General features: G+C 38.1%; 5 protein-coding genes across 9 annotated transcripts in view; 2 read left to right on the plus strand and 3 right to left on the minus strand.

Moving 5' to 3' along the window:
* Positions 1-7,855, minus strand: part of ARL9 (ADP ribosylation factor like GTPase 9) — an 18,877-nt gene extending 11,022 nt beyond the window's left edge. Inside the window, exons 1-3 of the mRNA XM_029945561.1 lie at positions 7,444-7,855; positions 3,931-4,093; positions 1,092-1,267 (exon numbers count right to left, since the gene is read on the minus strand). Coding sequence (XP_029801421.1) covers positions 1,092-1,267; positions 3,931-4,093; positions 7,444-7,704 — 600 coding nt within the window. The 5' untranslated portion in view covers positions 7,705-7,855. The remainder of the gene's footprint in view (positions 1-1,091; positions 1,268-3,930; positions 4,094-7,443) is intronic.
* A 1,373-nt stretch (positions 7,856-9,228) lies between these two features.
* On the minus strand, positions 9,229-40,682 carry SRP72 (signal recognition particle 72). Its single transcript, XM_029945534.1, has 19 exons — positions 40,547-40,682; positions 37,461-37,581; positions 34,192-34,315; positions 32,742-32,885; positions 32,552-32,663; positions 30,314-30,345; positions 29,334-29,458; positions 29,184-29,241; positions 26,660-26,791; positions 25,708-25,836; positions 24,770-24,842; positions 22,902-22,966; positions 21,484-21,579; positions 20,089-20,192; positions 19,881-19,958; positions 18,881-19,018; positions 14,778-14,815; positions 11,820-11,979; positions 9,229-11,251 (listed from the first exon to the last, which is right to left on the minus strand). The coding sequence occupies exons 1-19, from the start codon at positions 40,653-40,655 to the stop codon at positions 11,074-11,076; spliced, it is 2,016 nt and encodes a 671-aa protein (XP_029801394.1). The 5' UTR covers positions 40,656-40,682; the 3' UTR covers positions 9,229-11,073.
* Positions 40,683-48,148: 7,466 nt separating this feature from the next.
* On the minus strand, positions 48,149-76,906 carry PAICS (phosphoribosylaminoimidazole carboxylase and phosphoribosylaminoimidazolesuccinocarboxamide synthase). 2 transcript variants are annotated; one of them, XM_029945550.1, is made up of 10 exons: positions 76,888-76,906; positions 72,697-72,763; positions 68,448-68,645; positions 60,567-60,745; positions 58,650-58,829; positions 58,437-58,550; positions 57,686-57,769; positions 55,442-55,622; positions 53,563-53,721; positions 48,149-48,740 (listed from the first exon to the last, which is right to left on the minus strand). In XM_029945550.1, exons 1-10 carry the CDS (start codon positions 76,903-76,905, stop codon positions 48,574-48,576), a joined length of 1,347 nt encoding a protein of 448 aa, XP_029801410.1. In that variant the 5' UTR covers position 76,906; the 3' UTR covers positions 48,149-48,573. The 2 variants fall into 2 exon arrangements, with proteins under 2 accessions (XP_029801410.1, XP_029801406.1); XM_029945546.1 differs by lacking the exon at positions 76,888-76,906 and adding an exon at positions 73,139-73,241.
* Positions 73,427-110,717, plus strand: PPAT (phosphoribosyl pyrophosphate amidotransferase). The gene is made up of 11 exons (XM_029945538.1): positions 73,427-73,712; positions 98,187-98,253; positions 99,035-99,241; positions 101,446-101,558; positions 101,667-101,812; positions 102,532-102,604; positions 103,266-103,417; positions 103,827-103,954; positions 105,278-105,499; positions 107,137-107,257; positions 108,300-110,717. Exons 1-11 carry the CDS (start codon positions 73,585-73,587, stop codon positions 108,494-108,496), a joined length of 1,554 nt encoding a protein of 517 aa, XP_029801398.1. The 5' UTR covers positions 73,427-73,584; the 3' UTR covers positions 108,497-110,717.
* A 9,386-nt stretch (positions 110,718-120,103) lies between these two features.
* AASDH (aminoadipate-semialdehyde dehydrogenase) overlaps positions 120,104-144,179 on the plus strand; it is a 46,817-nt gene continuing 22,741 nt past the window's right edge. For 2 of the 4 annotated variants that reach the window (XR_003911297.1, XM_029945612.1), the window contains exons 1-5: positions 120,104-120,216; positions 124,133-124,405; positions 125,450-125,570; positions 136,682-136,998; positions 140,072-140,264. Coding sequence is in view for 3 of the 4 variants with exons in the window: in XM_029945612.1 (XP_029801472.1) it covers positions 124,176-124,405; positions 125,450-125,570; positions 136,682-136,998; positions 140,072-140,264 (861 nt within the window). In the remaining variant the exon portion in view is untranslated. Of the gene's footprint in view, positions 120,339-124,132; positions 124,406-125,449; positions 125,571-136,681; positions 136,999-140,071; positions 140,265-144,179 lie in introns of those variants that run through there. The other 2 variants (XM_029945600.1, XM_029945614.1) reach the window with 2 other exon arrangements.

Below are 144,179 nucleotides of genomic sequence, written 5' to 3' on the forward strand. Positions count from 1 at the left end.
TTGTGGTAAGTTAAACATAACAAAATTTACCATATTAACCATTTTAAATGTACAGTTCTGTACATTCACATTTTTGTGCAACAATCCACCTCCAGAAGTCTTTTCATCTTGAAAAACTGAAACTGCACCCACAACACAGTAACTCCTCATTTCTCCCTCCTCCAACCCAAGGCAACTATCATCAATATAAACCTGTCCATTAACTAGTAACTCCACCTTCTCCTCTCCTCCCATTCCCTGGTGATCTCCAACCTACTTTCTGTGTCTATGAATTTGACTACTCTAGGTACCTCATAAAAGCGGAATCACAGTGTTTGTGGTTTTGTGACTGGCTTATTTCACTTAGCATAATGTCCTCAAGGGTCATCCATGTAATAGAATGTGTCAGAATTTCATTTTTTCATGCTGAATGATATCCCATTGTATGTATATATCGAATTTTGTTTATCCATTCATCCATGGATGGGCACTTGGTTTGCTTCTTCCTTTTGGCTCTTGTGAATAAGTCTGCTGTGAACATGGATGTACAAATATCTGTTTCAGGGCCCGCTTTCAATTCTTTTGAGTATATACTCAGAAGTGGAATTGCTGGATCATATGGGAGTTTTATTTTTAATTATTTAAGGAACTTCCATACTGTTTTCTATAGTGGCTGCACCATTTTACGTTCCCAATGACATTGTACAAGGGTTCCAATTTCTCCATGATAGTTTAAGACCTTTAAGTGTACATGTGAGAAGTAAAATCAGGTCAGGTTAATTCCTCCAAAACAAACTATTTCCTTATATATGGTAGACATTCAAATATTTGTTGAAATCAACTAACCCATCAATAAATGTTTATTGAAATTAAATTCAACACATATTTGTTGAATTTCTACTATGTACAGTATACGAGGTATTCTAAGGGACAGAAAGATGAATAATGGTCTTTATTATCAAGGAATTTATAATCCAGTAGATCTAATAAGCATAAACTAAACTGAATATACAGCATATTGCTACATATCTAGCAATTAAAAGTAGACATTTCTATTTCTCTCATTGATAATAAAGCTATTGAATACCACTTATATTTGCACAGATTTTTACCTGTTTGTTTGCAAACACCACCAGAGGAAGGATTGGGTTTGTTCCAATTAATTGATGAAGGTGTTTCTTGGCTTCAGGTAATCTGTTGTGATCTGCTGAATCTACTACAAAGATCAGCAGCAATCCTTTAGACAGGTACATTTCCCAATAGGAACGGAAAGGTTCACTGCCACCAACTACAGAGAATAGTAGAGAAAGAAGACACCAAAAACATTGCAGAAGTGTGCACTGAGGAGGCAGGAAAGATACTTTTAGATAATATCCAAACACTGGACCGGTGTTTTGATAAAATACCACTGTGTTAGAGCGTACCCAGTTTGAAGAATGACCGGAGAGCTGCGACTGAGGGAATGGTTCAATCATTTCCCTCCACAAAAGGCACAATCATTCTTGAATACAAAGAATCAACATAAAGACACTAGATACTGCAGTGGAGGCCTCCTGATGTGTACACACAGCCACCCCAGGGGCCACTGCCATTCTATCTGTAAACTCAGAGAATGGGAGTAGGCTACTAATGTAACTCAGGGTGGTGGGTTAAAACACATCTTTCTCTAAGATAAGTTTTAGATGGACTGAATTCACTGGCCAACCTCACTTGCACAATCTTTTCCCTTTGTCAAAATCCCAGAACTAATTTCTCCTCTTAATATTGCACTAAGAGTTAATATGATCCTGTGAACATTAAGAAATACTTGCCTTAGAAAAATAATGCCTTTAGATTATTTCATTCTGCTAACTCTTCCCAGAAGAAACTTACTAGTAATGATAATAATATACATACAATGAACTTAGTTTTTATTTTTCTCCTAGAATAGAGGTTGGCAAACTATGGCCTACAGTTTAAATCTGGCCCACCTCCTATTTTTGCATAGCCCATGAACAAAGAACGGATTTTACATTTTTAAATGTTAGGAAAAAAAAGAAAGAATAGCATTTCATAACATGAACATTATATCACATTTGGATTTCAGTGTCTACAAATAAAGCTTTATCAGAACAGAGACATGTGGATTTGTTCACATATCATCTATGGCTGCTTCCACACTACAAGAGGCTAGTAGCTGCACAGAGACCAGGTGGACCCCAAAGCTAAATCGTTAACTGCCTAGCCCTTTACAGAAAAAGTCTGAAGACCCCTGTTTTAGGAATTTAACAAAAACATTTAAAATACTACCGGGACAGCATCTTGATTTGCCTTTCTTTTGTTTTCCTATTAAAGAGTTGGCTAATTCCCTAAAGTGTTTCGTGTTAATTTTTTAAAAGAATGTTTTGTCATCTAAGTTATTCACATGGTTTTAACATATTTAGTTTAAGCATGAATGAACATTTGGGTTGTTCTTTGTGTGTGTGTGTGACACTATGACATGCCACCTATATAGGGGATTTTTATTTTTTTGTTATTAACTTATAATTTAATTGCAATGTAGTCAAAGAACATGGTTTATATGATGCCCCTTCTCAAAAAATTTGTTAAGATTTACTGTATGGTCCATTAAGTGGTCAGTTTTGGCAAATGTTCCATGAGTATTTCAGAAGAACATATATTTTATATTTGGGATGTAGCTAAAATTGTTTAATTGGACAATCTTATACATTGGATGAAACCTGTTATGTTCAAGTGTCGCATATCTTTCCTGATTTTTTCCCAGTTTTGATCCTATCAGTAATTGACAACATGTTGAAATCCCTCACTCCAATGGTAGGATATGTCCCTTTCTCCCCCTGGTTGGATTCTTCCACTTTCCCTCCCTTCCTTCCTTTTTACTTTTTATATTTTGAGACTATTTTCTTAGTTATATATTTGGTTAAAATTATTTCTCCTAGAGCTTCTTAAAAAAATGGAAAACTCTATTCCTAATAATGTTGGCAGCTAAAAGATTTGCCTACACATTTACCAATTTCTTGGTTCACATTTTCTCTTTTGTAACTGGATGAAAGCAAAAGTCAAAAAGGTGATGACACTAATCTGACTAAGAGACAGTATAGGTTCCAACTCAAATAGGTACAGTAGGAAAGGATATAATGGATGAATTCAAGATTTATTTTACAGGTAGAAAAATTCATAGTGTTTTATTTGAGGACTGGAAGTAGGGCTGCAGAAGGAAAAATCAAGGGTGACCCCTAGTTTTTTGGCTTGAGTAGCATGATACGTGAAGAGCCCCTTACTGACCAGTAGATTATAGGGAAAGGAACAGACATGGAGATGAATTAAGCACTTAGTTCTGACCATTTTAAGTTTGAGAGGCCAATTAGATATCCAGTGGAAATGTCAGGTGGTATCTGGATATATCTGGGCTGGATGGATAAACTGGCGAGTCATTAGCAGAGGGATGATATTTAAGGCCAACAGGATGGATGGAATCATCCAAGGAGAGGGTATAAAGAGAAGACAATCTACACAACTTTGGGGAACAGCAATATTTAGAGAAGTGGTGAGTCCAGAATTACTTTAGAGACTTCTGGGCTACCATCTAGTTACAAAAAGAGGTTTGAGGCTTTTTTTATAGTTTCATTTGCAGAGATGGCAGTACACTTTATTTACGTAGACTGCATGTTTATTAGAGGTAGTAAGAGAGGAGAGAGGCTGTTTAAGAGGGGCTGCTGTAGCGTTCCTTTCAGCTCCCTCTTATACCAGCACCGCAGAAAGGAGAAAATAAAAAGAAGCTGATTCCCTCTGTCCATCCACTGCACTATTAAACTATATATGCATTCTAAAAGTGTAGGAAAATCTGACCCAGTGTTACTTTTCATAAGGATGCAATGTTGCTAACAGTATGTCTGGCTTAAGGTATAACACAATGAGCCTCTCCTGTTACTAATGAAAAAGAGGGCTTACTCTCCAGGAATTCCATTTGGCTTTCTTCAGTGTTGATGCATACTTCGTTGAAACCTTGGGTGGGGGCCACACTGTGTTGCACTTTGTTTAAAGCTAGAGAGTGGAGAACACTGGTCTTTCCTGCTCCGTCCAGGCCCAACACAAGGATCTGCTTATTTTTCTCCTGTGAAAACAAAAGACAAAACAATAAACCCATGCCACCAGGGCCTTGTTTTCCTGGCTCCTGGCAGTGTGCCTGCCTGTGGTAGGACCCAATGATAATTGTGGAACTGTAAACCAGAGCAAAACTTCACAAAAAATTTAATATGTCTAGAGGCACCCAGCTGAACTCAGTTGGTAGAGCACAAGACTTTTAGTCTTGGGGTCATGAGTTCAAGCTCCACGGCTGGGTGTAGAGCTTACTTAAAAAGAATTAATATGTCTAGAACAAACCGTACCAGTTTGTATTTAGTTATGTGATATTAATCACACCACCCCCCTCACCCCCCAACTCCTGATCCATCTATCAAACATAGACTTTATATATATCAAGATTTATAGGAGGTACCATAGATCACAGGATCAATTTTCACACTTCATTTTGCTTCTTGAGTTCATGTCCACTGGGGACTGCACCAGAATTCAGTGTGTTTGAGATCTTGGGATCCCTATGGTTTATGTACTGACTGTGTCATTTGGCATGTAAGCATCTAAGGTCTCTTATTATTGATCTGCTTTGTTTTCGCAATTGAATCATTAGATTAAAAGACTTTAGAGCAAAGTTCCCTTCTTACACTTTTTAATATAAGTATTATGATTAAATGAAAAGGCTAAGGTTATAGAAATTGTTAAACCAGTTCCAATCACAAATGGACATTTATTTTAAAACCTGATGTTAAAACCTGTTGAACTTGACACAAACTTTAGAAAGAAGCATTCCACCAACATACCAGCCTTAGAAATTTTTATGACAAGTGATTAAGAGACAAGCATGGCAGACTGGTATGAAGACAAAGTTCAGAGTGCTCATAAAAGCGGCTTTTAGGGTGCAAAATTTAATGTGATCAGTAGTAAATGACCAACAACACAGCAAGATCGCTTACAGGAATTCAATTCTATTTCCCAAACAGGCTGCTGAAAAGTTTTTCATGCACAAAAACACAGTAATTGTCTTCAATGGCCCTGGTTTGGAAATAACAATAATCTTTTACATTTGTACTCAAATACTATAAGTTGACATTAGATTTAGACTGGGTTTCTGGAAAAAAGTGAATTTTTTTCACCGTTCTTATTTTTCTTTTTTTAAAAAATAAGATCTATGTGAGAGTAAGATATTTTAAGTTCTGGTCTAATGGGATCTTGTAAGAGAGCATGATTTATGAAAACTGTCTTCTGAATATCAGAATTAGAAAAAGTACACGTTGGGGCACCTGGGTGGCTCAGTCAATTGAGCGACCAACTTTGGCTTAGGTCATGATCTTACAGTTTGTGGGTTCAAGCCCACAATGGTCTCTGTGCTGTCAGCTCAGAGCCTGGAGCCTGCTTCAGATTCTGAGACTCCCTCCCTTTCTGCCTCTCTCTCTCTCTCTCTCTAAAAGATGAATAAATATTTTTAAAATATTTTTAGAAAAAGACAAAGTACATGTTTTTGGAGTTAATTCTTTTTTTATAAAATTTTTTTAATGTTTTATTTATTTTTAATACAGAGAGAGACAGAGCATGAGAGGGGGAGGGGCAGAGAGAGAAGGAGACACAGAACTGGAAGCAGGCTCCAGGCTCTGAGCTAGCTGTTAGCACAGAGCCTGACGCGGGGCTCGAACCCACGAATGTGAGATCTGACCTGTGCCAAAGCCGGAGGCTTAACCGACTGAGCCACCCAGGCGCCCCTGGAGTTAATTCTTGATGACTCTTAAAGCAAATGGTATTTCCATAGTTATTTCCTACCTCCATCCATGTTCCCTCCCCTCTGCATCTAAATGTTACAGTGTCATTCTGGGAGTGTCATGGGAAGGAAGAGGGAATGACAGACAGGAGATACTTTATAGGATGATTTAAAATTCCATGCTTTAAAGTAAAGGTGGGCCCAAGAAATGGCTGTATGGTGTGGATTGCGTCTCCCATATTGCTTCCACATATGGCCCCACACTCAAGGCTACCCCAACGTATTTCATCAATTCCAAGATACACTTTTCCCTCCCACATTTTAACATCTCTGAAATGAGGATTTTACAATTCATGGTATGTCATGTTTTGATTGGCAGCATTTTTTTTTCTTTCTCAGTGGTACTAAAATAATGGTATCTGAGATCCTATGAAGTGTTGTGAATTAAAACAGTTTCCTACTCTTTCCAACCATATCACTGTCCCTAAGACCATCCTTTCTAGAACTTCTGCAGTTACTGATACTTTACATTTTACCTTATTTTTAGCAAAATGCATACTAAAATACACGCTTTCTCATGTTTATCTAACCTCTTAACGAAAGCTGGGATTATTGTTAACCAAGAGTTCAGAAACAATTTGTGATTCTGAACACCTATGTTCCCTATGAAAAGTCATTCCTTTAACGATATATGGATCTATCATAGTCTGTGTTTTACCAGAAATCAAATCTCAGTTAATAATTCAAATTATTATGACCTCAGGAACTCCAGGAGCAGGAAGCCCATTAAGAGGATTCAAACAATGCTTGCTCTTTCTATCCTAGCCCACGACCCTCAATTTTTTAATTGGGGTAAAATTCACATAAAAGTTACCATCTTAGCCATCATTAAGCATATAATTCAGTGGAATTAGCTACATTCATAATGCTCTTCATCTTGTAAAACTGAAACTCTGTAGTCACGGCTAGCTCTCCACTCTCCCATCCCTCAGCCCCAGGCAATCATCAGTTCTACTCTGTATGATTTTGACTACTCTGGGTACCTCATATAAGTAGAATCATAGGTATTTGGTTTTTTGTGATTGCAGCGCCTGGTTTCTGAGACCTCTCAGTTAAAACTTTGTGACCATCCCTCCTGGGCGCTGGTGGTCTGAAAACAATTTTTATTGTAACCACGGAGAAGGTCTAGCCCTAAAACACACCCTGCACGAATTCAGCAACCCTACCCTTTCTTACAAAGAAAGGACTAGGTTGGAGAGCCCGTGCGCCTCGAGGGTTCGGGGCCGGTTTCCGTGCTGTAGGCGGCGTGTGCGCCAAAGCTGGCGCTGGACAGAAATGGGGCCCCCAGAAGGGCTGTTCCGGCCCAGTGAAGACCAACCCGGACCTCTTCTTCCTCAACGCAAGACCACACGAGGGTTGGGACGCAGGGGCAGGTGTAGTTAGGGGTGAGGGTGAGGCAGGTGACAGAGAGAAGGTGTAGCGATGGGTCCGGCGAGGTTGGCATACCTGCTCCCATCCACAGATTAAAATGCCCTCTAAGGAGACCGGATTCCCTCCCGCGGGTCGGGGCCTTGGACCTAACAAAGCCGGTGGTGTTCGGCCTGACAGCGGACAATGGCTTTGAGCAGCGAGTCCGAAGCACCACCCCTTACCCGAGGCTCCAGCGGGGGCTTAGTCAAGGCGTTATCTTCCTTCGCTTTGTCTTCTTTTCCCTTAAGTCCTTCCTTCTCTTTCTCGGTCTCTCGATCTTTCTTTTCCTCCTCTCTACACTTACTTTTCTCCTTCCCTTTCTCCTTTTCTTTTCCCTTAATTTTCTCCTTCTCCACTTCCTTTTTCTCTTTCTCCTTTCCTTTTTCCCGAATTTTCTCCGTCTCCGGCTCCTTCCCCTTCTTCTTCACCTTCCCCCTCTCCATCCCCACCGCCCTAATTTTTTTCCCTCCTTCCGCGCGCCCGCGCGCTGTAGCTTGGGCTCTGGATCTTGGCAGGTGTGGGCCCCGAGCGCACGCAGGGTGGAGACGTAGGTCCACGCGGCGTAGACAACACCCGCGGTCACTGTGCGGTCGAGGAAGTCTCAGGGCGCGCTGGCTGCCGCCGGGCATCTCGCGCCCACTAGCGGGGTACGCCACGCAGCAGATTCGCCGAACCCGGGGCGAGGGGAGGGGGATAGAGGAGAGGGGAGGAGCTGGCTGGGAAGCTAGAGGAAGCCTTAAACCCAGAGGGGTGGGGAGGACCAGGCTCGGGAGTTGGGAGACCCACAGTGCCGATCATCCGCGTAGGAAAAGCCTCTCCTCCCTTGCCCCATTTCAACCGTGACACCACCTCCTCGGCAGGTCGCACTACGGCAGGAATCCCTTGGTCTGGGGAGCAGTATCTCAGAAAAGCCTTTCAGGCCGGCACGGATCCCAGCGTCTCACCTCTTTCGCATCACCCCAGAGCAGCCTGGCCCAAGTGTCTTCCGTTGGGAGATGGCTTATGGGGACCAGTGTCCCAGGGGATTCCGCGCCTCTCCAAGTTAGTAATCATAAGCCTGAAAAGTCACGTTTTTATTTTTCCCGGCCCCGTGTTAACTATACTAGCAATGTCCAGAGGCTGCTATCCAGGATGCCTACAAGAAACGTGAACGGTTCCCTCGTTTTAAATTCCCGCTACATGTCGCCTAAAAAAGAATTCTGGAGATTAAATTAGTGGTCGGCCAGGATCGTGGATACCAGTAGCGCTGGGTATTAAAACTACATCTAAACAAAAATAGTCGCCCACAATTATCTAATATATAGCAAAATAGGTACCCTTTTCAAAGGTGGTGTAATGTTTTTTAAACCGGCTTAAAAGCATATGGATGGTTCTTTTTATTATTTTGCTTTAATGTTTGAGAGCACAAGTGGGGGAGGGGTAGAGAGGAAGAGAAAGAATCCTATGCTCAGCCCATGCTCTGCTTGCAAAGCCTGATGCTGGGCTAGATTTCATAATATGGAGATCTCAACCTGAGCCTGACCTAAACGGAAATCAAGAGTCAGATGCTTAACTAACTGAGCCACCCAGGCAACCCTTATTTTGTTAAACTGCACTCAAAAGTATACTTTACAATCCAACGAAATTATCAATGCAATAAACTGACTTTCCTTCATCAGATCTACTGTTCAAATAGGCTTGTAAGGAACAGTGAATCAAAGGCAGGTTCCAGGTTTGAGTGATGCCACAATTTTAAGCTTAGCAATTTCCACGCAGCCTTGAAAATGCTGTGCTTAATAACTTAAAAAATGTTTACTACTCAATTTGTTTATATACTAGGAGTTAAAACTGGGTTCTCCCAGTCCCATCAGATTAGTTCTGTAGCTTTCTGGCAGGGACTAGAAACAATTTTAGATATTCAGCCTAAAAAATTCTTTGTATACCAACCAGGAAGTTCCTATAAAATGCCAAGACCCAAAACACCTTAATCCATACTCACTGCTAGAATATTTTATTTTAAAATGTACCACAGTGAATAGATGTATCCATATTGGCTTTTATAAATGCACACACACATACACACACATATACACAAAGTATGTTATTAAAGACCTGTTCAAAAGAAGAAACAATTACTAGAAATTTAATGTAAGTGTTTACACTTCATTTGACAATTATAATTTATTTAAACTGAGGTTTCAGTTGCTTAGTAATGGCTGGTAACAACAATGACTAGCAATTGCAGTGACTAAATACAGAAATGTAAATCTCACTTTTGGGGCACTGGGCCAAAATTTTCAATGATGGATAGTTTTCACCAAAACTCTGTAGCTCAGTTAACCTAAAAATGATTATCCTTCACCACAGAAATTTACTGGAATCCTAAATAACAAATTTACTAACAATTATTCCTGTAATGGAGTATATATATTCAGAAGGAATAAGTACATCACTCTTACCAAGAGTATTCTGAGCTCAAAAAGTATTATGCCATAAATAAATCATTCATATATGAGGGTCTCCAGATGTTACTGCAAATTCAAAGGCAGCACCACATTTCTTACTTTTGTAAAGGAGGAAAGCCTTTTAAAAATCTCTTTGAAGAAGTTTCAATAGATATGTTCAGAGTCAAACAGCAGCACTTTATTAATAAGGATAAAGTAATAAGATCATAAGGAAATAATCAAAGTCTAGATTCAATGCGCTCATGGGCAGCACAAAATGAATACTCACAAGGGTGGGCATCCCAGCGTGTCTGTCTCACAGCTGTTCAATGGGAAAGTGGCTTATAAGCGAATAAAGACCAAAGCAACACTGACACCAGACTGACTGTATAAAACTTCATTACTTTGAGAAGGGTAATGAATGTGTGTACTCTGAATGATGAAGGGGAGTCATTTTAATATTTATGAACTGGGCCAAACAGTTCTCTTAAGTTCTAATACTGCCTGCTACTGAACTCTGGTGGATTTCCTCTCTACCTCAGAAGTCAATGTTCAAGCTCTTGACAGGGCCATTAAATCTTTATGATTGAAACAGTCCAAACCCATCTGATCTCAAAAACTGAGTCTAGGAGTCAACTTCTTGCAAAACTGATATATTTCTTGAGTTCTTTAGTGGTGCTAAATCGGCATAATGTTCATAATCTGAATTCATAATTGGGTACAAAGAAGTCCTAATTTTTATATATGTGTACATGTGTATATATATGTACATATACACACCCACACACTTTTCATTACTACATATGTATTTATGGTTAAAATAATCATGACATTTACTTTAGTTTTCCTGTGGCCACTTATGTAATGAAGTGAAGAACACCAGTGTATTAATAAGGTCCCTTTTTATCACATGATATTTCTAAGCAGACATTTATTTGGAATGCTCAGAAGATTCCACTTTGTCTCCTAAGGCCTCCTAAGACACAATTTAAAGTGGGTTTTGGTAGCAACAAGTATCTCAGACTCTAGTTGAAACATAAGTAGTTTCTGTTTAAATCCTAGGAAACTTTGGATAACATGCCTTGTTTGTGAAACTGAAAAAACACCAGATCAGCACAAAAAGAGAAAGGATGCAACAGAGATCAAGGTGGGAAAGTGCCCAATTATTTTGAGTCCTTATCATCTGTGCAAAGATAGGTAGAACAAGTAGGCCAAGTCTGACTAGGCAGAGTCTGAGGAAGATGTTTTCCTGTTTGATGCACGAGAAAATAATTTTATGATAATATGGGGATGGGAGAGGGAGGAATTCTGTGCTTCTTGCTATGTTACCTTTATTATGTTCCTAGTGTCAGTGAGACTAAAAATAGCCTGGAAACAAGAATGTTCTAATCACCAGCCACCTTTTCCACCTTTCTTCTTTTTCTGTTGCTGTTTCTTTTTTGTTGCTGGAGCCCCTGCAGGTTTCTGGTGTCTTGGGGGTATGATATTACTTGTAGACGCAGCTGCTGTTGCTGCACTGCCAGGTCTTGGAGAGGTGGGGGGGCTGCTCACAGTTTTACTGGCATCCCTAAAATCATCAGATAAGGATAGTGCTGGTCATGCATATATTCAACAACGGAAAAGGCATTATTCCTAACTGTCTTCCACATATATTCTATTTCTTTTAAAGGGGGATTCCCAACTCTCTATCCATTTTTCTTTTGAATACAATTTTACCTGCTTTATAATTAAAGAAAAAAAAGAAAAAAAATTTAAATGACCTATAATCTTACACTGTAGAAATAACTTATTTAGTAACATTTAAATAACGTCTTTCTAGTCATCTTATTTATAGTATCTGTTTATCTACAGATTCCGTTGAATAACTCAAGTGTATTTAGAGCTTCCTTTTGAAGATACTGGAATCCTAACATTTATAATACAACTCTGTAATACTAGTATTTACAATATAATCAAACCAAAAACACATTTTCTTTCCTTTACATAAGCATATTTTAAAACATGTATTAAACATATCTGACTGTACTTCTTATGCTTAAAATATATTTTAAAAATTCTTACTAATGACCCTGAGTCAATCTGAGAAAGAACCAACCTATGCTCTGAGTGACTTCAATTGAGGAGCAATGACTTACAGTTCGGATGAAGCTCCTGCAGTTGCTCCCTGGGTCCCTTTTCCAATCTGATCCTTCTTTTTACCCTTCTTTCTTCCCCGGTAGTAAGAACGTTCTCGCATTGGTAGCCATCTTTCTGGATCTGGGGTCACCTTTGGGTCATAATTCTTAGGCAGTTTTCCTGTATAACAATTGATAAAGGAATAAGAAATCTGTCCATAATGCTTTCCAGATAGTTTGCTTAAGGAACGCGTCCTAGCCTGGGACTAACATTAAATTGAAGTAAGTTTATCTGAGAAAGTTTTATTTGTATAATCTAGTAGTAGGGAAAAGGGCCTTATTTCTAAGCATGACACAAAATTCAGAAGCCATAAAGGAAAAGACTTCACAGATGTATCTATATAGAAATTTCTTAAAAGTTTGTTTATTTTTTTTGAGAGAGAGAGAACCAGCAGGGGAGGGGCAGAGAGAGAGAGAGAGGGACAGAGGATCTGAAGTAGGCTCTGTATTGACAGCAGAGAGCCCAGTGTGGGGCTCCAACTCACAAGCCATGAGATCATGACCTGAGCTGAAGTCAGATGCTTAATCGACTGAGCCACCCAAGCACCTCTACATAAAAAATTCTTTATTTCATTTCGTAAGATATATATATATTTTTGCATACTATATAACAGACTGATTCTTAATATAGAAAGAGGTTTTAATAATAAAAAAGTAAGTCATGCAAAGAAAAATAGGCACTGCTATCATTAGGGTAAGACAGGAGAAATAGAAGTCCATAATCATGTGAAAAAATGCTCTACCTTACGAATTAGAAATGAAAAACGTAACAAAATTCTATCAAACTAACAAATATTAAATGCAGTAATACCCATTGTTGGTGAAATAGTGAGAAACACTCAAACACTATGGCAAAAGTATGCATGGTATATAGCCTTTGTAGAGAGTGATTTGGCAGTACCACTCAAAATTTATACTTCTAGAAATTTATCCTGCAGGTATCTATAAGACATAAAGTTATGTGTAAGAATATTCTCAAGAGGTGCCTGTGTGGATCAGTCAGTTAAGTTAAACTCTTGATCTTGAGTCATGACCTCATTGTTAGTTCAAACCGTGAGTCAGGCTCTGTGCTAATAGCAAGGAACCTGTTTGGGAATCTCTCTCCCGCTTTCTCTGCCCCTCCCCAACTCTGACTCTGACTCTCTGACACACACTCTCTCTCACAATAAATAATAAAAACTTAGAAAAAAAAAAAGAATATTCTCGAGATGCCTGGCTGGCTCAGTCAGTATAGTGCAACTCTTGATCTTCTAATTGTGGATCTGAGTCCCATGTTGGGTGTAGAGATTACTTAAAAAATAAAATCTTGGGATGCCTGAGTGGCTCAATCAGTTGAGCATCTGACTCTTGATTTTGGCTCAGGTCATGATCTCATGGTTCGAGAGACTCTGTGCTGACAGTGCGGAGCCTGCTTGGGATTCTCACTCTCTCTCTCTTTACCCCTCCCCAGATTGCATGCTCTCTCAAAATAAATAAATAAACTTAAAAAAAATGAGCATATATCACTTGTAAGTTTAAAAAAAAACTTATCTGGACACCACAAAAAATAGGAAAGTAAACAAAACTGCAGGTTATTTCTACCTACGGTTATCGGCTGCTCCCTTGCAATATTAGTAATACATAAAACAACATAAAACAAATATTTATAGTTGACTGGATGCAAACATTATTTTCTACACCATCCCAAAACTCTACTAAGATGGAAACAAACACATTAGAAAGAAAAATAGGAGAAAAGATATTACTAATAAAATTTTGGAAGCAGGAAAACACATGGAGGAGTGGTAATGAACTTATTAGTAGACTTGAGAAACCTGAATCCTAATATGGCAGGGAACAAATCAAGAACAATCTGATTTACACCACAAATTTCCCAGACTCAGGGACAGGCAGGTGGCTCCAAGGATAACCTCTGATTAGTTGAAGCCAAACATGGTAATTCTACCCATTCCTGCTATGGATTAAACTCAACTATAGCCTAAGCCAATTAATGCATGGCATTTTCCTGGTTAATGGTTCAAAGCTGGACACTGATCTATGTTGGCCCCATTAGATTAATGGGAAAGACATGCCAACCGCCAAAAGGCCTTCTTTGAAAGGCTGGATATAAATGACAAGCCATTCTCCCCCGCCTCCTTTTTTTTTTTTTTTTTTTTTTTGAGAGAGATGTATGGAAGGGGGTGGCAAGAGGAAGGGAGGGAGGAAGGACAAAGAGTGAAAGAGTGAGAGTGAGAGAGAAAAAAATGAATCTTTTTTTAAAAATTTCTTTTATGTTTTTTATTTGTTTTTGAGAGACAGAGAGAGACAACACGAGCAGCGGAAGGTCAGAGAGAGAGGGAAACACAGAATCTGAAGACAGGCTCTAGGCTCTGAGCTAGCTGTCAGCACAGAGCCTGACACAGGACTCAAACCCACAAACCATGAGATCATGACCTGAGCCAAAGCCAGACGCTTAACCGACTGAGCCACCCAGGTGCTCCAAGAAAATGAATCTTAAGTAGGTTCCATGCCCAGCACAAAGCCTGATGTGGGACTCGATCCCACCACCCCAGGATCATGACCTGAGCTGAAATCAAGAGTTGGATGCTTAATGACTGAGCCACCCAGGAGCCCCCATATTCCATTTCATAGATGAGAAACTCAGGCAGGTATGTTAAGTAACCTATTCGATCACAGCAAAAGAGCAACATAACTAGAGCAACGATGTAAATTCTGGCAATCAAACTCTTTAGAGCTGTACTCTTTAAAAAGATAAAATGTTAGCTGTAGTCAAAACAAAAGTCAGTGTTCAGAGATAGAAAAAGAGAGGACAGTAGATTTATGCCTGAAGATTTTTATATAGAGTTAAATTCAAGCTTTTAATTGAAGATTCTACAAGATAGAATCCAAAGATACAAAAAAAAGAAAAAAAATGCTTACCTTTCTTTTTTTTCTTCTTCTTTTTCAAATCTCCCTGTCTATAAAGAGAAGAAAAATCATTACCATTGTCATGATAAAATATTTATAACACATTAAACATGTGCAAAAGAATGAACTGGGCATTTTATCATAAAGGTTCATAAAGATTTTATATGGTCTCACCAAACTTAATAAACTAGCTGAGATATTAGTACTGGTTTATCTTTTTTTTTTTTTTTTTTTTACTTTTTCCACTTTTGCATTCAAGCATATTATACTCAAAAACAAAAACACACTGAACAAACTCTGCCAGCAGAAACTGTCCTTGGGTGGAGAGGATTCATGCAAACTGACGGAACAAGGTATCACCCAATGGAGCATTTGTCCCTCCTAAAAGAAGTCTTTACCAATAGTCTGAGTGAGGTCATTGTTTTCAGGTTGACTGGCTTCAACCAAGTGTCTGTGATGAAGAGCCAATGCTGAGGCACTAATTCTGGTCCTCTTCAAGTGGCTATAGCAGCAAGTGTTAGATTTGCACTTTGCAGAGAAAATAAGTCATAATCTCAATTCCTGAGTTTTTTCCCTCCTCAAATTTTTATTTAAATTCTAGTTAGTTAACATACAATGCATTATTGTTTTCAGTATACTGGTTAAGTTTAATCAAGCTTCATACACCGCAGCATTTAGAGATAGCAATGCAGATACCATTTACATTGCCATATATTAAGTCTGTGTCAAAAGGGAAGAAACGTGAACAAGCATAAAAGTCTACAATACTATGTTGAGTTACATGCTTGGCAAAACTAGAGAACAGATAACTAAACTCTTAGGCAAAAGAACATGTATACTACCATACATGCAAAGAGTATCTCTGGGGTAGAATGTAAGACAAGTAACATTGGTTGTGACCTTGGAAAGAGGAGAGCACACACAGGTGGGAGGCAGTTTTTACTCTGTACTTTTTTATCTTTCAATCCCAAAATTGGTAAGTTTATTGAATTGTTTAAATAAAATCTTTAAGTACACTGACCAAAAAAAGGGGATGATGGTGCTGAAAGGAGCATGAAAAATCACGAGGACACTTCAACAAGCATTCTGACAGCAGTAAAAGACATAAAAAATATCTCTGTACATAATCATATGTGATATACCTCCATGTGAACTATGAAACAGTGAACTAAAAAAATGAGACTGCAATAATTTCTGCGAAAAATTCATTTTACCAAGTCATTCAATTTTGAAAGTTTTCTCGGGGTACCCTGAAGAATAGGAAATGAAACACACAGTGCAGTGCCTTTATTTATTTATTTTCTTTTTAAAATTTCTTAATGTTTATTTTTGAGAGAGTGCGTGTGTCCAAGTCAGGGAGCGCCAGAGAAAGGGAGACAGAATCTGAAGCAGGCTCGTCTCTGAGCTGTCAACACAGAGCCTGACATGAGCCTTGAACTCATCAACCGTGAGATCATGACCTAGGGTCGAAGTTGGACGTTTAACTAACTGAGCCACCCAGGTGCCCCTTAATGTTTATTTTTTATTTATTTTGAGAGGGAGAGCACAAGCAGGAGAATAGAAGAGAAAGAGGGAGAGAATTCCAAGCAGGCTCTATGCTCAGTGCAGAACCAGCATGGGGCTCAAATCCATGAACTCAAACCCATCAAATGTGAGATCATGACCTGAGCCAAAATCAAGAGTTCGTTGCTTAACCAAATGAACCACTTGGGTGCCCTGAGTGTTCTTAGAGTTTCATCTCTCACCCAGACCATGCAATAGTCTTCTAAATTGCCTCTCTACTAATCACACTTTACAGTCAGACCTGCGATTTCCCAAAGCTTCTCTGCAATTTCTTTTGCTCACACTCTGCCTAATTCATCTTCTTTAAGAGTCAACACAATCACTTCCTCCATGAAGTAATTTCCTAACCCTACTGTCCCCAGGAAGGACTATTCTCTCTGGTGTACTCTTCTATGCTCTGCACAATCACAGAGCATGCAGCCTTTATTGCAATTAAATGGATATTAGTTATTGTTTCCTTCTGCTAGACTTAGGACTAGAAAAAGGGGCATCCAGCTGGCTCAGCTGGAAAAGCAATGACTCTTGATCTTGGGTTGTAAATTTAAGGCCCCTGCTGGGTATAGAAATTAGTTAAAAATTAAACAAACAAACAAAGGATTGGAAAAGAACTATATTCTTACTGATTATTCAACTCTTTTGAAGAGGAAAAAAATTACTAAAAATATTTAAAATAGGTGTTATTTAGAAGATGTGGTATATATACACAATGGAGTACTACATGGCAATGAGAAAGAATGAAATATGGCCCTTTGTAGGAAAGTGGATGGACCTGGAGGGTGTCATGCTAAGCGAAATAAGTCAGGCGGAGAAGGACAGATACCATACGTTTGCACTCATAGGTCTAACAGGAAAACAGGAGAAACCTAATGGAGAACCAGGGGGAGGGGAAGAGGAAAAGAGAGTTGGGGAGAGAGAGGGATGCAAAACTTGAGAGACTATTGAATACTGAAAATGAACTGAGGGTTGAAGGGGAAGGGGGAGAGGGGAAAAGAGGTGGTGGTGATGGAGGAGGGCACTTGTGGGGAAGAGCACTGGGTGTTATATGGAAACCAATCTGACAATAAACTATTTAAAAACTAATAATAAAAAAACTTAAAAATAAAATAGGTGTTATTTGAAAACCCCCTTAAGATCTGGCTTGGATTTTTCATTTTGGGGTTCCTAAGGAGACTTGACGTGGGTGGGACTCATATGATAAAATGGAATTTGGAACAGTGTAGTATTTCTGGGACTCATAATTCCTTGTATTAGATTTAAAAACCTATTATAAGGATGACAGGGTTTTTTTTTTTTTTAACCAAATAGAGTTCATAATGAAGTTAATCATATACAGTTGTATATACATTTTTTAAAGTTAGGAAAAAATTTACATTTCAAAAGACATTCTTTCAAAAAAGGAGAAAACTAAAAAATTATGAAAGCCACAAATCTGGGGGAAGGGTTAAGTGCCCTCTCTCTATTCACAGAATCTTAAGCATTACACTGTAGGCCTCCACAGTGTTTCTGAGATGGCAATGTGGGAGAATAAGAACTGCTAACTTCTATGGCGTCTGGGTGCTCAAGTAGGTTAAGCGTCCAACTCTTGATTTTGGCTTGGGTCATGATCTCAGTTTGTGGGTTCAAGTCCGGTGGCATTGAGCCTGCTTGGGACTCTCTCTCTCCTTCTGTCCCTTCCTGACTCTTGCACACATGTGTGAGTTTTCTTTCTCTCTCAAAATAAATAGGTAAACTTTAAAAAAGAAAAAAAAGTAAAGAAAAAGGAATGATTGACTTCTAAGTTAATGAAACTGGCTACTCCTTCCTCCAAATCAACAAAATAAACTTCACATCTGAATTCTGGTGTAGAATTACTAAATGATGTACTAAATGTACATCAAGGGGCGCCCAGGTGGCTTGGTCAGTTGACTGTCAACTTTGGCTCAGGTCATGATCTCACAGTTTTCAGGTTCGAGCCCCGCACCGGGCTCTCTGATGTCAGCTCAGAGCCTGGAACCTGCTTCGGATTCTGTCTTCTTCACTCTCTGCCCCTCCCCTACTTGGACTCAGTCTCTCTCTGTCTCTCAAAAGTAAATAAATGTTTTAAAAAATTAAATAAATAAATGTACATCAAAAACCTATGAATAAAAAAAGTAGGGGATATCCAGCCAATAGAATACTATGCATAAAAAGAATGAAGTATGTCTATAGTAGGAATATGGAAAAATCTCCATGACTCAGTAAAAGAAAGCAAGGCGGAAAACAGTAAGAACAATGTATTATTCCCTTCTGTAAAAAAAAAAAAAAAAAATTCCCAAGAAAATATTTTAGAATCATCTTCGTGTTTCTACACAAAGAAGACCCTGAAGGATATACACTCGGTACCAGAGGTTAACTGGGGAGTACAGAGGGATGGAGTGGGTGGGACAAGGACAAGGACTAAGAACTGGGTAGAAAAAGAGAAGAGGAACAAAGGGGACTTATGCTTCATTCACATGGAATTTTCAGACAGTGAAATTTTACTCCTTATATAATTTAAAGTCAGCATTAGTGAATGTTTCAATGAAAAACATTACCCTTGCTCCTTTGGTTGACTATCTCCAGCAACTTTTCCACCCTTTTTCCGAATGTAAGTAGCACCAGGAGAATTTTCAAGAGCCTCGCCATCTACTTTTAGAGACATACTATCTGACGAGGGCAGGTGTTTACTAAGGCTGGGATTGAACAGGAGTTCAGGAACACAACATATAAACAGATACATGTCTGCCAAAAGAAAAACAGTTTTTGATGTCCTTTGCCAAAAGTAAGAAAATGTCCTTAAATCTTCTACAGAATAACAAATCAGGTCATAGGTCAGTTACACACCATATATCCTGGAAAAGGAGCAAGAATCAAAGCATCCATTTCTTAACCTAGTGCCACACTTCAAGATGGTGGCTTAATAAAATCTTCATTCCAAAACAACCATCAAGCTTATAAAACATAGATTTGCTCACTATAAAGGATGTGACTGGAGGCTGCTTGGCATCCACCGCTCCACCTTGGGTTCACGAGTACACCCTGATAGACCAGAGTAGCACATGATCCAAACTCAGTCAATGAAAGCTCTGAATCTTTCACAACAACTCAAATAAAATATGCTTTTCCTTATCTTTTTTTTTTGCTGCTGGACTCAAACCTAAAGAGATACAAGCTGCATCTTGTTGACTTCATTTTTGCTTCTGGATCAAACTGTATCCTAAGATGGCTCTATTATGCTATTTTTCAGTCATGTTGATCAATAAATTCTCATTTTTGCTCTTAGTAGGTAGTGGAGGGTGTTGTTTGTTGAAACTTACAACAGAAAAAACCCTTACTGGGGAGGGAGCACCTGGCTGGCTCAGCCATGGAGCCTCTGACTCTTCACATTGGGGTGTGATTTCCAGCCCCATGCTGGGTGTAGAGATTACTTAAAAATAAGGTGGTCTTAAAAAATACAAAAAACAAGAACAACAGAAAAAGCCCTGGACAAATCAGATAGTGGAAAGGTTCTAGCATGCATTTGGGAACTGTCTGGAACAACAATCAAAAGGATACGCTTTTGCCTTTTCAGGATCTACAAGTGAGTAAGCAGAAATAAGCTGAGCCAGGGTGTGAATATCTTTTGGATTTTGTCTAAAAAAAAAAGAAAAAGGAAAAGACAAGAAAAAAAGGAAAGTTAGTAAAAAAAAAAAATAATAACTTCCTTGTATGAAATAACAGCAATAAAATTTGCATTTTTACATCTCCACCTTTCAGAACTTACTTCCATAGCTGTTCTAGGTCACTAATTGCCTCCTTTTTCCGCCCATATTTGAGTTTGAAGTTTGCAGCTTCTCTTATCAAGGACAAATGAGCAGAAGATTTGGGCTACAGGTTCAACAAAAAGAGGAAAAAAGGTTTAAGCTAAATATCTAGCAAGTTCATGAAGTTATTATATTCACTAGACCTTTAAGATGGACCTGTCCATTACATTTCTCATATGAAGTTCTACTTGAATGCATAAAACAACAACAAAAAATAACACACATACAGGGAGAGAGGTAGACAAATTATATAAGTGATGACCAATTTAAGAATTTGGAGCAGGGGCGCCTGGGTGGCTCAGCCGGTTAAGCCTCCGGCTTCAGCTCAGGTCAAATCTCACGTTAGTGGGTTCGAGCCCCACGTCAGGCTCTGTGCTGACGGCTAGCTCAGAGCCTGGAGCCTGCTTCTGGTTCTGTGTCTCCTTCTCTCTCTGCCCCTCCCCCTCTCATGCTCTGTCTCGCTCTGTATCAAAAATAAATAAAACATTTAAAAAAAATTAAAAAAAAAAAAGAATTTGGAGCATAACCTATCTCTAGACTGTCTACAGCTAGAAGTATTTCCCCATGATCAAATAGTAAAGATAGGTCACCATAGTTCTCAAATATTAACACAATATTTCCCAGAACCCGGATATACCTCCATTGCTAATAATGCTAACAGTACAAATACTGCCTGTGTGAATGTATTTATAAGTTGGAAACTGCCTATATAGAGACCCGTAGTGGAAAAAAATGAAAGTGTTCCTATTCGATGGAAACATGAGATACAATTATTGTGTTTATTGTTTCAGCAATTACTACCACCCATGAGCTCCCTTTCAATAATAAAGATGAGCACTCCTAATGCATTCATGTATTACTGGTTTTTGAGATTATACACAAACACTCACACATAAAGGACTTTAAAACCATAACAGAGTTTCTTTTTTTCCATTTTATAGCCATTCCTATTTCTAATAACTTTACTTGGATCTGGTACACTTAAAAATTAATTTGACAGTCTAAAAATATTCCATTCTTTGAAGAGTGACTTGGAATATTTCAGTTCTCCTAGTTGGAGTTCATTACTTAGAGGTTTTTATTTTTTTTAATGTTTTATTTATTTTTGAGAGAAACAGAGAGTGTGAGCAGGGAAGGGGCATAGAGAGAGGGAGACACAGAATCCAAAGCAAGCTCCAGGCTCTGAGCTGTCATCAGCACAGAGCTCAATGTAGGGCTCAAACCCATGAACCATGGATCATGCATGACATGAGCTAAAATCGGACACTTAACCAATGGAGCCACCCAGGTATCCCTGCAGCTTTTTATTTTTATGTAAAAACATGCCCTCATGACAATTTATTCTATTTATTTACCTGATGATTTTGATACCACTGGATAGCTTGCGTGAAGACCTCAATGGCACTATCAATGTCTTCCTCATGACTGTACATAGTCACTAACGCAGACACCTACCCAGCCAAAAGTACAAATTAATGAATAAAATTCCCCTTTCTCTCCCAGAATAAGCTTTCTGAAAATGAAAAAAAATTGAAGAAATAGCAAATAAATGTTGCCAGGCTTTCTGCCAATACCAAATTCATCATAAAAATTATTATCCTTTTAGAGCATAACTTGAAATACCGTATACAACAGTAGTTTCCAAATACAAAGGTATTTATCTATAAAATGTAACTTTCCTCTTAAAGTAGTACCAGTTCACAGTTTGTTACTAGTGCATGGCAAGGTAAGTACAACAGTTGAGAACAAGTGTTTAGAGTATTAGTTTATAAGACATTGCTAGGACTGCGGTGTGTGATTGGTGAGGTACACTCCAACATGACTGAGATAAGTTGTATCTGGCCCAAGCTAAATAAAGTCAGTGAAAAGCTTGCTTGATGTGTTGGAGGGATAGTATGGAGGCCCATGTGGCTGGAGTGTAGTGAGAATGGAAGGAGCACAATGAGATGAGGTCAGAAAGGAAAGAGAAACAAAAAGCTGGATCTTTGAGAAAAATCAGTAGAACTCTAGCTAAACTGGCCAGAAAATAGAAAAGAAGACCAGAATAACCAATGCCAGGAATGAGAGAGGTTTTACACATACTAAAGAGATAAATAAGAAATATCTAAACAACTTTTATGCCAGTAAATTCAACAATCTAGATGAAGTGGATAAATTTCTTGAAAGTTAATAGAAAGCCAGATACAAAATAGTAGAAACATTTATATTTGATTCTAATATAAAGTAATTATCACCCAGTCTTTTTCTAAAATATGAATCTTCAAAAAAGAAAGCAGTAACAAGCTGTGTTAGAGGATACAGACATGAATAAAAGTCCCTAAACAATAAATGCACATACCACCACCTACAGCATTAGTCTCTACTTTGAAATACATGCTTTCATAGCAATACAGTAGATCTAAACCTGTGATGCTTGAATTATTAGAGAACTAAAAACTAAATTTGTTGGCCACTATTACTAAATTGTTTTAGCTCAAAATACCACGCTGAAGACATGAAAAAATAATTTAGGCTGAGATTCCTTATACAGGTCCTAGGTTATTTAAGGCTGGCTTTCAGTGATAATGTAAGGCCTAAATAGTGCCTGACATATTTGCCTAAATAATAAACCAATGCAAAGCAGAACATAAAATGACATTAAATGTACAGCAGATAACTATTATTTTTACTATTGCATTATAAATATAAATACAAAGAAACATACATTAAACATACCAAAGGACAATAATTCCATTACTTTTTCAGTCTTCTAATATTTTAGTTATAAACTCACCATGCCTGGTTTATGTTTTAACTCTTCTATGCTTCTCAATATTAGACATGCTTTGGATATATTACCTTGAGAGATTAAAAACATCATCATCATTGAAGAAAGCATATTATGAAAAAAAATACAAGAAACTTAAGTCATTTTGTAATCTAAATACTCAAGCTTTGGGATTTGGGAGATAATGTACTCCATTTTTTTACCCATACATAAAGAAATGGAGTCCTTAAGAAACAATATACCTTGCTTACACCCACAAAGAGAGTTAATGGCAGAGATGGTACAAGAAAAGAAGTATCCCAACTCCCACCCAGGCTGTTAAGTTCTATTTCTCCTTTTGTAGACTGTAACTTAAAGAAGCCCTACTCCAAAGACCTTGAAATATATTACTGTAGACAGGAGTGCAATGGAAAACTTCCCATGGTGTCAAAATACTGGTGTTTTACTCATTGCATACCTCACTAACATAACCTTCCAAAGACTTGTCACAGAAACTATGATAAGCTCTTAGTAACTTTAGTCTGATAAATAATCCTTTCAAAAATAAACTGAAAACTGGAGAAGGAAAGAAAATAAGGGGAAAAACAAGAAAAAGGAGAGGTGGGAAAAGGAAAATTAAGGGAGGAAGGTAAGGAAATGTGAGTATGGGTAACAGGAAGATCAATAATGTTTGTTTCTTTTTTCAATGTTTGTTTATATTTGAAAGAGAGTGTGCATGCAAGCCCACGTGTGCACATGAATGGGGGAAGGGCAGAGAGAGAGACAGACAGACAGACAATTTCTGTGCTGTCAGGACAGTGCAGAGCCTGATGCAGGGCTTGAACTCACAAACCGTTGAGTTCATGACCTGAGCTGAAGTCAAGAGTCTCAATAGTTGGATGCTTAACCAACTGAGCCACCCAGGCGCCATTTGTTTGTATTTTTTCTTTTAAGAGTAATCTTTATGCCCAATGTGGGGCTCTGGGGCTCACAATCCTGAGATTAAGAGTCTCATGCTCTTACCAACTGAGCCAGCCAGGCACCCCAAGACCAATCTTGTTTTTATTACTTCTCACTAAGGAGCCTTTTAAGACTCCCCCCCCCATTATCAATTTTCATCTTTACCCATGAGATTTTCATTTCAGCCGTCATAATATCTGTAATTTTTCTGATCACCCACCAAACAAATGATTCCCACCACCCAATGTTGAGAATGCATGGTCTACACCAGAGACACAACTTTCTATGAGGGAAATTTCCTAATCCTGTTTAACTAGCCACATGTTATACAGCTTCTGAAATGTGTCTAGCACAAATGAGGAACTGACTTAAAATTTCATTTAATTTTAAACTTAAAAATAGTTACACTTGGATAGTGGTTACCAAATGCAGACAATATATGGCTATAGAGCTATAGACAATCACTCAAGGTTTGTTTAGAATCGGGGGCAAAAACGATAGCAGTTTTCTGCAGGATTCAAAAACATCAGTTTTCATTAAATTTCATGCCTCTTCTCCCCCAAAGATATGGGTCAAAATATAAACAAAGGATAAAGGACTAAGTTAAAAAATTCTGAGAACTAGAATGCAAAAGTAATCCTTATTTCACGTAGATATTATCAAGTGATAGAAGCCATTTCTACATATGACATACCCAGGAAATTTGAGTATGATCCTTTGAAACACAGGAATCCTTTGCTTTTACTGACTTTCAAGGCAATATTGAGAATCATTCTAAAAATTTAATAACCCAAGGCTGTTTGAAACTGCAATAATTATGCTCCACCATTATGCAAAATTTTAAAAAATCACATAGCCCACAACTACTTCAGAATCATTTCAATCATATTTCCATTAAAATGGTATTTTAACCACGATGAGATCACTATTAATACCTTGGGAAATTTTCAGTTGTGCCATCGTCAGCTTAATTTCAGCTGCATTTTCTGGATGCTGATCTGAAAATTCCTAAAATGTTTTAGTTGGAGGGGGGAAAAAATCATTTAATTTACACAACTAGCTGCACATGTTTCAATTACCACATCTACACAGAATTTTAAATCCAGTTTTAAGATAGTAAAGTTCTGGTTTCAGATGAAAATTTTAATTCTTGAAATATTTTATTTGATACCTATTTTGTTTTAAAATTATACTCTGAACAAAAAAAAATCACATTATGTTCACAAAGTGTAATAATATCAAGTTCTAGGAAGTCATTACTAGAGAAATAATAATTCATGTTGCCACATAGTTCTGTTTGTTTAAATAAGATACTCAAAGAGATGCTACATCCTTTCTGAGGATCCCTCCCTAGGCAACTCTGCCCTTCAGGATGGTCCTAGTTTTATTCTATTGTACTTTCCAATGTAGTGTACCCTCAGGAATTTTAAACATGTAATCTAGCAGTAGGTTTAGGATGATAAAAACCAAATCAGTTATCTCTGTATTTGTTTGAGGTTTTAAACTGGGATTCATTGGAAAATGCATTACTGAAAAAGAGATTAAGCATGTTCTGGTATTATAAAACTAAAACAAATCTTTAACTCATGCTAAATTGATCTCCAAGTGAAAAGCATTCCTCAGGGTTTGGGCAAACATTTATTATGCAAACTTATAAAAAACAAAGTATATATAAAACACAAGTATATATAAAGTATATATAAAGTATATATAAAACACAAGAATTAACTAAAGTGACACTATGGAATTTGTCTAGTGGTATATTACCTATTAGTTTTTCCATTTTATTTACAAGTTTGCAGACTATTATAATGAAAATGAAACAAGGTTGCAAGTCTCCGACACCTCATTAAAAATTCAGGAATTCCTTTACCTGGAGCAGCTCTATTGCTTTTATGTGCTGTTTTTCCCGGCAGAGCTGGGCAGCTTGGATTAATACAGGCAGGAGATGCTCGGGACTTTGGGACTGTAAACTGGCAGATATCTTGCGGCACTGTTCTGCCTGAAAGACAGTGTCCCCCCCACCCCCGAATAAGTTGGTTAATGAAATTAAACATTAAGTGAATGTCCAAAAAGAAAAGGATGGGGGTGGAAAAGGAAGGAACTCAGCTGAAAGATAAATAGTAAGTGAACAACTATCTAGGGTAAAAGAAGTGGTATAGAATATCTATTCTTAATTTTTTCCTAAAAGAAAAAATTTCCATTTACTGAATATAAGCCACGAGTTACAAAAGCATTTAGGAAAGGACTAGTTCTGAATGTTGATTTGTATGGTTAAGTTCCAGAATGATGTTAAAAAAAATTACACGTATCAGCCTTTGCTTCAAAACAACAAAATGTATAGGTATTTCTTGTAAAGTATTTAGACTCAGTTATAAATAATAAAAATGTTACTGTCTCTCACTTCACTCCCATTGAAAACCTCCGTTATAGAAGAATAAAAAGTCATTATTTAGAATTAATTCATGTTAGAGTTAGAACTGATATCCTTAGCATTTATAACTTGAGTAAATATGTACAAACAAACCTACAATCACGGTCAACATCTTTAATGACTTCCACTTTAAATCAGATATTAGAAATAAGATAATAAGAACATTATTTCATTTACAAGTGTGAATAATATTCTCTTCCTCTTAAAAGGCAGCTGCAGACCCTTACAAAGAACTGAGCAAATTACTTGTTTAACAAATAAAATCTATGATATATGACATTCTGAAGAACACATGGATATAAGATAAAAAATATAAATAAATTGTACTAATGCACCCTTTATGCCATACTCCAAAAGGGTTAGCCAGAGGAACTGGAGGTTTGTTACCTACCTGGTTTGTGTACATAGCAAGTAAAGCTTTGTTAAATTCTATAGCTTGCAGCTGTTTCTTGGAAAGCTTAAACTCTACTCCTTCTGCATTGGTTAATTTCACCTTCTTCTTGGAGTCAAAGACATTTTGGTCCTGATAAAGAAAAGTTCATCTGCCATTAACAGAAATCTCAGACTTTAACTCTTTTAACACTTCAAGACTTTATTACTCTCCCATTTAATACACAAGAGAGCTTGAAGATAATATATTTACCTGGTTAAGTTGCCTAAATCCCTAAGATCCAGATAAACGGGTCTAAGGTTCTTGATTTTCTTTTGACTTATGCTTTAACTGCTTGTTTTGAGCTTTTTGAAGAAAAGTACATATGGACAAAACAAATCTTACAGTGGAAATTAGGACTAACTACAAAAATACAAAGAAACCTGCAATCTAAAACTATGCCCTTTAGAATTAGGTAACAAATGAGGAAAGCAATTCATTCCTCTTTGAAATAGTTATTATGTAAGCAAACATTAAAATTCAGAAATAAATTCACACCTCTTTTGAACCCATTTTTAGCCAAAAAGGCAATGTAGTGTAGCTACTGTCTTTTCCCCACCCCTTCTCACCTAGGCAGAAGCTCAAGTAAGTTCAATTTCTCAAACTTCTATGTGAGGCAAGCACAGTGTTATCGGCCTTAAAAAAGTCCTGTTAAGAGTTCTAGAATCACATACCTTTCTAGGATAAGGAAAACAATTAAATTACATTGCATCCTGAGAAGGTCAAACGAACATCCGAATGTCTACTGTGTGCACAATATTCTAGCTTTGTTAAATAATATATTTATTTGCAAAGAAATGATATCCCTATGCTTTTTAAACCAGGTCTTCTATTAGTTTAAAGAGTAAAAGGCAAAGAAGAAATCTAAAATAAATTCTATTTTTTCTTTCTTTTTTTTAAAAATAGTTTATTGTCAAATTGGTTTCCATACTAATTCTACTTTTTCTGAGTGTGAAACTCCTAACCAATACATATCCTTTTAACTTTTCTCAGTTTCCTCTCACAAGTCATAAATATTTCTCCATATGTTCACTTGCTTATGGGGTAATCCTCCTTTTCAAGGGTCTACCAATTTGCCAACATGAAGATCTTTTACCAATACTGTGGTTAAAAGTTCAAAAGTTTGAGTGATATAATCACTAGACTGAGTTTCTTATTTCTTTGTATTACCTATAGCATCCAGCACTAGTCTGAAAAAAAATGTGTTTGTTGACTAAAGAAAGCTTGGCAAATAATTACAATAAGATTAAGATACTTAGTGTTTCATACACTCTTCTTTCCATAATCATATACCAGGTAAAAAGAATTTATCCTCACTGGAATAATTCATAAACACAGGCAGGTATATAATGCTAAGATTCAAACGCCATAATCTATTTTTGGAGACTTAAACTATGCCGATAGCTCACAACCTCCTGTAACTACTATTGGCCCTAATGCTATTATCTCATCTTCTGGGGACCCTCTGAACGTCTGCTATAGGAGGGGAGAGATACTATGAAGGACTCTGCAATCAGAGACTGGAATCTGAGTTCAAGTTCTACCTTTAACAGACTGTGCGGCCTTATACAAACTGCTTAACTCCTTTCAGCCTAAGATTATATTCTTATAAATTAGATGTAAGTACTGCCACCTAGAAGCATAATTGTGAAGATGAAGTAAATAGCACTTGAAAATTCACACAGCTTATCAAAAGGAATCAAATGTTACTTTTCTTATTTTCTACTGACTTAAATTTCAAATCTGAACTTGAAATGTTCTTCCATTAAAACAGTGTTCTAAATGTTAACTTTACTAACACACTTGTAACCATTTATATACACACTTGTAATATTTTACATGTAGTATTGGGAATGGTTAGAGAAATGGAGAGAACCTGTCCATGTTTCCCCTCCCCCCAAATAAAAACCACTGGAAAAAAAAAATTATATATAGAAAACTTGTATTCAGACTCACTAGATGAAAATATCACATAAAACATGCATGTTAAGCTTAGTTTAAGTCTAAACAAGGGGGCATCTGCGTGGCTCAGTTGGTTGAACGTTCGACCAGCTCAGGTCATGAATTCGTGGGTTTGAGCCCCACATCGGGCTCTCTGCTATCAGCATCCTTCATGTTCTTCAGATCCTCATGTCCCCCTTTCTCTGCCCCCACCACTGTCTTGCACGTTCTCTCTTTCTCTCAAAAAGAAATAGAAACAAAAAATGTCCAAACAATTTAGTTTTCAATACATAGATTCTTTGCATTATTATAAACTGGTAAAGGGCCAAGATTTTACAGTCCAGAGTCTGTAACTTCAAAAAAGTTTACTACCTGAATATAGCTTGCAGAATCATCATCATTATCAAAGTTAAGTAACACTCTCCATTGTGATTTTGCTACAACTGGACTGTTCCATGGAAAAAGAATAGTTATCTTAGGACAAAGTTGAGATACTGTTTTCAACGTAAAATAGAAGTGTCAGAAAGCCATGGATAGCCCATACCTTGTTAATAGTAATGATGTTATTTGCAATCACAGCCAGCAATCCCACATCTGTTGGCCTGTGAACAATAAGCAACAGTCAAAAAGGAACAAACATTTAAAAAGAACTTCATCCTCTATAAAAGGCATTTCATTTCAGTAATTTACTTACTTTAGTTTTATTATCTGATTGTAAAGTTGCAACGCCTCCTCCGTACGACCCTGAAGCTGCAGAATGTAGGCCATCTGCCCATGAATGATGGCCAGTTCTGCCTGTGGGTCTTCCTCAGTTCCATCCTAAGTAGAAAAAGAAACTTTTTTCCCCTGTAAATTCTCCAAATTGATCTTCCTATTCACCAAGTGTTTCAAACATTCAAAAGATACACAATCTCAAAGACAACATGTAATTTTCAGAAAATTTCCCTTACTGTCAGTTTGTTAAAATTTAGGAATTTGATAAAGGGGATTCCTAAATTATGGTGTCAACAGGTGTGAGCCAGGAAACAATAAAAGAATGGTGAAAAAGCTAACAACTTTAAGGATTCTGTAATGAAACAACTTCACAGCTGTCTTTAAGGTACTGCATGTTAACAAAATTGGAAATTGTTGACTGTTGGACTATTTGTGGTTCATTTAATAAATATGCATGAAATTTCTATACAAGGACCCACAAAGACCTGAGCCTTTTATCTAAAATAAGAAAATGAATTTATATAATATGAATTTAAAATAAAATGTATAAGGCATATTAAAATTCTGCTATTGTAATTTCTCAGCCTGAGACTCCATCAAATAACTGATCAAGGGACGCCTGGGTGGCTCAGTCAGTTGGGCATTGGAGTTCGGCTCAAGTCATGATCTGAGTTCGTGAGTTCGAGCCCCGCGTTGGGCTCTGTGCTTTCGATTCTGTGTCTCCCTCTCTCTCTGACCCTCCCTGGCTCACATTCTGTCTCTCCCTCAAAAATAAACATTAAAAAATTAAAACAAAAACAAAAAACCCCCCAAAACTGACCAAGAGGATTTCTATTCTTTTTTATATGCAATAAATCACCACCTATTCCAACAAGCCAATAAACACTATAAAGAAGCCCCCTATAAATTCATATTAGTCAGAAGTATAATATCTGGGTTTAACAACAGTGGAGTACTTACAGAATCTTCTGATAATGAACGGCGGCAAAGATCTAAAGGAAAAAATAGTTTTAAAATTAACATTGCAGGGTAACTCCCATTCCTTTCACCATTCCAAAGAGCAAGAATTAAATTCTTGGGCAGAAGATTTCAAGATAATTTTAATAACAAGCAAATTTTAACTGTATTATTAGCATAGTTACATAAATATTTTAAGTCCTGGTTATTCTAGCTGTCCGGCATTTTTCCTTCATTTCTAATCTCTAGGTTAAAAAAAAAATTTAGCCTGGGTAGCTCAGTCAGTTAAGTGTCAAACTCTCGATTTCAGCTCAAGTCATGATCTCACAATTGTGAGACAAGGCCCTGTGCTGACAGCATGAAGCCTCCTTGAAATTCTTTCTCTTCCTCTCTCTACCCCTCCCCTGCACACACATGTGCTTTCTCCCTCTCAAAATAAACATTCAAAAACCAATAAAGAAAATTTTAAGAGCATTAAGAAATATAAATGTAACAAATGTTGAATACAAAACACCAATGACAAAAAAGTATTAAAATAAAGATAATAATTTCACCAAGAGAACATTATTCTCATTTCAATTACTATTTTCTAAATGCAAAAGCACACCTACTTTTGAAATGAAAAAAGTATATTCTATATACTATTTTGAAACCTCCCTTCCTCATTTAATATACTGTAGATATCTTTAATGATAATAAATATAGATCTACATTATTATTATTTTAAGTGATTGCATGGTAATCTATTTTGTGGTTATGGTAAACTTAATCAATCCTCTTATAGGACAGAAAACTCATCATTTTTTTCCTTATGACTACCCCCTCAATTAGCATTCATAAAAATACATATATGAATTTATTTATTTTCTTAAAATAAATGTCTTTGTTTATCTAATTATTTGCTTTTAATTAATCCAATTGTTTCCTTAAAATGAAATCCTTGGATCAAAGGGTAAGCAAATTTTAAAATCTGCTACATATCACCAAATTGCCCACTGCAAAGTTGGTACTACTTCATATTCAAATCTTCCATGTACAAGAATATCCTTTACCCATACTACCGTCAATACTGGGTATAATCAAGAAATTATAATTCTCAAACATATACCTTGTTTGCCCATTTTTTCCTCTCCACCATTCACTGCAGTCCCAAATAACTTTTACAGCTTCCAGAGAATTATGTATTCAAAAGAAAAGTTTACATATTCCAAGAGTTGAAACCAGACATAAGTTCTCTAACAAACTTTTTTCTTTTTTCCTTAATTAAAAGCTTGTTCAGAGCATGTAAATGCTATATATGGAAACGTGCTAAACAGAGTTAAGATGTGTTTTAATAGTGTCACCAATACACATGTAGTATATTGCGCATGCATGCATGTACACACATAGGTACACCAAATTATCACTACACCTGAGTACGAGTTTAATAATAATGATAACCAGTATTTACTGGATGCTTATGTTATATGCTATGTACTGCTGTTAATACTTGACATTAACTCAATTTATATTTAATACTCATAGTAACTTAATCAAAACCTCAAAATTAAGGTCTGATGTGGATGAAAATGGACAAGTTCTCTGACTTAGGATTAGACAGAAATAGGGGAGAGATATGTTAAAATGCCAAGAGAAAAGCTAGATAAACTTTTTTTTAAATACTTTTTTAATGTTTATTTACTTTTGAGAGAGAGAGAGAGAGAGAGAGAGAAAGAGAGAGAAAGAGAGAGAGGGAGGGAGGGAGGGAGAAGGAGGACAGAGAGAGGGAGAGAGATGCAGAATCTGAGGCAGGCTCCAGGCTCTGATCTGTCAGCACAGAGCCTGATGTGGGGCTCAAACGACCTGAGCTGAAGTCAGACCTTTAACTGACTGAGCCACCCAGGCCCCATGAACTTTTATGTTTATTTATTGTTGAGAGAAAGAGAGAGTGCACGAGCAGGGGAGGGGAAGAGAGAGCTAGAGACACAGAATTCAAAGCAGGCTCCAGGCTCTGAGCTGTCAGCAAAGAGCCTGACCTGGGGCTAGAACTCACAGACTGCAAAATCATGACCTGCACTGAAGTTGGACGCTTAACTAACTGAGCCACCCATGTGCCCCATAAAGTTAGATGGACTTTGAAAAACTCCCACTACATCAATATTTCCATTTATAAACTTCAGAAAAGTCCAATACAATTTTTGGAAATATTCTTTTAAGTAATATGCACATTACAACTACACATAATTTTAATAAATTTCTAACCTTCAGCTTTTTGTAGGATTTTCATTGCCTGGCTCAGTTGGCCTTGTCCTATCAGTGCACATGCAGCATTGTAGCATAGTTCATGTGTGCCTTCCTGGAGGCCCAAGTTCTCCTGTTGTGGAACAAATAACAGTTAAACACTAGACAGGAATATTGTTTCATAGTTGCGTGGGTACATGGGGATACTCACTGGAACCACTTTTTCCCAATTGCTTTGAGCTGCAACAACTGCTGAAAGGTTTGTTTTTCTCTCCTCATCATAATCATCTTGGGAATTTCGGACGAGATCTCTATACACCACTAAGCATTCATCGTACCGTTCTAACCGGTATAACTAGGGGGACAGATAGCAAGTAAAAAATCAGACAAGACAAGTACAGTATTATGTCTCAAACATCATACAAATCCTTTTTGGAATCACTAAGTAGCAAACCTAATTTAGCATGTTATGGGCAATTAACAGTTTTCCTTTATAACTTTTCAATTAGTTCTGTATGCTACAAAACTTGCAAAAGTTACTTACAATCAATCTCTACAATACTGCAGATTTGTAGGCATGGTCCAAAAAGAAAAGTCATTGTATTTACCTCCTTTCTGAGGCTGGGAAAGTGCCTAGTGGGCTGTGAAAGAAAACCTTCCCAAAGAAATCACCGTGCTATCTAGATCTGACTTACAATGAAAAAAAATTTTCTGGTCACAAAATGAGTATTAAGTTCCAGTAAACAAGAACAAAATTAGATGCTAACAAAAGGACTTAATATTTCCTAGGAGTTCACTTTATTTGATCTTCATTTTCTCTTTCCCAAAAAGGATCCAGTAAAAGGGCAGTATCAAGTACACAGAACATAATTCCTGCTTATTTCTTTCAAGCTGTTCTCAAAAGGCAAGGGCAAGAAGAACTGCCACTCTGGGTAAATTGTGTCAACCATGTATGACAGAGATTGGTACCCTTCATCAATCTCAAAATGCTGTAATTTATCTTAAATTTGCCTAGCTTACCTTAAAAGTTCTTTCTAAACCTACAATCCATGAATTTGCCCAAATCTTTCTCCAGCCGTTATGTACTGTTAAACTCATACTATCTCTTGGGGACAATACATTTAATACAACAATATTTGCCCTTACAGGCATTTTAGAAATCTTTAAGAGGATTTTGCTAAATCTAATAAATGTTTCTGTCCTCTCATCCTTAATAGCCCTATTTTTACATTAGGCTTAAACAGGTCTCAAAACCCTTTCAGAATAAGATATTTTAGGGAATTCATCCAAATTCTTACCCATCATGATTTACTTTATTTTAACCTTAGAACAACATGTGTTAAAAACTAGATGGAAATACAACTTCAAAACTGTGTAATATCCTCCTGGCCTTCATCTTTCCAACTAAAAAGTTAAAATTTCATAGGACAGTTTTAAATTTTCTTTAATTTCCTAATTACCATGAAGAAGTCATTTATTCATAGAATATTGTATATGCAAAGGTTTGGTGAAGATTAAGAGGGACTATGTTCAAACCTCAAGAACTGGTTTGATGGTGAGTTCTCAGGATGGGCTGGGGTTCGTCACCCCTGCTCCTCACTAGAGGTACAATCATGCTCACTCAGGATGAATGTCAACAGGTATTTTAAAGCAGTAATTACCACTTGTCCATAAAGCTCCTTTAGTTTGTCTGTCTGCTGATTGGCACTTTCTATGGTCTTCAAGGCATTCTCAATTCTGTTCAGCCTGTACTCACAATATGCTTTCTCAAAGGAAAGAGAATTACTGAAAAAGAAAAAAACCCAATATCTGGTCATTAGCTAACACTGCAGAGCACCCACCATATGCCAGACACTGCTCTAAGCACCTGACCTATATTAAGTCATTTAGTACCCATTAACAACAGATGAGAAAACTGACATTTAGTGACACGTCTGAAAAACAGTTCACAAATGGCAGAAAATACTAATCCATTTCCTTTGCCTCTCTTCCTTTCACGGATATTCTTATTAGAATTATTGGTCTTTTGAAACAAATAGTTAAGAATGAAATAACGCTCACAGTTCGTGAGTTTGAGCCCCACATCGGGCTCACTGCTGTCAGCCTGTCAGCACAGACAGAGCCTGCTTCAGATCTTCTGTCCCCCTTTCGGTCCCTTCCCAACTTGTGCTCGCCCCAAAAACAAATATTAAAAAAGAAAAAAGAATGAAATCATGAATCAGCTAAATAACTAATTATCTTAGACAAAAAGACAACCTGAACACTAATTTAAGTGTTATTATAGAAGCTTCTTACATCTATTAAATGTCATAAGCCCTATAAAGCTGCTTTAAATTTGATCAAGAATCAAATGAATAGCAAAGAAAAGGTAACTAAAATCTTAAACGAACACAGTGTTTATAACCAAACAAATGGTAAACACACAACAACAAAAACACTACTTATCTACATTGACTTAACTCAGCTATACTAATATGACAACCTGAAACTCATTTTGGAGTTTTAACCATAACCCATGAGGAAGAATATTTATGAAGCAAATGACATTATCCTTTATTTACTTGCCTAGAAAATTATTTGAAAATTTTCCTATCTCACAAATTGATCAAAACTCAGGAAAATATTGAATTTTAGTATAAACATGTTTACTAGAAAGCAGTTCCCCTTTACTTCCCCTTTATTTTTAATACAGTTTTTTTAATAAAGTTTTTAAATTAGTTTTTCATCTATCTACATGTAAATATATAGTTAAAAAAAAACCCAAAATCCAAAAAGGTATACACTAAGAGGTTTTACTCCCACTGCTATTCATATCTACCCTATTCCCCTTTACCTCCTTCAAGCGAATACTTTAATTCACTATTCTCCATCTAGTGTCCTTGTAAATTCAGGAAAATACACATTATATACAAACAAGACACTAACTATACAGTTGACCTCTGAACACAGGTTGAACTGCATGAGTCTACTTATATGTGTATTTTTAAAAATAAATATAGTATAATACCTTAAGTGTGTTTTCTCTTCCTTACGACTTTCTTAATACCATTTCCTTTCCTCTGACTTCCTTTACTGTACAAATATAGTACATAATACATATAACCTAAAACTATGTGTTGACTGTTTATGTCCTTCCAGTCAATAATAGGCTATCAGTAACATTTTTTTTTGAGATTTAATAGTTTATTGCCAAGTTGGTTTCCATATAACACCCAGTGCTCCTCCCCACAAGTGCCCCCCTCCATAACCATCACCCCCCTTTCCCTCTCCCTCTTCAGCCCTCAGTTTGTTTTCAGTATTCAAGAGTCTCTCATGATTTGCCCCCTCCCTCTCCCTAACTTTCCCCCCCTTCCCCTTCCCATGGTCCCCTATTAGGTTTCTACTGTTAGACCTATGAATGAAAACATATGGTATCTGTCCTCCCTTGCCTGATTTATTTCGCTTAGTATGACTCCCTTGAGGTCCATCCACTTTGCTACAAATGGCCAGATTTCATTCTTTCTCATCGCCATGTAGTACTCCATTGTATATATAAACCACATGGTCTTTATCCATTCATCTGTTGATGGACATTTAGGCTCTTTCCATGATTTGGCTCTTTCTGAAAGTGTTGCAGTGAACATTGGGGTACATGTGCCCCTATGCATCAGCACTCCTGTATCCCTTGGGTAGATCCCCAGCAGTGCTATTGCTGGGTCATAGGGGAGTTCTATTGAGAGTTTTCTGAGGAACCTCCATATCAGCAACATTTTTGAGGAGTCTAAAGCAATACGCAAATACTGCGTGGAGGGTAGGGGCCCATAACACCTGCATTGTTCAAGGGTACCTTGTACACCATTTTAAAATTTATAAAACAGTATTTCATTAAAGAGTAAATATGCTGGGGACACCTGCATGGTTCAGTTGGTTGAACATCCAACTTTGGCTTAGGGCATGATCTCACGGTTCACAGCCCCGCATAGGGCTTGCTGCAGTCAGCACAGTCCGCTTCAGATCTTCGGTCCTCCTGTCTCTCTCTGGCCCTCCCCTGCTCATACTCTCTCTCAAATGAATAAACATTAAAATAAAAAAAGGTAAATATGCTGCAAACTTTAGTCAATACACATTTTTGGGGGGCTTAGGCCTAACTATAAAGAAAATCAAATTACACCAACAATTTAGAATACAGGTTCACATTTCATGAAATGATAAGTGAAAAAGATTAACAGCAATAACAATTGCTATACATTTTAAAAGATTGCTAAAGAACTCTAAAACTGAATGATCTTGGCCTAAAATCATACCTAAACCATTCTCAAAGGAGGTAGGCACAGAGGCCAGGCTAAGATTGCCATACGGTCCTAAAGATCTCTACTTATACATCCTTACCCTACATGTTCTCATTCTACCCATTCTGCCTCTTTTTTTTTTTAATTAAACTTTTAAGTTGTTCTCCTTATGTCCTCCCAGAAATCATTACATTTATGCCCCATAACCCTTAGCAGCTTACTTGCTTCCTAGTGGTTCAAAGGGAAGACAGAGGTAAAGAAAAAAACTCCCTAGGGCTCGTGGGCAGCTCAGTCAGTTAAGCATCCCACTTTGGCTCAGGTCACGACCTCAGGGTTCATGAGTTCAAGCCCTGCGTGGGGCTCTGTGCTGTCAGTTGAGAGCCTGCTTGGGATTCTCTTTCTCTCTGCCCATCCCACTCGTGCGCTCTCTCTTAAAATAAATAAATAGAATTAACAGAAAATACTCCCTAAGGCAGAAAAGAACAAAGATACTACTGTTCATTCAGAACAATAGTTTCAGAAATACTGCTGGCCAACAAAAAAGGAAGGAAAGAAAGAAAATGTTAAAAATCACTGAATAGAGAAGAAAAACCATGGAAATGGTTAGAGCTATGGTAAACGTATTTCTAATAACTGCACAAACAAGGAACTCAATCACTTACTTGGCTAACACTTTAGTGTGAGTGTTGATGACATTCAAGGCTTCCTTGAAACTTCCATTTTGAATAAGGCATACCACTTTACAGTGTAGGGCAGTTACATCATCCTTGCTGATCTGCAGTACTAAGAACAATTTTAGGAAAACAGTTTTAAAATCCATTCCCTTTCCACATTTTTACTAAATTTTCCCACCCCTTGCCTCAAGAAGCTACATTTCAAATTTGACTGCAGCAACAATTAGTTGACACATTTTTAAAAAATGACTGATCTTCATTTTTAACTTAAGAAGTGGCAATAAGGGGAGCACCTGGGTGGCTCAGTTAAGCGTCCGACTCTTGACTTTGGCTCAGGTCTAAATCTTATAGTTTGTGAGTTGGAGCCTGCCACTGGGCTCTGTGCTGACAGTGCAGAGCCTGCTTGGGACTCTGTCTCCCTATCTCTTTGCCCCTTTCCTGCTTGATCTCTATCTCTCTCAAAAATAAGTAAAAAATTAAGAAGTATTTTTAAAAAGTGGCAACAAGGACAGTTATAATTTAGTAAGATTTTTCAATGAGATAGACTCCCCAGATGCACGTAGCAAAAAAAAAAAAAAGAAAAGAAAAGAAAAAAAGAAAAGAAAAGGAAAAGAAAAAGAAAAAAAAGAAATAAAGATTAAGAAGCTATTTTCTCTGACTTTTCCATCTTAGGACACATGCTACATCCTACATATTTCATTAGTTCACAGAGAAAGTAAAAAAGTTGATACAGAATTTGGCAGCAAATGACTTTTAGGTTTGAGTACAAGCTTGTCATCAATGTCTCGAGGATTGGGGCAAATCATTTCACTGACAAAGGTCAGTTTTCCGATCCACAAAAGGAGTATGAAAGTGTGACCCATTTACAAAATTATTAAGAAGATTAAATGAGAATATTTTTGAAAAATGTATAAGCTGTGAAGTGCACAAATGCAACTTATCTTGCTGGCAATGTTTCCAAAAACCATTCAAAATTTCCCTATTCACCTAAGATGACCAACCAAAATGGGACAAGGAAGGACTTAGGGGCAAAGTTCCAAAGCTAAACAGCTGTTCAGTGTCAAAAATGACCACGATCACTCCCTTTTCCCCTTAGCAACAGCAGGAACCTAATTCTTGTATAAAAATCAAAGAAATTTTTACCAATTATGAAAAAATATATTGATAAATACACTAATAAACTTGATGATTAAATAATTCCTACAAAATACTTACTATATTGCTATTGAATAGTACGGGTTGCAGGCCCAGCCCAAGGTGAAAGTTAATTCAAAACAAGTTTAGGAATCAAATGAACTCTAATCAGTAACTATTTTCCTTAATGTCTGAAATCATCAGAAGTGCATTGTGGGCACAGTCACTTCTTTTCACATTAACAATAGGATATTAAAAATTATTGGGGGCCTGGGTGGCTCAGTTGGTTGATCGTCTGACTTCAGCTCAGGTCATGATCTCATGGTTCATGAGTTCAAGCCCTGCATCAGGCTCTGTGTTGATAGCTCAGGGCCTGGAGCCTGCTTCAGATTCTGTGTCTCCCTCTCTCTGTCCCTCCTTCTCTGATGCTCTGTCTCTCTCAAAAATAAACATTAAAAAAACCTTAAAAATATTATTTACACAATTCTGCATGCTACGGACACATTTTGTAATGTTATTACCGCTTTAAACAGCCAAACCACAGGTACCCCCAGCCCGAGATTCGGTAAAGCATCGCGCAAGAGAAGCCCTGTTCCCGATGCCACCAGGCCTGGGGCTGCTTCTGGCGCTCGGCCTGTTGCTGCTGCCCGCTGACTGGGGGCAAACACTGGACACCACTGTACATGACAACAGCACCGCTACACCCTCTGATCCGGGCTCTGGCTCCGGGGGCCATCACCGCCATCACTGTGGTCTTCTCCCTCCCGGCTGCTGTGCTCCTGGCATTGGGGCTGTGGCTGCTGGTTCAAAAACTTCGGGAGAAGTGGCAGACAGAGGGCAGCTACCGGCCCAGCAGCGAGGAGCTGTTCTCCCACGCAGGCTTCAAGGAGACAATGCGGGGCTACCTGCCCATGTAGGTCCTTTTTTTCCCTCTTTTGCTGTTTGACCTTGGGGGAAGGCAGAGCCCTCTCTGGGCCATCAAACCTACCCAGTTCTTAAAAATAGAGGGGAAGATGGTGCTTCAAAGACTCTGCCCATGAGGGGAAGGGACGGTGGTGCTGCTCACATTTTATACACACACATACACACACACACACACACACACACACACACATATACACCTAAATTTGGTAGTGAGAAAAAAAATCACTTTCCAAATCTCCCAAATATAGGCTGCAACTTCAGTAAAGAATTTAGCATGACAGAGAGCATTACAAAGCCTGGCCATATTCTAATTACATAGTAAAGGATAAACGAATATAATACGTAAACCTCACATAAAAGGCAGTTGACTTGAAACCATCCATTACATGGCAAAAAATGAGGCCAAACTTTTCTTCCGACGTTATTTCAAATGTTAGTGTTTTTAAACACATATTTTCTGATCTGGTGACACTGGAGAGACAGTCTCTCGGCGGGAGTGACGGGCCTAACAGCCGTATTAGTATCAGTCCTTTCCCCTCTCCCCAGAGTCTGTACAGCGTCTACCTTGTCAGCACCAGTTTCTAAACTACGTGTCCCTAATAGGTTCCTCCCTCCGCTGCGGGCCGAAAGAATAAGCTCCCTCAGCAATAGTCTTGATCACTCCACTAAAAGGAAAAAGAAAAGGTGGCGATGTGGGCTATTTGCGAATTAAGGAGTAAAAACGTTAAGAGTCAAATAAGAAAACGATTTGGAAGCGCATGGAGCTGCGGTCCCTTTAAATTCCACCCTCACTACCCGCGACGGTGAAGAGGGAAGTACACGTGGCTCTCAGCAACCCCGGACCAAGGGCTGGTCACTGAGGGGCTGCGACCCACGCCTGCTCCGTGTTCCGGCCCTTGCCACTGGCAGCCGGGTCTCCCCTTCCCGCGTCTACTCCGAGGTGGTCGCGCGCGCCGGAAGGAGGCCGAGTCCTCCCTCGGGCCTGGGCCCGCCCCGGCGCCCGCCCCGACACTTACTCTTGTTGACGGTCTTAAGAGCGCGCGTGAAGTCACCGTTCTGCCCATAACGGTTCACTTCACTCCAGAGGGCAGGCACCGAAACCCCCCCGCCGCCGCTGCTCGCCATCTTGAAGGAGACAGGGAGAGGGGCGGGACCACCTCTGACCCGGAAGAGGATTTCTGAGGTGGCCAAGGGGAGGAGGAAGGTGGTGGTTGCTGAGCGTTTGGTAGTCGGTAAGCGCCCTCATACCTGAGTCAGCAGCGGAGGCCGAGATCTTATAGGAGTTTGCCTGGATAGAGTCGATACACCATACCTGAAACCGGTATGAAGGAACAAGTGTCGTACCCCGCAGGGGGGTTCAGAAGGGCTTCACCATACAGTTTTGGTTCAAAGCATCCCGCGGTTCCGGGGCTACTGCTGCTGGCGAAGCAGCACCCTGGTCCCACCAGGCGGAGCTGAGTAACGGCCTACGGAAGATAAATGAAAGGTCTGTAGGGTGGTAAAATACTAGCTAGAAACCTAGGGAGGAGAGGGGGAGAGAGACGGTTCTCTCTGCTGCTGGAGAGTACTACATAAAGGAATTGTATTTGAAAAGGATCTTGAAAGATTAGGAAAATCTGGGGTTGGGTCTGGGTAGAGGTCTGACAGAGAAGCGAATATGAGGAAAGGCACAGAAGAAATAAAGAACTTCCAAGTACAGAGCACGTTTGATAGAAGTCCCTTGACTGCGCTTTGGGCTCCAGTTCAGGAACAGTGGGCAATAAGGCCAAAGGATAATGTGTTTGGGACTGAGAATGCCTTGATTCAGTTCCTGGTTCTGCGATTCACTATAGATGCCTGACTATGAGCAAGTTATTCATGAGTCCCAGTTTTCCTGACTGTAAAATAGGGAAAACATAATTCTAGGGATAAAAGATACTTCATGCACCTCAAGTAATACATAGACATAGGAGGTTTATAGTTTTTGTAAGAACTTAAATACCAGGATATGTTTGAATGCCAGAACAGAGTACCTATTGAGTATTCTTGAGAATGATATTATATCAAACACCTACTCTGCAGACTCAAATATTGTTAAAATCCCAGCTCTTGCCACTTTCCCTCTCTTTCTCAGCATCCTGTTTTCATCCTTCAATATTTGTGTATCCTATTCCAGGTTTAAAAAAGTTAACTTCTTTGGGGCACCTGGGGGGCTCAATCGGTAAAGCGTGGGACTTTGGCTCCGGGCATGATCTCACAGTTTTGTTTTCTTTTTTTAATGTTTTATTTATTTTTGAGAGGGAGAGAGAGAGACAGAGACAGAGACAGAGGATGGGTGGGGAGGGGCAGAGAGAAGGAGACACAGAACCGGAAGCAGGCTCCAGGCTGTCAGCACAGAGCCTGATGCGGGACTCAAACCCACTAACATGAGATCTGACCTGAGCTGAAGTCGGAGGCTTAACCGACTGAGCCACTCAGGCGCCCCAGATCTCACAGTTTTAAGTGAGAGCCCTGTAGTGGGCTCTGTGGACTCTGCTGACAGCCCGGAGCCTGGAGCCTGCTTGGAATTCTGTCCTCTCTGCCCTTCCCTCCGCTCGCTCTCTCTCTCTCTCTCTCTCTCTCTCAAAATTAAACATTGAAAAAAATAGGAGCACCTGGGTGGCTCAGTTTGTTGGGCAGCCCGCTTTTGCTCATGATCTCACAGTTCATGAGTTCCAGCGCCTCATCAGGCTCTGTGCCAACACCTCGGAGCCTGGAGCATGCTTCAGATTCTGTATGTCTCCTGCTGTGTCTGCCCCTCCCCTGCTCGTGCTCTATCTCTTAAAAATAAAATAAGTATTTAAAAATATATTTAAAAAGTTAAGGGGCGCCTGGGTGGCTCATTCGGTTAAGTGTCTGACTTGGCTCAGGTCATAATCTCGCATTTGTGGGCTCGACGCATTGGACTCTGTGCTGACAGCTCAGAGCCTGGAGCCTGCTTTGGATTCTGTCTCCCTCTCTCTCTCTCCCCTGCTCAGGTTCTCTCTTGTCTCTCAAAAAATAAAATAAAAAGTGTTTAAAAATTTAAAAATTTTTTCTTAAAGTTACTTTGTTGACCTTGCAGACTAGGTAACATTCCCCATTACTCTCTAATATAGTTCTTTGCTTCTGAGCACTCATAATTTAAGGCCTGTCTCTTTATATGGACTGTCATTTCCATGAGGCCAGAGGCCATATTTACCCTCATTCACCGCCCTATCCTTAAGCTCTAGCACACTGCCTGCCACATAGTTGGTATGAGTTTTTGCTTATGTTTCCCCTAATCTGAGTTCCTTCGGGGCAAAAGGTATTGTCCAGCTCATGGTTGTGTCCATTGGTATCTGGTATATTTCATGTCTGGTCAATATAGCACAATGTAAAAACAGCACTATTGGTCTAGTGAACTCTAGCTCAGGAGGATATAATCTCTGTAAATTTGTAAAAATCATGGGAAGAGTTGTGGACTTTCAGTGATTGTGGAACTATCACAGATTTTAAGCTAATTATGCCTAGATTTCAGGGGGTTAAGGGAGTTCCAGATGACATCTGATATGCCCGAAATTTTGTATGAACTTTTCTGAGAAAAGGTTTCATAGCTCTCATCAGATTCTCCAAAGTTGTTTTATACAACAGCCCCACCCACCAAAGGTTAAGAACCGCTGCCTTAGTGGTGATTCTCTAACTTCTTAGAACATTGACTTTACAAGAGTCACAATTTTGGTTTCTTCATTAGTCTGATACCATATACTATGCAGCTTATAGAAATTCCTCAGAATTCTATGGATCCTATGTTTCTGTTTCTTTTGTAATTTTAATGGAGTTTTGTGGCAAATAGGATATAAATATGTAAATTTTGTCTGCCATTTTTGAGACAATTCTTCCAAACCAGAGTCATCTTTTAAAGCATTTATGTGATGCCATTCTTCTATCCTCAGGATGAAATCCAGAAGCCTATCATGTAAGGCCCTTCACAATGTGGCCTCTGCTTGCTACCTTCCCAACCTATATAGTCTTTTGTTACTCCCTAGTCTCCTTGTATGTTACACTTCTCTAACATTTAGTTCCCCCTTTGTTGCCATACCTATGGGAATTTGCACATTTATCCTTTTCAAATATTACTGAATGCTTCATATGTGCTGGTTTCTAGCATTCTACTAGTTGGGTAGGTATACAATTAGCAACAAGAGAGACAAACCAGTGTACTCATGGAATGTATTTTCTAATTGGGAGAGATATATACAATATCCAGTGATAATAAATTCAATGAAGAAAATTAAGGTAAAGAGGGTTTGAGAATAGAGTTTGGGGAGTTAAGAATCCTTCCCGAGTCCTTCCTTTTTACTCACAGCATATATTTGTTCTTTAAATCCTCTCCTCCTTTGTGTGCTCATAATTTCTGCTCCTTTACTCCAGGTTAGGACAATGTAGTGTTTTGAAAATTGTCCTCGGAAGACTCCAATATTGAGGGCAGAAAATGGATCTTGTTCATTGTTGCAACCCAAGGATCTTGCACATAATCGGTCCTCAAAACCTTATTTTTGCACTAATGAATTTAGTCATTTGTGATTTCTGAGCAACTTACATATATAGTATGGGTCATTTTAGCCACTCTGAGGCAGGCAGAAAAAATATTTAGCCCTGCTTTACAAATGAGAAGTGAGGCTCAGAGTGATGGTCCCAAGAAAATCCTTTTATTCCCATTCTACTATTTTCACTGTACCACAATGCTAGATGAACAACTCCATGCCAAGTAATTTGAGGTTGTGGAGTGTTTAATGCAAAAAAAAAAAAAAAAAGCATCATTAAAACATTTTCACTGGCTTCCCAAGAACTGCTGGGCTGAAGATGGATAAGCCCAATTAATATGCTAATTCCCTACCTTTCCCCCTATTTTTTAGAAATGAAATCAGCTGAACAGAATATGAAGTTCAAGGTAATTTTAAAAATTCAAGGTAATTTTCATGGTGAATTTGTTCCACTCATTTCATCTTCTACAATTTGCCAAAGGAATGTTACGTAATATATTTGTCAGGATATACTTTGCATATGCTGATTTAATTCTCTTAACAGTAGGAGGGAGGTAGTATTGGTCTCACTTTACATTGAAGCATTGAGGCATGACAGTTTATTGAAGGTCACATCATTCCCTCACCTGAACTATAATAGCCTCTTAACAAATCTCCAGACTTATCCACACAATAGCCAGAGAAATTTAAAAACATGTTAAATATCATGCCATGCACCTGTTCAAACTTCCCAGTGTTTTTTTCCTTTCACATTTCAGCGTGGCCTGTAGGCCCCAAGTGATCTAGCCTTTGCTTACATCATCTTCCATTCTTACCTTTGCTCACCAGAGCTCCAGCAATAGTGGCATATGTTTGCATAGGCAAAGCTGTTTTACTTCGTTCTTAGTCTAGTAAGCTCTTTCCCCATATTTTTGCATAGCTTGCTCTTTTACATCATTGCTGTGCTCTACTCAGAAAGCTTCCTCTTATTCCCAGCTCTGTCCAATCACGCTGGTTTGTCTTCATATGCATTTATACTTCCCTAACTCTACCTGATCTTTCATGGTTTGTTCTCCCCAGTAACATTTTGTGACAGTGGGGGCCTTGTTTCTATTTACTGCCTAGAATTAAACCAGACAATACATGTATTTCATGAATAGATGAATTAATACAGCTTCACACAAGAACTTATCTTTGTCTTTTATTCGGCTAGTTTCAGAAGGCATTAAAGCAACAGCAATTGTAACATGGCTTAAGTATTACATTATTTGGAGAAATTTTTCTTCTTCTTTTTTATGTTTACCTACAAGCCCACGAAGTACAAACACCCAAAGATGGCAAACCAGGTAGATTGTATAAGTAAGTTTATTTAACAGTTGAAATACTTTCAAACAAATACTCTAGTACTAATAAAAAACACTACCAAGGATACATATATTCTATAAAACTAATAGTGAAATGGATAATGACCATTAAAAAGGGTAAGTCTTGGTGCGCCTGGTGACTCAGTCTGTTAAGTGTCTGACTCTTGACTTCAGCTTGGGTCATGATCTTGTGGTTCAGGAGTTCAAGCTCCACATTGGGCTCTGTGCTAGCAGTGAGGAACCTGCCTGGGCTTCTGTCTCCCTCTCTGTGTCCCTCCACTGCTTGCTCTCTCTTTATCAAAACAAAACAAAACAAAAACTTAAAAAAAAAAAGGTCAGTCCTATTCACTAGTCTACATCAATGTTTGAAATTTTTTCATGTACTACACAAAAACAGGTGGAAGTTTTGCTATGTAGGGATAGAAGAGTTGAAATTGCAGCCAATGACTACTCAGAAGTCATGAAGCCGAAGTTTAAAGATGTTAAAATCACATCTTTTTAATTGTTCTTATGAACTAATGGAAGAGAATGAAGCAGAACATGATTTTTTATAATTCTCCCATCTCTAGCAGACAGGCATAGCACATGGCAATGTGAGGAAGGAAAGAAAGTGTAAGATTGTATTTTCTGCTCTCTTGGAATTTCCAACCCAACAAAGAACTACTTGTAGCCACTGTAGCTAGAGGGATTTGGAAAGGTTTCAGAGACAGTGAAGATGAAACTCTAGTAACTAACAAATAGATTTTAGTAATAGAATAGATTTTAATAGTTCATTCTAAGAACTTAAGGGACAGATTAAGTGCTAGTCGAAAAATTATGTAAAGCAAGTTCTCTTAATGAGTTTCATCAGTGATTCTGAAACTACAAACTACAGACCATGGGTAGGCTTCAGGGGAACACCAAAAACCAATGAAATCTGTTGGTAAATTTTGTGTGTAATTTCTAGGGACAGAGAGTCAATGGCATTCATTTTCAAAGGAGTCTATATTGCAAAAGCGACTGTAAGTTTATGTTGTAAAGTCCTGCACAACTTCAAAACAGAATGAAGACCTAGATCAGCCTAATAATGTAGAATTTGACCTCCACTTGAGGCTTTTGTACAGATGATGGGTAAACAAGATAAATTAAAAACTTGGTAATAAGTGAGCTGTGAAATTTAAGAGAAAAACATCAAGAATGAAATAACACTTTTGATTTGGGGCAGTGAGTGTAGCCAGAGTTAATAGGCTAGCCGGAAGACAAATTAAGTTTAAAGCATTCCAGGGGCGCCTGGGTGGCTCAGTCGGTTAAGCCTCCGACTTCGGCCCAGGTCAGATCTCACGTTCGTGGGTTCGAGCCCCGCATCAGGCTCTGTGCTAACAGCTAGCTCAGAGCCTGGAGCCTGCTTCCGGTTCTGTGTCTCCTTCTCTCTCTGCCCCTCCCCCTCTCATGCTCTATCAAAAATAAATAAAACATTAAAAAAAATTTTTAAGTTTAAAGCATTCCGACAGAAATACAGGACTACAAACACAGAGCTGGCAATCAGTAATACTAGTTTTAGCTGAAGGAGTTACTCCACTGATTACTGGCAAATAATTGAGAGACTGCGTAGGAAACATCAACACTCAAGGGGAAAGAATAATGTAAGAAAAACATCAGGATTGAGGTTTGAGTATCTTGGTGTCTAGTCCAAGAAAGAACTGGTTAGGTCAATCATACCCCACTCCACAGAGACCAGGTAAAAGAAATGATGAGAGAGAGCAGCTGAGAGGGAGGTGAAAAGGTATAGACAGTGTAAGCCAGTTGCAAAGGTCTTCTCCATATTTGATATGTAGCAGAGATCAACATTTTTAAAGAACGTTTATTTTGAAGGTGTGGGGGAGGAGGAAGTGGGAGAATGAGCGGGGGAGGGGCAGAGGGAGAGCAAATCTTAAGCAGGCAGGCCCCACTCCCAGAGCTGAGCCTGGCGCATGGCTCCATCTCATGACTGTGAGTTCATAACCGGAGCAAAATCATGAGTCGGGAGGTTTAACCAACTAAGCCACCCAGGCACCCCAGAGATTCTTAACATTTTTGAGGATACAGATCCTTTGGGTAAAAACTATGATTGTTCCATTTTTATAAATGTTAACATATATGTAAAATTTTACCTGGAAGTTTAAGGGGTTCATGAACATTCAGATTAAAGTTACGTGATCTATAAAAAAGTCTTCAGGACTACACAGCCTAATAGTGATTTCCAAATGTGGTTTATAAATTGATGAACTTTAACTCCTTTCAGTAACAACTCTTCCTTTAGAGGTGAATCTTACTGGGTACCCTGTTCAGACTTCTTTTGTAAGAAAGAAAATACTTAATGGTTATCAACTAGGAGATTCCAGTTTTGGAAAATTATGTTATGCTGAGGGTTGTTAGTTTGGCTAAAACATGTATTATCAGAATTAAAAGAATTTTAGGACCACAGAGGCACCCATTATAGCTAAGTATGATCTACTAATCTTTCATTTGGAATGGCAAAGTTGACCTACACTCTACTTTTCTTGTCCTCCCCTGGGGAACTGCCCCGACACCCATCAGAGAAGTTCTCAGAAAAAGTCCCCTTTCCATAGCATCCACAGTATCCCTTTATCTTACTTCATTTGTCTTCCCTATCCCCAACACCCATCTCAACTTTTCTTAAGAAAACAAGCAAAACCAAAGCAGCATCTGTCTATAGCTAAATACACATCTATTCTGAGATACTGACTGCAAATAAAACACCATGCCCTTAGGATTTTCTAAAGATCATAATGTAAAAGAGGACTATATTTTTCTATCGCTCTAAGATACACCCATTTTAACTTTCTAAAACTTACAGACTGAGATACAGGTCAAGTAGTAATTTTAGAGCTTGACAACAGGATATTACTAGCATGTAAGAAATACATTTGATTATGTTATCTACCTAACAACGACCATAAATAGCTAAAGAGATTTTAAAAGTATTCTTACAGTAATTTCACTTCCTTTAAAGAAATATTAATAATTATGTCCATATAGCATACTAACCCATGAATACAGGAAAGCATTTATTCACTAGTAAATTCTGTTTTCTGATTGATTTAAAAACTTTTCATCTTGCTTGATTTTTTTTCCCTGAAGAAATCTAGTTTTTCTCCAAAATACAACAATAAAAAACCCCTAAAAAACATGATGTTCTCATAAGTTGCCCTCTCGGATTTTCTTGTCAGCCTGCTTCAAGGAAATCCATGTATTCAATATACTTGCTCGCAGTTTGGCCCATACCAAATGGTTGTTTAATCCAAATATCTGAGCAGCAAACTGAGCTGATCCTTCTGGTGAAAGTATGGTTGAAGAGCCAAGACCTAGTGGTTCAAAAAGAAAACACAGAAAACTGAGCTGTCAATAATGAAAACACCATTAGCAAATTATTTTTTTTAAAGTAACCTCTACTCCCAATGCAGGACTCAAACTCATAACCCGAGATCATGAGTCACAACTCTACCAACTGAGCCAGCCAGGTCCCCCTTAGTAAACTATTTTATACTCAGAGAAGTCCTGTTAACCAAAGATCATAGAAAGCTACTGTATCATCATTGTCCAAAGTAGAATCCGCAGGAGGAATTTCCATATCAACTACCAGAGTGGTAAAGTGGATTGTAAAAGGATAATATTTCTGTACCATGAAAAGCTATTTTATATGCATTGTCTATCATTCTTTTCATTGAATCCACTGTAAAGAAATTCAACTGTTTGAAAGTTCTTTTCACATACAATAAACCTTTTAATCCCTGGTGAACAGCAATAGAAATAAAACAAAAATCAAGTAGACAGAAGCACGTGTTCTTAAACAAATTTGATGTTAATTTTTTTGATAATTTTCTAGCTGCTACTTCTGTCTTTGCAATTAAACCATTCTAAATACTTAAGCAATAACAAAGTTAAATCCAAAGAAAAAATTTTACCAAATATAAGGCAGTATGTAAATTCAATATTAATAAGATCTAAAAAAGACAGTATAGTAGGAAAGTAACTTCCTTGCGGGGCACATGTTTGCTCAGGCAGTTTCTTGGGGTGGTATTACTGCCTCTGTGTCGTCCTGAGTCAAGTGCTAATAGGCTACAGATCTAAAAGCTTCATTTCTAGTATTCTTGGAATTCATCTGGCTCTGACTCCCACTAACCCCAATAAGAATAAAGTATAAATCATAGGGTCAATTTATTACTTTGTACTAATAAATCAATTCATGTAGCTCCACCACACAGTATGTGACAGTTGTCAAGTTAATATTAATTTTAGTGTCCTTATCTATTAAGATGGAAATGATAACTAGTGGTTATCTCATGTGAGGATTCAATAAATGAATACAGATAAAGTGCTTGAAGCACTGCCTGGCACATAGTAAGTGCTCAGTGAATGTCAACTGTTAGTAGTAGTTGTATTCTGGGTACACAGTTCTACTCTAGTCTGAAATACCTGGGCTTACTGCTCAGGACTACCTTCTGATATCAGGAAAGCTTAATTACCAAAAAGTTAGGTTGTCTAGTGAGCATGCCATAATAGAAAGAGAAATACAGTTTTCAGGATTTTACAAAGGCCACTGTAAAACTTTTCCCCCAAAAGATTATCCCTAATTCCAGTGATCAGAATGCACAAATCTTTGGATTCCCTTTCTCCTTGGATAGTACTAGATAAAAACTGCCAAAGTTTTGCTCATCACATTCCCCCTTTTCTAAACTCTCTTGGTAATACCTATACTATTCCTCTAGCTTAAATTTAGTTATACTTTCATTTGTAGCTATAGTAAATTTTTCACTAGAGTAGTTGATACAATCAGGTATTTGGCTAAAGATCTAAAGATGGGTTAATCACAAGGTGTATCCCCAAGACTGTATAAAAACAGCAGTAAATAGCTGAGTATTATACTAAAAAGTTTGTTTAATAGGTTTCCTGACTAGACCAAATATGTCCAGCTATAAAAATATTTTTATTAATGGCATCCTATTTATACCTGAATTAACTAAGAATGATCTGCCAAAGCTTTAAAATTTTTTTTAAATAATAAAAACAGCAGTAAAGGAAATAAAGAAAATAGAGATAAACATGTAAGAACAAGGAGATATAGCAATAAAATTTTGCCAGCTAAAATGGAAATGGAGTGTTAACTTAGTAAAACAGGAAAATTTTATCCTAACCTGGATGCAGAGAAAAAGTAAAAGCAATGTGACCAACATTTAAAAACTCATGCAAAGGGTGTAGAATTAGTGGCACCAGATACCTCTAAAGGGAGAAATGGAGGTGAAAAATGCCGCAAAACAAAACAAAAAAAAAAACAACTAAAAAGAGGCCTGGCTCAAAGTCGAGAAGCAGTTAGGCCATCAGATCCCCTGCCCCATTCAATGTACATGAGCAATTGCCCCTTCTGCACCATAGCAGAATCAGAGGTAAAACAGACGTTGGTCCAGACTTCTGTGGCCTAGAGAGTACCAGATACAGTGGAGGCAAGAGACGCAATAGTGAAAACAGGGGATTTAGTTTCTATACATGTTAAAATCACCAAATTCCAGAAAGCTGGCAGCCAGGTTTATTCCTCCAGGTAGAGGAGACTGAGACTAAAAAGATTCTTTGGGTAATTCTGGTCTCACATGAGAAAAGATGAAGTGACAGTGATGTGAGGTGAAGGGTCATTCAAAGAACAACCCTTCCAGATCACCCCATAGTGGAGCCCACTTCTGACAAGTTTCATCCACTGGACACCCTTCCCACTGGTCTTTTATAATGCTGCACTCTAAAGTAAGAACAGCGAGGGGTTACCAGACACCAGATAGGTGAGAAAAAGAACCAATGAGAAACTATAATTTCAGAGAGATAAAAAATGTTATTGCAAAGATTAAACAAGAAAAGGATGGGGGGAACGGGGAAGACCAGAGAACAAAAAAAACAGCTCTTGGAAATTAAAAATTCTATATCTAGAATGAAAAACTCAATAGAAGGGCCAGAATATGAAGTTAAGAAATACTTCAGAAAGTAAAGCAATATGAGATAGAAAACACAGAAATCAGAATGGTTCAAATTTGAATAATAAATCCAAAAATGAGAAAAGAGAGAAAATGGAGGGGGAAGGAAATTATTAGTTACGTGAAGACCAACTTAGAATGGTGGAAAGGTACTGGAGTTCTCAAGAACTCTAGATTATAGGTGCGCCTAAGTGGCTCAGTTGGTTGAGCGTCCGGCTTCGGCTCAGGTCATGATCTCGTGGTTTGTGGGTTCAAGCCCCATGTTGGACTCTGTGCTGACAGCTAGCTCAGGGCCTGGAGCCAGTTTTTGGATTCTGTGTCTCCCCCCCCCGCCCCTCTGACCCTCCCTAGCTCATGCTGTCTCTCTCTCTCTCTCAAAATAAAACATTTAAAAAAAATAAGAACTCTAGATTATAGAAGACAATGGAGTAATGCTTTCAAAATTCTAAAGGAAAATAATTTTCAACCCTGAATCCCATTTCTAAACTGTGGAGTGTGAGGCTATGATAAAAATGTTATAAATATATAAGGTGTCAAAAAAGTTTACCATCTGTACCCCTTCCTCAGGGAGTTAATTAAGAATGCTCTCCAACAAAATTAAGGAGTAAACAGAGAAAGGGGAAGACACAGGACTTAGGAAACAGAATATCCAAGACTAGAGAAGGGCAAAATGCATGTCCAGGTAAACAGAGATCCTAAGACAATAGCATGACAGTAGGCCTATAGAGAAGCAAGTCCATACTGGAACAGGATAGAGGGCTCAAGCACTTAACATATTTGACATATTCTGAGGTGCCTGGGTGGCTCTATGGGTTAAGCATCTGACTTCAGCTCAGATCATGATCTGTTCATGTCTTCTGCCCATTTCATCACCGGATTATTTGTTTTTCGGGTGTGGAGTTTGGTGAGTTCCTTGTAGATTTTGGAGACTAGCCTTTTATCTGGTATGTCATTTCCAACTATCTTTTCCAATTCCATTGGTTGCCTATTAGTTTTGTTGACTGTTTCCTTTGCAGTGAAGAAGCTTTTTATCTTGATGAGGTCCCAATAGCTCATTCTTCCTTTTGATTTCCTTGCCTTTGGAGATGTATTAAGAAGTTGCTGCAGTTGAGGTCAAGGAGGTTGTTTCCTGCTTTCTCCTCTAGGGTTTGATGGTTTCCTGTCTCATATTCAGGTCCTTCATCCATTTTGTGTATGGTGTAAGAAAGTGGTCAAGTTTCATTCTTCTGCATGTTGCTGTCCAGTTCTCCCAGCACTATCTGTTTAAAGAGGTTGTCTTTTTTCCATTGGATACTCTGGCCTGCTTTGTCAAAGATTAATCGTCATACATTTGTGGGTCCAATTCTGGGTTCTTTATTTTATTCCACTGGTCTATGTGCCTGTTTTTGTGCCAATACCATACTGTCTTGATGATGACAGCTTTGTAGTAGAGGCTAAAGTTTGGGATTGTGATGCCTCCCGTTTTGGTTTTCTTCTTCAATATTACTTTGGCTATTTGGAGTCTTTTGTGGTTCCATACGGATTTTAGGATTGTTTGTTCTAGTTTTGAGAAGAATGCTGGTGCAATTTTGATTGGGATTGCATTGGATGTGTAGATTGCTTTGGGTAGTATTGACATTTTAACAATATTTATTCTTCCGATCCATGAGCATGGAATGTTTTCCATTTCTTTGTGTCTTCTTCAATTTCCTTCATAAGTTTTCTATAGTTTTCAGCATACAGATCTTTTACATCTTTGGTTAGATTTATTCCTAGGTATTTTTTGGTTTTTTGTACAATTGTGAATGGGATCAGTTTCTTGTTTTCCTGTTGCTTCATTATTGGTGTATAAAAATGCAACTGATTTCTGTACATTGATTTTGTACCCTGCGATTTTGCTGAATTTACGGTTCAGTTCTAGTAGGCTTCTGGTAGGGTCTGTCAGGTTTTCCATGTAGAGTACATGGTTATGTTTTAAAACAAAAGTTCTTATTGCTTAGAGAAGCATACTTAAGTATGAAATGCTGTATCTAAGATCTGCTTGAAAATAATCCAGCAGGGAAGGCATACAGATGTAACAAGATGTTAAAGGCTGAAACTGAGTAATTGGTACATGAGATTTCATTGTTATTCTCTACTATTTTGTGTGTTCAAAATTTCTTAGCAGTTTTAAAGATTCAATGTATCTTACCACTGGGTAGTCGAAGAGAAGACCACACATCCTGAGCTCCCCAGTCTGGAGTTAGTGGAGGACAGCTGATCACTGGGTATACAGTGTTACCAGACATCACTGGTCCTAAACCATTGCTTCTGCCTGCCACTGCCACAAATACAGTAGGAATGCCATCCCCTAGAGAAATTACAAACATGTAATTGAAAGGAGATTTTAAGATAGGTTAAAACAAAATGTCTATGTGCCTTAACTCCTTCAGTTCCTTTATTAGCAGTGTCCACAAAAAGCAAAAGACACTATTATTACATATACATCCAAAATACGTATTTCACCGGCTGCCTATTAGATCTCAAGTAACAATGTAGAGAGAAGAGATGTGGCCATCTTTGAGATATATAGTACATAGGGAGTATCAGAGTGTGTAAGGGAATTGCTCAAAGGCCCCTTCAATTATGGCTGCTTAGGCTCACTGGAACAAAGAATGACACCATGCTAACTAGGGTCTGTCCTGGTGTCCTTTAAACAACAGGGTACAGGAAGACCTCATTAACGGGGACGAGAGGTTCAGGGTCACATTATGAACAAAAGCAGACAGATTCAATAATATAGTACCCAAATATTTAAGACTCCTCAATATACTTTATAACATAACCCTTCAACATTTCATTCTTTGATAAATTTGTAAGTTATTCCTTTGTTTCTTTTTTTAAAATTAAAAAAATTTTTAATGTTTTTAATTTATTTTTGAGAGACAGTGCGAGCAGGGGAGGGTTAGAGAGAGGAAGATACAGAATCTGAAGCAGGCTCCAGGTTCTGAGCTAGCTGTCAGCACAGAGCCTGACTTGGGGCTCGAAACCACAAACTGTGAGATCGTGACCTGAGTCGAAGCCAGACACCCCGCCATTGTTTCTTAATACAGATTCCCAACCCGAAATACAAAATTTTATGTATTTACATTTTTCTGGAGAAAGAGTTCAGGCTTTCAGGCTAGAAACTATCTCAGTACCTCTGCCCACAAAACTTAATAACTATGCTCCTTACTTAACAACTACCTGTAGAAAGAATACTGAAATAAACTTTTTTTTCCTGGTTGAAAAACATTTGGTTAGGTGTCTAGGACTCCGTTATTTTAGATCAATACTATCCCATCAAGACATTTCTTTTACATACTAAATTCTAAAATTATTCCTTGGGGTACCTGGGTGGCTCAGTTGGTTAAGTGTGTAACTCTTGGTTTCAGCTCAGGTCATGATCTCATGATTTGTAAAATTAAGCCCTATGTTGGGCTCCATGCTGACAGTGCCGAATCTGCATGGGATTCTCTATCTCCCTCCCTTTCTGCCCCTCTCCTGCACACACTCTCAAAAAGAAATAAATGAACTTAAAAAAATAAAAATAACAAAATTACAAAAATTAAAAAATTAAAATTGTTCCTTAATTTCATGTTTAACTGCTTCTAGGAAAGGCTGTCTATTAAACATATTTGAGAGGTTCTGCTATTTCAACCTCAGTCCTCCCAGAATTGATGTGGGGCCTATTTTCTGTTGGTGCTATCAGAAACAATACTTGAGGGACTTATTAGGTAAAGACCTAGCTTGTATTTTCCTTCCATATTGCATTTTCTTTATTTGAGGAGGGGGCTCTAATCTTTTACTTATTTTTAACATTAAAGAAAAATCTGAATGTTGTAGGCAGACAATGTTGTATTAGTTCTGGTGTGGCAATGTTGCATTTTCATCTTTCTCCCTAAGCCATTCTTTTCTAAGTGAAAAGCCTAGGCTACCATATTTCCCCCCCTGGAAATGTGGCATAGCTCTTTTTTGGCATTATTTTTCTAAGCATAAAATATTTGGCAAAATCAGAACTTCCTGAAATGCTCTAGTTATATGACATTTACCTTCATACTCTGCTTTAATTCTCAGTGTTTCATCTGGTCCTTTATGGGCAGATGTTACCCGAAGTTCACATGGAATGCCAAAATTTCCACAAGCCTTCTTAATTTTTTCACAGTGACTCAGATCAGAAGTTGAGCCCATTAATACTACAACTCTGCACTGACTTTCTGATTTCAGAAGCAACTGGAAAAGAAAAAACATGGACACGCAAAACAAGATGGCAAAAATGGACAAATACAGAAATAAATACCGTAAGAATAGTCAGTTTACAGAGCTATAGTAAAATTACAACTGGACAGAATATTTTCTTTCTCAGTAGACCAAATTTAATGCAATAGGACAATATGATAGAGGATTTCTTTTCCAAAATAACCTCTATATATAAAGAAAAGTGGTCTTCATAATTAAGGCTAAAGAGTAACACTAAAAAAGTTTTTTAATGTCTATTTATTTTTGAGAGAGAAAATGACAGAGTGTGAGCAGGAGAGGGTCAGAGAGAGAGAGGGAGACAGAGAATCTGTGTGCTGTGAGCACAGAGCCCAACCCAGGGCTCAAACTCACAAACTGCAAGATCATGACCTGAGACGAAGTAGGATGCTCACCAAATGAGCCACCCAAGGGTCCATAAAGATTAACATTTAAAAGAATTTTTTATGTTTATTATTTATATTGAGACAGGGAGGGAGAGACTGAGCACAAGCAGGAGAGGGTTAGAGAGAGAGGGAGATGCAGAATCTAAAGCAGGCTCCAGGCTCTGAGCTGTCAGCACAGAGCCTGACACGGGGCTCAAACTCACAAACCATGATATGACCTGAGCCAAAGTTGGATACTTAACCAACTGAGCCACCTAGGCACCCCAAGAATAACATTTTTTAATGAGATAAATCACATCTACTATTATAATGCAAAGCGAGGATAAATACTCAACTCTTCTAGTTAATACTCATGAAGCTGTAACATAAAATATTTTATCCTGGAACACCGGGGTAGCTCAAATGGTTAAGCATGCAATTTTGGCTCAGGTCATCATCTCTCGGTTCATCAGTTCAAGCGCTGTCAGGCTCTGTGCTGACAGCTCAGTGCCTGCTGTGGATTCTCTGTCTCTGTCTCTCCCTCTCTCTACCCCTCCCTTGCTTGCTCTCTTTCTCTCTCTAAGATAGATAAATAAAAAAACATTAGAAGTATAATAAAATACTTCATCCTAAGATTTTTCATACATTCTGTTTAAATGGAAACATTTTTTTTTTAATTTTTGAGAGACAGAATGAGTAGGGGAGGGTCAGAGAGAGAGGGAGACACAGAATCCGAAGCAGGCTCCAGGCTCTGATCTAGCTGTCAGCACAGAGCCCGATGAGGGGCTCAAACCCACGAACCATGAGATCATGACCTGAGCTGAAGCCGGAGGCTTAACCGACTGAACCACCCAGGCTCCCCTAAATGGAAGTTTTGAGGCCTAATCAGCCAATTGAGTTTCTAGACCTCTTTGTTAAGCTAATAATTTATAATCTATAAAAAAGATTTATATCTTTTATACGTTAGTTGCTTGGAATTAAAAATTTCCATGGACATGATGTACTCAAAAGTAACTATGACCACTGGATAACCACAAACCACATTTAATTTCCATGTAATTACAATAATGAAAATACCATAAATCTTAAAGTGACATTTTAAATTTTTTTTTAATGCTTTTTATTTATTTTTGAGAGACAGAGAGAGACAGTGCGAGCAGGGGAGGGTCAGAGAGAGGAAGACACAGAATCTGAAGCAGGCTCCAGGCTCTGAGCTAGCTGTCAGCACAGAGCCCGACGCGGGGCTTGAACCCACGAACCGTGAGATCTGACCTGAGCCGAAGCCGGACGCTTAACCGACTGAGCCACCCAGGCGCCCCTTAAAGTGACATTTTAATATCAGATAGACTTGTAATTCTGAACTCTGCTCACAGAACCCATGCTAATGAAACACAGGAGCAGTGGAGAGGTGGATGGGAAATGTAAGGGCACAGTGGAAACAAGGATTCTAATTTTCCAACAGAATTTGGGAGTGTACTGGCCAGTTTTACAGCAAGGGTAATTTTAGTATGTCACGGAGGATAATTCAGTGTCTATTAATTAAAGGTGCTCCTTTTTCTAAAACCACTGGGAAAAAGAAAGTAACTGCACCTTCTCACTTTTATTTTCCTTTCTGAAGCAAGATTTTCTTGGAGAAAAACACAGTACAGTATGAGTTTACTACAAAAGTTTTACCTCTACTCTTTCTGCAACCCACTCAAAATTTTTCTTTACCATCTGGAGCCCTTCGGGAGTTACTTCTTTGAGGTCGCGATATGACTAGAAAATAGGATAGAAAGTTTAGAATACAAAATTCTATTAGTAATGCTGAAATTATTTGATTTCTGAGTTTTGAGTAGATTATGAAGAGCTTGCACAAGGAATGTATCTGAAAATGTGTAAGTCTATAAATCCATTTCTTGAATTAAACGAGAAAAAGTTCAGACTGTGAAGTATACTTGTATTTTCACTTCATTTCATTAAGTGATTCTTACACTAGCAACTACAGTTAACTGCCCTGATAATTCTTATGGATGAAATATGGAGAGCATTTGCCCTAATTTTGTTTTTCGTAAGACAGAGCAGAAATGCATCCTAATAAGATCCAGAACACTTGGGATAGAGTTCCAGATCTGCCACTTATAATTATGAAGATATCTATCATCCTCTCAGTGCCTTAGTTTTCAATTTGCCAAACAAGGATAATACTTGCCCATGTGACGGTCATAATAAGTGAGAAATCTGCTTTGTAAATGTAATCTACTATTATTATTTTTTTTCAGGGTACAGGAAATTTAAGACATATTTATCCTAAAAAGTAAGTAGCTGTCAACTCAACCTCTTAACATAGGGAACGATAATGGCCCTTTCTTTTCCTCCCATTTCCCCATTCACCTCTATCCCAGCCAGATATTGCAAAGAATAAAAAAAACCCTTGAAGCATCACCTGTTTGTCTTTCTGTTGGCTCCGATCTCCCGATGGCCAGAGTCTCCAGGAATCATTATCAATAACATCAGCAAGAACAATTTCTTTGGTGGTTACATCAACACCAAATTCAATCTAGAAACAGCATATCACCAAAGAAAAGTTTTCAAAACTTTACAACTAAAGACATTTCTCAGTTGTAATCTTTACTCTCAAACCTCCATTTTATCGTACCTTCATATCAACCAGTGTACAGTTCTGGGGCAACCAAGATTTCTCCAGTATTTCAAAAATAGCCTGTGTAGCATGACTCATGATATCCACTTCAGTTTGGCCTATAACAAGTCCAGCAAAGCAAAATTTAGCAGCAATTAGCTGTTCTTCAGACCACTGTGGATCGTTATTGGCATCATCCTGAAAATAAAGTATAGGAATACAATTAATTTAAATATAAAAATTTTAAACTTTTGAGATAAACTGAAGTCCTTTTTTCCTTGAGCATGAATTCCTCAAAAATATTTTTCTCTAAATACTTAACTTTTGATTAAAATAACCCTTTAATTCATAATAATCATTTTTTAAAGTTTATTTATTTTGAGAGAGAGAGCAAGTTGGGGAGAGACAGAGAGAGAGGGAGAGCAAGAGAATCCCATTCAGGCCCCATGCTGTCCGTCCAGAGCCCAACACAGTCCTGATCTCTCACACCACAGGCCTGATTACGATCTGAGCGGAAATCAAAAGTCCAATGCCTAACCAACTGAGCCACCCAGGTGCCCCAACAATTATTTTTAATTTGTATACTTTTATTTTCTTCTTTTTTATTGTAAAAAAAAAAAAAAAACAGTTTATTTGTCGGAGTGCCTGAGTGGCTCAGTCCGTTAGGTGTCTGACTTCAGCTCAGGTCATAATCTCACGGTTCATGAGTTTGGGCCATGCATTGGGCTCTTTGCTGACATCTCAGCGCCTGCTTTGCTGACATCTCAGCACCTGGAGCCTGCTTCAGACTCTGTGTCTCCCTCTCTCTCTGCCCCTTCCCTGCTTACACTCCCTTACTCACGCACCCCAATTTGTCTATTTTTAATAGCTACTTTGAAGTTCAAGATACTCAGTAACTTACTCTAGGTCATAAAATATTTGGAAAAAAATTGCTCTTTTAATTTAAACAAAAGATTGTAGTTTTTATTTCCTTTTTCTGAGTCAACATAGACAGTAAGGTCAAAAGACATTTTAGTCCACTAAATCTTTCTAGGATGCAGTTTTCATAATCTCCTGATCTCTCTCTCTCTTTTTAAATAGTTTAAGTAATCTCTATGCCCACCGTGGGGCTTGAATTCATAACCCTGAGACCAAGGGCTGCATGCTCTACCAAACTAACCAGCCAGGTACTGCTCCTAACCTCATTTTTGATAAGAATTTATACAAGACTACAAGTCTTTAGGGTTATTATTTGATAACCCGAGACTTAAAAAATTTTCATTTTATTCTATGTAGTGTCCCAATTTCACATCAAAGTTTTCTTTTATGAATTCTTGCTTTTTATGACAACCATAATATAAACATTTCACTGCAGTAAACTGGTATGCAGTTCACTGATTACACTTGATTTGGGCCAAAAGGCTGAGCAGCAATTTTAAGTTAACTGTTTATAAATGTTACACTGATATTTCTTCTGATGTTGGAACTTTGCTCAACAGCATAAACAAAGATGGAAAGAGAAAAGCAGTTTCAATAAAGAAAACAAATACAAATTTATACCCACTGATTCCTACATCTTTATTATATTTTCACTTATAAGAGATTGGTAATAGTTTTCTCTGTATTTGAATATAAAAAGATCCCTTGATTAGCCTGTACTTCAAATTCTTCAACAAAAAATTTTAAGTTTCTGAATTGTTACTTTTCTTCCTAGTAACTTCATTCATTTTGGTAATGATCTGAACCAAAGTAAGATGGAGTTTCATAAATATTTTCTTTTAAAAATCTGAATTATCATTGCTAAAAGAAGTGTACGTTATTGACATATTTCTGTAGTGATAACTGTAATACAAAAAGCTTTGATAATGGTTAAATCTTTTGATTTTGAGATTATAAGTTTGTTGCTATGTTACAGTAAAACAATAACATAATACCTTGAAATAATAAAATAATTACCTTGAAAAACATTTCCACTTTAGGTGGGTAAAACTTATATCCTTCCTTGACACCAGGATTTCTTTTGAGGAAAGAACCAGTTGCTATTCTTCTGCAAACCCATTCAATTGGAATCATTTCACACTTAGGTGCAATGAAAGCTGTCTCCCCACATTTTCTGGTGAAAGCAGTTTTGATACCTATACATTGATAAAAATTTTTTTAAAACATCAAATTGGTGTTTAAAAAGGTAGATCTGAGGCATAATAAAACTCTACTGTTTACACAAAACAAAATGAAACAAAAACTGTTATCTAGCCAAATGCATTATCCTTAAATGTAATTTAAAAAAATCTTTTTAATGTTTATTTTTGAGAGAGAAAGAAACACAGAGTGTGATCAGGGGAAGGGCACAGAGGAGGGAGACACAGAATCTGAAGCAGGCTCCAGACTCTGAGCTGTCGGCACAGAGCCCAACATGGGGTTCAAACCCATGAACCATGAGATCATGACCTGAGTAGAAATCTGATGCCCAACTGACTGAGCCACCTAGGCTCCCCTTTAGATGTAATCTTTTTTTAAAGTCAAAGTAGGAAAACAAAATTATTAATATGGCTTTCTTAATACTTATCAAACTTTTAGCAGTATTTCACTTTAATGTTGCATGGCAAAGTATAGAGTGGATCATAAGATCTGGGTCTCAGAATCTTTACCATTTATTAATTCATACATTCAAAAAATACTTATTGAGCGGCTCCTCTGCTATTGCTTACTTAACTGTATTAGGCATATAACTCATCTAAGTAGTATTAATTGCCTTTAAATCAGATTTGTTTATAAGATTCTCATATTTGATAGTCCAGTATTATCCAGTCCATGGGCCTTATAAAATATCAATCTACAGGATGCCTGGGTGGCTCAGTCCATTAAGTATCTGACTTTGGCTCAGGTCTTGATCTCGTGGTTCATGAGTTTGAGCCCAGCCATCGGGCTCTGTGCTAAAAGCTCAGAGCCTTGAGCCTGCTTTGGATTCTGTGTCTCTCTCCCTCTCTCTCTCTGTCCCTCTCCTGCTTGCACTGTCTCTCTCAAAAATAAACATTAAAAAATTTTTAAAAAATCAACCTACTTATCACAATCAGATATAGCCCTACATTTGGGATAGCCCTTTTCTCTTAATATCTGAAGAAAATAATCCCTGAAAGAAAGTATCCAATAGGTAGCAAAAGGAACTGTGGCCAATGTGGCCAGGAGCAAAGAAAACATTTGTTCTTCCTTTCCCTTCTCTTTTACTCAACCGTTAGTGGAAAACGAAGATAAAGAGCTACCTTGTGATGGGACCTATTTTATTTGGAGGCCTTGGAAAATAACCTCTCTAATACTAGTTATATATTATGAACCATATGATCGATCAACTCCACCTTTAGGTATTTCAGGTACTAACACTGAAGCCTAAAGATGAGCATTATTATGTTAACCTATACAGGTTTCCAGGAGATATTTTAATCACGTTAATGCTATAGTACACTTTGTGCTACCATGTAATAACACTTCGACAAATGGCAGTATTGAAAAGAAATGAAAGCAGGGACTCGAAATGCAGATTCATAATCAGAAAGTAGGATAGAGATTGCCAGGAGCTGGGAAGGGAGAATGGAGACTTTTGTTTAATGGGACATAGTTTCTGTCTAAGAATAAAACAGTTCTGAAAACAGGAAACTAAACATACCTAATGTCACAAAATTTATACTTTAAAATAATTAAAATTAGGGGTGCCTGGCTGGCTCAGTCAGTAGAGCATGTAACTCTTGATCTCATGGTTATGAGTTCAAGCCCCATGTTGGCAGTAGAGATTACTTAAAAATAAAATCTTAAAAATGGTTAAAATGATAAATTTTATTATATATCTTTAGCCACAATTTAATTTTTTAAAAATATTTTTAAATGTTTATTTTTTATTTTTTTTTAATGTTTTTATTTTTGAGAGAGAGACAGCATGAGCAGAGGAGGGTCAGAGAGGGGGACACAGATTCTGAAAACAGGCTCCAAGCTCTGAGCTATCTGTCAGCACAGAGCCCAATGCGAGGCTCGAACCCACAAACCACAAGATCATGACCTGAGCTGAAGTCGGCTGCTTAACTGACTGAGCCATCCAGGAACCCCTAAATGTTTATTTTTGAGAGAGACAGAGACAGAGTACAAGCAGGGGCGGGGCAGGAAAAAAGGGAGACATAGAATCTGAAGCAGGCTCTAACCTGTCAGCACAGAGCTTATGCAGGGTTCAAACTCACAAACCGTGAGATCATGACCTGAGCCAAATTGGACGCTCAACCGACATCCAAGCATCCCTTACATTTTTAAGTAAGCTATATGCCCAACTTAGGCCTGAACGCAGAACCCTGAGATCAAGAGTACATGCTCCACTAATTGAGCAAGCCAGATACTCCACCACAATTTAATTTTAAAAAGTCACAAGACCTACTTTAGGTTAGGCATTATAAATTTGTTTCATTTGTTTAATCTTCATAATATTTGAGAAGATAGGTAATAGGAACAAACATTCAACAATATAGATAAGGACAGAGGCACAGTAATTATGTCAGCTAGTACTAGATAAAGTAGGGTTTCCAATCAACACTATTTCAACTCTGGGCTACCCACTTAACCACTACGCTATACTGCCTCTCCTAGAAGTGTTGTTACATCACAGTACAAGGGAATAGTACAGCATTTGTAATACCCAAGATTTCTTTATTGTCCCCAAAAACCAGAAACCGCCAGGGAGACCGAGTCACGCATGCAAAAGCAAAGGGCTTTATTACGGGTTTAGGCTCTCCGGGGCCTAAACTCGGGCTCACAGACTTTACCGGCGTCCATGCTGAGAGCCCCAAACAAAGGCAGGGTAGGGCTTTTATGAGTTTGGGAAGGGGGAGTTACAGGAAATTGTGACACAGGTAGTGATCTAATCATTATTATACAATATTTTGACAACAGGTTTATCCAATTACTATATTTAGAGTGTTAACCAATCAGAGTAGACCTAGGCCTGCCCTTAGGAATGTTAAGGGTATTACAAGGGTGGTCCCTCTTGCCTTGGGCAATGTGTGCCCTTCTTGTCTCAAACCTGCGTCCTTACACATTAACATGAGTCCTTACACATTAACATGAATGGAACAGCTTCTGGAAACCCGTGGGTTTAACATAATAATGCTCATCTTCAGGCTGTAATGTTAGTACCTCCAATCCCAATCTAATCCTCGAAGATAAGTTTTTTCTAATCAGAAAAAAAAAAATCTTTCATTGTATATATATCTGTATTATCTTTATATACACACATACATATACCCATACATGAAAGGAATCAATATTTATGGAAATCTTGCAATGTGCTAAGTGGTTTATGTGTTACCTTATTTAACCATACATAAAATTTCTCAAGTAGGTGCCATTTACAAAATTTTTCAGGTAGGTATTATTGCATTTTATGGTGAAAGAAATAGAGGTACAAAGAAGTTAAGTAATTTGACAAGCTAGGTCATGCTGCCAATCAGCAATGGTGCCTGAAACAGTTTCAAAACCTGTACTGTTCAAAACTGTATTCCCTTTGTGCTTGACCAGTACAATTCTAATGAAATAGGGAATTGTAATATGCTACATGAATAGGAACTCAAGGGAAAAAAATAACAGTCTAATAATCATTTTAACCTTTAAAGAATGATTGAGCTCATGCTCATGAATCGGCACATAATTTAAGTCAGTCTTTAACTTGCGGCAGTACTAACTACATGCCTAGCTTCAAGAGTTTTCCCTTTTTGATCTGTTAATCATTAGTCATATTTATGTCTACCAAGCTTGAAAGACTAGTGTCCAAATCTATCCTTTAAACATAAACAACTGTAACTTTTACTCAGAGGAAAACCCTTCCTCACATCTAAGAGAACTGAAGGCACAGAATCAATTTATGATAATGAGTAATCTTATACAGAAATTTAAAAAAAATTTCAATTTAGATGACTGCTTCTAGTACACATCATCTTGCAAATTTCCTGACTGCATACAATAAGAAAAAGAACTCCTACCAAGTAGCAAATGTCACTTAATACTGTGAAGTAAAATGTCTGTGTCTGACAACTAATCAGCTCACATATCTCTGGGACCATCCATGTATTAAGGCTGTGAAGCTCCTCATCTGTGGTTCAGCAACTGCAAGACTTATACCTATCTATGTCTACTAACACAGTTAGATGTAATTACAGTAGGTTTCGATGGAAGAACCAAGACTTAAAAGGTTAAGTTTTGATTCTTAAGTATTGAGACCAAACACACATTTTATAACTCAGGTGTTGTATATAGAATATTATTTCCACGGAGAAATAATATTACTTATATCTATTATTTTTGCAGTATTTTACAGTTTGCTTATGACTGACAATGAGAAAACTAGAATCCTGATTTACTAATTCTCATCTGGTGTCCTTCCCACTCTAATTTCTACCTTAATTAGAAACATAACCTTGCTTATAAGGAAAGTAATTAAAAAATTGTTTTTAAATGTTTATTTTTTTGAGAGAGAGATAGAGAGTGAGCAAAGGAGGGACAGAGAGAGAGGGAGACACAGTATCTGAAGCAGGCTCCAGGCTCTGAGCTGTCAGCACAAGGCCTGATGCGGGTCACAGACCACAAGATCATGACCTGAGCTGAAGTCAGACACTTAACTGACTGAGCCACCCAGTTGCTCCTGAAAGCAATTTTAAGTAGAACGCTGGGGGTCAACTACACATACCATTTATTTAATTGTGGGTAATAACTAGATAAGGCAACACAACTCCTAATCTGTCCTCTAAAACAAATCTAAGAATTTTTTAAAACTTAAGTTTTCCTTAATTTCACAGTATATGAAACCTGAAAAATATCTTTCAACGTTTCCTGTGAACCAAGTAAGTTTTAGTTATGTTAAGTGTGCCAAAAACAGTAATTTAAATGTAATTGTTGGAGTATTTAAGTTAGGGTGACAAACTTTTCTTTTTCAAATGCAAGACTTTCAAAGTCAAAACTGGGAAAGTTGTGGACAGAGACAACTTGAATCACCTTATTTTTTGTTAAGCCCCAGAAAGCACACTGAATAGTTCCTTACTGAATAAGGAAATTAAAACTTGGGCCTGTACTTACCTTGTTATTTGAGAATATATATTTACACACACACACACACACACACACACACACACACACACACGTGTATGTATATATATATACACACACACAAAAATATAACTCTGTAGCTATTATAATTACTATGGGTATAAAGGTGCTTTTTAAAAAATATTTATTTTGAGAGAGAGAGAGCAAGCAAGCACGAGAGAACGAATCCCAAGCAGGCTGTGCACTGACAGCAGCAAGCCTGATGTGGGGCCCTAATTCACCTTGAGCCACCAAGGTGCCCCCTGATTTTAGAAATTTTATTTTAAGGCTTCCTTGACTGGTGGTTTCTCAGTGACTGAGCAGATTTCTATAGAAAGCATCAAACTAATTTTAGGTTCCTTTTGCAGTACAGATAAGTGATCCATTTTTAACCTCCCAAGTTATCTCATTCTTCTATACATATTGAAGTTCTAAGAAGTTGCTTAATACTATGAATTGTTAACAATAAAAAAATTAGCTCCTGGGGCACCTAGGTGGTTTAGTTGGTTAAGCGTCCTCCTGATTTTAGATCTGCTTTCAATCCTCTGTCCCTCCTCTGCCTTCGCTATCTCTCGTAAAAAAAAAAAAAAGGGGGGGGGGGCCCTAAAATCGTATTACTTAGGAAATCTGAGTGGTCCTTTAAATTTACAGCAACATACTTTCAATGTATAGGATTTATGGTGTGGATGACAAATTATGCTGACAATTTAGTTCTGCACTAACTTAAAAATGTTCAGCCAAAACCTATGAGATAGGCAAAACTATTCAAGAACCCATTCTGTACTTACAGAATTGATTTAACTTGCATTGCCTTGTTATTTTGTGTAAGGCAGGTATATCTATCTTGACTGAAAACAAAGTTATTAAATTCCCCTTTGGATTTGGACATACTAGGGTATGAGAAGAGCATTAAGTAGGCAGAGAGGGAAAGATTATGGCCTGAGGTCCCTGGATGGGGAAAAACACCTGTTCTGGAACAATGCTGGGGAGTGTCTGACCACGGCAAAGTCACCTTAGGCATACGGTTCCTCTTAAGAATGTAACATACCCCATCTACTCTCCCTTAGGTTTCCCCTCCAGAATCTGACAAAACACCTAAGTATGGCCATAGACCACCCCTCATACAATGGAAATGAGCCAATCAGAAATGGACAACCTAGCACCTAGAACTAGCAAGCCAATAAGGGTAGCATCTGAGAAGGGGAAGAGATGGGAGAGGGCTGGCCAGATCCTTACAAAACAAGGTCCCTCGCCTAGAGTCCTCAGGCATTCACTTTTGAATGTTCCCTCTCTACAAAGAGAGCTTTCCTATTATTACTTTCTAATCTTATACTCTAATAAACTTTTGCCTGCCGCTCATTTTCTGTCCACCTCTTCATTCTTCGAAGTGGCGAGACCACAAATCCCAGTTGTTGTGGTTAAAAAGAAAAAAAGCCTGCAACAATACCTTAAAGATGTCGTGGATTCGGTTCCAGACCACAATAAAGCAAAGCAAATGAATTTTTTGGTTTCCCAGTGCATATACAAGTTATATTTATACTATACTGTGGCCTATTAAGTGTACAACACTGTGATTTCTAAAACAATGTATATACCTTAGTTTAAAAAAACTTCATGGTTGGGGTGCCTGGGTGGGTTATTCGGTTGAGTATCCGACTATAGATTTCAACTTAGGTCATGATCTCACAGTTTGTGAGTTCGGGTCCCACATCTGCACTGTTAGTGCAGAGCCTGCTTGGGATTCTCTCTCTTAAAATAAATAAAATGCTTACTGGAAGCTCTAAGAAATGAAAGGGCAACTGGGAAATAAAAGGCTGAGTGATCCCAGGCAATGAGGCCTCTTACACTGGAGGGAAAGAGCTCAAATCTTTTTTGAAGTTTATTTATTTAAGTAATCTCTATACCTAGTGGGAGGCTTGAACTCCTGTCCCTGAGATCAAGACCCATATACTCTTCTGTCTGAGCCAGCCAGGTGCCCCATAACAGCTCAACTCTTTTATTAGCTGAGGTTTCAAACACTACAGACAAATCAGCTGTTAACTGAATCCCTGCAGAAAAGCCCATTATCTTAATTCCCTTTTCTTTACTCCAAGTGCCCTCCAAAGAAAGTTCTGATCTTAATTTCATCCTTTTTCCGAATAGATGCCTCTATAGAAAACAATATTCTTTCAGTTTTAGAGTATGAGGTATCCTTGGAGATCTTTGATCTAGTTCAAATTCCTCACTCAGGACAGATGAGAAGGTGTGGTAGCAATATTCAAATACTTTTCAGGGCTTTCAAGTGGAAAAGGGACTTGAAATTCTGTCTAATCTCCAAGGGGTAAAGAGTAACTGCATAGAACTGCAGGTACCGAATTTCAACTCTTTAATTACAATTGCCTAATACCAGAACAGGCCTCCTTCATAGAGAAGTCTCTCCTAGGATAGAAAAGTTACAGAAAACCTATGTGTGCCAGAGAGAGACCACAGCAAACTGAGACATTCCCCAAAACATGTTGTTAATCCAAAGAATGTCAACTCCCCATGAAAGAGATCAGAGTGTGCCCTGTGCATGTGTGTGCACACTCAAAACACAGAAGACTGTGCAGGGAGCCATGTCTCTGCTTTCCTACAACAACTGAAAAATATTAACGTAGTCAAAAAGCTGTTAATCCAAATAATGTCATTTCCCCACAAAAAGGACCAGTACGTGTGTTTGAAAGAGAACATAAAAGTGGAGGCACTTACCTGCTTCCTGTAACAACTGAAAAATACAACTGGTAGTTTTATTTGAGATTGCAGCTTTTCCTTCCAGGTGATTTTTTCTGGCGGCATTTCCTGCTGTTATCTGGTCCTTGGACTGCAGGAGGACTTTTCCTGGACTGTCTAGCAATTCATAGACTTCTTTTGTTTTACCCTCATAGAGTTTTTTACCAATATTCAGCACTGTGGAAATAAAGTGGGAAACATTAGACTTAAGGGAAAAATTTCCTAATTGAAGACCAAATTATTTAGAATGATGAATCAGGGAACAAAGAAAGTGGTTAATAATTTTAATAATAATTAATTCACCTGTACTCTACAAAGTATTTTCACAGGCATCATATTTGATCCACATAATTTTGGGAAAAATTATAACTATGTAATTACAATTCATCTTTGAATGATGTGGGGTTTAAGGTTGAAAATCTGCATATAACTTTTACTCCCTCAAATCTTAACTAATAGTTTACTGTTGAGCAAAAGCCTTTCTGATAACACTAAATGCTTGAGTAACATGTATTTTGTAGATTATATCTTATGCCATATTCTTACAATCAAGTAAACTAGAGAAAATCTTTTTAAAGGTTTTTATGTTTGTTTATTTTGAGAGAGACAGCACAAGCAGGGGAGGGGCAGAGAGGGAGAGAGAATCTCAAGCAGGCTCCAGCCTCAGAGCTTTCTGTAGTAGGCGAAATGAGAAAGTTCAGCCAGAAGGGTTTCTTGATCTTCAGTTAATGTGCAAGGGGAGGCATCCCCACCCACTGAAGTTAACCCATTTCCAAGCACCTCTATATCTTTTTTAAGTTCATAAGCATGTGCATGAATATGGGAGAGGCAGAGAGAGAGAGAGAAGAGAATATCCCAAGCAAGCTCTGCACTGACAGCACATAGCCTGATGCAGGGCTTGATTTCACAAACTGTGAGATCATGACCTAAGCTGAAATCAAGAGTTGCACACTTAACTGACTGAACCACCCAGGTGCCCCTGGCACTTGTATTTCTTAATCTTTCTTCCCTCCTTATCTCCCACTGTTAATCTTTTTTTTTAATTTTTTTAATGTTTTATTTATTTTTAATACAGAGAGAGACAGAGCATTTGAAGGGGAGGGACAGAGAGAGAAGGAGACACAGAAACAGGCTCCAGGCTCTGAGCTAGCTGTCAGCACAGAGCCCGACGCAGGACTCGAACCCAAACCCACGAACGTGAGATCTGACCTGAGCCGAAGTCGGAGGCCCAACCGACCGAGCCACCCAGGTGCCCCTCCCACTGTTAATCTTTTGACCACACTAACAGATGTAGGAAATTGTGAGGAAGTGAGGACAAGAGAATCTAATTTTGATGCAGGTCACAGACCTAAAAAAAAGAAGACACTGGTCATTAGAAAGAATGATTTAGATGAAGATCTGGTAACAGAAGTTTAAGGACTTAAAATTTCTCCTCATGCTCCCAGAACATGGACTCATTCTCAGTATTGGCATTTTTTAGTGTCCGTGTGCCAGGTACACTAGGGATATACCAGTAAACAAGACAGAGTTCCTGTTCTCAGGAGACCTGAGTCTGAAGGAAGCTGAAATTAAACAAGACACCATAACAAGGATGATGTGAGAAATAGACTACAGGATCACAGGTTCACAGCAGGCCCACCTAACTTAGTCTAGACATAGAGAAGAAAGTCTGGAACAAAGTGAGGATTAGGTTGTGATCTGAGGAAGGATAAACACTTTAACCAGAAGAGGGAAAGGGGCAGGTAGCTGTGGAGACCATGGGGAAAAGAGTACATGGCAGAACTTCAGTATGGCTGGAACACTGTGTGCATACACTGCTGTAGGGTATTGGAAGGAGGGCAGCAGCTTAGAGTAGAAAAGAATGGCAGGAAATAAGACAAGAATTGGGCAGGGGTGAGATCACCAGGTAGGGGAGGTAACCATTAAATCACTTACAATTCAGTTTAATAGTTGACGCTGAAGGGTACCTAATCTAGAGAATGAATCCCCATTCTATTATAATGTCCTGACTCTCTGACAAGGTTTAAAAGGCTCCTCAAGATAGAGCTCTCAGCCTAGTACTCCAACTTCAAACTCTTGATTCCCTTCCCAGAACTCTAACTTCCATAAATGAGTTTCTATAACCCACTCTCAGGCTTTTGACGTGCTCTCTCTTGGCCCAAACACTGCTTCCTTCCCTTGCATTTCACTATTCATTCAGGCCTCATACATCATGTTGATAACGTGTAGATTTTATCCTAAGAACAACCATGTGGCTTTTAGACACTTCAGTAAAATGACAGATTTCTATATTAGAAAGATCATTATGGCTGCTGTGTGGAACATGAAATGAGGAAAGGGGTGGATGGAAGAAAACTAAAGACTGAAAGACCAATTAGGATGCTTGTCGCAGCAACGCAGCCCAATAAATGTCTAAGGAAAAAGCAGTGGTGAAAGGCTCAAGATATTTAAAACGTAAAAGTTTTAAGAACCACTCGTTCAAGATGGGGATAAAAGTGGGGAAAAAGCCAAGGATGTTCCTTGGGTTAGCTACAAGGCAAAAAAGTTTTTAACTACTATGCCTCCTCAATTTAGTTGAATCCATATTTATTACCTAATTGCTAAACAGGATAGGAATTTCAATTAATGGACAGAAAAAAACATAATCTAGAAGACATATATAACAAGTGCCAAAATGTCTGCCAAGAACTAGTAGATGAATTCAGAAGAGACTGATGAGGACTGAAAATAATTCGTGGAATTGAAATTGAGTCTTGAAACCTATAGAACTTCCATAGAGAGGAGATAAAAGATCTAGGGCTCTGCTCTCCAGTAAGGGAACCACTAGCCACATTTGGTCATGAAATAATGAAACATGGCTACTCCAAACTGAGATGTGAGTTAAGTGGAAAAAACACAATGGATTTCAAGATTTAAAGAAAAAAGGATGTAAAGTATCACATTTATAAATATTGATTACATGCAGAAACAATATTGCTGTGGATATACTGGGCTACATACAATATATTACAATTCTATTTACAATTCTATTCTACAACCTATTTGATTTTACTTCTTAAAATGTGACTACAAGAAAACAAAGTCACAGAGTTTCACATTATATTTCTATTGGCAGTTTTAGTAGACACAGCATAAATGAACACAGATGAACTTGGTGAATTAACCTAATCGGAATGTAGGCTTAGGATTCACAAGAGAAAAATCAAACAGGGTTGAAGAGAAAGGAAGAAGGCAATATGCAGAAGTGAAAGGGTCTTCGGACTGAATTCTAAATAGGTCTTGGGTTGCCACTGAACATTCTTGAGCAAGGAAGTGCCATTTAGAAATTAAAGTGATATTTGAGAAAGATTTACCTGCCAGTGAGATTCTACCAGTTTGGATGTATGGACGGAAAAAACCTGTTGTAATGCCCTGATTTTATGGAGTTGTTACTCGTCATCATTTGGATCTTTTTGTTTAGTCCACAATTTTTTTTACCAAAAGTCAACTTTCCTGTGTGGAAGACAAGGTACTGACTAATCAATACAAACACGCTGGTTCACCATAAATTTAAAAATTGGGCGTATAGGGAAAAATACAACATTTTATCAGCATAAGTATCACAAGCGATCTTTCCCGAGGATCTAATCACTCACATACAAAATGATTATGTAAATATGATAAATGCAAAGTGAATGCCTGGAGCTTTTGGAGCATTTCAAAAGCCATCATGGTATCAAAAGACTATAAAACACACCCGTAGACACAGGAAAAAAAGCACATTTTAGGTAGATTCAATTATTAACTTTCAGGAAATAGCTGGGTATTATTAACCTAATAGGAAGAGGAGGACTTTGAAAAATCCACACATACGTTTCCGTGATTATTTTGCAATTATCTATTGATTACCAACATGATTTCCAGGCACCTCTCGAACCCCTGACCATTTCTCTTTGCAATCACTCTTTCTCTACTTTGTTATCACTTCTTCTCTACTTTGTTCCCTTTCCCCAATCCAGAGCCAGTTCCGAGTATTTCAGAAAGTTCGGTAGGCCTCGCTCGGCGGTGCCTGGGCCACGTGTCCGCCAACCCGGGGGCCTAGAAAGGCGGATGGAGGGAGACCAGGCGCCGCCGGGGGTTGAGGAGGCAGCCGAGAGTGACGCGGGACGCGCCTGTGTATGCACCGCAAACTCCAGGCCGGAGGGGGCAGGGAGACCCCGGCATATTCCCGGGGATGCCTGTTACTCACCCTCAGCTGTCGCCATTATCCTAAGAGCGCTGGAGTCAGCGGCCGGGCTGGGAGCAGAGGCAGGACTCTGGAAAAGAGGCGTGGTCAGAGAGGCTCACCCGGCAGGGAAAAGAGGGCGGCCCACAGACACACCCCTGGGCAGGCCTGGTATTCCGGAGCGTCGACACACTCTCTCAGCTAGCCACAGCCCCGAGGGAACACCGGTCGCCTCAGCGGCCCCGGAGGAACTTCGACTCCGGGAGCTAGCTCTACCCCCCGAGGCTTCCCGCCGCGCAGGCGCAGAGACACAGGCTGCCCCCCACCCCCACGTCACCACCCCGCGCGGGCGAGGTTCCAGAAGAGGCAAAAAGTGGCGCGCACTGGCGGCCCCTCCCGATTCTTCAGAGGCTAGCTGACCGGCCCCCTTCTCCGCAGCTAGAGCGGTTCATAGGTTGGAGCGTACCAAGTAATGATGGCCGGGGGAAAGCATGTGAGGAGGAGCATACAAAATTTACATCCTCTGGGAGAGAAATGGCGTTAAACCTACTACTTTCATCACCCTAATCTTGGATGTTGGAAAATAACGGAGATTTCCACGTGCAGCAAAAGTAGTTTCCCGTAGGGCTCCAGCAGAGGACTAGCTCCACCCTGGGCGTCTATGACTCCTCCTTTCAGCCGCGGAGTCTCTAGCCCCCTCCACGCTGATTGGTGGATACTGAGGGGGCTGGGCAGGGTGTCGGGGGGCTAGCTAATCACGCTGACTTTGGGAAGCGCGCGCCGACGCAGTAGCAAGGGTCGTGCGGCTGGGAAGGAAGCGAGCTTCTTAGGCGTAAGGGCCGAGCCAGCAGTTGGTTGGTGCTCAGGCCCCTGCCGTGGCGGCAGGTCCCTCCACGTGCTTTCGGCAGCGACATGGAGCTGGAGGAGTTGGGAATCCGAGAGGAATGTGGCGTCTTCGGATGCATCGCCTCAGGAGAGTGGCCCACGCAGCTAGATGTACCGCATGTGATCACTCTGGGACTTGTGGGGCTGCAGCACCGGTGAGCAACCGGCTGGGGGGTGGGGGTGGCGGCGCGTGTGCTGCTTCTTCAGCACAAGCGGTTTCCCGCGGCCCGTGTTGGCGATCTCGTGCGCGCCTGAGGGCCAGGAGGCCAGACCTCTGCTACCTGGATTGGTATCTGCCTGTGGCATCGACTCGGTGGCCAAGGCGTGCGCGGGCACCACCTTGCATCCCTGGACTTGCTTCTCCTCGCTCAAGCCCTAAGGGTCTTTAGGGGCTCCCCTTCTTCTCCCTGCGTGCACCCTTCACGAGTCTGGCCAATTTATAAGGCTCTGGTTCTCTGGGGGTTAGCTGGGTCGAGCTTCTCTCCGACTGCTTGCCCGTTTTAATCTTACAGAGCCTGGAGCTGCTTTTGAGAAAGGTTTGTGTGGGGTAAGTGCTGGTCCAGGACCTACGACACCTTGAGGTGTTCGCGCGGAGCCTTCAACCCACCACACGCTTTTGTTTGCAAGGGTAGAGCTATTGAGCAGATTGTAGATTTGAATGAAATCAGAGCTATGAGAATTTAGGAGTTCTAGAGTTCATACCCCTGGAAATAGCTAGTCGGTATACAAAAGAAACTCCCCGTTCTAGATCTCATGCAAATTAATTGAAAATGAACCAGTCACAGGAAATAGTGCATCTATCTGCAGAAGATTACCTTCAGATAATGAAGGAAAAGGTTGTAGTAAAATGCTAAAAAGTAACTCCCTTCTTTATTTAAAAGGGAGCAGTTCCTTTTTGACAAGATATATACTGATGTTGAAAAATTGATAGATTCCTTTGAGTTAAAAAAAATAACGGCTTCTGTGAGGTTTCCTTTTTTTACTACCTGGAATTTGATATAAATATAGATTTAACGTTATCACTGAAAGTATTACAGAGTTTTCATAAGGCAATAAGTGCAGCAACAACTTTTAGAACAGTTAAGGCACTTGGCAGTAACACTTATCAGCAATCTGGGAGCAACAAGTATAAATGCATTACAAATGATTTGCATTCCCTCACCAAACTTGAATTGTAAGTAGTCTTTTTGATCTTTTCAGGATCACAATACTTGAGTTTTAGTTTCACATCTTGTGTATTCCTCCTTAAATGCTGAGAATAACTTAGAGTCTGGCATGAATCAAAAAGAATATTTTTAACTTGAATGACTCTAACTGGGATACTTGTGGGTTGACCCTAATAGAAGTCTTGTTTTAAAATACTGTATGGTTTGTTTGGGGGATTTTTGGAGAAGATTAGATCTAAGATCCAAGGAAAAACTAAAATCTACTTATATGGTAGTGCACAGCAACATTAGTTTGTAACATTCTTAGGACAAGTTATTGTGCAGATTCTGGAGGTAAGAGGTGTACAAAAACTAGGGATCTTTTCAGAGTTGCCTGGCAGTCTGTGGGAGACAAATGAACTGACCTTGATTTTTAAAAAATTATTTACTTTTTAACTAAAATAACTCGGAATGTTCATCTTCAGTCTCTCCTTTAAATATGTGCTGGAAGAAAAAGGGCCTTTTTAAACAAGTGAATACAACTCGATTCCTAGGTACGTGCACTTTTCTGCAGTTGCTTTTATGTGAAAACATGATGCAATTAGACAATACAAGATAAGAGCAATAAAAATGTAATTATATGATAATAGAGCAATAATAAATGGAGTCTATGAGGCTGCTCATTGACCAAATAAGTCTTTGTTACACTGGTTTTGAAGGTTGACCTTGTGATGTTTTCAATAACCGTGGCAAGAAACCTAGTAGCTTGGGGAACAAATGTATTAATGGAAAACTATTTGTTTAAGAGTTTCCTTGTGTAGGCATAGAATCATTAAGGTGCACTGAGGCGGCTGTTTGTCTTCCATAATTTTATCCAATTCAAAATTTTGACTTAGCAGAAGTTCTTACCCTCTAGAGGAACTGGCTCTGGAAGAATGCCTCCCTCATGTCTTGAAGGTAAAATCTTCTGCTACTTTGAACTAGTAAGTAGGGCTCAGGGATTAAGAACTGATGTTTATCTGTGGCATTGAATCAAGGAATATTAGAACTGGATGCCTTAGGTTATCGTAGCTTAATATGTAGTAGTTAGTCATGTACACTGTACACTGGCAAGTGGTGGTCTGTTGCAGAGGTCTGTACCTCCTCACCTCCTTCCACTCAATAGTTCGTTGTTTTAAAACCACAGTAACATGATTCTATTGTTGGGGGGGGGGTTTGATGAAGGAATTTATTTCTTATGCATTATCTTCTTAAATCATGGAATCCAGAAGGTGAGATTGCTATCACTTTTGCATTGCATTTGTTTCTGGTTTTTTTTTTTTTTTTTTTTTTTTTTGTCTTAGACATAATCTAATCTAAAAAATTTAGTCTTGGGGATAATAGAGTACCTGAAAGTTACAATATTATGTATTTCATGTAAAAACAAATAGAACATCAATCACTAGATTGTCTTGCACTGGATACCTAATCTAGATGGGTTCATCCAGAAGCACTTCTTTCCAGTACTTCTGGCTATTTGCAGATTTATTCCATAGTTCTACTTTCTGTCAAGGGGAATTTTAGTTTAACATTTTCAGTGGCCTTGTTAGCTGTAAACTGTGTAACTGTATATTCATGCCACATACATTTAATCACCACGTGCTTTTTCAGTTCTAAAAACTATGGTTCAGTGGTTTGCAGAGTTCTGAACAGACCACACACATCTTTTTTAGATCAGACAGTTTCGTGTTTAGGGGCACCTGGGTGGCTCAGTTGGTTAAGCATCTGACTCTTGATTTCACCTCAGGCCATGATCTCAAGGTTTATGAGCTCAAACCCTGTGTCAGGCTCCATGTGCTGACAGCTCAGAGCCTACTTGGGTTTCTCTTCTGCTCCTCCCCCACTCATGCTGTACTCACTGTCTCTTTTTTTCAAAATAAATAAATAAACTTAAAAAAAAACTTCATGTTTAAACCACAGGCATGTTTTTTGGAGGCTAGAATGACATGGACACATTTTGAAGATCCCATAAAAGGAATTACTAAAATTTCATAGATTTATCCCATGAATCAAGTAGTTAGCCTTTTCTTGGTTAATTAGGAGATGAAAACGCCTGCCCTTTCAGTGAATTATAATTTCCCTGGGTTAGGAATTGAACCCTACAACTAATAAACATTTTCATACTTCTAAAAATTTTGAGATTTACCTGATGAAGTTGGATCATGTAGGTCTCCTGTCTGTAGAAACATTCTGTAGAATCTTTTTGTTCTGTTATGCTTTGAGGAAACTGATTTGCAATGATCTCAGGAGCAGTTTTCTTAAGAGATACAGACACTGGTTCTGTAAACAGAGTATATAACATTATCACTGGAAAGGCTACTTGTGAGAAAGACAGATGCACTCAGACAACCTTTATGAAATTAGTTTCCATTTATCTTCATTTAGTTTGGAGTACACAGGAATAGGTTGTCAGAGAACTTGCTCTGAGTTGCCAAACTTTATTTTGATATTCATCTCTTAGTAATAATGACCAAATATGTTATATTTCTATAGTTTTCCATACCTTTGGTTGGGGAAATGACTTGTGTTAAAAGTGTCCGTGCTAATTTTTCCAGTCTTTGGTTTTGAAAGACTTTAACTCAATTACTTTTATAATTTAATGATTCTCAGTTTTCAGTCATAAGTATTTTCAGCTTTTCCAGTTATAACTATTATTTACAACTTTTGCTTTTTGCATTAATTTGAAGCAGAATTTGTCCCTAAAAGAGTTTTGAAGTACCACTGCTTTGTCATTCTGGTCAATATTGGAAATAACATTGAGACTTGAAATCTAGTCCTAGGTTTCCTAGCAATATCAGCTTAAGCTTGGGCAAGTACCTAACTTCTAAGTCTGTGTTCTCTCATTCGTTGGGCTAGACTTATGTACTTAAAGGTTCAGTGGGCAAAATCCAGTGGGTTGGGAATGATATTTTTCTGTGGTTAGCCCTTAGCAGTTTTCCTTTTTAGTAGCATATACCCTATAGGGCATCAAGAGACGGAAAAGGTCTGGCAGCTCATTTTATTCTCCATTTTGAACTTTAGGTCCAAAAATGGAGAATCATATTTTCACTTCACTTGAGAAAAGAAGGGTCATAGAGAGTAGGGAGGTTCCAGTTATTATCAAATACTTTATTTGAAAAAGACTTAAGCTTCTATTATGTGTGTGTGTTTGTGTGTGTGTGTGTGTGTATATATATATATATATGTGTGTGTGTGTGTGTGTATATATATGGCACTGTGGTCACTACTAGGAATACTGTACTGCACAGGGTAGATGTGGTCCCAGGGCCTTATAGAGGGGCAGTGTTAGCCAGATGGTTAAAGAGCACAGACTTTTCTATGCCTCAATTTCCTCCTCTATAAATTGGGTATAATGATAGCACCTATATCATAGAGTTGTGGTAGGAAGTAAACACATTAATATATGTCAAGTATTAGAACTGTACCTGTATATATGCATACCCCATGACCCTCTGTCTGACTTCTGGGTATATACTCTATAGAAATGCATACATATGTTTATTGGAAGATAGGCACAAGAATTTTTATAGCATTATTTGTAATAGTCCCTATCTGGAAACAACGGAAATGTCCAAGAGTGGAATGGATAAAGAAGGTAGTGGTAAGTATATTCATATATGGAATATTTAACAAGTAGTGAAAAAGCAGACTCCTACTACAAGTAAAATTGTGGATGAATCTCACAGTGTTGAGTGAGAGTAGCTTGACATTAACACATACCAAAAAAGCAAGAACATCTTGTATGATTCCAAATTTAATCTATGGTAACAGAAGTCAGAAGAATGATAACCTTTATAGGGCTAGCAAGATGATTAATGACTTGGTGTAATGTTTTATATCTTGATTTGAGTGGTAGTTGTATGGGTGTGTTCACTTTGTAAATATTATGCTCTTCAACTTTGTATATACTCAAAATAATTTTATGGATTACAAATCTATAAAATGCTGAAGTTGGATTGTTCTAAGGATTGAGAGGTGTGCAGTGGTTTGCTCTATGTTGAGTTATTAGGGTCAAAGAGAAACTAGAACTCAGGTTTTCTGAGTCTCACTCCACTGCTTTTTCCTTTATTCTGCATTTTTTTCTTCTTTCATGTGTTATACTACCTTGTATTACCTTTTCTGATAGCTATAATGAGTCAGTTTGGAATTATAGCTCACATAATTAATTTGACTCATTTGTAAAGTTACTAAAATGTTACATCTTTAGAGAAAACTAAAATTCATGACTTACTACTTTGTGAGTTGTTTTCCTTTTCTATCCCAGTCTTCTGATAGCAGTCTTTCAGATTGTCATTTAAAGGCTCATGATGAATGGACAGTTGTATAGAACTTTCTGACTCTGGGAAATTTTCCATTTACTCTGTTACTTTCACTCTTAATGAGCTATGAAAGAAATCATTGCTCAGTCTTTTTTGGTCTCACACAGCTTATAAACAATATATTTTAGTCTAAATTGTCAAGGACAGGAATAAATATCTTTTATCAGGAAAAAGCAATGGAAGTTTTTTTCAGTGTGGAAGAACTTGGCATTTTCTTAGACTCTTACCATCTTCATGTGCTTTTCTCTTGATGCTCAGAGTTCTTGGGTTTTTGGTATGACCTTCAAATAATTCTTAAAACAAAAGAACATAGGAAAAGAATCATCATATGACATTATTTTAAAAAAATACTTCAAGATTTGAGTTCACTAAAATAAGAACATTTTAGCAGTTGGACAGATGAGAATGAATTTAAGAATTAGGAATATTTGGGTATAAGTTTTGGAAAGAAATTGAAATTCTTTACTTAAATTTTTTGGGTCATTTGAACATATAATTGTGGAGGGTTTTATTTTTGAGGAATTTTTTATTATGTTACCATGCAAAGAAAAAGTTAATAGAATTTTTATTTTAAGAAGTCAGTTTCAAGGTTACCATGTTTCCATTTGGCAGTTCTGAGAGCTGGTCCTCTTAAGATGCAGTCAACTTCTTCATAAAATCTCATTTTTCTTTGAGGGTTGCCATTTTTCTTTTGTAAAACTCTGTATTCATACTTTAAATTTTTGTATTTGGTACGACATTGTTTCCAGTCTCTGTCTATTCCAAACTGCATTAGTCTTCTGGCAATTTCCTCAAATATTTCTTTGTTTCTTGTGGCCCTTTCAAGCATTTGCTTAATTTTTTCATCAGACCATATGTGTATAAGCGCTCTGACCTCATTGTCACACCAGTGTTTTCCAGCCTCTGTGTCGCTCACTGTTATAATCTGTAAATGATTTTTAGCATCTTCTAAAGGAATATGATTACCTATAAATCAATGTGATTTACAATTATACAGACTTATAGATAAATCTTGTATTTGAATGTCATTCATCTAAAACAACCTGGATTGACATCAAGCACTGAGAAATACAATCATTTCAATGTGAGGGTCAAAACTCTTTCATATGTTCATATTCAAATAATGTATTTTAAAAATTCTAAGGCAGATTAATCTCCAATATTGGTGAGAATAATTTAGCTGCTTTTCATCAATAGGTAATCTTCACTGGATTTTTACAAATAGGAGAGTCTTGGTGTAACTTCTTAAACTGGTATATATTAGCTTTAAATACACACAAAAAATTTTTAATGCAATTTAGACCCTGTACCTGACCCAGTGATACTCTGTAGTGTTGTGGGGCTGCCCACCTCTTCTGAGGCTGTACTTACAGTGTCTTCCTCTGTCAGAAAACAAAGAAAAGAGCAGTTTATATTTGTTTTTCACAAAACTCAAACTTACTTTTGCAACTGAAGATTATACTGAAAAACTAGTAATGCTGGATTCCAGGATGAAAAGTGTAACCTCATAGCCAAGAACATTTGTCATCTCTAACCAAGTTTTAAAATGCCTTTGTAGGATTCACCACCTTGAAAATCTTGGCGTATTCTGTCTTAAAAGTCCCAAGGCACAGTATGCAGTATTTGGGAATATGATAGCACTTTTAATTTTTTAACGTGTTTCATTGTTATATTTTAATGCTTGACAAACAGCTCTTACATCTTTTCCATTTGATCATCGTTGTAACTGAGAATGATCCTTATTGCAATACATATAAATAGAGGAAGGACCTTAAGATTAAGTGGTCTTGGGGCACCTAGGTGGCTCAGTCACTTAAGCATCTGATTTTTAATTTCAGTTCAGGTCATCGCCTCATGGTTCTTGGGTTTGAGTCCCATGTGGGGTTCTGCACTGACAGCATGCAGAGCCTGCTTGGGATTCTCTCTCACTCTCTCTCGGCCTCTCTCCTAACGCCCCTCCCTCATTGCCCCTCCCCCACTCATGCTCTGTCTGACTCTGAAAATAATAATCTTGAAAGATTAAGTGGTCTAAGTAATTTTCATGTTGAGGTTAACAGCAGACAAGTAAACATTTTAAGGAACTGATGGTTCTGAGCTTGATAAATATGCATTTATTGTAATGTAGCTCTGTACACATAGGATGTTTACAAGTCAGCTGTTTATAGTTTAGGGAAAGCTCTTCCTCTTAGCCATATGTTGGATTGCTGTATTGATGCTATGATAGTATTCTTTCTTCCTGTACTTTCCTATATACTGGGATATTATTAATTTTTTTAATTTTGGGCACCTGGATGGCTCAGTCCGTTAAGTGTCTGACTTCGGCTCAAGTCATTATCTCATCATTTGTGAGTTTGAGCTCTTAGAGCTTGAATCCTCTGTCTCCCTCACTCTGCCCTTCCCCTGATCATGTATGCTCTCTCTCTCTCTTGCTCTCTCAAAAATAAAACATTAAAAAACATTCTGTTACTACTATTGTGTGTGCCATTGCTTGTAATGATTGTTACTACATCGTGGTTTTTTTTCATTCTTTTCATTATGTATGTATTTTTGAGAGAGTACGAGCAGAGGAGGGGCAAAGAGAGGGAGACACAGAATCTGAAGCAGGCTGCTGGCTCTGAGCTGTCAGCACAGAGCCCATGGTTCAAATCTATGAACCACGAGATCATGACTTGAGCCCAAGTCAGATGCCCAATGGACTGAGCCGCCCTGGTACCCCTAGTGGTTATTATTGATAGACAAGCGAGGCCAAAGGTGGCTAGGGGGCCCATAAGCTTATGCAGCAATACCTATGTGGAGATTTATATGAGGATAGGACCAGATCTTCTTATTTTAAGGACATGTTTGCACAGTGAGACTAGAATGAATTTTAGCTTATATCAATATTAAGACCTTCAATAACAGCTTGTATTTTGGAGCCACAAAGGCTACCTAATAGGCTACCTTTTTTTTAATTGAAATTTTTATTGAGACAATTGTAGATTCACATGCAGTTTTTAGAAATAATAGAGATCCCTTCTACACTTGGCTCAGTTTTCTCCAATGGTAACATTTTGTTAAACCATAATATACTAATACATGAAGGATATTGACATTGATACAGTTCACTATCATTCAGATTTCCCTTTTTACTTGCACTCACTATGAGTTAAACATAATGTGTGTGTCATATTTTGTAATAATTTTATTACCTTGTAGGTTCATGTTTCCACCATCAAGGTCAAGATGTTGGTTTCCAACACCATAAGGATCCCTCTGGTTGCCCTTTTATTTTTTAAAGGTTGTTTATTTATTTTGAGAGAGAGGGTATGTGTGAGTTGGGGGGAGGGAGAGACAGAGAGGGAGAGAGAGTACTAAGCAGGCTCTGCACAGACATCACTGTCTGCGCAGAGCCCCATAAGGGGCTCCATCTCATGAACTGGGAGATCATGACCTGAGCCCAAATCAGGAGTCAGATGCTTAACCAATGGAACCACCCAGGTGCCCCTGGTTGCCCTTTTATACCTAGACTTACCTTCTTTCATCTATACCTAAGCCATTCTCCCACCCTTACCCCAGTGACTATTCTTTTGAGAGCACAACTCCAAGGTAAATTCTGGCAAACCTTATTTAACCAGAATCTGAATTTATAACATTTTATCTAAGTGACTAAAACCATCAGTTCTAAGTTCAGGCACATTTCCCACTTCTGGGTTATAGAAATATTTGCAGGTATTAGGTGTCCCATAGAAATTATGAGTAGTTAGTCCCAGAAAAGAAGATGTCATATTGGAGAGTGGTGGTGTGGAAATCCTTAAACTTAGCATATTTTAAGAAAAGAGAAGCATTTAGTTTTTATTATGTTTCTACCCCAACTGAAAAACTGCCACTCATGTCTCACCATCAGGTACTACCTGGAGTTAGTATCAGACTCTACAGCTTTAAGGGCTCAATCTTGAATAAAACTGCCCTTACATCAGATGCCAGCCACAACTCCAGCTGACTGGCTGCAAACTTGGGATGCCATAAGCCTCTCAGGTTTGAATTTTGCTAGAACAACACCTAGAACTTAGGAAAGTCATATTCTTAGGATTACAGTTTTATTATACAAAATAGAACTCAGGAACAACCAAATGAAGATCCACATAGGGTAAGGTCTGGGGCTCTAGGCCCCAGAGTCTCCATGCTTTCTCCCTGTGGAGTCCGGGCCCATCACTTTCCCAGCACAGAAATGTGTTCACCAACCAGGAAGCTCTTCTAAGCCAGTTTTTATTGACATGATTGATTATGACATGATTAATTAAATCATTGGCCACATGATTGAACTCAGTCTCCAAAGTTACTTCCCTGCTAGAGGTCAGGTTGGCCTAAAATTCCAACCTCTTACTCACAAGGTTTGTCTTTATGGTGACCAATCCTATCCTGAAGCTCTTTAGAAACCTTGGATCACCTCATTAGAATAAAAAATTCTCTTTGACTTCAGCTCCAGTCGTGATTTATGGTTGGTGAATGGCAGCGCCACCTCTGGCTCTCAGTGGTCTGCACAGAGTCCACTTAGGATCCTCTGTCCCACTTCATCTCTTCCCCTCCCTGCTCATGTTCCTGCGCTCTCAAAGATAAACATTAAAACAAATTTTAAAAAGAATAAAAAAGACTTTCACTACTGGAAATTCCAAAGGTTTTTGAAGCTCTGTTGTCAGGAACTGGGGACAAAGACCAGATTTTAATTTTTTAAAGATTTTATTTCTTAAGCAATCTCTCGGGTCACACCTTTGTAATTATCAAGTTGCCTGATATGTAAATTTATCAGCTTATCTAGATCTGAGCTCTCTTTTTTTCACACTTCTAATTTTTGGGTTTTCTGAAATTTTAACAATCACATCTTTATTGGGTTCTTCTGTTGGATTAAAAATTGAAGGGTTCTCAGTATTATGGTTCATGTGATGAAAGTACATTGGCTTATAATTTTACTGCTAAGATTATCCAAATTGTGTGCAAAGTCTATAAAATTGATTAAATATTTAATTTTGAAGGAAATTATTTCCAGTTTTCATTTTAATATAAATAAACCAAAATAAATGAATTTGGAAAAAAAAAGGTTGGCAGAGCCTCTGAGCTACTAACAATAGATAATTTAGTGCCCTCTGCTGGCCAGCACATTGTTAATTTTCGTGTTGGTTTTTTTTTAATGTTTTTTATTTATTTTTTGAGAGACAGAGACAGACAGTGTGAGCAGGGACAGGTCAGAGAGAGAGGGAGACACCGACTCTGAAGCAGGCTCCAGGCTCTGGGCTAGCCATCAGCACAGAGCCTGACGCGGGGCCGGAACCCACGAACAGTGAGGTCATGACCTGAGCTAAAGCCGGATGCTTAAACAACTGAGCCACCCAGGCGCCCCAATTTTCGTATTTTAATTTTGGAGATAAGTTTTACCACATCCAAAAAGAAAATAGATTGTTTTAAGATTCTTCCTAAAAGACCAGTGTAATCTTTCACTTGTGATTTTTAAGCTGATGATAAAGAATGATCTCCACTAGAGTGTATATGTGGGTGCATATATGTATCTGTTTCCACCCCTCAGAGCCAGAAGCAATCTACCTTTGACTACCTCTACTAGAAAGCAGTGACTTGCAAGAATACCCAAATATTGAAGTATTCCACCTCATATAAATAGGCACTGATACTGGAGATGAATTTAGTCAATTTTAGGTCTATTTAGAAGAGATAGGTAATGCACAAGATTGTCAAACACAGATTTCTCTTCTGGCAACAGTCATTTTCCTGGTAACAAATTTGATTGCTTTTTATCCTCTCTTGCCTATGCCTCAGATGGGAAGAAAAATAAATTTATTTTAGATCCAAAAAGTAGTTATTCAATTTTCATGGGCCATATTTCTTTATTGTAATAGGTAGGCATAGCCCATGAGTTCTGTGATTCTTCCCGGTGATTAACTTCTTTCATATGGCATTAGTCATGCACTTTTTAAAGTGATAATTGGAATTGGGTGTTTTTTCTTCCCTAAATAGAATCGGTTTGGATTTTATATATTACTTTCTTCAGCCCTCTGCTGGTCTGAATCTATTTCATAATTTTTTTTTTTTTTTGAGAGACAGAGAAGGACAGTGCAAGCAGGGAAGAGTCAGAGAGAGAGGGAGACACAGAATCTGAAGACAGGCTCCAGGCTCTGAGCTAGCTGTCAGCACAGAGACCGATGCGGGGCTTGAACCCACAAACCGTGAGATCATGACCTGATGAGCCGAAGTCGGACGCTTAACTGACTGAGCCACCCAGGCGACCCTGGTCTAAATCTCTAAATATGATAACCTAGTTGTGTTTTTCAACCCTGGCTGTACATGATGATCTTCTATAAAAATACAGGTACCTGGTCCCATCCTATAACCTACACTAGACCAAATCTCTAGGAGTTCTAAATTGGGAACTAATTAGTTATCTAGAATCCAGGAGGTCCACAGCTCTAGTTAGATTTTTATTTGAAATAAGAAAGAATCTCCTGGCATACATTTAAGATGGGGGGAAAATTACTTTTGGGAGATCAGTTTTATGATGAAGGGTCAATGTTAACATTATGGGCCAAGAGCAACTTAGATTACAATATTTCATTAGTAGAATATATAAAATTAAAATAAAATGACCTCTACCTATTTTTACAAGAATGTTTATCACTTTATTGTGTTTCCATTTAAAAAGATTTTTTAAATATCCATTTATTTTTGAGAGAGAGAGAAAGAGAGGGAGCACCAATGGGGGAGGAGCAGAGAGAGAGGAGACACAGAATCTGAAGCAGAGCTATCAGTCAGGTCCCATGTGGTGCTGGAACCCACAAACTGAGACCATCACCTGAGCTGAAGTTGGACACCCAACCAATTAAGCCACCCTGGTGCCCCTGTTGTGTTTTCATTTTCTTTCAAAGAAAGAATATTTGATGTGAATTTTTTCCTGAAGATAAATATCCATATCTTTATACCTTAGTACAACAATCTTCTAGATAGTGAAGTGGCGATTTGTGCCTCAATAGTTGTGCATTGTGGGTGTGCTTAAAGTCCTTGCCTGTTTAAATTTTTTCTCTATGTATGTAGCTGCTGGGATTCTTATGGGTTTATACTTTTGCTTTTATTTTCATGGGAAAATTTAAAGAAGTTAATTTCTAGAATGTCTAAATATTTCCTGTTTCATATTTTCTAAACATATTCCAAATTAACGTATAAGTATACCAGACAGTTTATAAAAACCCTCTCAGTTTATATCTGGCTGAATGTTTTCCTTTCACATATAAAAAATTATCTTGAGGTATTGTACTTAAGTGAGTCCAGAAGAGTAACAAGCTAAAATCTTCTGAATGCCAAGGTTCTTAACTTTTTCCATGGAAATATTTCTATCTCATTAAATACAATCTGATTTTAACTTTTTTTTGTTTTTTTTTAACTTTTAATGACAAGGGTCATTTCTGTGATGCCCTCAGAAACCTTAGGAGCACAGAGTTTTGTTTACCTTTGTTATCATACCCCTAGTCATCTGCGTGTTCCTATCTATTAGTCACCTTAATTTCTCCCCATTTTCACCTTCCACTGTTCTAGCAGCTTTCCACTGAGCTTTTTAATCTACCATATCTGATAAATCAAAAGTTTGCCAAGAGTGTGGGGAATTTGATAACCTGGTTTGTTAATCAACATGATCTTTACATTTTCCAAGGCTGTATGAATCTTTGAACTATGTACAAGGTGTGTGATGGCTAGGCTTTTTCTTGGGGACCTGGTGATCCCCCATCCTCCATTTTGGTTGTGTAAAAGGCAAACAGTCAAATAGAAAGAGCTCACTTTGCTCCATCCCATTAGTATTCTGTACCATAGGGCAGTATTTCTTAAACTTCAGCATGTTTAAGTTCCCAGATGATGCTGATGCTGCTACAATTTGAGAATAATAGCCATAGGGAATGTTACGTAATTAACAGTTTTCACCTTCTATTTCTGCACTTTGTAAATATGAGTATTATACTTCCTATGTTATAACCTTACATATGTTCTTATAACATGTTACAGTATTTTAGTTATTGTAGCATCTTATTATGTTATTATATAAAATAATCATAAGGGCCCCATCCTTGTGACCTCATCTAAACCTAATTATCTCCCAAAGGTTCCATCTCCAAATGCTTTTGCACATGTTGATATGACTTTAGTGGTGACATATTTCAGTCCATAGAAGAAGCATTAATAACATCTTACGTATTTCTTCACATACACAAAACCAAAAAAACATTGTTTTACCTGTGCCAGGACTTTGTTTTACTTCTCTCTCTCTTAGGTCTTCTGACATATAACTGACCAAGTCATCTTCAGCTGCATCTCCATCAATGACTGTGTGAACATGGTGGGATATATGGTGGTTTGGTTTTATTCACTTTCAGGATCGTGTTTTAAAAACTATTATGTTATTTTCCCTTTTACAGTAAACCAGGTGCTAAATACTGTAGTTGTTTCCTTTCCTCTAGTTTAGATTCCCTACTCTTAAAAATCTTTCAGTCTTAGGTCCCTGTAGCTATCTGATGTTGTAAGTCTCTAACTACAAACTTATAACTGATGGAATTATCATTAGTTGCAATTGCTGTATGAACAGAATCATGCCGCTGCTGGTGGGCTACTTTATCGCTAGTCATTTTATTTTTTATGGGATGGATGTATATAGTTCTCTAGCAGACCAGTTTCTTCTCCACCAGCAAAAGATTTTAGTACTTCTCACCACCATTTCTCAGTCCTAACTCTGTCTTCCCTTTCTTTCCCCTAAAAACATACTTACAATCTGAGAATTAAGACTGCATTGTTTAAGGCAGATACTAAGATCTAGAAACTTTATGGTTAGTAGAAGTCTTTAAGAACATTTTGTCAAGTGCAGAGGAGATACTTGGTTTAGGGTTCCACAAAGACTGAGCTAGAACTTGGATTTCCTGACTCCCAGTCTAGAACTCATTCAATTTATTTCATGCTATCATAACTTTGTGTGTATTGTATTTTAACCCTTTGGGTTAAACTCATTTTAAAGCATTTTATGATGTGTCCCAGAAGAATCACACTTCAAAGACCTTCTCCTGGGTTTTGTATTCTTCTTAAGTTCTTTAATGCCCTTTTTCTTTTCACTCACAATTTTACCATAGTTGATGTGAAAACTTGCTTTAATTTCTGCCATCTAGAGTTGTATTTTTACTTTATTAAAATTGTAGAAATCAATTTTATTTCATCATTTTGTATAACTTTGTACTATTCTCTATGTCCTGGAGGAGATCGATTATGCATTAAATCTGTTTCATGATAAATTCAACAATTAGCTTATTGAATAACATTTAGTGAAGGCTATTTAACTTATTAGATTATAAACATGTTATCATGCTACTGACATTTTTATATAATGTAGCCTGATGTTAAGATTACTTTTCTTTGTCTTCCTACCTGTCCAGTCCTCTTCTGTTTTTACATTGGCACGTCCCTTAGCTGGTTCTCCATCTTGAAATTCTTGTTCTGATGTTTCTGTTTTATTGTGTCCCAAAATGGCATCCAACTCAGTAAAAAATTTCATACTCTTAGTTATGCCTTGGTCTTGAGCCATTCTTACAATTTTATATTCATGTTTTAAGTTTTTGTACTTTGTTCTGCACTGCTTCCAATCTCTCTCTATTCCACATTCTTGAAGCTTGGCAGCAATTTGTTCAAATATCCTTTTATTTCTCACTGTTCCCTCTAGTTGTTGTTGTATACTTATATCAGACCAGATGCCTATTAGAGCCCTGATTTCTGGCACAGTCCAGTGTTTTCCTCCTTCATTTGCTACAGTTGGAATAAAAGTTGGATTAATAGGGGGCTCCATAATTGATGTAGAGTTACCTGTATCAGGTGGGAAGGGAAAGATACATATACATATATATATATACACATACATATACACACACACACACACACGTTACATACATAAGATAATAATTAGATGCAACCTTAATAAAGAAGTTTTCTCCATAGGAGATGGAATACAAATCATAGCTTAGCTTTCCTCTGAAACTAATGGATAAATAAAGTACAGAACTTGAATCTGTTTGTTATGATAGTAACTGGCTTTAATTGTTTTTAATTAGTCATATTTTGATCATCTTTTTTCTCTATCATTTCTTACTCCTCCTTCCCACTCCTTTTGTATGTGGTGTGTATTTAACTATATAGTGAACAGTGAATATATAATTTTATAATATTTACTTGTAGAAAGTAATACAATTAGAAAATGGCTCATTGAGAACAGTTTGTTTGCTTATTTATTTATTTATGATAGAATAGGTGAGAGCAATTTATCTCTTTCTCTTTCTTTTAATCTAATGATTTCCATTGGCTACATATCAGTATCTCCTGGGGAGATTTTATAAATCACTACTTCACTGCTACCTCCACCCCCTCGTTCCCAGATTGTGGTTCTAGAGTACAGTCAGGGTTGAGAACTAAGACTATTCATGAATAAATAGTCTGGAAGAGGCATAGTATAACAATTGGTACTTCTTACTTCTCATGAAAATAAAAGATATTCCATTGGTTAAAGACCAAATGTCATTTTAAGTGAAGTATTCTTTTAATGCAAGGAAATGTGCCAGAAATCTCATAATGCCTTAGGCAGAATGTCCCCACTTAGAAATCCTAGCATATTACCTTCCTGTTAGATCTCTCGTACAGTTTTGCAACCAATTTTATGGTAATGCATTACTTGAAGTTATATGAGTTATTTTAACAGCCACATTATCTTGTGTTTTTCTCAGATTTCATGTTTATGTTTAATAAAAAGGTAGTTCAGGGTGCTTGGGTGGCTCAGTCAGTTAAGCGTCTGGCTTCGGCTCAGGTCATGATCTCACAGTTTGTGGGTTCGAGCCCCGCGTCAGGCTCTGTGCTGACAGCTAGCTAAGAGCCTGGAGCCTGCTTCCGGTTCTGTGTCTCCCTTTCTCTCTGACCCTCCCCAGTTTGCGCTGTCTCTCTCAGTCTCTCAAAAATAAATAAAGAACATTAAAAAAAATGTTTTAATTAAATAAAAGTTCAGATATCAGCATCTATAATGTAAGTCATTAAAAACCACTTTTAAGCATTTGCCTGAGGTATAGGGAACTGTTTTTATTTTGTAGTACATTTAATGTCTGTTTTGAAATGCTTTTCACTATTTTTCTTTACTTGGATTAACAACTTTCAATAAAAATTTAGGAGCAAAATGGGGATTTATATTGACTTTAATTTGGGTGAATAAAATCATCTTTGACCTCATTATTGATTTGATATTATTTACTTTCACATGTAAAATTGTGTTAGACCTCTGGCATGCTAAAGTGCTTTGTTCATTAAATAGTAAGCATCTACTATGTATGATTTTGACCCTATATTCCATATTATATTTAAAGAGTAAAGGTTACAAATTTAAAAGCTAATATTTCTAGGCAATTTACATTTTGTTGGAGAAATCATTTATTTTTAAAAATGATTTTTTTGCAGTATAGATTTGTAAAATAATCCTAAGTATTTCTATCAGGAAAAATCATCCATTTTCTCAGAAACCAATCTTACTTTCCAATTTGGAATATGATCAGTTTCATTGTATTTTTGACCCACCATACTATACCTAGTTCCATTGGTCTGATGTGAGAAACCAAAAGTAAAGGATTTCCTGGAAGGTCTTCCTTATCTTCTAGTGTAACTGACATTTTACCTGGAAAAAGAACAAAATTCCTTTTAGAGTAAGTTTTAGGGAAGATAAAAATTGAATTATATGACTAATAATGCTAGTAGCTTGAGCTGAATTTGATCATATTCATGAAAGATTATAGATTTGTGATAGATTTTTATGTGATTTAAATACTGCATATTTAAATACTGTACTTATCTATATAAAGAAAAATTTAATTTCTTAAAAAGAATTTTTTTAAATTGTATTCAATTTTTGAGAGACAGAGACAGTATGAGCAGGGGAAGGACAGAAAGAAGGAGACACAGAATCTGAAGCAGGCTCCAGGCTCCGAGCTGTTAGCACAGAGCCCAACACGGGGCTCAAACAAAAACAGATCATGACCTGAGCCAAGTTGGACACTTAACCAACTGAGCCACCCAGGTGCCCCCAAATTTAATCTCTCCCATTCCATTGTTACGGTTCATTTTGAACTTTCACTAGTTTTGTTTGCTAATTTTATGTTTCTAGAGATGATTGTGGTTCATTTTCAAAATAAATTATATTTTTTAAAAGTGTTCTTTAATTTTGTATTTTAGGTACTTTTAACATAATAGGGATTTGATAAGTGATACTAATAATGTAAAACAGAGGGAGGCCCTGTAATGAGATAATCCAAAAAAACTTGGTTTATTTGGCATATTTGGTCATATAGCTAAAATGTATATGTATCTTTTATTTTTAGCTGATTGGTGCATACTAAACTTTCTAGAAATTAACCTAAGTTATGCTTTTTTAAAAATTTTTTTAACATTTATTTATTTTGAGAGACACAGACAGATCATGAGCAGAGGAGGGGCAGAGAGAGAGGGACACACAGAATCTGAAGCAGGCTCCAGCTGAGATGCCAGCACAGAGCCCTATGCGGGGCTTGAACCCACGAACCATGAGATCATGACCTGAGCTGAAGCCAGACGCTCAACCAACTGAGCCACCGAGGCGCCCCTCTAAGTTATGCTTAAATGGACCAAGGAATGTGTCATTTCAAAGAACCATGCCAACCTTGAAAAATGAAAACTGTACCTTGATCTTCCTGGATTCATAGGTTGGGTGTTTTCATAAAATGAGGCACAGGGTACTTTTTTGTGTTTTTTTGTTTTTTTTTTCCCCCCCAGAGAGAGAGAGAGAGAGTGCAAACTCTTGGGAGAGGGTCAGAGGGGGAAATAGAATTTCAAGCAGGCTCACCACTCAATATGGAGTGTCTGGGTCTGTCCCACAACCCGGAGGTCCTGGCCCAAGCCCTGGTTGAGTCACCAACTGAATCACCCAGGCGCCCCCTAATTTGCTAGTTTATTATCTGATTTAGGACCTAGTTTTGTGTTTGTTGAAAACAGCCTGAAGCCCAAAATATTGGTAAGCTTGATAAAGAAAAGCTTTCTCCCCAACTTCTTTGGGAGTATTTTTTTCTTAGGTTGATCATTCCTAACTTAATTCCCAAAATCGTATGCAGGGGCCCCATGCCCTGGAGATTGTAAACTGAAACTCTGAAGTCATTACTCCTGATGCATTTGTATCAAGTTAAGAGGAGGGAAATAGAGTGGAAATTTGGTTACTGAAATAATGTGATTCTGCAGTAATAGTAGGCCAAAGGTATTCTGAAGTTGAGGATGATTATTATAATTTCCAGAACATAGGCCTCTTAAGAGTTTGTATTTGAATCCTTTGCCAAGGCTCAGTCAGGCTACCTGCTGCCTAACAGGGAACTCTTTCCTTACCACTTGCATGAGGTTGATTCCAACAGTGGAAAAGGCACATTTCCTTTTCTTTCCTTCCTTAGTTTACCATATACCAATAAAAAATCTGCTGGCTCCGCCATAGAAAAACCAGAAGACATAAATGAATCAGATCAAAAGTAAAGGAGGACTTTCTAAGCCTTAAAAAAAAAAAAGACTGATTGCATTAAGAACTTTAATCAAAACTTTTTTTTTTTCATCAAACACTGATTACATTGAAAACTTTTGAATTCTGTAGATCAAATAAAAATCAGCCAAAATTATAAGGCAAAAAAGATCATGCGGTTTCTAAGACCTAAACTGATGTAGTTTATAAAAGTGAATAAACATATAGAAAACTGTTCCATAGCATTAGTAATTAAATAAGTGCAGAGTAAAAGTTATCAATTGTATACACCATTATAGTAGGTTAAGTAAAATACAGTTCTTTTGGAAAGCATTTTTTTAGCACTGTTTCAAAATAATCATACCCCTCCTGACCAGTAATTGAACTTCTGATAGTCCATTCTAAAGTAATAATGTTAAACATGGACGAAAGGTATTGGTTGTAGCGTCATTTCTCTAAGGAGACAAAGACAACCTGTTATATGCACTCAAATATTATAGAACCATTAAGTAACATTTAATCCTGAGTTGTAATTAATTCTGGGTATAATTTCAAGGTAATTTTTAAAGTAAACAAAATGCTAAAGTGCTTGTAATTTTATAATTTAAAAAGTTTACCCAGTGGCATTGTAGATGATGTGTAGGAAGGGGCTGATCAGTTAAGGGGCTGATGAAGTTCTGCATGGTGGTAATGAGACTAGAAGAGGGGAAAATTTATGAAACATGTCAGATTGTGTTAAGGACTTAGTGATGAAAGGTCAAGGATATCCCAAATGTTTAATGTTTATTTAAGTTTATTTAAGTGATTGCAAATACAATGGCATAGTAAGGTGGAGGAAATTTGTAGGAGAATCAGTTCTGAATGAGGGAAGAGAGTATGGTTTTAGAATTGGAGGGTTTGAGATATCTGAAACATAAAAGGTTCAAAAGTAATTGTAGGCCGTTTGCTTATGAGTGAAAATGGGGAATTTGGAGCCATGAGGGCACCTAAATGGGTTAGAAGGAGAGCCTGTCAAGCGGAGGTTACACACACACACACACACACACACACACACACACACACACGATGGGGGTGGGGCGGACAGATAAGTGAGGGACAAAAATAGTGGAGATTTAGCACCCACATCTTCATTACACCAACCTCCGGTTAAAATCAAGGCATTTCATGGGGCACCTGAGTGGTTCAGTGGGTTGAGCGTCTGGCTTCAGCTCAGGTCAGGCTCTGTGCTGACAACCAGCTCAGAGCCTGGAGCCTGTCTTTGGATTCTGTGTCTCCTCCTCTCTCTTACCCTCCCCTGCTCACATTCTCTCTTTCTCCCAAAAATAAATAAAACATTAAAAAAAAAAGCAAGGCCTTTCAGAAGTTGAGTGATTTGCTTATAATTAATCAATATTTAAATACTGAAGAGTGCAGGGTCATTAATCAAATACAATAATGTTTACTGATTTTGAGAGAGCTGTCTGAGTGCGAGCAGGGGAGGGATAGAGACGGGAAGAATCACAAGCAGGCTCTGCACTGACAGCTCAGGGCTCGACCTCAGGAAAGTGTGAAATCATGACTTGAGCCAAAATTAAGAGTCAGATGCTTTAGCCTACTGAGCCACCCAGATGCCCCCAAGTTACTGCTCTTTAACTTGATAGTGACTGCAGAGCTTTCTCAGAATTTGGTATAGTATCAGAAATGTAAAGGGAGTATTTTAAGTGAAGTGGATTTTTTACCAAATGATTTATTATTGAGTTTTACACACGAAGTTCAGATAACCCAAATTAACCTAACTTCAATTTCTGTCATTGTTCCCCCTTTCTCATTTGGTATCTTTGTTCTACCACTTACCATTTTCTGTTAAATTTATTCATGACACCCTCCTTTCTGAGGTTACAAAGCATGTAGCTCAGTGCTTTGCACATGATGTACACAGGCAATAGGTATTGGAGATTTTGAATTGAACAAGTCTGCTCCTAAAAATAGCATCTGTAAGACTTTTGCTATGGGAGAAGTCTCATTTCTGCCATTGCTTTCCCCTTCTTCTCTGGTGATACAATCAGCTTCCATAGACCGTGAGCAAATCCTATGTAAATAGTGTTGGGCTTAATAACACAGCAGGTCAAGAACCTTATTTTAATATCTAAATCATTTAATCATAAATCATTTAATCAAATCTATTTTTGTTTCACTTTTTGTTAAAGGGAGCTGTTCTTCTAAACAAGTAATGAAGAAGCTGTTGATTAGTTCCTAGAATTTTAGTCCTTTTATTGGTTAATTTAGAAAAATGGGAATATAAATATAGAGCAGAAAGTTCTGTCTTGTTTGGAGCTATGGGGAAACGATAGTGGAGCAATATACTTGCCTTTTTTTTTCTTTTGCCACACTTAAAATTAAAAAAAATTTTTTTAGCATTTATTTTTGAGACAGAGAGAGACAGCATGAGAAGGGGAGGGGCAGAGAGGGGGAGACACACAGAATCAGAAGCAGGCTTCAGGCTCCGACCTGTCAGTACAGAGCCCCAACCCACAAACTGTGAGACCATGACCTGAGCCAAAGTCAGGTGCTCAACCCATTGAGCCACCCAGGTGCCCCACCACGCTTCAAAAATTAAAACCTAAAATGTTTAAAACCCAATCCATTTTCCACAAAACATCAGGCATGCTTAAGGAACAGTTGGTATTAGCAGTTAATGTCATTTTAATGTTTTTTCCCCCCAGTATTTTACAGATTTAAAAACTGGAGGTATGGGGCTCCTGGGTGGCTGAGTCTTAGGCGTCTGACTTCAGCCGGGGGTCATGATCTTGCAGTTCGTGGGTTCAAGCCCTGCATCAGGCTCTGTGCTGACAGGTAGCTCAGAGCCTGGAGCCTGCCTTTGGATTCTGTGTCTCACTCTCTCTGACCCTCCCCTGCTCACGCTGTCTCTTTCTCTCTCAAAAATAATTAAAAACATTAAAATTTTTTTTTTAAAGTGGAGGTATTTAATTTTTCTAAGTTTTTACATTGTGTAAAATACTGTGACAAGTCAGTTGTTTTTCTCAACCCCAATATTCCAGGCTATGTTTATCATAAGGACTCAGAAGTCCTGTACTGTTACAGTTTGTTAGGTAGAAACAAAAGAAATGCTACTTTTTCTTTTTACCTTCAGCGGTCTCTGGAGCTGTACTTTGGCTCAGCGTTGCCAGGCACCTGCCATTTGCATCTTCCTCTGTTAATTGGGTGGCAGGTTCATACTGCAGGATCGCATCCAAATCATGGAAGAACTTCATAGTTTTAGAGCTGTCTCCAGAGTTATGGGCATATTTAACTGTTCTGTATTCATATTTGAGATTTTTGTACTTTGCCCGGCACTGTTTCCAATCTCTGTATACTCCTAGTGCTTGCAGCCTTTTAGCAATGTAAATAAATATTCCTTTATTTCTCAGTGTTCCATAAAGTTGTTTTCGTATATTTTTTTCTGCCCAGACACTTAGCAAAGCTTTAACCTCTTCTTCAGTCCAGTGCTTTCCTGCTCCACTCTCCATGTTGAAAGTGACCTGGAAATGATTCACTATTTCTAGCCAAGGTTTTGTTTCCTAGGAAACCAGACGGCTGGTTGTCAATAAGCTCCAAAGAGCTGAAAAGATCTAGTTTAACTGGTTCAAGCTGCCTGAGGGGAGTAACTTGAGAAACTGCCAAATACGCAGGCTTTGTGATTAAAGAAGCCTGGACCTAAATGATTCCTAACATTTTTCATTTCAGCTTTAAGAGGAAATTACCCTGGAGACAAAAGGGAAGGAAAACCATTTTTTTTTGGTTTATTTCTTTTCTTACATAATTTACTCTGGTTTACTAAATGGTTGTTGATTTAAAAAAAAATTTTTTTAAACGTGGTCAGCAGAGGTTCTTTATGCCCCAAGATTTATGGCAAACGTTAGTTTTTTTCCCTCTGCCGTGAGTCATTTAGTCTTCTAGCATAGGTTAACCCGAAGACCACATCATTTCAGTAAAGAAGTCCTAAGACATAAGTGATCCAGTCTTATTGGTATATAGGGTTATGCATATTTATTTAATGTATTGGTAGTATTTAATGCGTTGATAATTTAGTAAAATTTCCATTTTAAATATTTAGATTTTTACTTTGCAGGGTGACTTAATGTTGTACTTTTTCTTCTTATTAAAATGCCTAAACATGGGGCGCCTGGGTGGCTCAGTCGGTTAAGCCTCCGACTTCGGCTCAGGTCAGATCTCACGTTCCTGGGTTCGAGCCCCACGTCAGGCTCTGTGCTGACAGCCTGCTCAGAGCCTGGAGCCTGCTTCCTGTTCTGTGTCTCCTTCTCTCTCTGCCCCTCCCCCTCTCATGCTCAGTCTCTCTCTGTATCAAAAATAAATAAAAACATTAAAAAAAATTAAAATGCCTAAACAGTGGTGCCTGGCTGCTCAGTCCCTTGCGTGTCCAACTCTTGATTTTGGCTCATGATCTTCTCTAACCTCAAGTTGTGCTCTCCGCTGACAACATGGAGGCCTGCTTGGGATTCTCGCTCTCCCTTTCTCTCTGTCCCTCCTCTGCTTGCTCACCTGCTCACTTTCTCTCTCTCTCTCTCTCTACCTCTCTCTCAAAATAAACTTTAAAAGTCCTTTAAAAACTATAATATATAATTTTGAAAAAGATTCTTTTAACCAAGTAAGTCAATGTATTAATTGTTAATGTATACATACATACATGATAAAAATTTACTTTTTATTTCTACCCTGTTAATATATTCTTTGGAACAAAAATTTGTTAAAATACACCTAGTATTTATAGCACCTTTTCAGAGGTATTAAAAATTGTGGAGCATTTGGAATCTTTTTTACTACTCCATGATGGTACAGATCATCTTAGATGGTCTTAATGTGTGGTATATCTACCTACGGCCTAGCTTTTGGCTTTCTTCTTTATTTCATCACCTAGAAATATTAACGCAGAAATGAAATACAAGTACCTGATTAGCTTGCAGTTTTTAGAAGCAGCGTTTATTTTTTTTGTGATAACTAAAGTGACAGATATTTGTTGGGGAAACCATGGAAAGTGCAAAAACCTCAAAAATCAATGAATTTTGTTCCTGATTCTAGTACCCACAGTAAGCGTTTTACCTGCTAATTTACTTGGAGATTTCCGTTTATATCTCCTCACTCTATTTAGAGGTCATATTGTACAGAGGTTAGAAGCCCAAGTTCTGGAATCATATTGTGTTCCCATCCTGGCTGTGCGGCCGCTTTCCGTGCAACATCGGGGAAGTTACTTACCTTCCGTTTCTTTAGTGTTCTTGTTTGTAAAATGAGAATGATAATCATAGTATTTCCCTTATAGGATTGTTGTGAGAACCTAATAAATTAGGTCGTTCCTGTAAATTTTAGGACAGTGCCTGGTATATTAGTTAGAATTCAGACAATATCATCTGCTGCTTGGTGGTCACCATCGTCAGGAGTAGAAGCGGCACTAGTGTAGCATTTAATGTGTTGTCAGTTCCTAGATGCTCTTGAGAAAAGTATGCTTCATAAAGAAGCTTATTGATGAGGTTAAATTTAACAATTGATGCCTTTTTATATTCACAGGGGTCAGGAGAGTGCTGGTATTGTGACCAGTGATGGGAATTCAGTACCAACATTCAAAACACACAAGGTATTTTTGAACATAAAAAAATGTTAGTAATAAAGATAACAATAGCCAAGTGATGACTAGTATGTTGGTGGGGGAAGGAAATCTGAACAAATAAAAGTCATACTCTAGATCAACTGTTTCCATTTTTCCATTTATGGGTGCATTTCTGCATGGTAGTTTTCTAGACTGACTCACTGAAACAGGTCATATATATTTTAAATATTTTAAATATTTAAATATTTTAACATGGTTTAGGTTTTTTAAATGCATTTAATTCAGTTTATTATATTTGACAAATTCTACTGTTTAGTACATCTTTTCTTCAATGCTTTAATGAAAAGTAGCTCATAAAACAAACACTTTGACATTGTGAAATAAATGCCATTGAATTGTTTACCTTAAAATGGTTAATTTTGTTATGTGAATTTCACATCAATTTTTTTTTTTTGAGAGAGAGAGAGAGTGCAAGGAGGGTAGGAACAGAGAGAGAGAGAGAGAGACAGAGACAGACACACAGAATCTGAAGCAGGCTCCAGGCTCTCAGCCATCAGCACAGAGCCTGATGCAGGGCTCAAACTCAGGAACTGTGAGGTCATGACCTGAGCCAAAGTCAGACGCTTAACTGACTGAGCCACCCCAGCACCCCTCAAATTTTTTTCTAAAAAGATATTTTATTGTTCTTACAATTAGGTTAGTCTTTATTTAAGATTAGAATTCTGGAGCACAGAGGATAAAGCCTTTACTCGCTAGGGCCACAGTCTGTATTTTTTTCTAAGATGAGCTTTTACTTTGACTTTACAAGGGAATGGGTCTTGTAAATCACGTCTTTTCTCAAGACAATTTGAAGAAATTATATATTTCAAACCTTGGAATTGGACACACGAGATACGCCACTACAGGAAACTGTGAATTAGAAAACTGTCAGCCCTTTGTTGTTGAAACACTTCATGGGAAAATAGCTGTGGCACATAATGGCGAATTGGTAAATGCTACTCAATTAAGGAAAAAGGTAAGTATTTATAATGCCTTTTTTCATGGTTAGGATAAATTAATGAAGTTATTGGGGATCTTGGTGCAAGATATTTTCTAATTGTTGCCACCTGTTATCTAACTGCAAAGGATAATTGTATAAGAATCACCTGGAGTATTTGTTACAGTTGCAGAGTCTATCACCCCAGAATCTGTGGTGGGAGGGTGGTCAAGTCTGCATTTTAATGTACTTGGGTTTTTTTTTTTTTTTTACGTTTATTTATTATTGACAGAGAGTGAGCACAGATGGGGTAGGGGTAGAGAGAGAAGGAGACACAGAATCTGAAGCAGGCTCCAGGCTCTGAGCAAGCTGTCAGCACAGAGCCTGACACGGGGCCCAAGCCCGCAAACTGAGATCATGACCGAGCTGAAGTCAGTCACTCAACCAACTGAGCCACCCAGGCACCCCATTTTAATGCACTTCTAGGGTGTTTCTGATGGTATAGCTTTAGAGCAGAGATGTGAGAAAGTTGGTTTATGGCTGTTGTGAGAAACAGAAATTAGGGTTTATGGGTATTCCTATCCCTTTAGATTTGTCTTTATGTTCAAAGCATAAGAAGAAAATAGAATATAAACTGGTAGGTAACAAATATGAGAGAAAGCGATTTGAAAACAATTACAGGAAACCACCTGGGGAAAAGGCAAAGAGACTTTACTGTTGTCTTTTTTGTTCTTTACATGGTATTTGGAGCATTCTGTGTTAAATTTGTGCCTATGCTTTTATTCACCATTAGTTCATCTTCCTTTTTTTTAATTCCTTGGTATCTTTACATTCCTGAGAGCTTATTTATTCACTCTTGCCATTCATTTATTGATGCCATGTTTCTTCAGTCCATTGGATTATAATAATCTTGATTTGGTAACCTTGGAAATAAAAATCTCAGGCGGCATTCAGTAACAGGATGCTTATACACACACACACACATAACACAGTTACTTCCTTAGCATTCAGGAACAAGGCATTTTACATGGGATAAATAGTGACAGAAGTCAAATGATGGTCTATTTGAGTGGATGGAAAATATCTGAAACTATGCATCCATGCCACTCATTGTCCTTTTATTTTCAATTCTAGCTTTGTTTTGCCCTCTTTTTAGGCTCTGGTATTAATGATAATGTGTTTTTCTGCCTCTGATTGAAAAAAGAATGTTTTAATTCACAGTCAAAAAAGTATAACTATGAAGTAAAAATTGCTAAAAAAAAAAAAAAAACCTCACCACTTAGTTATAGCCACCAAAAATTGAATTCCGTGCAATACCTCGCTCATTATTTCTAGACAGAGCCAGTTCCCAGAGTCTGGATTTCAGCTCTACGCAGTTAGCTGCCTATGGAAAGTGTTCTGTAGTATCAGTTTATGGCTTTTTTTTTTTCTAATTTATTTTTGAGAGACAGAGAGTGCGAGCAGGGGAGGATCAGAGAGAGAGGGACACACAGAATCTGAAGCAGGCTCCAGGCTCTGAGCTAGCCGCCAGCACAGAGCCCGATGCGGGGCTTGAACCCACGAACCGTGAGATCATGACCTGAGTCGAAGCCGGACGCTCAACCGACTGAGCCACCCAGTTGCCCCTGTAGTATCAGTTTAAACTTGGCCTTTATGGATCATTTTTGATGTTTTTGTCCTGGTCTGTCTGGCTCAGAACTTTATAATCTTCATGAGTGTGCTCAACCAATTTTTATTACATCTTCTACATTTAACTGTTCAGTATAGTTAATTCCTTTCTTCTAATCTTTCGGCGATAATCAGTGAGGATAGGTAGCCACCAGCACTACCACTAACAGCCCTGGGTTGAGAGGCCCCCTGTAGTGTGCCACTCTTATGGGAGTGTGTCCTGTCAGGATTGTCAAGGGCTGAAAAAGTTAGAACCGTGCTTCCAAATTCTTGTGCCTTCTCCACCCCCGCCCCCCCCCCACTTACTGCAGGTTTACATTCCTTCAAATAGTTTTCAAAAGCTATTCTGTATGCTTCCTAGAGCATTTTACTTACTTAAAAACCTTCAGAGGCTTCCTATTGCCTTTAGCAGTGGCTCTCCACGTGTGGAGGATTTTCATAAATGAAAATTCACACAGTGCCTGGTCTCTTTCCATTAGGGTGGGCTACTGGGTGAGGGGTGAGGTGGACCTTCCCCTCTAATGATGAAAAACTGTCAGCCATTCTAAATAGCTTCTTTTCTCCATTCTAAATAGCTTCTGCGGCATGGTATCGGTTTGTCAACAAGTTCTGATAGTGAAATGATTACCCAGTTACTGGCATATACACCTCCTCAGGAACAAGATGGCACCCCAGATTGGGTAGCAAGGTAATTGTAAAACTAGGCTAAGCCCACAGCTCTGCTACGAGAGCTGTCTTGCAGAGCTTGTGTCTTGTGTTTATAACTGAAATTATTCAATTTTTTAATTAATTCCAGGATTAAAAACTTAATGAAGGAAGCACCCACAGCATATTCCCTGCTTATAATGCATAGAGATGTTATTTATGCAGTACGAGATCCTTATGGAAATCGCCCTCTATGCATTGGACGTCTTATTCCTGTATCTGATATAAATGATAAAGGTAATGCACTTCAGAAGAAATATAATTTCATAATGCTTTCCAAGTTCTTGTCCTACTGCTGACACACCCTCAAATCTTGAGATATAGGAAGCTTATGAGTGAGAAGGAACTAGATTTTTTAAAAAATGATGCAGTACTTTTTTTTTTTAATGTTTATTTATTCGTGAGAGAGAGGGAGACAGAGCGTAAGGGAAATCCAATCCAGAATCCAAAGCAGGCGCCAGGCTCTGAGCCGTCAGCACAGAACTCAGTGCAGTGCTCGAACTCACGAGCCCTAAGAGCATGACCTGAGCTGAAGTTTGACGCTTAACTGACTGAGCCACCCAGGTTCCCCTGCAGTACTTGGTTTTTAAAGTATATTTCCTTGAGTATTTCTGAGGATGAGCCATTTTTAATGTATTTTATGGACATTCCTGTTTTGTCTTCTCTGAATTGCCTGTTCATATCCTTTGTCCAACTTTTTCATATGTGTGGTATGATTTTAGTGATTTTGTTTTTGACTTAACCCGATGTCTATTTGAGCCATGAAATCAGTTTTTGAAAGAAATTTGATACCATTGATTTTATCTTTTGCTCAAGTCTAATGAAGATCTGTATGTTCTTAAAGTCCTAGAAATGGATATTTTTTTATTTATCTATTTTGTGTTTATTCTCCTGAGATAGGTACCCTCTTGTAAAATTTCTTGAATCCATTAACTGAATTGGCTTGTGATTTACAGAGAAAAAATCTTCAGAAACAGAAGGATGGGTGGTGTCTTCAGAATCTTGTAGCTTTTTATCAATTGGTGCAAGGTAAGTTTTGTCTCACTCAGTATATTCACTTTTTCCACATTGGTAAAACATTTTTTGTTACATGAAAGTTTTCTTTCTGATGCCTACAAGAAGTTTTTTTGTACATTTTACTTAGCACTGGCACTGATCTTAATATTCCAGTAATACTTTCTAATTTTGAAACTGGCATCTTGCTTTCAAAATACCATGAGACTTATTTAGAAAGGAAGAATCTCCCCAACAAGGAATAGTTATGATTGAAATATTTAAGCCAGGATAAAAATGTTCTCTTTAACCTCAGTTTTTCTAAAACTCAGTAAAATATATGACTTTTATTTTTTTATTTTGGGGGGGTAGAGTACAGAGAATTCCAAACAGGCTCTGCACTATCAGCTCAGAGCCCAGTGTGGGGCTCGAACTCATGAACCATGAGATCATGACCTGAGCTGAGATCAAGAGTTGGACACTTAACTGACTGTGCCTCACAGGTGCCCCAAGACACAAGTTTTAGATTTACTGCTGGACAAATTAATTTTTTATTTTTTAAGCCATCTCTATATTAAACTAAACCACTTTTCCTTTATAAGGGAAGGGACTTCGTGTGTACTTTACAATACGTGTTATTATCATTCTTAAGGACTGGTTTATTTAATGTCTTCTTTCTTTAATATTGTTTCCCAAGATATTACCGCGAAGTCTTGCCTGGAGAAATTGTGGAAATAACCAAACGTAGTATCCAAACTCTTGATATTATACCAAGGTCTGAAGGAAACCCGATGGCTTTTTGTATCTTTGAATATGTTTATTTTGCAAGACCAGATAGTATATTTGAAGGTAAATAAAAATATCTTTAACTTTTTATATATGTCTCTTATTTATTTCATTAAAACATGGCAGTTCTTGGTTCAGAGGTTTACTGGGCTCTTTGGAGGCACACTGTTGGATGTCGTGGATAGGAGGCTGAACCTACAAGTCATAAGATCACTACTTTTCCATTTCATCTGATTCCTGGACTTTGTCTTCCTTTTAGGAGTAAGGATTATGGTTTTCAGATCTGTATTAAGGCCAATTTTTTTTTTAAAGAGTAATTCCCTAGTTTATGTATTTCTACTTTAGTTGTTTTAGATGCTTTACTTGCCTTTTTGTACTCCATGTACAGAGTTCTAATAAGCTAGTTTTCTTAGAATAATAATAATATGCTAAGTAAAAATAATCTTTTTTTTTCCCTCCCCAAACATTCCAGACCAAATGGTTTACACAGTAAGATACCGTTGTGGTCAGCAGCTGGCAATTGAGGCACCAGTGGATGCAGATTTGGTTAGCACTGTTCCGGAATCCGCGACGCCCGCTGCTCTGGGTTATGCAGCAAAGGTATTTTCTCTTGACATGCTCTTATAGCATTTCTGAAATCAGAAATCCTTGTCTATAAAGAGAAACTTATCAGTATATTATTAGGAAAAAGAAAATATTGGATCCTTTATAACAAGAGTATTTTCCAGTCTTTTCATTCAATGGCACTATTTTAGTGGATTCCACCTCAAGATTCACCTAAAGATGAGTAGAATGATCCATTTCACTTAAAAAGGTAACATCATCGGGGTGCCTGGGTGGCACAGTCATTTAAATATCTAACTCTTGATCTTGGCTCAGGTCACAATCTCATGGTTCATGAGTTCAGGCCCCACATCAGGCTCTGTGCCATCAGCCTGTGGGATTTTGTCTCTCCCTTTCTCTCTGCCCCTCTCCCACTTGTACGCCCTCCCAAAATAAATAAATAAACTTAAGAAAAGAAAAGAATATCGTGAATACATACATAATTTATGTATTCATAAATACATGTAGAATTTAGTGGTAATATTTACTTATTATTACAATCTGTTTCTTGAAGTACCCTCCCTCATAAACCACTGATTTATCTGTTCCCTATTTAATATGAGTAATAACAAAGCTGTTTATGTTCATTTTGTATAATGTTTTTAGTACTGTGCTTAATTTCATTTTTCATAATCAGATAGATATATATGACTATGGTGATCCTGGGGTGTCCTAATCAACTTCACTATGTTGAAAGTTTATTTGTTTCTATTTATTTATTTAATTTTATCTTTTAATTTTTTAATGTTTTTTATTTATTTTTGAGAGACCAAGAGAGACAGCGTGAGCAGGGGAAGGTCAGAGAGAGAGGGAGACACAGAATCCAAAGCAGGCTCCAGGTTTTGAGCTAGCTGTCAGCACAGAGCCCAGTGAGTTGTGGGACTCGAACCCACAAACCATATGATCATGACCTGAGCCAAAGCTGGACGTTCAACCGACTGAGCCACCCAGGTGGCCCCTCTTGCTGATAATTTTTAATTGCTGTGAATTTTTTTTGACAATGATTTATTTTTATGTGTTCACATACTTAGTGTTCCTTTCCAAGACAGAAAAATAATATTTGTTTAAGAGAAACATTACAACTTCTGACCACATGAATTGGTTTTCCCAGTGATTATATTACTTTGAATGAGTTTTCTTTTTGCCTGTTTTCCCCCTACAATTTAGTGAAGGGAAATTGTAATCTGTTGATGGAGAGTTCAGAATAGCAATTTCAAATGTTTTCATACATATTATAATGGAAGAATGACCTAGAGAAAATAAGAACCTAGAGTTCTCTATGTGTTGCTGCTCATTGTCCTTTTATTTCTTGTCTATCAGTGTGGGCTTCCGTATGTGGAGGTGCTGTGTAAAAACCGGTATGTAGGAAGAACCTTTATTCAGCCAAACATGAGGTTAAGACAACTTGGTGTTGCAAAAAAATTTGGAGTATTGTCGGACAACTTTAAAGGCAAAAGAATTGTTCTTATAGATGATTCAATTGTGAGAGGCAATACCATCTCACCCATAATCAAATTGCTCAAAGAATCTGGTGCAAAAGAGGTAAGTATTATTAAAATATACCCTACAGTACAAATAATTAATAATATGATACTGGTGTTAAAATTGCAGTTTAGTACAGTGAATGCAAATGGATAGTTCAATATAATAAATTGTCATCTTTCAAATAAGTTGGTTTAGGAATAACTATGCAGTAATTTGGAAAACATAATAGCCACTCTTAAACTACATACTAAATATAATTCTTACTAGACTAAAAACCTCAATATAAAAGATTAAAATTTTCATAAGGCTAAATTTTAAAACTCACAAAAGCCACAAAATATGTTTTTTTTAATTTTTAGAGTATTTCTGTTTTTGAAGATGTAGAATAAATCATACTATAATAGATTTGCCACATTGAGTTATATTTTTAAGTCTTAAAGCTTATTCTAACTCTAAACATCTTAGTAATTCAAAATACAGAAGTGAGATGTCATTTACAACGAATAGTTGAGTGGATTCAATAATAAAATCTCTTATAGAAGCAAGTGTGGCATGGAAAGCAGTGGCTGTCTCTTTAGAAAGCTTTCTTTTTTTTTAATTTTTTTTTTAAAGTCTTTATTTTATTTTGAGAGACAGCAAGCAGGAGAGGGGCAGGGAGAGAGAGGGAGACACAGAATCCAAAGCAGGCTCCAGACTCTGAGCTGTCAGCACAGAGCCTGACATGGGGCTTGAACCCACAGACTGTGAGATCATGACCTGAACCGAAGTTGGACACTCAACCAACTGAGCCACCCAGGTGCCCCTAGAAAGCTTTGAAGATAATTGTGATTATCCAGCTTTTTTATGACTTATTATGATTATGATGATTTCAGAATTCCTTGAAAATTTTGTAATAAAAACAAAAGAGGCATAAAGTAAATTCAGCATCTGTTACAGTAGTGGAAAAGAATAGACAAAATAACTGGAAATAGATTATATATCTACCAGTAGGAAATGGTTTAGTAAATTGATACCTAAGTATGATGAAATATGATGTAACCACAAAAACTGTAATTATGACTATATAACATGGGAAAATCTTTGCTGTTATAAGAAAGGTAAAAAGTAATTGTGGATGCCAATTATAGCCATGTAAATGTATCTGACAAAAGGTAGAAAAATAATAATAGACAAAATAGCTCTTTGTAGTACTTAACATTTTTTGCTTTCTGAAATGGTAAAAGAAGAGGTAGGCAAAGTGCCATTCAAGTGTTATAGGAAAAAATGAAGGTGGTCCTAGGGATATAAAGTCATTAAATGGGAAGAAAGAAATGTTCTCATTAATAGGTGATAAAAGGAAACAATAGGCAACTCAGTAAAAAGAATCCTGAAAAGGTGGCTGACATTTTGAAATCTTTTTCCAGATGCTTTGGAGGCTAGAGCAGGGCTGCCCCAGTAGGATTCTTAGTAATGAACTAATTGTAAAAATAGTTCTGACTGAGCACTGGAGTTCTATATGTATGCTATATGGTTTTCTAGGATTCTTTTTCACCTTTTTTTCAATGACAGAAATTTTGTAGTTTGCTTCATTACCCATATGTTGTTATTGAATATTCTGTAAAACAGCTTTATGTTACATTTGTCAGTGACAGAATTTTGCATGATTATCCTTAAAGTAATAGTCAAAATAATATGTGAAATGATTTCTTTCCAAGGTACACATTCGAGTAGCTTCACCACCAATTAGATACCCATGCTTTATGGGAATAAACATACCAACAAAAGAAGAGCTTATTGCCAATAAACCTGAATTTGAACATCTTGCAAAATATCTGGGTAGGTAGTAAATTTCTCCAACCTTTTTCTTTTAACAGAGAAAAATCCAAAGCTTGTCAGTCTTTACACTTGTAATAAAAAGTGTCCAGCATTTGTTAAAAATAGATGTTTTCTAACATCTTGAGCAGATATTGAACACTGTTCTGAATAATGAGCGTGCCTGGTGTGTATAGGCACCATGGTCAGTGCTATATTGCCAAGGTGAGATTAGGTGAAAAGGAAGAAAGGCTTTCCAGGTATAGGGAACTGCAGGCATATCCGTTAAAGCCTCCCAAAGACCAGAGCCGAAGAAAAACAAAAACATTTTTACCCCAGATTCTAATAGAATAATTTGGATGTGGGTACAAATCAAAAAGTGAAAAGTTAATGTAGGGTTATTTTTAATAATGAGGTCAGCAGACTTGGTTAGCTTATCCTGGATAAGACCTATGCTTTTCTTTTTTTTTTTTTAATTAAAGTTCATTTGTTTATTTTTGAGAGAGAGAGTGAGCAGGGGAGGAGGAGGAGGAGGAGGAGGAGGAGAGAGAGAATCCCAAGCAGGTTCCGCAATGTCAGTGACCTGGGCCGAAATCAAGAGTCAGGTGCTTTAACCAACTGAGCCACCCAGGCATCCCAAGACATTTGCTTTTCAAATTAGGTGAGATAAACTGTTTAAATATCACGCAGATGTTTTCCTTATCTTACAAATGAAAAAAAAAGGCTCAGGAAAAGTAAGTGACCTTGAGCTTAAATTTGAACCCAGATTTTCTAGACCTCACAGTCTGTTTTCATAATCAAGAAAGTTACTAAAGAAACTTCCTGAGTCCGTTTTAGATTTGAATCCTCCAGTGCTGTTTTAAATTATATTCTCCCTTAAATTCCAATTTCAAATTTTAAAAAATAAAGGCCCAGAATTTTATTGCTTCACCCCTCCGTCTGTCCCCCTGGTTATTTTCAAGAAGATAAAGGAGAAATTTATATGTTGGCTTAAGTTTTTCTGTTTGTAACTTGTTGTCTTTGTTCCAAAGGAAGTGTCATGACCTTTTCCTCTTTCCCTCTGTAGGCGCAAACAGTGTTGTATATCTGTCAGTGGGAGGACTAGTTTCATCTGTACAAGAAGGGATAAAGTTTAAAAACCAGAAAGTGGAAAAGCAGGATATTATGATTCAAGAAAATGGCAATGGTCTGGAATGCTTTGAAAATAATGGTCATTGTACAGCTTGTCTCACTGGAAAATACCCTGTGGAATTGGAATGGTAGTTGAAAATATAAAGTTTCAAATATAAAGTTGGTCAAGAAGTTATAATGGTGGTTACACCCTGTCCATTTAACTGTTACTCCCTTGGTCAGTGTAAAATGCTTATGTTTACCTTTATATGTTTTGAGATTTCTTTTCTAAAAAGAGTACCAAAGTGCTATGCTTTCCTTAATAATCCTAGATAAATATTTGGATGATCCTTTCAGTTTTGTTTAGTAGTTTAGTACTTTGAGGCCACCAGTTATGAGATCATACACATTTAAGTTCGTATCAGCAACAATAATGCAAAGAATAGGTAAATTTCTGTTTTAGTAGGGATTGCCAGGCACTATACCTTCCCACAGATTCTTAAAAAATTTTGTGGAATGCTTCTTGAGAGTTACTGCAATTCAATTGTAGAGTATTTTCATAAGTGAACCTTGCTGATTGCATATAATACAACACTTTTTTGTGGGGTTTTTGTCTGTTTGTTTGTTTGTTTGTTTGTTTTTTACACACAAGCTTTAGCTAGCCTTTTTCACCTGGTCAGAGAAGGCAGGTGGTAAGTGGCATTTTCCAGGTCCATGCTTTAAGATGGTGTGATGCAAACAGGACATGAGTTAAGTATAACATACACACAAACTATGAATCCATTATGTCCCAGAAGTATCAAGCCTCTAGAGTTCTCAGTGTGGTTTTGACCTTGGCTTCCCTGCCTAACTTTGGACAAATCTTAAAACAACAACAATAAGTACATGCCTTTTTGTGCCTCATCTTTCCTGCCTGTGCAGCAGGGTACTAATAGTACTAAATTAAATAATTAAGAGGAATGTGAAAAAGTGTCAAACGTTTTGTAGTGGTTAGAGCCATCATTTCTCTCTTCAATTTTAAGATAGTGCATGATTATTAGCTTTTGAAATGTTGGCTGTTATTCTGAAATTGAGATTTCATTATGATGAAGGGAAACATACAGTTCAGCAGTGCTTTTCCACCTGTCTTTGAGATGTCCTAAGGATGATTGTAAAAACATGTCTGTGGAAAGTGTTTTTCTGCATTTGACTATGAAGTATGATCTATATACTACTAGTGCCCCTATAGTATAAGCCCAGCCAGTAACCTCGTATATTTGAAGGAGAAGATAAATTTTTAGATTCTAACAACCCTTTTATCTTTATTAATTATATGTTCTTTTAATGAAGTGCTGGATCATTTACAAACATATACATATATATGTACAAATACAGATATATCATTGCAATTAAATGATCAAATACAAACCCTGTAGGGGCCAATTTTGTTTAAGAATCAAGGTGAAAAGCTATTTTGGAATTAGCATGCCCGTCTGATTCTAAGCATCACCTTATTACTTCTTTCCACTTTATTTTATTGGGATCTAACAAACACAGGCTTTTTTAAGTGTTTTCATGTAACATCTGAGATTTAAAATTTCAAGATGATTGCCCTCAACTCCTGTTTATGTAAAATTTTTTTAAAAACATAAAAGTGTTTGTTTCTGCATTATTGTTACCTTAATTTGATGTACATAGTGTCCAAATCCATTTAGGAATATTTATTAATAACTGAAATCCTCTCTTCATTTGGTATATAACCTCACAGGTTTTATTATGGCAGGCCAAGATAAAATCTTGACAGCTATTTAAGCCATGTGCAGCAGGCTGCAGCGGTTTAGATAACGCTGTGGCAATGGCACAAGCAAATTGACATTTGAATAAAGCCCTGGGACCACTTGAGTGTATAGCCTCTTGTCTTAAATGTATTCCTCATATCAGCGTGGAGGAAGCAAGACCTGTGGGTCAATTTTGAATTGGCCTTACTTATATTTGATTTTTAAAAACAAGAGACTCAGGGAAAGTACTAAACCAAAATCTCTGATTTGACTTTTGTGTTTTCCATAGTTTTTGTCTCCCATTGTTTTTATTTTGTTTTATTGAGATGCTTTTATAAAGAAATATGGGACTGTGAGAGTTCGGTTATTCTACAAATTTCTTAATGTTTCTCCATCATGGCCTTTTATTTCACAAGTTTCAGAAGTCTGAATTAAATTGCAGTTTTTTACATTTAATCTCAAATGTTAACTTTTAAATAAGCAGATTGCTGAAAATTACAAAGAAGATGAAAAGTGTTTTCACAAGATCTATATTGCTGTAAATTAAACTAAGCCTACTTTTTTGTGACTTCATTGTGATGTGTTGGTGACAAATATATGTAATAAGTGTGTTTAAATATGTGTGTGCTTTTTTTTTAACAGTGACCTTTGGTTAATGCATTATGATGAGTAGCACAGTAATAGTCACATCCAGGCTCCATTCTTGGCACCAGCTAGTCAGATCTTATTTCTCTGATCCAGGCATTTCAGTAAATAGGCCAGTGCTTATGAACCAGGCAAAAGTCCTGGCCGAGTAGGAAGGACTAATAAAGATACTAGAAATGTAATGCTAAGTGAAGCACTGTAATAGTGGTAAGTTCTGTGGAAATACCAGTGAGAATGGGGAGTGTCATAGAAGAGGTGGCTTAGATTTTCAAGATGTATGTGTGTATTGGGGGAGGGGTGTGTGTGTGTGTGTTTAATCAAAGTTGGTAAATCACTAAACTGTATACATTAGACAATAGAACTTTATTCGGTCCTAAAAAAAAAAAAAAAAAGGACCTATCAGGCCATGAAAAAACATGGAGGGAACTTAAATGCAAATTACCAAGTGAAAGAAGGTAATCTGTCAATGCGTCAATGCCGTATACTTTGTGAGTCAAACTACATGCCATTCTGGAAAAGGCAAAACTATGGGGATAAAAACCATCAGTGGTGGGGTGCCTGAGTGGCTCAGTCAGTTGAGTGTCCTGACTTGATTTTGGCTCAGTTTATGATTGTGGGATCCAGACCTGTATTGGGACTCCACACTGAGTGTGGAGACTGCTTAGGATTCCCTCTATCTCTCACTTGCCTGCCACTCTCCCTCTCTCCCCTGCTTGCACTTTTTTTTTTAATTTTTTTTAAATGTTTTTTATTTATTTTTTTTGAGAGACAGACAGAGACAGCACGATCAGGGGAGGGGCAGAGAGAGAGGGAGACACAGAATCGGAAGCAGGCTCCAGGCTCTGAGCTAGCTGTCAGTCAGCACAGAGCCTGACGCGGGGCTCGAACCCACAAACGTAAGATCATGACCTGAGCCAAAGCCGGACGCTTAACCGACTGAGCCACCCAGGTGCCCCCCTGCTTGCACTTTTATGCACATTGTCTCTCTCTAAAATGAAAAACAGTGGGGCACCTGGGTGGCTCAGTCAGCTGGGCCTCCGACTTCAGCTCAGGTCAGATCTCACTTTCGTGGGTTCAAGCCTCTAGTCAGGCTTTGTGCTGACAGCTCAGAGCCTGGACCCTGCTTCCGGTTCTGTGTCTCCTCTCTCTGCCCCTCCCCCTCTCAGGCTCTGTATCAAAAATAAATAAAAACATTTAAAAAAATAAATAAAATGAAAAACAGCAAAGCCATCGGTGATTGCCAGGAATTAGTGGGGAGGAAGGGATAAATAGGAGCACAGAGAATTTTTAGTATGGTGAAACTACTCTGTGTGATATGGTGGATACATCTCATTATATATTTGTTCAAACCCATAGAATGCTCAACACCTAGAATAAACCCTGATGTAAATTATAGACTGGGCAATACTGATGTGTCATTGTAGGTTTATCAGTGGAAACGAACGTACGACTCTGCTTGGAGATGTTTATAATGGGGGAGCTCTGCAATATGCAGAGCATTCTGGAGGCAGGGAGTTGATGGGAACTCTGTCCTTGTGCTCAGTTTTGCTGTGAACCTAAGTTAACTGCTCTAAAATACCGTCTATTTTAAAAATAAACATACTAAGTCCCACCTCTAAAAGACAAAAAATAAAGTAATATATGCATATATGTTACCGCCTCTGAAAATCTTGCCTAAGGGCATCACCTGAATCTCCTGCCTTCTTTCTCTGGGTTTCAGATAGAACCTAGTCAACTCCTAAGGGAAATTGCCTTCTTGTTTCTCAACAAAGTCAAAATAAATATCCAAGCTTCTCAGAAAAAGCTGCTTAGACATTTTAGACTAAGCAATGTAAATTTGCGTGTGTGTGTGTGTGTGTGTGTGTGTGTGCATAAATTTTCTTCTTAGGTAGCTGAGGAGTTGTTGGATGGCAGGAACCGATGCTTTTAACCTTTTTGGAAGTTCTCAGGATCTACCAAAACACTGAACTCCTTGCACTGTGACGAAATGGAAAATACTGCACAAAGGAGACCCGAACAGGAGGGCCCTGTACTCTTCCTCAGCCTCTGAATTTGCTTCACCAAAAATTACTTGTTTGGCTTCACTATTGACAGACTGATGATAGCTTCCGCATGATGATTAATTTTGTGTTACCTTGGCTAGCCTTTGGGGCCCCGGTGTTTGTTCAAACACCATTCTGGATGTGGTGAAGGTATTTTCAGAGGTGATTAACATTTAAATCTGTAGGCTTCGAGTAAAGTAGATTACTCTCCATAATGTGAATTGCCCTCGTCCAATCAGTTGAAGTCCTTAAGAACAAAGATGGACATTTCCTGGGGAGAGAATTTTTTAAATTGCAATAGACATCCTGCCAGAGTTGCCAGCCTGCTGGCCTGCTCTACAGATTTCTAACTTGTCATCCCTCCAATTGTGTGAGCCAATATATTTAAATATATCTCTTGGGGTATCTGGGTGGCTCAGTTGGTTTAGTCTCCAACTCCAGCTCAGTTCATGATCTCACAGTTCATGAGTTCAAGCCCCACATCAGGCTTTGCACTGATCGTTCAGAGCCTGCTTGGGATTTTCTCCCTCTCACTTTCACTCCCTCCCTCCCTCTTTCTATCTGCCTCTATCCCACTTGTGTGCTCTCTCTCTCAAAAATAAACACCTAAAATACATATATCTATCTCTGTCCCTCTTTTTTTATGTGTATTTTTATATGTTTTATGTGTATTTATATATTATGTATATATGTGTGCATATAGATAGATATATATAGGGGCGCCTGGGTGGCTCAGTCGGTTAAGCGGCCGGCTTCAGCTCAGGTCGTGATCTCACAGTTCGTTGGTTCAAGCCCCGCGTCGGGCTCTGTGCTGACAGCTAGCTCAGAGCCTGGAACTTGTCTCCCTCTCTCTCTGACCCTCCCCTGCTCGCACTGTCTCTCTCTGTCTCTCAAAAATAAATAAAAGACATTTTAAAAAATTTTTAAAAAGATACACACATACAGATACGTGTGTGTGTATAAAGTTGTTTCTGTTCCTTTACAGAACTTTAATACACTTGCAAACATGACCTCCCTAATCCATCCATTCTTTCCTAGCCACTTGACAAAGCAAGCCTGAATAAACCCAATCACTAATTTTCTCTGCCTTCAACTAGGCAGCTGAGCACTGTTAAGAGTAAGTCACATAACAGGCTCTTCTCCCAATTGTGACGCTACAAAGCACACAGCAGGGAACTAGCCTTACTTCAGGTAGTAGGACAATGTGATTCATAATAAGAAATGTATACTTGGTCTTTGTCCTATTTCTAGCACAAATATCCTAAAGCCCTTAGGATTTCCTAAATGAAAAGCGCAATTAGGTGTCTTTTTAAAAAATTCCAGTATAGAGGCGCCTGTGTGGCTCATTCAGTTAGGCCTCCAACTTGAACTCAGGCCATGATCTCGCAGTCTGTGAGTTTGAGCCCTGCTTCAGACTGCTGACAGCTCAGAGCCTGGGGGCTGCTTCGATTGTGTCTCCCTCTCTCTGCCCCTCTTCCGCTCCTGCTCTGTCTCTCTCAACAATAAACATTTTTAAAAATATTTTTTTTAATTCCAGTGTTGTTAACAGTGCTGTATTAGTTTCAGGTGTACAAACAGTGATTCAGCAGTTCCCTGTAGTACTCAGTGCTCATCAAGATAAGTGTATTCTTAATCCTTTTCACCTATTTTACACCCACCTACCCACCTCTCCTCAGGTTACCGTCTGTTCTCTATAGTTAAAAGTGTTTTGGGTTTGTCTCTAATAAAGGTGTCTTGATATTCATAAATTCATAACAAACTCTTTTCAACAGCACCTGATTTTGAGGTTAATGAGTTGACTTTCTGAAAGCTTCTCTTAGGGGCTGGCTGCCAGGGGAACTAAATACGTGACTAGAGGGTTGACCATTCAGCCCTACTGCTTTGACTCTTAGGGAGAGGAGGGGGCTACAGGTTAAATCAATAGGTGATGGCCAATGATTTAATCAATCATGCCTTCATAATTAGGCGTTTATAAAAACCCAGAAGAAGAGGGGTTGGAGAGCTTTCTTGGTGACATGGAGACCTGAGGTGTGTGGTACCCCTGGAGAGCATGGTAGTGTAAGAACACGAGTGAACCAAACAGATGCCATAACAGGCTTTAAGTTTCCCCCTCTAAACTAGAAAGTCTAAGGGTCAGTCTCTCCAGAACTATTAGGCGGTTACACATTGCCCGAGGCAGAAGAGACCACTTTGCGGTATCCAATCAGGAAAGGCCAGCCAGCTACCTCTCCCCACATTCCTAAGGGTGAGGCCTACAGATAGAAACGTTAGATAGGACCCTGTTACCTAATGTTAAAGTTAACCCGATAGTTGCCGAACAAGACCCTAGGCTCCCCCTGTAATTGGTTGATTTTAAAGGTACTCTAAATGTGATTGGGTCCCGCCAAAAGTAACGAACACCCTGGACAATGTATATGGTTAGAGTTACTGCCAAGGCTGTTATACAATAATGATTGGATGTCACGATTTCTTGTAACTCCCCCTTCCCAAACCCCATAAAAACCCTACTCAGCCCTTGTTCGGGGCTCTTAGCACGGATCCACTGCGTTGGTGAAGGCTGTGAGACCGAACTTAGGCCCGGCGAGCCTAAGCCGTAATAAAATAGCCCTTTGCTATTGCTTGCATGACTCGGTCTCCCTGGCGGGCTCTGGTCTTTGGGGGATACTGCGACTTGGGTATTACAGTAGCTTGTTCCCTTCCACATACCTTGTCCTCTGCATTTCTTCCAGCTGGCTGGTCCTGAGTTATTCAATGTGGTGAATGGAAAACCCACACATTGACGGTAGGATCAAGGATACTTAAAATCATTTTTGAAATGATTTTTTTGAGGGGGAGGGAATGACATTGACAAGTGAGATGAGTGGGGGATTAGAGAAGTGGTGAAAGTAGAATGTAACAACAAATGTGCAAAGGATCAGCAAGGTTCTAGGGTAGGCATCTGATACTTCCCAGAACTAATGTAGTGGATGGGAGACGAGTAAAAAGATAGTTACGGAAATAGGTGCATAAGACATGAAACTCGGGGCAGCTGGGTGACTCAGTTAAGTATCTGACTCTTGTTCTCAGGGTTGTGAGTTCAAGCCTCACATTGGGCTCTGTGCTGGGCATGAAGCCTACTTAAAAAAAAAAAAAAAAGACCTGATGCTGTTTGGAAAAGACCCATGAACCCCAGTGTTTATAGCAGCACTATCATACACACCATCGACAATAGCCAAAGTATGGAAAGGGCCCAAATGTCCATTGATGGATGAATGGATAAAGATGTATATACATGCAATGGAGTATTATTCAGCAATCAAAAAGATTGAAACCTTGCCATTTGCAACTACCTGGATGGAACTAGAGGGTATTATGCTAAGCGACATTAGTCGGTCGGAGAAAGACAAATATGACTTCACTCATATGAGAGCTTTAAGATACAAAACAGATGAACATAAGGGAAGGGAAGCAAAAATATAAAAACAGGGAGAGGGACAAAACATAAGACTCTTTTTTTTTAATGTTTTATTTATTTTTGATACAGAGAGAGACAGAGCATGGGGGGGGGGCAGAGAGAGAAGGAGACACAGAACCAGAAGCAGGCTCCAGGCTCTGAGCTAGCTGTCAGCACAGAGCCCGACACGGGGCTCGAACTCACAAATGTGAGATCTGACCCGAGCTGAAGTCGGAGGCTTAACTGACTGAGCCACCCAGGCGCCCCAAGACTCTTTAAAGAACAGAGTTGCTGGAGGGGTTGTAGGAGGGGGGATGGGGCTACAGGGATAAGGGGCTTAAGGAATCCTGAAATTGTTGCACCATGTGCTAACTAACTTGGATGTAAATTAGGAAAAATAAATTATAGAAAGTAAAACGAAACAAAACAAAAAAACTTGCATCCCAAAGAAAGACCTGAAACTGTTTTCAAGGTACTTAACTAGTATGAGAAGTTAAATTTGGAAATAATGCAGTTTGGCTGCTGGAGTGGCTCAGTTAAGCGTCTAAGTTTTGATCTCCACTCAAGTCTTGATCTCAGCGTTGTGAGTTCAAACCCTGCATTGGGCTCCGTGGGTATAGTGCCTATTTAATAATGATAACGCAGCTCTTGCTAGGTTCTGTGAGAAATATAAGTCTCCATTTGGGAAGGGTTCAAAGGCTTTAGCGATAAGCTAATATGCTAGCCTGTTACAGTTCTGTAGCAGCAGACAGGAGATTCTTGGGTCAAAGAGAAATTTATTACTCAAGGCAAAAGCAGTGGTCAGAGCTTCATTTGCTAGTTCCCCTGCCTCCCAAGTCCCACCAGGGTGATGGAGTCAGACAGAGATAGATGTCTGCACATGCAGTAGGTTGTGTTACAAGAAAGGAATACTAAGTTTGGGAGATTCTCTTTTATAGGAAATGGAAGCAAGCCTGCTCCTTGGGAAAGCATTACCTCAACTCTGAAGACGTCACCCCAAACAACCCTGAAAAATGACCTGGATAAAAAGCAGTCAATACCTTGTGTTTTTGGCATGCCCTGCAAGAATTGGCAGGGACATTCAGGCCTATGGTAGAGTGTTCCTCCCAATAGTATGCTGGGTTCATGGGATGGTGGAGTATGGGTAAATTCCAATACAAGGCTTGAAGAAAGGCATCAAGGAGATGATGATGTTTAAGCTGCATTTTCTTAAGAGAGGTTAATGTTCATCAAGCAGGCACAGGGAGAAGAAAGAGTATTTCAGCCTGAGACCTAGCCAAAACACAGGTGTGGAACTTGAAAAGGGCTTGGTATATTCAGATTTCCTAGGGCCTCATTAAAGCTGGAGTTTACAGGACAGGGTATGAGAAACATGGAGGGTGTGGGAGCAGTGGCCCATTGCAACAGGGCTAGAAAGATAATGAACCGTCTTGTTTATCTTGGTAAAGAGTCTGTTCTCCTGCAGGCAATGAGGGACACCTGAAGGAGATCTTAAGCAGGAGAATGTTATGATTAATCTCGTTCACGTTTAGAATGCCTACTCGAGATTACCAGGTAAAAATGGTGTCTTGAACATTGCCTTCTGCATTTCTTTCTCCTAAGCCCCTTTGAAAGTTATATTAAAAGGATTTAAAGAGTCCTAAACTCTTAAGGATAGAGTAAAAGATAACAAAATTCTGGAATCAAAAGCAAAGGGTTCAGCTGATTTGGAAAAGCTGAATTTATATATGTTTTGAGACAAGAGCATGCATGAGGGTTGGGATGGAGAGAGAGCATCCCAAGCAGGCTCTGAGCTGTCAGCATGGATCCCTACATGGGACTCTCCCATAAAATGAGATCATGACCTGAAATCAAGAGTTGAACATGTAACTGACTGAACTACTCAGGAGCTCCTGGAAAAAACTAAATTCTAAATCAGCAGGGAGCAAAGCCAATAAACAATCCTATTTATATCACAGAACCCCTTAAAAACCTGAGAAGTTGGCTTCTGGAAAAAGGGGTGACAAGGGTAACTAAAAGGATTGGAAGGTCCTTTAGGAATGAGTTACATCTTTATGCCACTACCCATCACCCCTGCAGCTTAATTCTGAAGTCTGTTCATGAAAGAGTGAAACAATGTCTTTGTGTTAGAGGATATCAGGGACCTGAAACAAGTAAAAAAAAAAAAAAAATATATATATATATATATATATATATATATATATATATACACTCAATTCTGAGACACCCCCCACCCCCACATAGCCCTTTTCTCTCAACTTGATTTTCAGTGAACTTGTCCCACAGACTGTTTCCAATCACTTTTAAATGTCTCACTTTTAAATATGTGCAGATAATTCACAATGACCAAACACCCCAGGAAGCCTATAACATGAAAGACCGTGTCCGAGACCAACTAAAGAAAAATGTATATCCCATAAGGGGAAAAACAACTCAAAAAAAGCTATAATTAATATCAGAGTTGAAAGATGATAATGAAATAATAAAACCAATGCCACTCTGGCAGCAATTCAGAGTTGGAGCCAAGCGAGACTGGAAAAGCTCTAGGGAAAAACTGACCCAAGAAGACCTGAACTAAGATAGCAGTAGTGGAAATGAAGATGAGACCAATTTTTAAATGCAGATTGTAGGTCCCTCTGTAAAAAACTAATTCAGAACCTCTGGGGATAGAGGTCTAGGAATCTGGAATCTGTGCTTAGCATTACCACAGCAGCAAGACCTTGAAATTAGGGACTGGAGATAGAGTCTAATTGGTTATAGGAGAGGGGTGTCTAGGTTTCTTTACTGGCTGGGTGGATGATGGTGTCATTCTCAAATACAGAAACATGTTTGGGAATACTCCCCTCAAAAAAAAAAAAAGATAGTTTGAATAGCCTGTGGTAGGTCTGGGTGAAAGTATTATGAGCTAGTGGAGCTACCTCTTGTTTGGATTACTGCTCCTTTTTTGCCATTGACCTCTAAGGACACAAGGGTGTCTCATGATTTTTCATATATGGTTGTCCATGCTGGACTGCTTTCTCAGTCCTTTAGCAAAAGAAAATAATTTCCTTTCTGCTATTGCAGAGTAGCTTAAAAATAGCATTCTTGCCTTTGACACTTGTAATAATTGACATCTCCAACGATAACTTAGAAACCAATTATTCAGGTATGTAGCTTAGGTCACTCTCCCACTCAGACCTTTTTTATTTATTGCTTCTATTAGAAACTGAAACTTTTTAAGTCATCGTTTAAAATCTGTCTCTTCCAATTAAAATGGCAGCCCAATTATGGCAGAGACCTCTTTTCATTGCAGGAGTCACAATCTCCTAAACTCTACCGCAGATTTGTGTGGGGGTAGGGGAGGGGCAGACAGGGAGTGAGACACAGAATCCAAAGCAGGTCCAGGCTCTGTGCTGTCAGCAGAGAGCCCCATAGGGGCTCAAACTCACAAGCCCTGAGATCATGACCTAAACCGAAGTCGGACGTTTAACTGATTGAGCCATCCAGGTGCCCCGGATTACCTCCACTTTCTATTGCATTTCACAACTATTTCATCTCCCTTTACATCAACCCTAGGAAATATCTTTCCCTCCTCTTTGTGGACAAGGAGCTCTGAATTAAAGCACCTTGCCCAAGTTTCTTGGTACAGCTCCACGCTGGTCAGCTCCAAAGTCTGAATCCTGTCCAAAACCCAGCGTGACCAAAACAGGTGCCTGAGCTGAGAGCACTAGTCGAAAAGACTGCCAGCACTTCTCCCAGGATGGCCCAGCCCCTTCGGGAGGGGGCGGGGTGGTGAGACACTACCTGCTCTGGTTAGCTCCAGCTGACGTCAATGCAGCGACGCAGAAGATTTGCGCAAGAGCCTGCGCCTCTTAGATCCCAGCGGTCATTGCGGCGCGGCAAGCTTTACGGCGTGTTTGCGGCTGCTCTTTTCATGTGTGTGGCGAGGTCCTGGGTTCCGCCTGTCGGAGGGTCAGGATGGGCTCAGACCTCTGCCCCAACCCTCAGGCCTTCTGAGTGAGTTTCGCAGGAGGTGGTGTCCAGCAGGGGCTTGTGTGGGAGAGGCGAAGTACGGTGAGGCCTGGGCCTGGCCGTGCACAGATTGTGAACAATTTCAGGACCACTGCTGTGCTTCAGATGTGAGTCAGTGGCGTCTGGCAGGTTGATGTTGTGCAAAGACTGACCTGTGTTATCTCTCCTGAGTTGCCCAGCCTCGGACACTCTGCCCCTTCGTTCAGAAGAAAATAAGTCGGCCCCAACTCCTTACTAGTGTAGTTTATAAAGTGCATTGTTATTAAGTGTAGTCGTATAATGGAAATTAAGAAGCCCATGGATGGGCGGTGGCTAGCTTCTAGATTATTCAACTGTCTTTAAAATAACAGATAACCTATGAACTGAGAGTTGAAGGGGAAGGGGGAGGGGGGGAAAAGAGGTGGTGGTGATGGTGGAGGGCACTTATGGGGAAGAGCGCTGGGTGTTGTATGGAAAACAATTTGACAATAAAATATTATGAAAAAAAAAAGGAGTGTGAGGCAGCCAGAGGAGGAAAACCATTGGGCAAAATAAATAAATAAATAATAAAAATAAAATAAAATAAAATAACAGATAACCTAGAGAGAGACCTCCGGAGCGTGAGAATTTGACAGCCTTAAGACCTTTTGAAGGCTAAATAGCATCTACTGCTGTGAATGAAGTAGGGAATATCTTAAACTTAATGATTCCATTACATGAGAAATCTGCTTAACAGATTTGCCTCCCCCCTTAAAAGGTCTCAGAAATGTTTGAGTATCCAATAAGCATAGTGTTCTTTTTAATTTTTTTTTCTTATTTTAAAAGACTATTTATTTTAGAGATAAAGCAAGCAGGGGGATGGGGGCAGAGAGAAATGAAGACAGAATCCCAAGCAAGCTCTGCTGTCAGCACAGATCTGCATGTGGGGCTCAAACTCACTAGCCCAACTGGGAGATCATGACCTGAGCCAAAACCAAGATTAGGATACTCAACCAACAGAGCCACCCAGGCGCCCCTCTTTTTTTTTTTTTTTTAAAGTATACTATTCTATATTGGAGAGTATATTTAGGATTCAGTTAATAAAAATGAAAACCTTTAACAATAGATCTTGCCTTAAGTGTGTAGCAACCCCTGGGAAACTGACAGTTAAAAGTAGAAAAACCTCTTAATTGTATAAGATAGGTGTGGTAGCTTTGTAATTTGTCATAAAAAATGGTATTTCTTCAGTTACCTCTATAATTTTGCCCCTTAACTTTGATGTCAAGTATTTTGGAGTATAAAAATTAATCAGAGGGGCACCTTGGTGGCCTCATTGGTTAAGCGTCCAACTTCAGCTTGGGTCATGATCTCATGGTTCCTGGGTTCAAGCCCCACGTTGGGCTCTGTGCTGACAGCTCGGAGCCTTGAGCCTGCTTTGGATTCTGTGTCTCCTCTTTTCTCTACCACTCTCAAAAAAAAATAATAATAAACATTAAAAAAAATTAGAATGTCCTCATGGAAAATTAAGGGCTATAATTGCTTTTGCATTAAAAATGCAATCTTTTGGCACATACACATAAGATTTTTGTGAAAATGACTTAGTATAATGTAGGCAATTGTTATTCATAGTGGGAGGGAGTAGCAGAAGGTATCTTTCTGCACTGACTATACCATATGTGATAAATTCATTTGGCATAATTGATGGATAATATGGAAAGTCATCTTTAATGATAATTTGTGTGTATGAGGAAAAGCTTAAAAATTTTATCCTGTATATCACAAAAGAAAATGTTTATAGTAGTGCATACTAGGGGCGCCTGGGTGGCTCAGTTGGTTAAGTGTCTGACTTGGGCTCAGGTCATGATCTCACAGCTAGTTCGAGCCCTGTGTCAGGCCCTGTGCTGATGGCTCAGAGCCTGGAGCCTGTTTTGGATTCTGTGTCCCCCTCTATCTCTGCCCCTCCCCTGCTCGCTCATGTTCTCTCTCTCTCAAAAACGAAATGAATAAACGTTAAAAAAATTACAGTAAAGGAAGCGCATACTAAAACTACTGTAAATACTAAAGATTTTGTTTTTAAACTTTATATTTAGAAATCATAGCATTTTCAAACCTTATAGGTCTCAATAGTTATTGGTTCATTTTGCTCTTTTTTTTGTTTTCTAATTCATACCACTTAAACAACATAGATGAAGTTAATTTTATTTTTTATCTTTTTAGTTAAAAATTTGCATATATATTTTTTGAGAGAGAATGACAGAGTGTGAGTGGGAGAGGGACAGAGAGCGAGACACAGAATCTTAAGCAGGCTCTAGTCTCTGAGCTGTCAGCACAGAGCTGGACATGGGGCTTGAATCCACGAGCCGGGAGATCATGACCTGAGCCATAGGTCATACACTTAACCAGCTGAGCCACTTAGGTGCCCCTATTTTTTATTTCTGTAAAGTTTAAGAGGGAGAGAATATCAAGCAACCTCCACATTGCCAGTACAGAGCCCTACAAGGAGCTCAATCTCACCAACTGTGAGATCATGACCTGAGCTGAAATCAAGAGTCAATGCTTAACTGAGCTACCCAGGTGTCCTGGTTAACTTTATTTAGAATTGGTAATGAAATCAGTTCAAGTAAATATGAACAAGTAAACTTGATTAATTAAAATAGGCTACGTGGTAAATCTTACTTGTTTTTGAACTATGGAAAAGAGTTCACGGAAGAAAAATCACCTGTACTTTCAAGGAAATACTAGTAATTCGTCTTTTAAATCAATATCCCTAATGGGTTTTTTGATGAATTACTGTTTCTACTCTGGGGTGCCTGGGTGGCTCAGTCAGTTAAGCATCCAATTTTGGCTCAGGTCATGATCTCCAGTTCATGAGTTTCAGCCCCACATCAGACTCTGCTGTAGGTCCTCTGTCCCCTTCTTTCTTTGCCCCTCCCCTGCTCATGCATGTGTGTGCGCGCACTCCCTTGCTCTCTCTCAAAAATAAACATTAAAAAACCCACTTTACACTCTTCATATTTTTATTGAGAAGCCTAGAGAATATTGTGTTGATTCAATTCTTTATTGAATTGTAATATTACGGAGTTTAAATGCATTTTGTGGCAATCTAAAAATAGAAGATAAAGAGCCTACTCAACAACTTATTTATAAAAGGGACTTGATGTGACCTCTGAAATATAATAAATAATAGCATAGTTTATATACAGTGGACTAAAATTGGATAATTTAGATAGATTTTCTTTTTTTCTATCAAAGGTTGACTTTGCTTTTACCTGAGTTCAGTTCCTAAAAACATAGTTTTTGTATTAATCTCTTCAAAGATGTTTTGTAGGATTTTAACCACTCTATTTTAATCTGGGGTGGAAATCAAAGAAAAATGAAAACTTATGTGGTGCTTTAAATTGCTTTTTGTTTGTTTGTCTTAATGTTTATTCTTGAGAGAGGGAGAGAGCACGAGTCAGGGAGTGGCAGAGAGAGAGGGAAACACAGAATCTGAAGCAGGCTCCAGGCTCTAAGCTGTCAGCACAGAGCTGGACAGGAGGCTTGAACCGATGAACTATGAGATCATGACCTGAGGTGAAGTCGAATACTTAACTGACCGAGTCACCCAGGGGCCTCTAAAGTGGGTTTTATTGGTTAATTTTATGTAGGTATATTTTTTACATTGTGGTAAGTTGAGAGAGAATTCTACATTTCTACTTGTTTCGTTCTCCTCTATGTATACCACTCCTCTCCAAAATTTTTTTACAGCTCTGACCCAGTGTTAGGCTGATGGTATCAGATTAATTTTCAACTCCTTGTTCTCAACATAGATACATTTTAAGTTCGGAGATTGTTTTTGATATAGTTATTTTTGAGGAATGATTTGTATTGAAGTTTCTCTCTCCTTTTCTCACCCTGTCATGTTCCCTAAAACTCCTTATCCCCATAACATTTCTCCATATAGGTAGAGGTCTCTGCTACCAATGACGCTTCGCTAAGCCAGAGAAATGACTCTTCAGGAATTGGTACATCGGGCTGCCTCCATTTATTCAGATAAAATAGCTGTATGTTTTGATGAGTGTAACAACCAGTCTCCAGTTTATTGCACCTATAAGTCTGTGGTTCATGCTGCTTCAGAATTATCAGATTTTCTTCTATTACACTGTGACTTTCAAGGAATTCGGGAAGTTGGTCTCTACTGCTATCCTGGGATTAACTTACCCTCTTGGATTTTAGGGTAATTGTTTTACTACTGAATTTTTAGTTTTCTAACCTAATCTATAATTCTTTAATACATAGAGTGTTGTATCTTACATAAAAATACAATAGTGTGTGGAATAGTATTGCTTGGTTAGTTTTAGAGAGGCTAAAGAAGTTCATATTTCCCAACAATTATTTTTAATCATTTAATTGATATGAATTTATTTAGGAGACAAGAAATTTTCATTAATAGAATATTTAAGTATCTCCAAAATACAAGGGTTTTATTTCTGTACCGAAAGAAAATAGTCATAAATTCTTTATATCAAAACAAATATTTCAGAAATAACAGTACTGTTTTTTCTTCTGAGACTGAAGTTTAGGTACTCAAAGGATTCAGTAAATGAATGAATAAGTGAGGTTTGGGATGTTGGTTCCAAAATATTGAGCTATGGACTGGGGGCACTAATTCAAATAATTATTTGCAAAATATCCATCAGTATGTTGTTACAGGATATTATCCTTATATAGTGATTTCTGTACTAGGGTTCTGTAGTAAATAAAAACTACTAAAGAATTAGGAAAATTGAGTTCATCCCATAATCTGTGTATTAGAAGAGTAATGTATAAATGAAAAGCAAAAGAAGTTAAAATTTGGCTTTCATTCAATCATTGACAGAATTTTATTGAGAATTTACCATGGGCAAAAATGTATTGTGCACAAAGTATACCTCAAAGTACTTTTTGTTTTAGATTTTAAGTTATCTCTACACCCAACATGGGGCTTGATCCCACAACCCCAGTATCAAGAGTCTTGTGCTCTACCTACTGAGCCAGCCAGGCTCCCCCACCTCAGGGTACTTTTAGTTAAGACACCTAACTGACTTTGGATCTTAAAGTGATAAAAATTTAATAGTGGATATTCTGCCTTAACAAGATAAAAATAACTATAACCAGTGATGTGTCAACAAAAATATTGGGCATTTCTGATATAGTCAGTAGTAAAGTGCTTAGGGAAATAGCAGGACTTAAAGATGATTTTCAACAGCTCTTCTATGCTGACTCTATATTCTTCATTTAGAATTCTCCAAGTCCCTGCTGCTTATGCTCCTGTTGATCCAGATGCACCACCAGTGTTATCAATGCATTTTATGAAAAAATGCAATCTAAGATATATTCTTGTTGAAAAACAGCAAATTAATGTAAGTGTGTATTTAAACTTTTTTATATTTATCTTTCAGTTGAAGGGTGTTTGTGTACATTTCTACCTTTCCTAAATTTACTAACTCTGCAGTTTTTCAGTCTCAGCACTGTTGATGTTTTGGGTTGGCTAATTGTTGTGAGGAGTATCCTGTACATTATGGGTTATTTGAACACTTTACTGGTTTCCACCCACTAAATGCCAGTAGCACTGCCTCAGCCCCACCCCATCCCAGATGTGACAACCAAAATTGTCTCCAGAAATTGCCAGATGTTTCCTGGAGGCACCCTTAACCCCCTATACTCTATTGAGAAACACTGCCCTACAGCATGAATGTATGTTCTAGTCATATAATAATGTACTATGCATTATTTTGAATTTCCTTTCTCTTTCCAAAGTTGTTTCTGGGGTGCCTGGGTGGCTCAGTTGGTTAAGCATTGGGCTCTGTGCTGACAGCTAACTCGGAGCCTGGAGCCTGCTTCAGATTCTGTGTTTCCATCTCTCTCTCTCTCTCAAAAATAAAATAAAATAAACAAAAAAAGACAAAGTTGTTTCTATACTAGGAAAATTTTATAATGAAACTTTAAAACAAAATTTTTGTTTATTTTTGAGAGAGGGAGGGAGGAGAGAGAGAATCCTAAGCAGGCCTTGTTCTGTCAGTGCAGACCCCGATATGGGGCTTGACTCACAAACTGAGATCATCAGCTGAGCCAAAATCCAGAGTTGGTTGTTCAACCAACTGAGCCACCCAGGTGTCCCAAAACTTCTTTATCTTTGTATATTTGTAGCAATTTACAGTGATCAACAACATTAAAGAACTATAACCAGGCTTAGATTTTGAAAAAGAGATTAGCACTTAGACCACACCTCTCTGGAAAACTAAATGTATTTTTTAAAAATGTCCATTTATTTTGAGAGACTGCACAAGCCAGGGAGGGGCAGAGAGAGGGAGAGAGAGAATCTCAAGGAGGCTCTATGGAGTCAGCACAGCGTGACATGGGGCTTGATTTCACAATTGAATGAGATCATGACCTGAGCCAAAATCAAGAGTTGGATGCTTAACCAACAGAGCCACCAGCTGCCCCATAAATTTATTTTTTAATTTTTAAGTGACTGCCAATCAAGTACCTAGCTAAGAAACATTGCTTTATGGGCAAGAGTTGGTTATCACATCTTCAGCAAGATGCAGCCTGTGTTTCATTAAAAAAAAATTTTTTTAATGTTTGTTTATTTTTGAGAGACAGAGGATGAGCAGGGGAGGGCAGAGAGAGAGAGAGAGGGAGAGGGAGAGGGAGAGGGAGAGAAAGACACACAGAATCCGAAGCAGGCTCCAAGCTCCAAGCTGTCAGCACAGAGCCTGACAGAGGGCTCGAATCCACGAACTGTGAGATCATCACCCGAGCCAAAGTTGAATGCTTAACCACTGAGCCACCCAGGAGACCTTCATTATTTCTTTAGAAAATCTTATTTTACCAAAGAGAAAAAAGAACATTGTAGAACATATATATATTCAGTTTAACCTGTTTTTACCCATTTCCTAGCTGAAACAATTTATATTTGAGGGTAACTTAAATGCATTCCACTTATGTATCTATGTCTGTGCAGCTCTCTCTGTATGTATAAAGTATTAAAAGCTTGAGATGCATGGAGGAATTCCTAGAGAATCATGAGTCTTAGAATAAAGACTCTAGAACAAGACAAAGTATATTTTGGTTAATATTTTCTAAGTAAACCTTAAGGTCGAGTCAGAAGTTTTCTCAGATTGCTTATTTGTTGTTGTTGTTGTTGTTTTAATGTTTATTTTTGTGAAGCAGGAGCAAGGTGAGGAGGGGCAAAAAGAGGGGGACAGAGGGTCCAAAGCTGGCTCCATGCTGCCAACAGAGAGCCCAATGTGGGGCTTGAAATCATGAACCGCGAGGTTATGACCTGAGCTAAAGTCGGACAATTAACCGAGTGAGCCACCCAGGTGCCCCTCCCATACCCTTTTCAAAAATATTTTTTGACCTACACATCTTTTTAGAAATCGGAGTTATTGAGGTATAATGTACATAGAGTAAAAAATCCTCTAGTTTATGTGTGCATTTAAATGAATTTGGACAAACATAAGCTGTTATGAAAACACCACTTCAATCATGATATAAATGTTTTCCTTCAAAATCCTTGTGCCCCTTTTCAGACAATCCCAAGTACATTCTTTTACGTTTCTCTTTTTAGAAACTATTCTAAAGGCTTTCCTGATGCCATGGCTGTCTAGTTTTCCTCCTAGATCTCCTGACTCAGTTTAGCCAGCTTCTCTTCTTCAGTGAGGACAGGAAACTTGTTTGTAACAGTTTGTCACTTATGCTCATACCCTCAGCACCTAGAACAATACCTGGTGTAGGAAACACTGCAGCGTGAGGCACTTGAACTATGCTAATTCATGTAATGCTCAGCTGCCAGCTAAGTATTACCTTCACTTTCTAAATGACATTAAAGCTCAACAAAGTATAATCGGTACCATTTACAAAACCACTATAACAGAGAGCCAGGATTTCAATACATTGGGTAAAATGTGTTCTGATTAACTATATTTCAGTATTAAAAAATATTAATTTGCATATAGTTGATACAAAATGTTACATTAGTTTCAGGTGTGCAACATAGTGATTGAGCATCTCTGTACATTGTGCTACGGTCTCTACAAGTGTAGCTACCACCTCTCACTGTACAGCCTAGTCATGGTATCACTGACCATATTCCCTATTATTTCAGTATTGCAGACAGATGTGTGAATATTGAAAAAAATTGGGATTACAGAATTTAAGATTTTTAGAGCCCTTTATTCCTATGGTATAAGGTTAAGCACATTCACTGAGCTGTATAATACAATGTAATACTTGTGTAACTGAAATTGAAAGGCACTTGTTGAATGGCAGAATAAATAAGGTAAGTGTTGTTTGGTCATTACTTTGTAGTCACTTGAGAGATTTTATGATTTTAATTTTTTTTTTAAATTGAAGTTAACATACAATGTTAGTTTCAAGCGTACAACATAGTGGTTCAAGTCTATGTTATCTTCACTGTACATGTAGCTACCATATGTTGCCATATAATGGTATTACAGTATTATTGACTATATTCCATATGCTGTGTGTTTTATCCCCGTAACTTACTTATTCCATAACTGGAAGCCTGTATCATCTTTTCACCCATTTTGCCCACCCCCCACTATTCTCTCTTCTGGCAACCACATTTGTTCTCTATATTTATGGGTCTGTTTATGTTTTTCCTTTAGATTATGCATGTAAATGAGATCATGGTATATTTCTCTCTCTGACTTCTTTCATATAGCATAATTCCCTTGAAGTCTATCCGTGTTGGAAATGGCAAGATCTTTTTATGGCTGTGTAATATTCATGAGTATATATGCATACATTACAGCATCTTTATTCTTTTATTTATTGGACACTTGGGTTGCTTCCATATCTTGGCTGCTGTAAATAGTGCTATAGTACACATAGGAATGCATATATCTTCTTATATTAGTGTTTTCATTTTCTTTAGGTAAATATCCAGTAGTGGAATTACTGGATCACACATATATATATTTTAATGTTTGTTTAGTTATCTTGAGTGGAAGAGAGAGAATCTCCAGCAGTCTTTCTACTATCAGCACAGAACCTGATACAGAGCTTGATCTCCTAAATGGAGATCATTACCTGAGTTGAGATCTAGATTCAGATGTTTAACTGACTGAGGTACCCAGGCACCCCTGTCATATGATATTTCTATTTTTAAGTTTCTGAAGAACCTCCATACTGTTTACCACAGTGGCTGCACCAAATTACATTCTTACTAAAAATGTACAAGGGTTCCTTTTTCTCTACATCCTTGCCAATACTTATTTCTTATCTTTTTTTGATTCTAGTCATTTTGACAGATGTGAGGTGGTATCCTATTGTACTTTTCTTTTGCATTTCCCTGATGAGTGATGTTGAGTGTCTTTCATGTGTCTGTTGGCCATCTTGATGTCATCTTTGGAAAATATCTATTCAGGTCCTCGGCATATTTTTTTAACAGGATTATTTGTTTTGTTTTTTTGGGGTTTTTTTCGATGTTGAATTGAAGTTCTTCATGTATTTTGAATATTAACCATTTATCAGATATATCATTTGGAAATCGTTTCTCCCATTTAGTAGGTTTCCCTTTCATTGATGGCTTTCACCTTTTATTGATGGTTTACTTCTCTGTGCAAAATCTTTTTATTTTGCGGAAGTCCCAGTTTGTTTGCTTTTGTTTCCCTTGCTTGAGGAGACATTTCTAGAAAATTGTTGCTATGTTAAAGATATTATGGTCTTTGTTTTTTTCTAAGAGTTTTATGGTTTCATGTCTCACATTTAGGTCTTTAATCCACTCTGGGTTTATTTTTGTTTTTGGTGTATGCAAGAGGCCCAGTTTTGGTCTTACATGTAGCTGTCTGTCTAACCAGCACCATTTATTGAAGAGACTCTTTTCCTAATTGCATATTCTTGCCTCTTGTGTCATAGATTAATTGGTCCATATAAGCATGTGTTTATTTCTGGGCTCTTTGTCCTATTCTGTGTGTCTATTTCTGTGCGAGTACCATACTGCTTTGATTACTACAGCTTTATGGTATGTTTTGAAACGGATTGTGATACCTCCACCTTTGTTCTTTCTTAAGACTGCTTTGGCTATTTGGGGTCTTCTGTGGTTCCATACAAATTTTAGGATTATTTATTCTAGTTCAGTGAAAAATGCTGCTGGTATTTTGATAGGGATTTTGTTGAATCTAGATTGCTTTGCATAATATGGACATCTTAACAATATTTTTGCAATCCATGACCATGAAATATCTGTTCATTTGTGTCGTCTTGACTTTTTTCATCAATGTTTTATATTTTCACAGTACTCTTAGCCTCTTAGTTAAATTCATTCTAGATCTGATTTTTGGTATAATTGTAAATGGAATGGTCTTAATTTCTTTTTCCTTGCAATTGCTTAATTGCTACTTCCTTGCTAGTACATAGGAATGCAACAGGTTTCTGTATATTAATTTCGTATCCTTCAACCCTTCAACTTTACAGAATTCATTTATTTTTTAAACTTTATTTTTTTACTTTTTTTTTTTTACTATTTATTTTTTAGAGAGAGACAGATAGGGAGTGGGGGAGAGAGAGAGGGAGACATAGAATCTGAAGCAGGCTCCAGACTTTGAGTGTCAGCACAGAGCCTGGCGCGAGGCTTAACTCCTGAACCATGAGATCATGACCTGAGCCAAGGTCAGACACTTAACCTACTGAGCCACCCAGGCAGCCCTAAAGCTTATTTACTTCTGAGAGAGAGAGAAAGAGAACGAAAGAGAGCATGCATGCACACATACACACACACCACAGGCATGCAGGTACAAGTCAGGGAGGGGCAGAGAGAGGGAGACACAGGATCCAAAGCAGGCTGACAGAACCCACAAATCGTGAGATCATGACCTGAGCCCAAGTGAGATGCTTAACTGACTGGGACACCCAGGCACGCCCATTTGTTACTTTTAATAGTTTTTTGATGAAATCTTTAGGGTTTTCTATTAGTATGATATCATCTGCAAATAATAACAATTTAATTTTTTTCTTACTAATTTGAATGTCTCCTCCCTCCCTCCAATAAAACCCCTCCTTATTGCTGTGGCTAGAAATTCTAGTAAGTACCATTTGAATAAAAGTGAGTGGACATCCTTGTCTTGTTTCTGATCTTAGAGGAAAAGCTCTGTTTTTCACTGTTGAGTAGAATGTTAGCTGTGGATTTTTCATATATGGCCTTTATTATGGTGAGGCTTGTCCCCTCTGTTTGTTGAAAGTTTTTATCATGAACAATACTGAATTTTGTCAAATGCTTTTTCTGCATCTATTAAGAGGATGTGATTTTTATTTTGTTAATGTGTATTACATTGATTTGTGAATTTTGGACCATTTTTGCAACTTTGGAATAAATCAGATTTGATTGTGGTGAATGATCCTTTTGGTGTATTATTGAATGAGGTTTGCTAATATTTTGTTGAGGATTTTTGTATTCATGTTCATCAGGGATATTGGTTTGCAGATTTTTTTTTTGTAGTGTCTTTAAAAAAGTATTTTTTTGCATTTAGTGTTTATTTTAAAGCTTATTTATTTTGAGAGAGGGGTGGGGGCAGAGAGACAAAGAGAGTATTCCAAGCCAGCTCCACACTTTGAGCGTGGAGCCCAGTGTGGGGCTTAAACTCACAAACCGTGATAACATAACCTGAACAACAATCAAGAGTCAGATGATTAACAGACTGAGCCACCCAGGTGCCCCTGTCTATTTATTTTTAAGGTTTGTTTATTTTGAGAGAGAATATGTGCATGAGCAAGGGAGGAGCAGAGATGGAGAATCCCAAGCAGGCTCTGTGTTGTCAGTGCAGAGCCTGATTCTGGTATCAGTCTCACAAACCATGAGATCATGACCTGAACCCAAATCAAGAATTGGATGCTTAATCACTGAGCCAAACAAGCACCTGCTCTCTTTAAGTCGGCTGGGTGTCCATGGTGGAACTCGAACTCATGACCTTGAGATCAGGAGTCACATGCTCTACCAATGCCAACCAGGCACCCCAGGTGTTAACTCCTCTCTAAATGCTTGGTATGACTCACCAGTGAATCCAGGAGTCCTAGACTTTTGGTTTGAGAGTTTTTAGATTACCAGTTCAATTTTGTTACTAGTAATTGGTCTATTCTAACTTTCTATCTCTTTGTGATTCAGTTTTGGAAGATTGTATGTTTCTAGGAATTTATCCATTTCTACTAGGTTATCCTATTTGTTGGCATATATTTTTTCAAAGTGGTCTCTTATAATCCTTTCTATTTTTGTGGTATTGGTTGTTACTTCTCTTTATTTGGGTCTCCCTCTACCCCCGTGAGTCTGGCTAAAGGTTTACCAACTTTATCTTAAAGAACTGGCTCTTGGTTTCATTGATCTTTTCTATTACTTCTTAGTCTATTTCATTTATTTCTGCTTTGATCTTATCATATCCTTCCTTCTGGGTTTTGTTCTTTTCCTTTCTTGAGGTTGTCCTGTATCACTGTAAATTCTCTTAGAACTAGTTTTGGTGCATCTCAAAGGGCTTTGAACTATTGTTTTTATTTATCTTCATGTAATTTTTTTTCTTTTTAATATTTTTGTTCAACCATTGTTCAGTAGTATGTTTAGCTTGTGGTGTTTGTTTTTTTCCAGTTTTTTTCTTGATTTCTAGTTTCATACCATTATGATAAAAAAACAAAAGACACCTGATAGGATTTAAATCTTCTTAAATTATTGAGACTTGATTTTGTGGCCTAATGTGATCTATCCTAGAGGATATTCCATGTGCATTTGAAAGGAATGTGTATTCTATTATTGAATGGAATGTTCTTTATATATTTAAGTCCATCTGGTGTAATGTGTTCAAAGCCACGGTTTCCTAATTTTCTGTCTGAAAAATATATCGAGTGATGTAAGGTGTTAAAGTCCCCACTGTTGGAGCTCCTGGGTGGCTCATTTGGTTAAGCATCTGACTCTTGATTTTGGCACAGGTTATGATTTCATGGTTTGTGAGACTGAGCCCTGCATCAGGGCTATCAGTACAGAGCCGGCTTGGGATTCTCTCTCTGCCCTTCCCCCTGTTCACATTTACTCTCTCCCAAAATATTTTTTTCTAAAAAGTCCCCACTATTATATTGTAAATTTCTCCCTTTATTAATTTTGCTTTATGCATTTAGGTGCTTGGTATGTAGATCTTTATAATAGTTATATCCTCTTGTTGGATTGATTTTCTTATTCTGTCATGCCCTTCTTTTTCTCTTATTACAGGCTTTGTTTTAAAGTCATTTTGTCTGGGGGTGCCTAGATGGTTCAGTCGGTCAAGCATCTTTGGCTCAGGTCACAGTCTCAAATGTTTGTGGGTTTCGAGCCCAGTGTCTGGTTCTATGCTGACAGCTCAGAGCCTGGAGCCTGCTTTAGATTCTGTGTCTCCCTGTTTCTTTATCCCTCCCCTGCTCATGCTCTCTCTCTCTCTCAAAAATAAATATAATAAATAAATTAATTAATTAAAGTCATTTTATCTGATAATACCCTGGCTTTTTTCTTTCACTTATGGAATATCTTTTTCCATTCTTTCACTTTCAGGCTGTACGTATCTTTAGGTCTGAAGGGAGTCTCTTGTAGGCAGCATATACATGGATCTTGTTTTTGTTTTTTGTTTTTTGTTTTTCCGAAATCCATTCCATTATCCTATGTCTTTTGATTGGAGCATATTTGGACCATTTACATTTCAAGTAATTGATAGGTACGTACTTAATGCCATTTTGTTGTTTTCTGGTTTTTATAGTTCTTTGCTATTCCTTCTCTTGACTTCTTTCCTTTTGATTGTTGATTTTAGTGTTATTCTTGGCTTTTTCTCTTTATTTTTTTGGTATATATTATAGATTTTTGGTTACCATGAGGTTTATATATAAACATCCTAAGTATATAGCAGTTTATATCAAGTTGGTTACTTAAGTTTAAACATATTCTAAGAGAACTACTTCTTTATTCTCCCTCCACATTTTATTTATATGTTGTTGTATTTTACATCTCTTTATTGATAATTTTCTTCTAATTATGGCCTCTTTTCTTAAATGAGTTCCATTAATATTTCTTATAAAGTTGGTTCAGTGGTGAACTTTTTAAACTTGTTTGGGGAATGTGTTTTTATTTCTCATATATATATATATATATATATATATATATATATATATATTTAAGTTAGAGAGTGTGAGCACCAGCGGGGAAGGGGCAGAGCAAGAATCCCAAACACTCTCTGCAGTATCATGCAGAGCCTGATATAGAGCTCGAATTCACAAACCATGAGGTCATGACCTGAGCTGAAGTCAAGAGTCTGACGCTTAACTGACTGATCCACCCAGGTGCCACTATCTCTCCTTCAGTTCTGGATGTAACCTTGCTGGGTAGACTATTTTTGATTGTAGGCTTTTTCTTTTCAATTCTTTGAATATATCATGTCAATCCTCCCTGGCCTGCAAAGTTTCTGCTGAAAAATCAGCTGATAGTCTTATTGGTTTGGTTTTCTTTGTATGTAACTTTGTGCTTCTTGCCATTTTAAAATTCTCTCTGTATTTTGTGATTGAGTGGCTTAATTGGTTAAGTATCTGGCTTTGGCTCAGGTTATGATCTCATGGCTCATGAGTCTGAGCCCTGCCCCACACTCTCTGCTATCAATACAGAACCTGCTTTGGAGCCTCTGTCTCCTTCTCTCTGTACCAACCCCCGCCCCCTTCCTTCAAACGTTAAAAAGAATCTTAGGAGCACTTGGGTGGCTCAGTCAGTTAAGCATCTGACTCTTGGTTTCGGCTTAGGTCATGATCTCACAGTTCATAAGTTTGAGGCCCACATTGGGCTCTGCAGTAACAGCATAGAGCCTGCTTTGGATTCTCTGTCTCCTTCTCTGCCCCTTCCCCACCCATACTGTCTCTATCTCTCTCAAATAAATTGAAAAATCGTAAATTATTTTTTAAATAATAAAAATCTTTCTGTATCTTTTAACCTTTGACATTTTAATGTATTGTGGTGTGGACCTCCTTAGGTTCACCTTGTTTGGAACTCTGTTTCCTAAACCTGAATGTCTTTTTCCTTTTCCAGGTTAGGGAATCTTCTATACAGTTTGTTAACATGATCTTTTGTCTAGCTTACATCATTCTAAGAAAACCGGATATAGTACATGTAGCATTCAGTATAGTTAATTGATTGTTATCAGGAAGGTTTCTGGTCAACTGTAGGCTATTAGTAAAGTTTGGGAAGGGGGGTCAGGAGTCATTCATGGGTTTTAGGGTTGATGCCTCTATAACTCCTGTGTTGTTCAAGAGTCAACTGTGGTTGGAGAGAAGAGTATAATCTTGAACCTATAAATTCTACATAATGTGGTGATACCCTAAGGGAAATAAATGTAACCTTGTAGAGATAAGTAAACTTTAATGGCAAAAGGTGGTTTTGAACTAAGTCTTAAAAATACGTATTATAGGTCCTTAATTTTTTTTAATATTACGGGCCACACTACACCTGACCCCTATTATACACACCGCAAATAAAACCCTATAGATTCCTGCACTGTGAACTTGTTCTCATTTCTCCTCTTATTTTTCTCTCATTCGTAGTAATTTCTTTAAAGTGAAAACTTATGTCTCATTAAACTTCTTTTTATCAATCCTAAAAGGTATATTCAAAGGAACCTCACTTTTAGCATGTGAAAATTGAATTTAATATCTTTTTATACAAATTGAGTAAATCTGTATTCTGTCTCCATCTACCAAATATCTGAGCCAGAAACTCCACAGTCTTCCTAGGCTCACTCTGTATCCAGAAAGTTACCCAGCCATATTGATTTTTGCTCATAGGCCCTTCTCTCTGCTCTTGTTGCAACAGACTAGTTCAGCACCATATGGCATATCTCAGTTATTGCAAAAGGTTCATTAGAAAACCCTCACTTACCAAAAGTGTAACTTACCAGTCTATCCTTGCCACCTTCAATTGAATCTCATTGCTATAGGTTAGGGTCTAAACCCCTTAGTATTGAGTATACAAATTTATTAAGGATAGCCTCGCCTCTCCTGTTAACACTGTATACCTTCTCCCTCTCCCCCAATTCCTCAACTTACCAGAATGCTCAAAGTTCTCCACAACACTAGCTTTCTTGGGTCATATACTCTGCATTAGCTGTTTGGCCAATAAAGTACCCCTTTATTTGGACAGAAGCTACTTATAAATATTACATATGATGAGCCAGTCTCAGACCTTCCAGGCAGAGTTAAATCTAATTTCCTCTGTTCCTATTAGCATTTCAAGCATATTCATGGTCAGTTATCACATTGCCCGGCAGTTGAATGTTTTTATGTCTGTTTATTTTGAAGGTGGCTTTGAAAGTAAGGCCAGCACTTTATTCTTGGCAGGTTTTTAATTTCCTTTTTTTATAGCAATTACTCAACAATGTTCAATGAGTGGATATTTTTTTACTACTTCTATGTAAAAAATGTCTTTTAACATTAATATTGTGGACTTTTTTCCTCCATGTAACAGAAATTCAAATCTTCCTATGAAACATTATTGAATTATGATACACTTACAGAACACAATGACTTAGTACTCTTCAGGCTTCACTGGGAAAATGTTGAAGTGAGCTTCATGTTAAGTGACAGAAAACAGGAATATGAAGAAGGAAAAATGACAGACAGTACAAATTCTGAGAACAGCAATGAAGAAAAGTCAGAAGAGCACACTGATGTGAGGCTGAAGCATTGCTTGGCCTATGTTCTCCATACCTCAGGCACTACAGGGATACCTAAGATTGTCAGAGTCCCTCATGCATGTATAATGCCAAACATCCAGCATTTTCGGTGAGTTCTGTCCTCCGAATCCTTCTTCAAAACTTGTATTTTAAAGTCAAATTTTTAAAGTGAACTCTACCCCTGACGTGGGGCTCCAATTCATGACCCCAAGATCAAGAGTTGCATGTCCTACTGACTGAGCCAGCCAGGTACCCCAAAGGAAACATTTTTTAAATATATGTTTTTCATAACTCTTGTTCCTAAACTGATAGTCATAAGTAACTGACTCTCTTCTTTGGGCTGTATCTGAACTTTAGTTTTCTTCAGGCTGAGGATTCACTTCTCTGATCCAGACCTGGAGCCAGACAGCAAATAAATGATATGCTTAGAAGCTTTGCTTCTTAATTATTAACAAAAAGGAAGTGTATTCCTGGCAGAGGTACAGCAGAGGAATGGGGGAAAGAGGGTTTGGCTTGCGAGAGTGTATCAGGGCAGAGCGGAGGAAAGAGTGGGAGGGCAGGAGACATGTGACCTGAGGGGGCAGGAACCTGGTATGCCCTGTTGAAGAATTTTGAACTTAATCCAGTAGATATAAAAATATTTGCATTTCATTAAGTTAATTCCTGTAGCCTTGTAGAGTTTGGTTTGCTCTTGTGGTCAGGAGATGAGAAATCTTTATGAAGTTGATTCTCAACTTGACAAGAAAGAAGGAAATAGACTAGGAAGGGAACCAAAAGGGAGAATCTTAGGAAATCAAAAGAAGAAACAGAGACAAATATATATTTTTTGTCATTGTAAGTTTTATGTAATTAAAAAATTTCTAACCAGATTTTAAAAATACAAAGAAATAAAAAATTAACATTTAATTCAGTATATCTAAAATACTATTTTGATATGTAATCGGTATGAAAATTAGTGAAGTACTATATGCGTTTATGCGTATCTTAAATCTAGCTTGTATTTTATACTTCCACCTCTCAATATGGATTAGCCACATTTTTAGTTCTCAATAGGCACATATTTCTAGTGGCTGCCATATTGGATGGTGCAGGTCTTTCAGAAGAAAGGAGTGGTGAGATGATGTAGAGAGGTGTCTTGTAATTGACAATCTAGTCTTTAGGGACTTTATTTTTGAGTGCCCAAGACAAAGGAAAGATTACATTGGGCTGAGGATAAAGGAATGAGAGATAAGGAAATGGAGATAAGAAAGTGTTCATTTCTAGAAGCTAGTTTTAATGGGAAAGAAAATTCTGGGAGGGTGTAGATTTATTTTTGAGATGGGAGACATTTATGAGCTGATGGTAAAGAATTGGTAGGAAGAGTTGGTTTGAAAAATCGAGGAATAGTATCGTAAAGGAGTAAGATACTTTGGGATGGAAGGGTAAGGGATGTTCAGAAGCTGAGAGATTGTAACTTTCCTATTAGATAAAAAGCAAAGTAATACACTAAGTGTGAGAGGTGAGGTGGGGTGGAGATGGAGGAACCTTGAAAAGAGTGAAGCAGATTTGGAATCTGGTGGAGGTGGGAAGAGGGCCAGCAGAGGCAGGAATTGTATGTAAAGTGGGAGCAAGTATTTGCTAGTGAGGGGTAAGGGGCTGATTTCAAGTATATGAATTTCCTAGGGTCCCTTGGGTGGCTCAGTCATTTGGGTGCCTGGCTTTGGCTCAGGTCACGATCTTGCTGTTCGTGAGTTCAAGCCTCACATTAGACCCTCTGCTGTCAGCACAGAGGCTGCTTCAGATCCTGTCTCCCTCTCTCCCTGCCCCTCCCTTGCTTGTTCTCTCTCAAAAATAAACATTAAAAAAATAATAAAATATATTAATTTCTCCATTGCTATTTATACTTGAACTTAATGAAATCTATTTACTTGTTAAAAATCCCTTTTTGGTTTACTTTCAGGGCCATAAAAGTAGCTTGCAGAAGGGATTTATAGTAGGTTCACTCTTGGTTTCATTCCTGGGAATAAAAGCTACTCTGAAGAAGGAATTTATGGCAACTTCATTTCCCAGAAGTTTTTGTGATTAGTCAGATAAGGAAAAGTCTAACAAGGCTTCCTTCTGCATCTGTTAAGTCCAAAATGTCTTCGGCCTAAAGTAATCTTCATACCAACTCTGGGGTTCTGAGTGAGTCCCCACAATATTCTATTTGAAGATATTGTGAAATTAAGGTAGTCCCTGCCTTTTAGACAGTGTTGTGTGTTCAGAATGAAGCAATGCTATAGGCTCACCAACTATCTATGCTCTGTAATATCCTAACTATATATATTCTGGTCTTTGTTCAGGAACTGAGAGAAAAATGTCAAATAGTGGGAAAAGTGAGTCAGAAGTCTCTATTAAGCATCCTTAAATAAGTAGGATAGAAGAAGTCAAGATTTCTCCCAGAAGAGCAGAACTAGGAGGATTTATCAGGGACTTACTATAAGGAATTGGCTTATGTTTGTAGGGGCTGCTATGCAAGATTGAGTCTAGAGTGTAAACAGAAAGGGATGATCCTGAGCAGGCTGGAAACCCATAGGCACGTGCTCCCCCCCCCCACTTCAGGAAAGAAGGTCCGGGGAAGGGAGAGTAATTGTAGACCCAGATGTTGAGTCTTATTTTTACAGAAGTCCTCAACACTCTTTTAAAGGTCTTCCATATGAGTAAATCGAGTCAACCCAGGGAGTCTCCCTTTTCGTTAAAATCCGCTAACCAGAGACTCTGTATCTACAACATCCCTTCACAGCAGCACCTAGTTTAGTGTTTGATGAAATAACAAGGAGGTATGTGTGCTACTAAATGGCACCTACCTCCCTTCTGTCCTTCAGCTCTTAAGAGAGAATATCTCTTCTTTTGTACCCTAATGGAAAACCTACTACAAAGGAAATTCTAGGGACTGTGGTTCAATCCAGTCACACTGATACATCAGAATGCTATCACAGCTGATAAAATATGTCATGTTAAGAGGTGGATATTATTTTAAATGGCTTTTAATCCTTATATTTATAAAGAAGAGTTCGAGGATTAATAGTACCATTTTGGTTAATCTAAGAAATGAATAAAAATCTGGCCAACATCCAGAAACTTAATGGTCATAAATCATTTTTTAGGATCTGTGTCTACCAAATGTTAGACATTTCATATAACTGTGTTCTGTTTTGCCTTAGGCTACTTTTCGAGATCACACAAGAAGATGTTTTGTTTCTGGCCTCACCTCTAACCTTTGACCCCTCCGTTGTGGAAATATTTGTTGCCCTATCCAGTGGTGCCCGTCTGCTTATTGTACCAACTTCTGTCAAAGTGCTTCCATCAAAGTTAGCCACTGTTCTCTTTTCACATCACAGAGTAACTATTTTGCAGGTACGTTTTAGGGGCAAACGAATGTTTTGTCTTTTATTTAACATTTTATTTAAAAATTTTTTTAACATTTTATTTATTTTTGAGAAGGAGAGCATGAGTTTGGGAGGGGCAGAGAGAGATGGGGACACAGAATCTGAAGCAGGTTCCAGGCTCTGCAACCCAGCTCTCAGCACAAAGCATATGCAGGACTGCAACTTGCAAATGGTGAGATCATGACCTGAGCCAAAGTCGGTATACTTAACTGACTGAGCCCTCCAGGCGCCCCATAACGTTTTAAAAATTTTAAGTGGAATACCTTGATTTATTGTGGGGGAGAAAGACCCCAAAGTGAAATAGGCTTAGCTTTTGAGGTAATTAAACACTTATTTTGTTTCAGGAATAATGACCTTTTGGAAAGAAAGGTCCACTTTTTGGTCTTTTACAAACCTAAAATACATTTGAACTTTTTTTTTTTTGCTCATCCTCTGGATAACAAAGTTATGTTAAACTTGATGCACTTTAAAAGTGAAACCATTTAGGGGCGCCTGGGTGGCTCAGTCGGTTAAGCCTCCGGCTTCGGCTCAGGTCAGATCTCATGTTCATGGGTTCGAGCCCCGCGTCAGGCTCTGTGCTAACAGCTAGCTCAGAGCCTGGAGCCTGCTTCTGGTTCTGTGTCTCCTTCTCTCTCTGCCCCTCCCCCTCTCATGCTCTGTCTCTCTCTGTATTAAAAATAAATAAAACATTAAAAAAATAATCCAAAGATTATTTAAAAAATAAAAAATAAAAAAATAAAAGTGAAACCATTTAATTCGAGCAAAATCTTAGATTGCTAGCCACCAAAATGTCAGCATAATAGTGTTTTGTTTTGTTTTTGAGAGCGTGTGTATGCAGGGGGAGGGGCAGAGGGGGATGGAGACTCTCAAGCAGGCTCCACACCCGGCTTGGAGCCCAACTTGTAGCTCCATCTCCGGACTGTGAGATCATGACCTGAGCCAAAATCAAGAGTCAGATGCTGAGCCACTTAGGCACCCTGTGTTTTTCATTTTTATGAGAATTTTCCCTTAGAAATTTTGCAAGGAACCTTAACATTCCCTGTTTGTTTTTTTTCCCTGTTATTTTCTAAATCATATTTCTATGTGCCTAGGATGGTTTGGTAACAAAGTACATATATTGAGACTAATATTCTGCCACTAAATTTATCATTTCAGTTTATTAGTATCTGAAAACTGTTACTATGCTTTATCTTACTGAATATTTATAGCTGTGCATTTATTTATATAGTTCAAAGTTAAAATTTTTAGCATCAGAAGTTAAGGCCAGAACATTTTATTTTAATAAGAGATTTTCATTATTGTAAAACTTGGTGGAACAGTTAATTTGATTTAGGATGCCTTATAAATAGGGTGGCCATTATAATTTATTACCCAAAACCCTGAATCTTGAGAGTGAGTGGAGGTGCTAAATTCCTAGACAAGAGTCTGGAACAATAAGTTCATATGTGGATGTACGGTCATCCTGTTACTTAAATATTTTGACAAACTAAGACTTTAAGTCATTTTTTTAATTAAAATTCAAATTGTCAATTAAGGCTGGGTCTAGCTTTTATTGAAAGAAACCATTTAAAAGTCTTGATTCATATGAAACTCTTCTATGGTCAAGTAAAGAGTTTGGCAGATCCTCTCCCCAAAAAGCAACTATAAAGTTGGACAAAACTGACAAAAGCAACTACTTCAACACTTTAGAAATCAACCAAAGGCATACAACTATCTGAAAGGTGTTTGTTTTTAAAGACTTTGAATTTTGCATAAACATAATGGGGATCTGTAGCATTCTAGACTGAGCTGTTCTCCCTGCTGGCCCGGGCTCAGTCAAAATAAACTTTTCTGTCAGGGCCCGCTGCCTTATAAAGGAGCTTATTCAATTTGGAACGGTAGGTTATATCCATGCCCAGCACTGTGGAAATGATGACGTGGGCCAGCATAGAGGGCCAAAAACCCCAATAGTCTGAGGGAGGACAAGCACATTCTGGCACTTGTGAGTTGGAGACCAGAGGGCCCAGGCAGATTGTTGGCCGACCGTGAGGTTGTGTGCATACACATAGACACCCAAAAGGGCCCATGTAAAATAAGAGCTGGATTAATAAGCTTGAAAATGGCCTAAACTTTGAGCTCATCTATCCACACAGATATACCTCTGCGGACAGTTTGTCCAGTCATTGCTTGTCTGCTGAGCTGTGCACACACAAGGATGACCTATAGGAAGTAAGATATAAAAATAAAAGTAACACTATATATTTAAAACGGAGCAATGACATTAGTGGCCCACACATCACTGGAAAGACAGATTTTACAGATTTAGCTCAGGTTAGTTAGTAACAAAGAAACAAGCAAGCAGAAACAAGCAACAAAAACTTTTCATAATGATAAAATGGTCAGTACATCAGAAGTACATTGTTAAATCAAGAAGATGTAACAATTATAAATGTATATCCCCCTGTAACTAGAAGTTCCAAATACATAAATCAAAAATAGAACTGAAATGAGAACTAGATAACCCAATGGTTTAAAATTGTAATACCCCACTTACTGAGTGAAAAACTAGACAGAAATTAGAACATATAATATAGAAGACTTGAACAGAATTATCAACCAAATCCCATTTATAGAACACTCCATTCAAAAAATGCAGAATACATTGTTTTCAAGCACATTGATAGATCATATTCTCAACCACAAAACCAGTTTCAGTAAATTTAAAATGTGAGCAAGTGGTATATATCCCAGGAATGCACATTTGGTTTTGGGCTCTGTGCTGACAGTGCAGAACCTGCTTGGGATTCTCTCTCTCCCTCTCTCTGTCCCTCCTCCACTCGTGCTGTCTTGCACTCCTTCTCTCTCTCAAAAATAAATATACTTAAAAATAAATACAAATTCATTGATAATATACACTACATAAATAAGAGCATGTAATTACTTCAACAGATGCAGAGAAAGTATTTGGCAAAATCTAACACTTGGGATTAAAAAAAAAAAAACCTTTAGGAATTGAACTTCAACATGATGAAGGGCATCTGTAAAAAAAAAAAAAAAATCTCCAGCTAATATCCTATGAAAGTGAAAGACTGCATGATTTTGCCCTAAAATTGGAAACAAAACAGGATGTTTGCTTTTGTCAGTTCTCTTCAACATTATTCTGATTCTAGCTAGTGCAATAAAGAAAAAACAAAACAAAACCATACTGGTAGAAGTTAAAGAGCTAAATAAAGAGACACTTCATGTTTATAGATTAAAGTCTCGGTAGTGTCAAGATTAAATTAAACATGGTTCCTATCAAAATTCTAGTAGACTTTTTTCATAGAAATTGACAAATTGATCCTAAATTTTATATGGAAATGCAAATACTAGTCCTGATCTTTGCAGTAGAGTACCGCTCAGCCGTGAAAAGTCCCATGGTCTGAGTATTTGTTCCCCCGTTCCCATTCATTTGTTAAAATCCTAATGTACACTGTGATAGTATTAGGAGGTGGCCCCTTAGGAGCGCTTAGGTCATGAGGATGGAGTCCTCATGAATGGGATTAGTGCTCTTGGGGAAGAGACCCCGCGGGGCTCCCTAGCCTCTTCCACCATGTGAGTATACGAGTTGTCAGAGGGCCTTTCCCAGAACCCAGTCATGAGGACATGCTGATCTTGGACTTCTAGGCTTCAGAACTGTCAGAAGTGAATTTCTATTGTTTGTAACCACCTAGTCTGGGATTTTGTTATATCAGCCTGAACTGAGACAGAAAGTGAATTGATACATACAACATAAGAACATCACAAAGTATTTATATGGAGTGAAATAAGTCAGGTCAAAATAGAATATATGTTGTGTGATTCCATTTTTATAAAATTCTAGAAAATGCCAGCTGATCATGAGAAAACAGATCAGTGGTTGTCT

Source organism: Suricata suricatta, chromosome 1, assembly GCF_006229205.1.
Source record: "Suricata suricatta isolate VVHF042 chromosome 1, meerkat_22Aug2017_6uvM2_HiC, whole genome shotgun sequence".
Classification (NCBI taxonomy): Eukaryota; Metazoa; Chordata; class Mammalia; order Carnivora; family Herpestidae; genus Suricata; species Suricata suricatta.

Coding starts and splice junctions, on each gene's coding strand:
- SRP72 (XM_029945534.1), bottom strand. CDS start 40,655: ATGGCGAGCAGCGGCGGCGGGGGGGTTTCGGTGCCTGCCCTCTGGAGT. Junction 25,837..26,659: donor TTGCTATGTACACAAACCAG/GTAGGTAACAAA, acceptor ACTGTCTTTCAG/GCAGAACAGTGCCGCAAGAT. Junction 11,980..14,777: donor GAAGAAGAAAAAAAAGAAAG/GTAAGCATTTTT, acceptor ATTGTTATACAG/GAAAACTGCCTAAGAATTAT.
- PAICS (XM_029945546.1), bottom strand. CDS start 73,165: ATGCTTTCCCCCGGCCATCATTACTTG. Junction 72,764..73,138: donor CCCCCGGCCATCATTACTTG/GTACGCTCCAAC, acceptor CCTCTTTTCCAG/AGTCCTGCCTCTGCTCCCAG. Junction 58,830..60,566: donor AAGTGGAAATGTTTTTCAAG/GTAATTATTTTA, acceptor CTTTATTTTCAG/GATGATGCCAATAACGATCC.
- PPAT (XM_029945538.1), top strand. CDS start 73,585: ATGGAGCTGGAGGAGTTGGGAATCCGAGAGGAATGTGGCGTCTTCGGA. Junction 101,813..102,531: donor ATCTGATATAAATGATAAAG/GTAATGCACTTC, acceptor TGTGATTTACAG/AGAAAAAATCTTCAGAAACA. Junction 105,500..107,136: donor AAGAATCTGGTGCAAAAGAG/GTAAGTATTATT, acceptor TTTCTTTCCAAG/GTACACATTCGAGTAGCTTC.